We start from the raw sequence: 105,656 nt of genomic DNA, 5'->3' as shown, positions 1-105,656 counted from the left end.
AGAAGCATCAAGAGAAAGCCCAGCATGAGCTAAGAACTATTAGTTTTTGCTAATGTCAAATGTCATTTGACTGCAGTGCAGGCAAGAGTACAGGCTGGGAGCAGGGCTCCAGGACCTCTCTTATAGCAGGAAGAGTTACCTCATCTGCAGGAGTGTGGCTCCAAGGTTGCCCTTGAAATTTTTTTCAAAGGACCTTAGCAAAGAGGTATTGGGCTCAGTAAAACCGAATCGAGAAATTTGCCTAGAGCAGGGCATCCTGACCCCTCAGCCTGAGTCTCTCTGCCCTTACCTCTTTAAGAGGTGGGGTGGGGAATGCAGCAACATGATTCCTAGGATCATGCTGCTTTTGGGGTGAGGGGCGCAGAGGCTTTTCCTTTATTTACACAATAAAGCAGCAGGCTTTCAGGCATGTGGGGAGCCCCGTGGAAGCCTCTGCAGGGCTCCCCAAGCTATGGAGAATGAAAAAATAACAATCGCGATCCACTTTTGGTTTACGATTGCAAAACCCCAAGTGGGTCACAGTTATTTTTTTCATTCTCTGGGGTTTGGAGATCCCTGCAGAGGTTTCCGTGGGGCTCCCCACACACCTGGGAGCCTGCTGCTTAGTTGTGTAAGTAAAGGAAAGCCCCTGGTCCCCCCCAGACAGCAGCGTGATCCTAAGGATTGCTTAAAATTCCCAGGGAGTTTGAGCGCCCCGGCCTAGAGGCACATGTCAATGCCTAAAGCCTATAAGAACTGCACCCCCGGAATGAAATTTGCCACGCAAATGGTGTTCAAGATCTAATTATGGTATACACCGTCATTTTTATTTTTAAAGTGGCAAGAAGGGTTGAGTCAATCTTAGCTCCAATCTCACACTGGGATACAAAACATTACTAATTTCCTGAAGAAACATTCATTGTTATGAATATTTATATGCTGCTTTTCAACAGACATTCACCAAGCAGTTTCCAAATATACGGAGCACCCTTATGGCAACACAGATGTACATTGTAAAGCTGCCGTTTGCGGTTGTAATTCAGCACAATTTTATGCCAAGCAGCACAAGTATTTGGAAGTAAGGGAGCGAATAAACTTGCAACAGCTGGATGTTGTAGTGCTTGTTTTATATTAATGTTAGCAGGGTTCTCGCATTTGCAGAGGAGTACGATCATTACAGTCACTTAAACAATAAACTGATCAAGTGCATTGCATAGCCTTCATTTGGAACACCCACCCACTTGCCAGCTTAAAAATAGTCAATCCTTTTTATATGTGAATTCACTGATCTGTGAGGGGCAGAACTGCCACTCTTGTTATCGATATCTGCGAATAACTGAGCCCCAGTGCTGCAATAGGATTTGCATTGGGATTGGCTCATGGAGAATCCTTTCACACATATGTGCCCACTACCAACTTGTCCCACTTCTTGGGCACCATCTCTGGGTCTCCAGCTGAAGGTTCCCAACCCTGGTGATGGTGAGAGGCTGATGATGAGAGGTCTCTGGAATGCTACCCTCAGCTCTGGGGCGGAGGCAAGCCAAGAGGAAGGAGCTGATGGAGGAGGAGGAGAACGACAGGTGAAGCAACCCTCCTTCCAACCACACTGCTGAATGAGGCCTTGTTGTTGGGCCAGCAACCTTCAGTGCAGTGTGGGAGATCCAGCACAGAGGAGGAAGATTCAGATGTTGGAGATGTTGATCATTATTCACTATCACCCAGCAACATAGACATCAAGATTAAGGTTCATAGAGTGTATGGTGAAGAGGATCCATGGGAACCTCACCTCTTAGGCTCAATGATTCAGTATCTGTTAATTCGATATCCACTAGGTTTTCCAGGAACCTAACCCTGGCAGATAACGATAACTGATTGTCTAAGACACTGCCACAATTGCTTCGTTTTCCCTTTCCTACTGATCAATGGCATTGCCAGGAGGGTGTGGGCCACACCAGGTGATGCGCACAGGGAAGGTGACACAACTACTGGTCAAAATTTTTTAAATCTTGGTATAATACCATCATGTTGTGTATCATTCGATGTGTAATTTCATGCAGAATACAATGAAACAAACCATGTTAAAATTTCTCTAGCCAATGAACAGAGGGAAGTACAAGGACTTAAGAGCACAGGTAGTTTAAAGGGCAGGAGGTGTGGTCCAGGGGTTGAGCTACTTGAAGACTGTCCAAAGCTAAGCAGGTTCAGCCCGATTCACACCTGGGAGATGACCGGATGATACTGATAAGCTGACATGACCCTTGGTGAGAGAGAGGAGTCGCTGCTGCATGCAGGGGTGAGAGGTCGGACCGAAATGTTGGAATGCTGAGACTGTCGGGGACAAGAGCAATAACTGGAAGATTCCCTGCTTGGTGTGATTTGTGGCTATCTGCAGAATCTTGAGGCAAGTGTTGGTAGCTAAAAAAAAAAGACTACTCTGGAAGGAAAACATCTAGAGCAGTGGTTCTCAAACTGCTGGGTCATGACCCACCAGCTTCCGTAAAGGGTTCCCTGTCCCTTTAAAGGGCGGGGAGGGGGTGAGGGCAGTGACACAATCCCCAGGATCGTGTCACTATCAGGGGCAGAACAGGGGTGCTTTTACTTACAGGAGGCTGCAGGATGTTGCAGGAGCTGCACAGAGACCCGTGCAGCCCTTTGCAGGGCTCCCCAATGCTTAGGGCAGGGGTGTCCAAACATTTTGGCAGGAGGGCCACATCAGCTCTCTGACACTGTGTCGGGGCCGGGGGAAAAAAGAATTTACATTTCAAATTTGAATAAATTTACATAAATGAATTTATTAGAGATGGAACTTATATGAATGAATGAAGGTCTTGCAGTAGCTCAAGGCCTATAAAAAGCCTTGCACAAAGCAAGACCAGCCTTTCCTTCACTGCCACTGCTGCATCACAGATGTGAAACAGCAAGCTGTGGAGGGAGCCCTCATCCCTCATCCACAGCTAAGGTGAGAGGTCGAACAGTCATCCTCATGCTGCAAGCAGTTGCGTTGGGCCAGCACAGGCTCCAGCAAGTCTCTGGAGGGCCAGAGGCTCACTGGAGAACTGGGGGCTCCCTGAGGGCCGGATTGGGAGCCCCCGAGGGCCGCATGTGGCCCCCGGGTTGGGGTTTGGGCACCCCTGGCTAAAAAAGCCAGCGAAAAGCACTTCCTCTTTGTGTTCGCAACTAGGAAGTGCTTTTCGCCCACTTTTTTACAATCTTGCTCACTCCCTTCCCCACAAAGACTTACCCTGGGAGTAAACTCCCAGGAAGTTTGAGAAACACTGATCTAGACAAGGGTTCAATATATTAAAAAAAACAGTATTGTAAAGAGTGCTATTGGTGGAGGTGTTTGTCTCTGGTGAGTAAGACAGGATTATAGCCTAAGTCTTACTAAACACCATGGGGTTGCTTCTAAGTAAAGTAAACAACACCATTTTCAAACACCTTTACTTACTGGGTCTAGGACCTCCTGCCTATTACTCCTTGAGTAATATCTGAGGAGAATTGAGTAAACCGCCTTAAGTAATATCTGAGGAGAATTTGGGGGATGAGAAAGGCGCTATATAAATAAATAAGTAGAACCCTCATTCAGCTTTTTTTCAAATGAGAAACGCAAGCTGTCTTCCACCCCATGTCAAAAATAACCCAATTCCATAGCTACAGTAGGTAGAGCTCTGTCATCACCCAACTGGAGATTATAGGAGTACACCTTCAAGAAATGCAAAGCTTTAGATCAGGGGTGTCCAAACTTTTCGGCAAGAGGGCCACATCATCTCTCTGACACTATGTCAGGGGAATTAATTTACATTTCCAATTTGAATAAATTTACATAAATGAAGATATTAGAGGTGGAACTTATATGAATGAAGGTCGTGCAATAGCTCAGGGCCTATAAAAGGCCTTGCACAAAGCAAGGCCGGCCTTTCCTTTGCTGCTACTGCTGCATCACAGATGTGAAACAGCAAGCTGTGGAGGGAGTCCTCATCCCTCTGCTCATATGAGAGGTCGAACAGTTGGCTGAGAGCTGAGAGCAGTTGCATCAGGCCAGCGCAGGATCCAGCAAGTCTCCATAGGGCCAGAGGCTCATTGGAGACGGGGGCTCCCTGAGGGTCGAAATGGGAGGCCTCGAGGGCCACAAGTGGCCCCAGGGCCGGGGTTTGGGCACCCCTGCTTTAGATGCTCTAGCATGGTGTCGGTGTAGCTTAGATTTGCATTCCAAGTCAGTTACACTTTATACTAGTTTCGTTTTGCAACTTTTTAAAAAATGATTAAAACCTTGGGGAACACCACCTCAAACGTAGCTTTAGTATTTTGTATTCCACAATGAAGTTTTAATTATGGGGTGCGCTCTTAGGAATGAGAGGAGTCTAAGCTCAAAAAACTGTAGAAAGTTTTAAAATCTATATACACTGTAGCATTTTTGGAGACTCTGACCGTTTTGGGATATCCAGAACTATAAATTAAGATCTGGAAAGCCTTCAAATTTTGCTTGTTAAAAAAATTCTAGTACTCATGGACTAGTGTTACCCCCCCCCCCCCCAAATATGTTTCTGTGTTGTCTTTGGCATATGTAAATTCAGAGAATGCACACTATCTTTAGCAGCATGGAGGCAAAGAAAAAAAAACATGCTATGAAATACAAAACTGGATACACCCTTAAAGGGAATGTAGTACAATGCAAACTTTAATGTCAATATATACAGCCTTAAAGAAAACTTTTTCTTCTTTTTTTTTTAAAAACCCGAATGAATAAATACAATATGATACAAATCCACAACATGGTTGGTTTTTTTTTTGGGAGGGGGGGATGATAGTTACAATATTGACAAGAGGGATGGGAAGGGCAACTTTTGTATGGTTTTTAATCTTTATGATCAGTACCCCTAAAATAACATGTCATTAAATTGCATGGTCAAGTTTCAACTTAACGCTCTCTTCTGGTGATTTTGAGATTCATGGCCAGTCACATGCCAGAACAGACATTTAATGACAACCAGTCCATCAGTGCAAGAATATAAAAAGTGCTAGAGAAGCTGGAAAAATGCAAGACAAATGACAATTGCAGAAGAGAAAAAAATAATCCACACCATTCTATGAATAATTTCCATTCTAGAAAGGAGATCACCTCCACGTTTGGACATCTCCGCTTCAGTAACCTAGCTAGCTACAGTTACAGCTTAATAACTTTTCAGAAAAGACTATGCTAACAATTATTTCTGGAAAACTTCTCATTAAAGGGAGCTGCCCATTTGGAATGTAAAACTGTATTTACTTATACCATTCCCACAAAGGAGGGGGGGGGGGAAGAAAAGAAAAACAAGATTTGGCTTAGGACACTGAATTTAATAAGAGATTTTGCAATTTACTTATTTGTTTCAGCTACTCAGTACCGCTATTTCCACTTTAAGTCTATTAACATAAATAACTAGTTTTATAATTATCCCTGACCCGATACTAGAAAGTGGGAGCAACTGTCACTTAATCATGAAACTCAATGGAACATTCCCTGTACAAGTTCTACTGAAGTGAAAGGAAACTGTGCAAGGACCCAAGTGTGTATTCAAACACAACTGCCATTCATCTTGGTGGACTCGCATAGGAGATATTTCTAGTGGACCATGATAATTGTAGCCAACGTGTAGTCGGTAGTCGCTTCCTTTACTATTTAACAGGAAGCCAGACTACAGTCCAAGTGCAGACTGGATACAGATTTGTACAGGTACAATACTAGTTTGTATGAAGAGGACTATAATGAACGATAATAAATTGGTTTGCCTTAACATATACAGGTGCCCATCCATATCCACGGGTGATCCATTCCAGGAACCCTCCACGGATATGGGGGAACCCTATCTCCACGGTCCCCCACAGCCATTAACATTTGCTTACCAGGAAGTAAATGTTCTTCTTTTTACAAGTCCCTATAAGCACACAAACTTATAGCAATGTGCAGGCAGCCTGAATGCTCTAAAAAAAAAAACTAGATCAAACACTAACAGGAAGAAGTTAACTTCCTGCTACCTGTTAGTGTGCAACAGTCTTTTCAAGCATTCAGGTTGTCTACAGCCTCTCTGTGCGTCGCTATTAAGCTAGCAACCTGTAAAAGGAAGAATATTTTCACCGTTAGGCAAATAAAAACCATTAATGGGTGCGGGGACTCCAATGAATAAGTGAAACCACAAATACCAGAACCATGGATACAGGGGGCTTCCTGTATCTCCTATTGGGTTGTACAAGAAAAGGAATCTCTGAATTTAATGCTAAAAATTAAAAGGAGGCATTTACTTTTACAATCAACTGCCTGCAAAAAGTTACATGCACAGCTTCCAGATTTGACAGTAGCTGGAAATGCAAGAACTAGTCCCATCTCCATTTACTTCGACCTATCCAAACCACCTCAACTTTACTGTGGTATTTCTCTTAGGAGACTGCATCTAAGGGTGCATCTTACCCAAATCATTTACATTTGGAGAATTTAACATACACACCAGGGCTGGTCTAAGACTTCCCAGTGTGCCTGAAACCAGGCAACCATCGCCACCTCCTCTTACTCATGCCAGCCACTTCCTCCCTGGATTTGAAGAGTAGAAGTGTGGAGCGGTTGGAGATACTCTAGACTGCCACTCTCTTCTGCTCTTCACTTCCTTCCTGAATTCAGGGAGCAAGATGAGGATGAGAGTTAGCATCCCCCATCAATTCAGCAGTGAGGCAATTTGGATCATGGATGGGCTGGCTCTGCACACACTACAGCTGTTGTCCCAGGAGTTAAAAAAAAATCCTTTTGTTACCTTATGTGGAAGCAAACCGTTTCCCCGTAATATCCATTAGCGTTAAAACCATTTACAGTTTGGCTGTGCTCGCAAAAGAAAATTAGCCTCAGTGATTTTTATATCTCACTTACAAAAGTTTGCATGCAGATATGCTTTCTCGGAAGTACTCAAATGGTACAAACTACATACCCAAATATCATTTGCAGGTTTACTTACATTTCCAGAATTTTTCCTCCCAAGCAAGGTTAAAGTTGCACATTTTGCAGTAAATTAAAAAAAAGAGACAACCAAATGCTTGAAGTCACATCTAGGCTACCCACACTGCACAGCCAGCTTTCCAAGAGCCATTGACCTAAAGAGACACTCCTGGGCACATAACCTACCACCAAGATGGCACAGTGAGAGATACAACAAGAAAGGTGGGCTATAGCTGGTGAGAGGGGAGGGAAAAGGTTAGCACTGGGGTAAAGAACAAAGGTTGGGTCCCTTCCAGGTTCTATTTGATGTTACTTGCTTCCCAAATGCTACAGCTTCAACCAAAACAGCTTCAAAGCAAAACAGACAAGGGCACGCAGGATGGCTAAGTTCAATTTAATTAGCTGCAAAGCTGCTCAAAAGGCCAGGAAGACAAAATGCTCCTGGGTCCATCTATTTCCGCAAGAGGACCACACTGACCTCTAGCATTATTTTTCAATAAGGTTTTTTTATTAACTGATACAGCACTCTCAACCTCATCTTCCAGAGTTGGTTTTGGACAATTCAGGGTGCTTCTCTTTTGAACTCAGAATAGTGAGCTCCCTGCCCCCCAAGGCAGCATTTTGCTAACCTCTAATTTCAACAGGCAATTGAGTTAACGAAGCACTCATATACACGTGAGAACTTCCTCCAGTCTGTATCTCTACTACACGATACTGCTTCAAGGCGCCATTTATAGAATGAAGACCAAGGCTGCAGGGTCTAGAACACAAGTGTTCTAGTGGTGTTCACCACTAGAACACTAGTTCTAGTGGTGTTTGACTGCTCCATTCAACCCATCTCTTAAACTGAGAGCTACTAGTAAAGCATCGGTTATAATTCTATACAAATCATCTCAAGGAAGAGTATCTCTAGAGAAGCAACTCCCTAGAGAAAATAACCAGACATGTACAATGGAGAACAAAAGTAAAAAGACTGGGAAGGAACTAGCCCTAATCATAGAGGCACAAACTGAACCACACAGCACATAACCAAGCCTAGCTAAACTGGGGTTAGTTGTCCTGTAAAACATAAACCATTTGCACTCATTTAGGACTAGTTCACACCTGCCAACAGCCTTAATTGTTCAGATGAGGCACACAGGGTCACTCTCAAGCTTGCAACTCCAGGAGAGGTGTTCCTAACAGTGCACCTCTCAGCAATTTGCATAGGGACCACTGGCTAGTGTGAATCAGGTCTTCGTGTGGCACAGTGTTCATTTAAGGGTACAAATGAGGATGTGAACCAAGCATGTGCATTCAGATTTAATAGTGCTAGGTAATAAAGTATAAGTCTCCTACATGCAGCCAATTTTTTCTTCCTCATTTTACCCATTTTTAAGACTGCCTGTGTTTGAATAAGGCACTTCACACTTAGGCGTGATAAATTACGGTAAGATAATTTTATTCAAATCAGACCAATGGTTCATTTAGCGCCAAATTCTGTCCTGTAAGCAGGTAAATATGGATACATTAGGAAGTGCACAATAAAATTTGGCATTCCAAATGCCACTTCTGATGGTCTGAGGTTGATAGCAAACTTAACAGACTTAGACTGCAGCCCTATCAGTCCTACCCAATAATGTAATTCTTCAGTTTTGTGGCTGGCAGTTTCCCTTTCCTTCTGGAGGGGCAGTCATTTTGTTGCAGCAAAATATACTGCCCACCCACACGCAAAATCACTGGAGCACCTTGAAGGCTAAACTGTATTGGGGGAAAAGTTCTGCTCTGTGCAAATTTTCTAAGAGTAAGAACTTGTAAGCCTTCTAAGTCAAAAGCTCAACATTTTGCATGGCAAGTGCTCTTTGTACCTGTTAATCTTCTACTGTAATTCTATTTCCCTGCCAAAATAACAAGAAACACAAACACAAAAATGGAATTTTCAGAACTATAAAAAGAGCATAAGGCTCTTATGCTTAAAAAGGCTGGGGGATAAGAATAGGCCCTCAGTTTGGCTGTACTTGTCGTAAGAGGCAACTAAACAGCCACTGGGTAGATGGGACTCGTGAGCCTGGGAAGGCAGCTCAACTGAGAGAAGGAAAACTCTGATCCCAAACCTCCACTACCTTGTGGCTACATCCAGTCATGGAAAAGGCTTCAGGAGTCAACCTCGAGGCAAAATCCGGAGCCGGAGTCCCTGAGGCAGTTCATGGCTGAACACAGTCACATTCTGGCAACTCCTGCGATGCCGCTGGAACCAACCGTATTGGCCTCTGCCTTTCCATTGGACCATTTCAGCGACGTGGAGGGGGGGATTTGCTGCATGGGTAACAGCCTATCCTCCATACCTACTACTCCTACCCAGGCTTCGCGCACTGGAGAGGTCACTCTGTTCCAGAACCACCATTCAGAGCGCGATACCAGAGTCTTCTGAGACTGAAGGATGCCAACAAAAAGAGCATTCAAGCCAGAAGACGCATCATCAATTTATGACTGCAAAACATCACATCTCTCTCTCTCTCTGAACTGGCTTTGAAAAGTCTGGTCTTTCCATGCTGCGTGATGAAGTGTTGTGTAGCTCTAAACAGTGTAACATTTGAGTTGCATAGAACATGCTTTAAATCCAGCAGAATTTGGTTCAATAAACCCACTTGATATGTTTTAGCTGCTGAACTAAGAACATCACTTGTCCATACTGAAATCAATCACTTCAGGCATCCAATTAGCCTTTTGGTGGCCACAGCATATGGCACTTTCAAAAAACAATCTACAATGACCAAGATATTTTTCCCCACCTGTAATGAACAATTCTGTATATGCACAATGACAGATGTTAATTATTTTGCCCTGAACAAGCAACTCATTCTATTGCCTTGTTCTTAATGTTAAAAGATTCTTTGGTTATCTTTGGTTATTTTTGAATCTCCCACAGACTTCGAAACTTCAGCTTTCTTTCACTTTGAAAGTCAGGTTGCTGTAGTGGGTAGAGTGGTGGTTAGAACTGGAAGCACCCCAGATTATATACCCACCCAACCACAAAGCTTACTGATTGAATTTAGGTAGTCATTCAACTCTCTCCAACTTACTGACCTTACCAGGGGTGGTGGGATAAACTGAGGAAGGAACCACATATACACTGTCCTGTGTGCCTTGAAGCACATAATTTTTTAAAATGTAAAATGTAGTTCGCTTATTCACAGATGAGAGAGAAAACAAAAAGCCTTTTGCCCCACACCTTTTATGCTCAATTGCTGAAATATGGTATATATATTTTTGAGATGATAAATTGCAGTTGTAATTTCACAAACCGCAGGACTTCAACTTGAGTCACTTAATCACTGCCAAATGAAGTATCACCATTCAAACAAGAAAAGATAATCCAGCATTTTTAAAATACGCACCAGCAACATTCTTTATATTTAGTTATATGATTTCAACCAGTTTCCTCTTTTGCTCACATCAGGGGGCAATTCCTGGGATTCACAACCAAAAAGATGACTAAACATTTTAAACATGAGAGTTTTTGATTCATGACAATAATCTGATTTCATCTTACAACAAAATAAGCTCAGGAGGCAACATTGGAGTTTTTCTTCTTTGGATTTAGGGCACATGGATGTATATTTTGCAACCAAATATTGTCAAATTACACAGGCCAACACACATTTTGCTTCCTTAAACGTTACACCAATTCCTGGGTATATCTGGGGTGCTGATTCAAAAAATGGCATCCGTTTTGTCCTATCACGTCTAGTTTTGGAGACACGGCATAGCCTCTTTAGTGAAAGGTTCAAGCAGCTTTCTCATGAGGAAGCCTACACCATGGCTTCCTCATGAGGAAGCTGCTTGAACCTTTCACTAAAGAGGCTATGCCGTGTCTCCAAAACTAGACGTGATAGGACAAAACGGATGCCATTTTTTGAATCAGCACCCCAAATTCATATCAAACCATCATAAAGTTTGGGAAAAACTTTTCTGACCCTCAATTTTGTAGGCCTGTGTTATCACACACACTCTAGGCTAAAAGAACTGTGAAGTCACAATTTCCATGGAACACACCAGCTTGCAATTTATCCACAACAAATATGGGTTAAGCTTTCCAAAACTGTCCCCATACCAGATCTGTTCATGGCACTTGAGCTAAAAATGGCAGCAGGATGTTTTTCCCCACTGGGAGAAGTTCTCCAGCTTAGATCAGAAAAAAGGTCTAGAACACTTCAAAGCTTAGACCTTGCCCTGCAGTTAGAGTGGTTTAAAAGTAAGACGTGGATATTAGTTTTGTTTTTCATATATATAATGTGTCTCAAAAATAAAATAGAATTTTTTTTCTATAAAGTTTGAATAAATAAAATCATTGTGAAATATGCCTGTGATAAAAACACTATTATGTTACAATTCAGAATTATTAAATGCCATCTCATCATGGAAAAAAATCTGCAAAAACAGCAACCAAGTCACAGAGGAAAGTGAAACACAAGAACGGAGCACAGTGGATCACCTAGATAGCTCAACAGTATTCTAAAGCAATACCAGTTGCTATTTTAGGTTCTCATTCTGAAAGGTTTGGATTAAGTCTCAGTGCAGATACAAGATCAGCCCTTCTATGGTAAATGAAAAAAGGGCACAGCCCATTTTACAGAAATGTACATTGACAATGGAACACACCTAATCCCTTGTCACAAAAGGATCATAATGTCGGAAGGAGCTCCACAGATCATCGAGATCGACCCTTGGACCTAGGATAGCCTACAGCAGCATTTCTCAACCAGTGGCACTTGTACCACCAGTGGTCATTGAGGTGGTACACACAAGATCCCCAGACTCACTGTCTGGTATCAAGACCAGCAATCCAATGCTACAAGCAGCACAGGAGGCTCAGCTCAGTGGGGAGAGCTCCAGCGTGCACTTTTCACACTCAAAAAAGCCCTCCCATCTGTCCGGAGCCTCTTATTGGTGTTTGCTGCATTGCGTCTGTCCTCCTGATCTGGGAGCAACTGGCAATGATGTCATTGCCAAGTACTGCCAATAGAGGGACCACGTGAAGTGATATAGAGGGCAACCAACATTGAGAAATGCTGTTCTATAGCTAAATAGCTTAATCTATAACCTAAAAACTAAACCCAAAAGATGCCTACTCACCATTTTCATGAAAACCTCCAGAGATGGAGATGCCATACCCATATTAAAAATGACAACAGATTATCATCTCAAGCACTGCCACCCAACAGCCTTCCATGAAGGTGCTCCCCCAAGTTGAGGAATCCTATAGTTCAAGTGATGGCTTTCACACTTCAAATGAGATGCTTCTTCTCTTTGTACCCTCTTGCAATTGTCTTTCCCAGACAGGTCCAGGGCTTCCGTATCAGCACTCTTGCTTGTCTCACCGGCATAAACTTTCAGTTGGCCTTGCCTTGTTGCACCCATGAGTTAAGTGAATCGAGACGAGTGGTAACATGACCAATTTACAAAACTAGAGAGCTCACAAGTTCAAATGTTGTGTGTGTGTATTTTTTGTTTGTTTTCTACAAGAGAGCCAGATAGCAAACATCCTAAAACATTATTTCCTTTCTTTTGAAATTTACAGCTAGAGTGTTGTCAATGGTACACCTAAACTTCCTTTATGAACTGGGCAAAAACTATACAGTATTTAAAAGTATTAACATAACGCAATGAATCTCTGAAAAGGACAGCATACAGAAGATTCCTCATTATCTTTGTGATTTACCCTGATGTTTTGCTTCAGTGAACAATGGACCCTTCTTGCAACACATGTGATGAATCCCCCTGACCTGCGGACATTTTTCTTCAACAGAATTCAAGTAGTGTAGGAGGAACTTGTATATGCCTTTTAAATCACAGGCCAGGCAGATACAGAGCCACTTATTGGATTTTTTTTTCCCCTTGCTCCACGTTGGTTTAACTGCCCCAGTGGAACTATAAGTCTGTTGACGTTAGCTTTTTCATGCTCCGCCGTTGCGCTAAGCTTGAAGCTGCGACAGGCTCTAACACAGGCTGAAATGTCTTGTTATTCAGTGCAGAATATGTGGCAGCCATGGCCCCCTAGAAAACAATGAAGTCCACACGAGAAATATCATTGTGTGTTCATCGACAACAACACTAACTTCCACAAGTACCACCAAAGAATTGGTTTGAGCCAATTTTACCTTTACTAGATGTGGCGCGTCTTGCCTGTTGAGCTGGTAATGTGGCAGCTGGTCCCTGCAAGCTATCCATGAGTGCTTAAGAACTTGCTCTGCAGTATATCGTTGATGAGGATCTACGTGTAGCATATGAGACAGCAAATCCTGCATTACAATAAAATTGAACAGATACACAGTTACAACAAAATATATGCAATACCTGTAGCAATTTTAAAGGAGCAGTGCTGAGTGCAAGGGGAGGGACATACCGTCTAGTCTCACACAGTCCCTAATATACCACGGCATTCAAGCGACCGTTCTGGACAAGCTTCTAAAAAAGCATCTGTTTCAGAAAATAGCTAGCAGTGGAAAAGATTCAGTCCCATCTACCCCAAACTAGCTGCTTCTTTGTGGGAGCAAGAGCTCCCCTGCTTAAAAGGCTTCACTACTGATTTCAGAAGGAGCCCAATATGTGTCTGTGAAGGAATGTGTACAGGGCTGCCTTCCTCTGCTGCTCTGAAGCCCAATTACAACAGAATACCATATATGCGCACAAGATCCAACTCGGGGCTTCATCATCAACTGAGAACCATACAACAGGGATTCTACAGTAGCAGCCGCAGCCTGAATTATGTTCTAGATACTCTAAAATGCGTGCTTGTTTGTTTAAAACCTATGACAACCTTGCAGGAAAATGTTTCAGTGCACAAAAAGCAAGATTTTTTTTTCTTTGAAGTAGCACTTAAAAATTTCACGAGAACACAAAAAGATCTTAAATTCTCTACACAGACTCCATACATTGGCAGAAACCAATAACTTGCATTGTTGCCTGTATCTTATCTTCGCTCACAACAGGAGAGGAAACTGAGCGCTTTCCACATGCGCTGCCTCCGACGCATCCTCGGCATCACCTGGCAGGACAAAGTTCCAAACAACACAGTCCTGGAATGTGCTGGAATCCCTAGCATGTATGCACTGCTGAAACAGACGCCTGCGTTGGCTCGGTCATGCCATGAGAATGGATGATGGCCGGATCCCAAAGGATCTCCTCTATGGAGAACTCGTGCAAGGAAAGCGCCCTACAGGTAGACCACAGCTGTGATACAAGGACATCTGCAAGAGGGATCTGAAGGCCTTAGAAGTGGACCTCAACAAGTGGGAAACCCTGGCCTCTGAGCGGCCCGCTTGGAGGCAGGCTGTGCAGCATGGCCTTTCCCAGTTTGAAGAGACACTTGGCCAACAGTCTGAGGCTAAGAGGCAAAGAAGGAAGGCCCACAGCCAGGGAGACAGACCAGGGACAGACTGCACTTGCTCCCAGTATGGAAGGGATTGTCACTCCCGCATCAGCCTTTTCAGCCACACTAGACGCTGTTCCAGAACCACCTTTCAGAGCGCGATACCAGAGTCTTTCGAGACTGAAGGTTGCCAACAATAGCCTGTATCTTATAAAAGGACAAAATAAAATATATTTACACCTTTGCTGCATCCGAAACAGTGTCCCAGTTGCCTCCACTTAAAGAAAATTTTCCACTGCCGATCCGTAACAGGATTTCCTCTGGGGTATCGTTGGGACCATTGGCAAATGGAGTATACCTAAGGATCAGTACAAAAGGAAAAGATAAATGCTCTCTGCACCAGTGTTATTCTTCCACTTGATCAGCGGTTGTTACTCAATCACTTACACACAGACAGGCCTATTCACTATTTAATAAGATGGAGCCAAAAAGAGTGCACTCATGTGCGTGTTTTGTGAACATTTTCCACTGTGAAACATGATCTTTCAGAAGTCCCCTTCACAACATTTTCCCCTTGCAGGGGGAGCTGCAGAGAAAATACACCACCCCATGTTCAGGTGCACCCCCTCTGCATTTCTGACATGAGCAGCTCAATCCAGTACTGCTCCACAGAGCTGGTGGTGAGTGTTGCAAACGTGCTGTGAAGTACACTTGCACCACCCAATGAGTAAACAAGTCTGACGAGGATGTTTGCGCTGCCCTGTTGATGTTGCAGGAGCCCCAGCAGCTGGTGAAGAGCGGGGGGGGGGGACTGGCACAGAAGGGGAGTGGGACTCGAGAAGCCCCATTGAACATGCTGGGACTTTACTCGGGGTATGGAGATGAGTGTCCCCTTCTCCCAAGGAGACCTCCTGCCTGCTTGGATCTAGCACAGAATCTGGCAGCAGCCATTTGGAGTCACTGCTCCTGTGCAGGACAGGACTGGGACCTTAGCAGCAGCTATGGCAATGGCACTAGCAACTCCACAGTAATTTTCTATGCAACCTTAAAGCAACGCTAGTTCATATTTTGTATATTGTGAATTTTATATAATGATGCTGCATTTTGTCATATAATTAAATAAAAATTCAGTGGTTTTTTGGGGAATGCCCTCCTACTCCAGAAGGCAGGGCTGAGTGAAGATTTTTTTTTTTGTTTAAGAAAGAAGGGCTACTTTTTCAAACAAAAAAAAAGGAACTGAAACTTTCCTTAGGATATCATATAGCCAAATATGACTGAATGAAAGGAGCCAGGGAGGTGGCCAAAAAGAGTGGAGAGCAAGAGGAGATGAAAACAACAAACAACAGTATTTATATACCGCTTTTCAACTAAAAGTTCACAAAGCGGTTTACAGAGAAAAATCAAATAACTAAATAAAAAGAAAAGAAAAAAGTGAAAGAGAGAAATGAGGAAAAGAGCCTTAGTCCTGAAGAAAAAGCTTAGCTCTGCGGAGCTAGCCAAGAAAACAACTGGGAGAGGCAGGGCTGAACTGGTGGCTGGGATGCCATCCTATGTAGGAGGAACCTCAGTCTTTACCCAGTTCTGCCTGGAATAGGAGGGACATCCCCACTGGTCATAAATGTCTCCCTTCCCTCCTTCCACAGAACATAAAATGGCACCATGAGATGGACAAGTGAGAGCACAGGCAGGACATACAGGGTAGGGAAGTGATAATCAATAGCCTTTTCCTCTTTAGAGCCAGATTGTATTGTAGGCTTTATAACATCTCTTCACAATGGGTTTAATCTCAAGCTGCTGAATTTCACGTCAGCTGTCACGCACTACTTTAGTGCCATGAAATTAAAAAAATCTTCACACCTCTGAATATAAACATTAAGTGCCATCATCAAATGAGAAATGCTTCTTACCCAGCCAACATTGTATAAAGAAGAACACCCAGGCTCCAGATATCACAAGCAGCATCGTAACCTTGTCTCATGAGAACCTGTGATATCGGCAGACGGGACAAAAACAATTCAACTTACTGAATCTACAACAATCTATGGGCAGTTCCAACTAAACAAAATTTATTAATTTATTTATTTATTGGATTTGTATTCTGCCTTTCTCCCCAAAGGGCACCCAAGGCGGCTAACAATCAAGTTAAAAAATACAGATAAACATTAAAAATACAAAACACTTAAAAACAATTAAAACAAGATAAAATACATAGCAGCAGACTGAAGCACACAGTAAAGGACACAAGTTATAAATTTATAAAACAGCCCTTATAGTGACTCGAAGGCTTTCCTGAATAAAAAAGTCTTCAGGCACCGCCGGAACGTTAATAATGAGGAAGCTGCTCTCAATTCAAAGGGGAGGGAATTCCATAGTGCAGAGGCTACCACCAAAAAGGCCCTGTTTCTGGCTGCCATTCCCTTCACCACTCTCAATGACGGCACAACCAACAGGGCCCCTTCAGATGACCTTAGAGAACGGACCGGATTATACAGAAGAAGACGGTCTCTCAAATATGCTGGTCCCAAGCCATTTAGGGCTTTAAAGGTCATCTAAATCTGAAAGTATAAGCTATATTTGCATTTAAATATAGTGCTATCCTTTCCAAAACTCATTGTTGTTGCAGGCAACAACCATCACTATTAAAACGGAATCTGACTTGTATAACCAGAGTTTCATAATGCTTTGTTAACTGCCTTAACTTAATAAATGACTCTCTACTATTATTATTATGAATACTGTAGCAAATGTTTTTAAACAAAGCAACATGAAATAATTCAAAAGTTACAAGAAGGTTAACCAATATTTAAGTGGAACTACTTTCAGATGTAATTTTGGGCACGTGTGAGGGTGTAGTGATTCCAACCTACCTCCGGTGCTACGAAGTTGGCAGTATAGCAAGGAGTTAAAAGCAGCCCATTCTCCCCCCGAAGCTGTTTTGCAAAACCAAAATCACAAATTCTGATGGAGTCCGCATTATTTGAGTCATCCATATATAAAATGTTACTCGGTTTAAGGTCTCGATGCACAACCTTTTAAAACAGAGAAATAAATGAAAAATCCAGCTATTTAAACTAAAATTTCAAGAACTGGGAACTACTGCAATTCATGACTAGCAAAAGAGGCAGGCAGACATAGGAGCAAAACAAGTAACACAGCAAAGCACACGAAGACGTACACACCCTGAACAATATGGATGGTTAAACTAATGGAAATTATATTTCTATAATACATTCCTTAATGTTAAAATTATAACTTTGCCATAACAGATATGTAACTGATCTAATACAATATAGTAATCTACCTAATCTCAGTTACTACACCTGCTTTAAATTATTCCCATAAAGTTGACAACATGCCTAAGAAACTATATGTATCATGAAACATATACATTTATTAGAATGTGCATGACTTACTCCTTGACAGTGAAGGTAGTCAACCGTTTTAGTAATAGTATACAAGACTGCACTTGCTTCCCGCTCTGAAAAGTACTTTTGTCGGAGAATGCGATCCAGCAGCTCACCTCCCTTCATCAATTCTGTGACAAGGTAGATATATTTACCATCATCGTACACCTGCAGAAGTTTAATATGGTTGAATAACACAAATATTCCAACATACTGAAAAACTTGAGAGATATGTGTATCATAATCCCTCTAGATGTATAATTAACTCAGGACTCCCAGAGATGATTCAAGAACACATACAAGTCTAGAAAATTATATTGCTGATCAAATCATAGCCTAATTCAGGTATCCAACAACAAAGCATTTGACCTGTCTGCCCTACGAGTTTCTACTCTTAAACCTCCTTCAGAGGTGAACACCTTTTATCCCCAAACCAGGGACGCATAACAGTAAGCAGTTCAAAGTAATATGAGAAAAACAGAGTCCATTTGGCAGGGATAGGACTGCAACTAAAATAATCCAAAAACATGATGCTGATTATTGTACCCAATCTCTGAGCAAACACCATTTGGGTGAATATGTTTTAAATGAGGCAAATTATATTCTGAGCCAGCCTCACAACTACTAATATAATCAATGCTACATTGACAATTTCTAAATGGTACATTGAAATAGTCAACATTTCCCTTTTAATTAAAAGTGGTTGTCTTTCAACCTTCTAAATCAGAGAGGAATAGAGAATATTAGTCACTTCTGTACTGCAGCGAGTCATGGACTCTTCGCTCACAACAGGAGAGGAAACTGAGCGCTTTCCACATGCGCTGCCTCCGACGCATCCTTGGCATCACCTGGCAGGACAAAGTTCCAAACAACACAGTCCTGGAACGAGCTGGAATCCCTAGCATGTATGCACTGCTGAAACAGAGACGCCTGCGTTGGCTCGGTCATGTCGTGAGAATGGATGATGGCCGGATCCCAAAGGATCTCCTCTATGGAGAACTCGTGCAAGGAAAGCGCCCTACAGGTAGACCACAGCTGCGATACAAGGACATCTGCAAGGGGGGTCTGAAGGCCTTAGGGATGAACCTCAACAAGTGGGAAACCCTGGCCTCTGAGTGGCCCGCTTGGAGACAGGCTGTGCAGCATGGCCTTTCCCAGTTTGAAGAGACACTTTGCCAACAGTCTGAGGCTAAGAGGCAAAGAAGGAAGGCCCATAGCCAGGGAGACAGACCAGGGACAAACTGCACTTGCTCCCGGTGTGGAAGGGATTGTCACTCCCGGATTGGCCTTTTTAGCCACACTAGACGCTGTTCCAGAACCACCTTTCAGAGCGCGATACCATAGTCTTTCGAGACTGAAGGTTGCCAATACAGTCACTGAATTGCATACAACCTGTAAACAGATGCAGTGAAACAATACAAATACATACATCTTTTAAAGTAATAATATTCGGGTGCTGTCCGTAGCGCATCAAAATCTCAATTTCTTCAGATGGATCTCTCTTACTCTTGTCAATTATCTAGAAAGATCAAATAGCACAAAAAGGTTACATTGTATATATTCATTATTCCAGAGCTCAGAACACTAAAGCTAAACCAAGATCAATCAACTTTCTATAACTTTGCTTGTGCTAGCAACTGTGGTGCAACCATCTGAAGAGCATGAAAAGTCTCACCTTCCTCCCAGTCTTGAGAAGGGCGGGGGGACTGTTCCAACAGTTGTGCAGCAAACTTTGTTCCATCCCCAGGTCATTCACTAGGAGCAAGAATGGGGAGCTACTGACCATGCAAGGTGAAACAAGCAAGCCTTGCATCTCTCTTTCTCGAGCAGGAAAGGAGGTGTGGGGGAGCTGCTTGGCTGATATTCTGTCTTATTGCTCTGGAGCACTTCGGCTGAACAGTGCTCAAGCAGGACCTTCTACTGCTCCTTCTTCCTCCTGAGCAACAGGAGAGTGTGTGGATGCTGCAGTACCACAGCTAAGAGGTGGGACCCCCCCCCCCTAGCTCTCTAGCAGGGAAGGGAGGGATTCCTTGACAGGCAATGACAATTCTGAGTTGCTGACACAGGCCAAGTAAAAATGGTCAATTCATGACTATTATTACCTCCATTAAAAGTCAACACAAAGAAGATCCCACAGTCTAGATCAGGGGTGCCCAAACCCTGGCCCTGGGGCCACTTGCGGCCCTTGAGGATTCCCAATCCGGACCTCAGGGAGCCCCCAGTCTCCAATGAGCCTCTGGAGACTTGCTGGAGCCCACGTTGGCCTGATGCAACTGCTCTCAGCGTGGCGCCCAACTGTTCGACCTCTCGTGTGAGCTGTGGGGCGAGGGCTCCTTCCATGCTTGCTGTTTCACGTCTGTGATGCAGCAGCGGCAGCATAGGAAAGGCTAGTCTATTGCAAGACCTTTATTCATTCATATAAGTTCCATCTCTAATATATTCATTTATGTAAATTTATTCAAATTTGAAAAGTAAATTAATTCTTTTTTTCCTGGCCCCTGACACAGTGTCAGATGGATGGTGTGGCCCTCCTGCCTAAAAGTTTGGACACCCCTGGTCTAGATCATCTGGAAAGTGATCATACTTGGGTTTGACAAGCTTCAAGGGAAGGGAGGATTATGCTGTTTGTACAGACTTTGCATATATGTGACACAGTTAAGAGCTCTGAAAGACTGATGGATTGTGAACAAGAAAGCAATCTCCAAGGGATCAAACTGCTTTAGACTTCCATAGTTCAAAACCCTTAAGGGTTAAGTTAAATTACAAAGAGAGTGCAGACGCTGAAATTTGTTTCATTAGCAAATGAAAATTTCTGGATTTTCTATAGGAAGACATAGGAAAAGCTCAGATTAAATCAAGATTTTAATCACCAAGCAAAATGACTGAAGTAGGAGAAAAAGGCACTCTTGCTTTATCTGCCTCCAAACATCATCTGAGCACCCTGGCTGTGAGTCACGACTTATATTCAGGTTTATCTCTATCTAATTACAGTAATTAGATGTCGTGACAGCCCAACAAGGAGCAACAGCAATAATGGTGGGGAAGCACAAACCAATCACCATTCCGCTCATGCAGATCTTACCCAGGTTGAAGGTTCATAAAATACTGAAAGGTATGTTTCTTCCCTTTTTACATTTTTCAATTTATGAATACTATCCTCAAAGGTTTAGCTAGTTAACAGCGTTCATACACATTTCTGGGCAGTCTACTTCTAATTCATAGAGCACAAATAATTAACATTATAGTGCATTAAAAATTCTAGACATCTCTATGCTCCTATACACAATCAGCTGAGAATAAGCACCATTAAACAGAATGAAACATCTGAACAAACATACACAGAACTGTGCTATAACAACGCCATAAAACAGGTAAGCTTTCATAAGCCAAAAGCCAACAATATGTACGCACCCAAAGTCTCTTCCTGCTATGCTTACAGTCTTAACATTCTTAAACTGTTCCAGAAAAATTCTTTTATTAAACTGGCAGATGTTACATATACCCGCTATTCTGACTAAGGCATAAATCCACTAGCAAGAATGTACAATGAAAAGACTCTCGAGATATACGTTTCACACAGGTTGTTCAATATTTACTAGTGTCATCACAGGAAGTTTCATACTTACCTTCACAGCAAATTCCATGTTCGAAGCTATATGGATACATCGCTTGCACACTGAGTAGGAGCCGACACCGATGTCCTCCTTAAGCTCATAGGCATCTGTAAACAGTGCACTGTTGCCATGCAGTTGCTAAAAAGCAAATGTAAACTGTCTTTAAAACTTGTTATTAATATACATATTAATTCATTGGTTTCCAAGCTGTGGTCCGTGTTTCAGGCCTGATTGATAAATTAAAGATCACTAAGTCACCGGGCCCTGATGGCATCTACCCAAGAGTTATTAAGGAATTGAAGAATGAAGTTGCTGATTTCTTGACTAAAATAGGCAACTTGTCCCTCAAAACGGCCATGACGCTGGAGGATAGCAAATGTCACTCCGATCTTTAAAAAGGGAAAGAGGGGGGACCCGGGAAACTATAGGCCGGTCAGCCTAACATCTATACCGGATAAGATGGTGGAATGCCTCGTCACATAGACTAACAGGCCTTGCTGAATCAGCATGGCTTCTGTAAGGGTACGTCTTGCCTCACAAACCTTTTAGAATTCTTTGAAAAGGTCATAAGAACATAAGAACAGCCCCACTGGATCAGGCCATAGGCCCATCTGGTCCAGCTTCCTGTATCTCACAGCGGCCCACCAAATGCCCCAGGGAGCACACCAGATAACAAGAGACCTGCAAGGCCTCCTGGGAATTGTAGTTAAGAACATAAGAACAGCCCCACTGGATCAGGCCATAGGCCCATCTAGTCCAGCTTCCTGTATCTCACAGCGACCCACCAAATGCCCCAGGGAGCACACCAGGTAACAAGAAGACTTGCAAGGCTTCCTGGGAATTGTAGTTAAGAACATAAAAACAGCCCCACTCGATCAGGCCATAGGCCCATCTAGTCCAGCTTCCTGTATCTCACAGCGGCCCACCAAATGCCCCAGGGAGCACACCAGATAACAAGAGACCTCATCCTGGTGCCCTCCCTTGCATCTGTAAGACACTGCGAAGTAGTCTGCGAAGTCTCAGGAAAAAAATTACCTTTGATCACTTCCAGAATCTTGCTAAGCAAGGGGGTTCGTTTGCCACCTTCACTGGTGGTCCTTGGGGGAGTGCTCACTTGGAAGATGCTTCCCCGCAGACCACCAGAGAGGGCAGATAACAGACTTCCCACAGCTGGCATTGCATGTGGTACACAACAATTCAAATTTTTGCATCAGTGGTCCGTGGGCTTCTGAAGATTGGGAACCTCTGCATTAATTGAACAATTTTATAAACACAAATAAAAACTCACAATTTCAAATGTGTTACGCCTGACATGCTTTGCCTGACATGTGTCCAGAACTGGACACAATACTCCAGGTGTGGCCTTACCATCGATTTGTACAAAGACATTATAATATTAGCCGTTTTGTTCTCAATACCCTTCCTAATGATCCCAAGCATAGAATTGGCCTTCTTCACTGCTGCCGCACATTGGGTTGATACTTTCATCGACCTGTCCACCACCACCCCAAGATCTCTCTCCTGATCTGTCACAGGCAGCTCAGAACCCATCAGCCTATATCTAAAGTTTTGATTTTTTGCCCCAATGTGCATGACTTTACACTTACTGACATTGAAGCGCATCTGCCATTTTGCTGCCCATTCTGCCAGTCTGGAGAGATCCTTCTGGAGCTCCTCACAATCACTTCTGGTCTTTACCACTCGGAAAAGTTTGGTGTCATCTGCAAACTTAGCCACCTCACTGCTCAACCCTGTCTCCAGGTCATTTATGAAGAGATTGAAGAGCACCAGTCCCAGGACAGATCCTTGGGGCACACAGCTTTTCACCTCTCTCCATTGTAAAAATTGCCCATTGACACCCTGTTTCCTGGTCTTCTCAGTCCAGGAGAGGACCTGCCCTCTAATTCCCTGACTGTGGAGATTTTTCAGTAGCCTTTGGTGAGGGACCGTGTCGAACGCCTTCTGAAAATCCAGATATATATTGTCCACGGGTTCTCCCACATTCACATGCCTACTGACCTTTACAAAGAATTCTAAAAGGTTTGTGAGGCAAGACTTACCCTTACAGAAGCCATGCTGATTCTCCCTCGGCAAGGCCTGTTCGTCTATGTGTTTTGAGATTCTATCTTTGATGAGGCATTCCACCATTTTACCCGGTATAGCTGTTGGGCTGACCAGCCTATAGTTTCCCGGGTCCCCCCTCTTTCCCTTTTTAAAGATCGGCGTGACATTTGCTATCCTCCAAACCTCCAGCACCATGGCCGTTTTGAGGGACAAGTTGCCTTAGTCAAGAGATCAGCAACTTCATTCTCCAATTCCTTAATAACTCTTGGGTGGATGCCATCAGGGCCCGGTGACTTATTGATCTTTAATTTATCAATTAGGTCTGAAACATCTTCTCCTTTAACCTCTATCTGACTTAATTCTTTGGTCAGGAGGGACCGTTCAGGCAGCAGTACCTGCCCGAGGTCTTCTGCCATGAAGACAGATGCAAAGAACTCATTCAATTTCTCTGCCATCTCTTAATTAATTGGGTCAGGTCTCCCTTTTATCCTGGCACAGCAGACTTGGGAGAAGTCACACAGGCCAACTTTTCCCTAGGCCAACCCACCACATGATGCTTTGCCAATACTCACAGGTGATTATGGGTTCAGAGTCTGTTGCTGATGACCTAGCCTGTCAGACTCAGCTTCCCTAATTAAGAACAATGCTAAGCAGAGTTCCTGCCAAACTGCGTGCCCATGTAGCTCAAAGCCAGGCTCCAGGAGTCTGGTGATGATACATGACATCATCACCGAGCATTCAGAGACAGGGTGTAATCCTTCCTCTTCGTGGGGAGAAGGATAATCTACACCAACACACAATGTGTACGTGTCACACAGTGTCTGATTCAAATGACAGTATGTGTATGCTCTCCTTTACCACAGAATGACAATCCTTAGCTGAGTGAGCTTGTAAATTAGACTCTAGAATCCAGAGACCAGGAAGTTTTATTCACAACCAACTCAGAGCACAAATGTTAACAGAAGAGCTTCTCACAATTAATTATTGCTAGATATCACGGCATTTCACACAGGATGGAGAACACATACTTTTACCTGAACAATTGGCAATATATTGTTGAGGGGAGAGATTTTGTGGTCTTCTATAGCAGTAGTTGCAACAAAACTAAAGCCTTTGAAGAGTTGATGTGCATTAGCACTTGGTGGAACTCCTGGCGAATCTAATGGTAAAATGCACATTAGGTTAGACTGCCAATGTTACATAAGAAGAGCCCTGCTGCATCAGGCCAAAGGTCCATCCAGTCCAGCTTCCTGTATCTCACAGTGGCCCACCAATGCCCCAGGGAGCATGCAAGACAATAGATACCATCTGTGTCCCGGTGCCCTCCCTTGCATCTGGCAATTGGAGGCAGCCTGCCTCTAAAACTTGCACATACCTACTATGACTTGTAACCCGCAACTATGACTTGCAACCCATACATCCGCTTGTAACCCGTACATCCACAGTATAGTACAATAAGAACCACGGTCTTACAGAATTTTTTTCTTTCAGCAAATGCTGAATTATTAAAAAATAAACAAAACAGATAAGGATGCAGGTGAAAGAAGAATTATTTGATTTTTATTCTGAGGTTTATTTATTTAAAACAAAACACAACTTGGAGTTAATTTCAAAAGAGTAATTGAACAATTCTGGGTAGAAGCCAGATCAAAAAAAAGCATCTTCTTGAAAAATGGAAGCAAGTTATCACACTCTTGGACCATACGATTCTGATACAAGTGGCCAATGCATGCATTTACTTAAAAACATCCTAGGCTGCCTTTCTGTCCCCATTAAAAAAAAAAGAAACCATCAAGGAAGATAACAGCAACATAAACAAGATAAACATACGGTTATTGGAAAATATCTAATCTGCTAAAAACACTTATTAAGATTTTCCCAATCTCAAAAATTATCCCAAAAATTGGGATTGGAAGGAGAAAAGAATTCTTCATTATTCTTTTGAACAAATATTACCTTTTGGTGTTTTGGCTGTGAACTCTGGATCAAAACAAAATGTATCTTCTGGTCTTCCAGAAGCAGGTTTAAATGGGGGCTGAATCTCTCTTCTGTATAATTTCTGGAATAAAAATCACAATCACAAAATATTATGCTCACAATTACCTTAATTCTTGCAACAAAACAAAACCAACAATACATCTTAGTGCAGGCAATATTATTATTATTTAAAATATTTATACCACTTTTCAACAAAACCTGGTATATTTTCCCCTCTTTTGTGCTTTAAAAAAAAGTAACATTTCCAAAGAATATGTGAGCATGCCAATTATTAGTAGAATAGTATTTTTGCACACTCACATTCCAGTCAATGGTTGAAAAAAAAGGGTGTCTCTTTATTTCTTCAACGCCATCGGGGCCAGCTCCTGTAATTACACAAAATATCACTACTATGTTATTCTCAAACTAGTGTAAATAAACATTTAATACAAGACCATTTTGCTCTCAACTTTTACATACAGAGAACTCTGTGCAATTTTAGAACCCAAGAAAGATTCAGGAACCATAACATCATATAATTGTTTTCTGCATTCAAAGAGACTCTGGGAAGGAGTTTCTCTAAACATCATCTCACCACCACACCTCACTCACATGCCACGTAAGCCACTCATGAAGCTAAGGGGGCTTCCAAAAATAGCTTGTGGCACCACAGCAAGCTATCGCTCAAAGAAGAAAACAAAACTCACTGGGCATGCCTAAGCCTATGGGCACACCTCAAGCAGCTACCTGGGCATGTCTAAAACAGCCTATGTATATTCAGCAGAGTTTGAAAACATGAAGTAGCTGCACCCAGAACGTTTAAAAGAGAAAGATGCCAACCTTGGCAACACGTTTTTTGCACCTTTGAATTTATCACACCTATTCTACAAGGCAAGCTTAAATAATGATAAAGGAAAACGACTGAGAATTTTTAGAGGTCATATCTTGTACCTTTGGCCCATATCATTACAAACAAGCAAACAAACAAAAAAAATCAAACCCTAATCACATTCACAGGAGGACACCATCACTACTTCCATCTGCCTGAGCTAAGTAATTGAATGGTGGCCAGTTATGATGAAAGTGACCAGTTCACTATAAGTGGTTCTTAGGTGCTTAAAAAAGAAAGATCAGCACATTACAACTTCAGAATATTCAATTGTTATTGTGTGCAACTTACACTCCGAAGTTAGGCGCTCTTTTGAGGCATTAACATTTAAACACAAAAACCAATGTCCTATTAACCCTATTAATTGTGGTTGCAAGCAACATCTTGCATTACTGCAGCTAATGCTGTGATCTATGGAACTTCCCTTCCAACATCATCTCACCTAAGGCTTCATTCATTTTTTGACCCCAAACTTCCCATAAGATTCTCTGGATGCCAGTGGATGTCTTAGATGTCACTACTCTTCATGAAGTTGCCCAGTGGCTTTGGCTTAGCATTTCTTTGCCAAAGCAAACAAGCACTGATAGTGCAATGTCAAAGCAGATTCAAGTCACTAGCCAAGTCCACCAGCAGCATATCACTCTCCTGTCCGAAGCAACAGTATGAGCTGCTATGCCTGCCTGACAGCTCATAGAATTGAACCATTAAAGACCATTCTCCTTATTCTTATACTATGCATTGTGCTTTCATTTTCATCTGCAATGTTGGCTCTTCCAAAATTTTTCTCTGGCTGCACCAAATTGCATAATACAGAACAGTATGACCCAGAATGCCACTGGTGCTGCCTCAGGTTCATGGCCTCTGCGCTATAAAAAACCCAAAACTCTTACTGTGCTTCTCATGTAGTCATCAAACCTGGAAGTGCAGGACCTCCGGTTTTATATATGGGGTAGTGCAAATGTCTGTGCAGCCCCTGAGAATAAATATGAAAGTGCTGCAAATCTGAGTTTGAAGACATTGTGCAAGGTGCACAGTAAGGGGGGGAATGATCTACTTCACGCCCAAGTGAGCAGAAAGCTGATCACTGCGGCTTGCATGGCAGGTTGGAGGCACTGTTCTCATTAAGCTGTGCGGCTTTGCGGTTCAAAGATGAGCAAAGCCAAACTCCGCACAGCTCAGAGCTCACTGCTGAGCAGCAACCAGGGGGGTCCACACAGCTGCTTGGAGGAACATTGGTTGGAGGAAAATGGCAGCAGCAGACTCGAGGTGAAGGGCACCTTGTATCCTCTGCCCCCTGAACCCCCTTGCAATTTTCCACTGATGCAACCCACACCAGCTGGCCTCATAGATGGGTTGGCTCTGGCTTAATAGATAGTCTAGGATCACCCTCTGGAACAGGGGTGCTCACACTTTTTTGGCTCGAGAGCTACTTTGAAACCCAGCAAGGCCCGGAGATCTACCAGAGTTTTCTTTACAATGTTTGCGCCATCATAACATATAACATTTATGTGTACAATGTATGTTGGTGTACCTTGAGCCCCACTGAGTATAACAGGACTTACTCCTGAGTAGACATGCCTAGGATTAGGCTGTGAGGCTGCAATCCTAGCCACACTTACCTGGGAGTAAGCCCCATTGAGTACAATGGACCTTACTCCCGGCGTTTCCTCCCAGAGGCACCTGAAGGGGGGGGGGGGTTGGCACTGCGCGATCTACTCATTTTGCCTCGCGATCTACCGGTAGAGCACGATCGACCTATTGAGCACCCCTGCTCTGGAAATTCTAACTTTGGGATACTTCTTCTGTATGATTTTCCTAACTATACAATTGGGATAAAAATGACCAACCTTAAAGTGTGTTGTGAAACTAAAGCAACAACATAGTTGCCAGTTTTATGGCCTTAGGCTAAGCTATAAACCTAACAAATACTATGCAAAACCCTCAGCAAAGCCCACCAGCTTCTATGGTTTATCCCCAAGATGACCAACAGTTGTTTACTTAATCCATTTCTGCACAGCCCACAGGTATATATACTTGATCCCTGTTGTGTATATGCAACATTGGGCAGAAATGGCTTAAGAACAGCCCTGCTGGATCAAGCCACAGGCCCATCTAGTCCAGCTTCCTGTATCTTACAGTGGCCCACCAAATGCCTCAGGGAGAACACAAGACATGACGTGCATCCTGGTGCCCTCCCTTGTAAGATTAAAATTAATTAGAATTCAAACAAATTATAAAGGATTCTTTAGGGTCTAGATCAGTGGCTCCAAAAATGTTAGCATCCTAAACCCACCTAAAAAAGTTTCACTTTACCACTTGCTCAAGCCATTATGGCTATAATGGTGATTGGGCAGCAGTGCTTCCCCCCAAGTAGCAGGTTTAACCCTTGATGCACATAGCCTAATTTACCCTGACAGTTTCGCAAACCACCAAAAATTGAATCTACAATACACACAGATTGTATTGTATCTGTATTGTATACACACAGATTGGGAACCGCTGGTCTAGATGATACTAACTTACCTAACCTATTTGAAGGATTTCTTTTAAACAACATCCTCAGCAGACTTTGAGCTTCAGGACTAAGGAACTGTGGCATTCCAAGTTTTGCTCTAGAAAAGGAAAGAGTTTAGTTTTAATGTATTCACTGAACCTATGTACTCATATATAACCCTAATCAATGAGACTCACTGAGAGCTATTAGTTATCCAACTGAAAATGTTGTTGCACAATTGAGGAAAAAATTACATGATGAGATTCAATTACTCCAGAAGTGCTCATTTAACTACAGCACAGATGCTTAGCACCAAGTAGTGCAAACTAGGAGGATGAAGGTGCAATACACAAAGCATTCCATTTTCTAGTTAGTCTATTGCAGTTAAAGACATGTTGCAAATACTACATTCCTCAGTGCTTTCATTGGCTACTTCTTCAGTACAGCCATGTGCAAGGTTATGACCTCATTCTCCATCAGTGCTAATATTGCAAGAATAGATGAACCCTCCCATCTAAGAACCAATTTCTGAAAAGAAAGAACTAACTACCACTGGGGAAATTCCAAAATGAAGGGTAAAACTTTGCAATTCTTTGTTTTACAGAAAATGCATATTAAATTAGTGATTTAATAGATGTTTGATGTCTAGAGGAAGCTTCCCTGCAATAATGGTCTAATGGAATAGTGTGAAATATTGCACCAATATAGCTGTAGATAAGCTACAGCTATTAAATATAGGTATTAACCATTTATTTGCAAATATAATTCTAAGGATTAACCATTTTACCAGTAAGTCCAACTTCCTAATCAAATACAGATAAGCACTTAGACTATTTAAGTATTGTGGAAAATTATGTTTTTAAAGAAAAAATGCTATTGACATTATATTTTTAGCACAGAAAAGCCTGCTCATCTGTAATCATATATTCTAAAATCCAAGGCCATGAAGGTTTAACATTTTCCACTTTACAATCAAATTGGTGTCATATAACCATCACTATATCAGCTAAAATGTAATGAATCAACTATTTTAATGTGCAAGCTACTTAAATTAACTTCTATTTAGAAAACAAAAATATACTTACTTGAGGATCATATTCATTGTTTCATTTCTATCTTTACCTTGAAATGGCAGTGTACCAGTAAGCATTTCAAACTGGAAGAAAAAAAGACACACACACATTACGGATTTAGAAACATCAGATTTTAACTTTTTAAAAAGACTATCCTTGAGATTTCATCATAATAGCTTATGAAATTACCTTGAATGTCATTTACAGTAGAAAAGCAGCATATAATGATTTTTTAAAAAACAGTAAGATAAGTTCAAACAAGGAATTTAGCATTAAACTGTTTTGGTAGTCTGAGAGCTACCAGTAAAAATACAGGAAGCAAATAGCAGCTTGTTTAGCACATACAGCAGACTGAATATTCTTCCATCTATGAAGGTTTTAAAGCTCAAACACACATATAAAAAAGGATATAGCACACCTTATTCAAGATTATAGATGTTATTCTCCAATACTGTTTCTAATGTTATATTTACAACTGCTTTATGAAAAATGGTTTAAGTGAAACATTTTATTAGTACAATACAGGAAACAAAAATCAGTCCAAACCAAAGCACTTTTAAAAATGAAAATCTAACTCAAGTTGTATCCTGAGCAACGTAGTGCTATATCAAATCTCTCCCACAATTTCCAAAACTTGTGAAGAGAGTTCATATTTCCTTGGCAACACGTGGTGATCTCTCCCCCCCCCTCCGTTATTAAAATAGAGTGATCAGTGTGCATAGCATTTTAAGGAGTACAAGACTGACAGGTCCCTACCCCAGACAGCTTGCAGACTAAAAAAACTGACAGAAGGGAGCTAACAAAGAAAGGGGAGGGAAGTGAAGGTAGGGATAGACAGAGAAAGAATATACAGTTATTTCAGCAAGAAGAGGAGGTGTTCTGGGAGACAGTTCAAGGCATAAGGAGCAGCAAGGAGAAAACATGGATTTGTGCGTGAGAAGTCCTTTGGATAGCAAAATGCAGCAGAGTTGTAGAAGCAAAGGTCAGACTATAAACAAAATCTGAGATCATATAAGCAGAGGCAAGAATAAGGAGCATGGGATCTGGAAGCAGACAAGAAACCAGAATAGGAATTAAACCCCCCCCCCCCAAAAGAGGGTGATGTGACCAGAGTGGCGGACACAGCAGATTTTGGCAGTGGAGTGCTGAATGAGATGAGGGAATCAAGCTGAGATGAATATCAAGAAAGGAAAAGCTGCAACAGTCAAGGTGAGAGATGAATCACTATTATACTATAGTTTATACACTATACCAGGGGTGCCCAAACCCCGACCCTGGGGCCACTTGTGGCCCTCGAGGCCTCTCAATGCGGCCGCAGGGAGCCCCCAGTCTCCAATGAGTATCTGGCCCTCCAGAGATTTGTTGGAGCCCACACTGGCCCAACGCAGCGTGAGGGCGACTGACCTCTCGCGTGAGCTGTGGGATGAGGGCTCCCTCCACTGCTTGTTGTTTCACGTCTGTGATGCAGTAGAGGTAGCAAAGGAAAGGCCAGCCTTGCTTTGTGCAAGGCCTTTTATAGGCCTTGAGCTATTGCAAGACCCTCATTCATTCATACAAGTTCATATTTATTATATTCATTTATGTAAACTTATGTAAATTTATTCAAATTTTAAATGTAAATTAAATCTTTTTTCCCCTGGCCCCCAACAGCTTAAAAATAAATGCAGTCTGCTTGTTACCCAACTTAATTTTAACTGCCTTAACTGTCTTGTGGAGATGATTAAACAGGTAGGAAAAACACAGAGAAGTGAATGACAGAGACCTAGGGCTGGAAGAATGTTGAGCAAGAGGATGGTATCCAGAACAACAGAAAGGTCAAAGAGGAAGATGACAGAGACCTCTGAATGTCACACAAAATTCAGCAACAAAATAGATATACCATACCATAAGAACACCGAATGACCACCAGTCAGCACTCTGGTTGTGGCCTCTCCTGTTTACAACTTCAGGTGCCATGTACTCTACAGTACCACAGAAAGAGTAGGCTTTCTTTTCTTGGTCAACAGACTCTTTGCTGAGGCCGAAGTCTAAAATAGCATTATAAAAACGTATCAAGCAAAGAAACTTTGTGTGACAAGTATTAAAGAACATTAAAATGCAGGAGTCCAAATGTTACCCTGTATCTCATATGACTCATAGACACAGAACCATTACAATTAATTGAGGAACTCCCAAATTAAAGAGCAAAATAACTGAATATTTCCTGTGCAAATCCCACTGTAATGTATGCAGACTGTGGAAGAGTACAGTATTGCTTTATTGCATCACTACCTGAACTACATCAGCTTTATGTATTTCAAACTAAGTAACATTCATTATTTGGTCTTAAGAATTTCTAAACGGAATGGCACTTTGTCAGTTTGAATATAAGGTACATACAAAAGAGCCTTATTTATTTTTATGTTTGATGCAGTCTCTTCCAGTAGAAGACAAGCATAGTTTCATAATTAAATATGTAATCTGTAAAATGATTAAAAATGTAATCATTTTATACACAGGGAACATTCAGTCAAATTCTTGCTATAATCAATAAGATATGCTCATCAACTGACAATACTAAAATTGTTCACAACTTGATCTGAAAAGCCTCAAACTAAGATTGGTCCTAGAGACTTATGACTTAACCCTCAAAAAGCCAGTGAGCAGCTCATACCAAACAGAATAGTTGCTGCTCAGTTTAATAAGCAGCTTGTGTCAATCTCCACAGCACAAGTTTCAAGGGCAGCACAGGTTGTTTGCACAACACTTTCCAGTTGTGTGCACGAATACTTTAGTTCACAATGGTGATTCATAAATGGTTTCATGAGTGTTCAGGAGCAGACTTTTCTTTCTCTCCCTACATCAGCGTTATTCAAACTGTGAGGCGCGGCTCTTTAGGGCGGCGCCAGGAACTCAAAGGGGAGGCACGGGATGTCCTCTTGCAGCGATACAGTCACACCCCTGGGCAGAATACGAGCCCGTCGTCCGCGCTTTTTTTTTAAAGCAGAAGAAACTGGAGTTGCTCAGCTGCAAGAGTGGCTGCTGCCGCCCCACCCTCTTCCGAGCTTGCAGTCCTCAACCCTCGCTGATCCTTGTCTGGTTGATTCCTAGTTCCCAGCCTGGGATCGCTTCTCATCGAAGTGAAATCTCTCTTTTCAACTCCTCCCTCTTCCACTCCCCCCTTTCAATCTTCAAACCTTCCCGCTTTCCTCCCCCTCCCCTTAAAGTTGGCAGTTGGCAAAGGGGGGGGGGGGAAGAGACAAGCACACACTTTACTTGGCCAGGAACAGAAGAAGGGTACTGTTTTTAAAGTGATTTATTAACCTTGTTGTTTGACTGAAGAGGAAAGGCTGTTTTTTTAAAGTGCTGAATCTTGCTATTTGAAGGGAACACTTATCAGCCATTGATGAAGTGATTGCCAGCCCAATCCTATTCACACTTTCCTGGGAGTAAGCCCCATTGACTCTAATGAGACTTACTTCTGAGCGGACATGCATAGGCTTGAGCTGTGCATCTCCTAGTATAGGAGACAAACCAAACCCTTATCAGCTCTGATATATTTTCATGGTCTATTTTTGTTTTCCCCACCAGCTGCTGGAAAAATTTAATTTCATTAAATTAATAAAGGGTTCAATCCTATCCAAGGAGGATGGGAGAATTGACTAGTTGGACTGGGGTCCACAGGGGTGTGTGTGTGTGTAATGTTGGTCAGACTGGTTGTTCACACAGTTCATTTGATAAAACAATTCTATTGGTATGCTTACAAAGTTTAAAAAAATGAGTCTTCCTGGACCAGACAAAATCTACCTACTCCAGCATCCTGTCTCCAACAGTGATCAGCAGCTGATCATTTATAAAGCATGTACATTGCTGTGTATTAGTAATATATTTTAAGATCTGCATTTAATTAATGATATGGTTAATATTAATAATATATATTTAATATTATATTTTAAAAAATATAATATTATATTTAATATAGTTAATATTTCTGTCCACTTCCTGTTTAATGATGTCACTTCCAGCCCTCAGGAACATGATGGGGAGTCATGGCCAACAGCCACAGGGGTCAAGGGAGCCACTGGCCAGAAAAGTTTGAGTGCCACTGCCCTACGTGAAAGCACAGTGCATTCCTAATGTCACCAAATCTCCCAACCTGCAAGATCAAATGTTCCCCTCTGTTCCTGCATGCTCGTTCCACCCTTCCTCTTTCCATGTTTGGAGCCAACATTTATGCAGCAGTCATTTCTGCACTGACGTTTTTGCTAACCACAGTTAGCTCCAAATTGACTTTGGCAACCATAGCTAGAAATGGGTTTGAACTAAACATATTTAGCAAGGAAAGTCACGTGAAGGGGGAGAACATCTGTATGTGGCAGAGAAAGAAGAGGGAAGGCAGCAAAAGTCTGCAGACCACTCCTAAACCAACAATGAACAGCAGAGTGGACAGTGTCACTTCTGCTCTCAGATTCAGATGGTGGTAGGAAGCCAACGGCCTGTTGAATCCTTCCACAAAAAGCCAGAGCCACATATATTTTGTTATGAAGTAATTGGGTGGGGGGGGTGTAATCATAGTGGTCTGACAAAAGGGGAAAGTGAATCTACTTGTCAGCCTCTGGAAGTGCAACTTAGAATATTTTACATCATGAATTCAAATAAAATCTTTTTTTTTTTTTTAAATCTACTGCAGAACTTCTTGGCTCTGTATCCCACTTTTAAAACTACTGTAGATTCTTCACACTTGACACTGCTTTGTGGAGATTTGCTAACAATCTGAGTGAATGCCGAGCAAGTTCCACAAGATTTTTGCCCTCTCGCTTCTTTTGCTATGGCTATGTTGAAAAGCTGCCTAAAAATTCACCCGTAACTACCAGTATCATTGCTTTTTCCTCTCTACAATGAGGTCAAGGAAAATTTGAAGACTCTTTGCTAATCAAGATGAGCTGCTTTATGAGCAATTTCAAATTTATTTTATTTACATTAAAACTGGACCAACACAGCCTGCAAAATATAATACCAAAGGTGGTACCCTCTCCACAGCCTTAAAACTATTCAGTATGTTCTTTACCAATCTATTACTACTGAAACTTTCAAAAGGCCTGATATTGGTTCTCAGTTTGAATGACCAAAATTAGATCTAAACCATTACCGGTTTTGAAAACTAAAGTGCTTCCAGATGTACTGATTCAGTACACCAGGCATGCACAAGCCATGTGGGGATTGAGGCAGTGTCCACTAGTCTAAATAGCTGATTGGAATGCAACAGGATTGACCACACAGTCTGAAAATTCAATCCAAGGATTGCATAAAATTCTTCTCTGCTTCACAGCTCTCTCTCCCCCCCCACCCCCCCAAAAAAACCCTGCTTCCTACATGTGCAGGTTTAGCATGAAATTGTACAAATGATGGAGTGGGAAGATGCTGCCTGGATAGCACTTTACCATCTACAACACAAAGCAGCAGGAGGCAAAGTGAACAGTTTGCAAACCCAAATAAAGGAATTCAGGGTTAAACTACATGCAACATTAGATGCATCACTGTGTAGCTGGAGGAGAAGCAGCTGCATGGGGCCACATTTCAGACTGAGAAAGTGCGCATAGGAGGGCAGTCAATTCTTTACTTCTGGGTCATTTTCTCACCAAAAACTATCCCTTGAATCAAGTATTAAACTACAAAAGCTTTCTTTTTTGCATTCTACCAGAGGTAGGAAGATAAAACTTTCATAGGGTGATAAAACAGTTTAGGATATTCTAGGAAATAAAATAGCATTCAGGGAGAAATTTGAGTTAACATCCCAGGATCACTGTCTAAAATGGTCTGTATGTGTGCAAATCAGATGATTCATCATTTCCATTTTACTACAGTGTCAAATGTTTCTTCTTACATCAGATTCTTCTGATGCCAATTATTTAAATGTACTGCAGCATGCTTCCTTGCTCCATAATAAGGAGAATGAAGTATATGACTAATTCAGGCTACAGTGCAACAAGCATGAGTAGTGTGCCCTTTCCATTGATTTTGGTGAACTGTGTTGAAGCCTAGAACAGTCACCCTGGAAATGCATGGAGGTGTGATGTTGAACTTCTTACTGTGTAGTTAGGGCTTGAGTTTACTTGGGCATAACTTAGATCAGAGGTTCCCAAACCTTTAAGCAACAGGACCCACTTTTTCAAACAAGGCTCTACTGCAGAGGTCTCCAAACTTTTCAGTATGAGGGCCTCATCATATATTTTACACATTTTTGTGGGCCAAAAAAAAAAAAATTAGTTTTATAAATGAATGAATGAAATTTAAATGAATGAATAAATTTTACTAGGATCTTTTCTGTAATAGCATGTCATGATTCAGAGCAAAAGAGAAAAGTGACAATTACAAAGAAACAACACTACGCTTAAACTGAGAAATAATTTATAATAAATGAAGATGTCTAACAAATGCTCCGACAAAAAAAAAAAGTTGCTATGGGACGGATAAAATCTTGTGGCAGGTTGGATTTGGCCCCCGGGTGGTAATTTGGAAACCCCTGCTCTATTGGGACCAACCTAGCTTTTATTTTTAGAATTAAAAAAAAGTTTCATTCAAGCCTCTGGTTTGATCCTTTTTACAATGGCGCATTGTAACCTTCTGGAGCATTTGTTGAACTCCACGGTCATCGGACCTGGACCGTTCTGGTGGCCTGGAGTAAACATGCACTGTGGCTTAACTGTGTTTTTCATAAGACTCAATACATTTTCCTTGTCAGCTGGGGGCAGTACTTCCCTCTCAAGAATCTTTTGGGGCCTGCATTCAACAGATCAGGACCATTCCGGGGGTGTTGTTTCCCTTTGGCCTGCCTTTCAAAGTGGACTAAGGCACATTCACCTACTCACAAGTATACACACTGTTTCACTTTCTATAAGGCTCAATACATTTTCCTTGTCAGCTATCAGCTTGTCAGCTTTGCGACCCGATAGTGGGTACTGACCTACAGTTTGAGAACCACTGACTTATATACATGGGGACATGATTCAGATAGGAATAGCAGATGCTTCCTGCCAAAAATATACTGCCCCCCCTCAACAGTTGTTAAATCCACAAAGTACCACTGTAAGAAAAGGCACTTTTTAGCCTTAATCTCCATAGTAGTTATTCTTCAGAGAAAAGGACGGTTTATCATCAAAATTGATGCATATCACACTTTGACACAGGTTTGGGGCAATACGCAGAGAGGGTGCATGTATTTTAAAGGAAAGAAATTTTAATGCACATCAGAAATTGCCTGTCCAGTATTCCTTCTGTAAGACTAATTCTGTATGTTTACTGTAAACTTCCTTCAGATTTTTAAAAATCTTTTTATTTATTTGTTTGTTTATTTCTAATTAACACACACAGACATACAAACATATAACATACATTTAGGAGTGCTAAATACCATATACCATTACTCATTAATCATACTATATCTCCTAATCTACTACTCATCTACTTCTGAGATTTTTAAAAATCTGAAATTTATCTCCTTAAGAAAACTAAGCCCTCGATTCTGAGGATGCAGGCAAGATTCATTTGAAAATGTTGAGCAATGTGCTGATAAGGCTGTAACAATGAAACACCACTGACACGGTAGTTTTACACGTGGGTTATGAATGATCTCGATGTGTTATGGACTGTTTTGGTAAGGTAATATTTTAAGAACATCTGAAGAACGGTATGCATGCAAACTGGAGAGTGGTAGAACCACATGTACGTTGCTTATAGGACTCTTTACAGCTATGGTTGGCAACCTTCAGTCTCGAAAGACTATGGTATAAGCCTACAGCACCTGGTATTCCCAGGTGGTCTCCCATCCAAGTACTAACCAGGCCTGACCCTGCTTAGTTTTTCCCTTTAATATCGTGCAGAAAATGTGGTTTGTTCATGTACATGCTTAACCTATTTCTTTCCAGCCCACAGGTACACACATTTGATCCCCATTGTGTATATGCAACACTGGGCAGAAATGGCTTAAAAAGAGAACTAGCTACCCAATTGGAAGGGACACTGAAAGAAGCACTTTAAGAGAAAGCCACTTTGGTACTGATCATGGTATTCTGGCCAGTTTCCAATATTTTTAAAATCTAAAGAACATTAAAAATGCAACATGAAAGTACATTTTAAAACAGAACTTGACTCAGTACAAAGTATCAGCTATTTATACTATTAACACAAAATATTTAAAAAATAGCTTTACTAATAAGTTCCACCTACCCGTTAACTTGATATGTCCTGCTTCATCAAGCAAAATGCTGAAAATTAAAATTCACATTCACCAATACACATAACAGGAATATTTATAAGACAATTTACATCAAATAATGGAATGTCAACAACTATGTCAATTTAAATTTCTATATTCTGCAAATAAGTATACAAATATTCAATTTGGTATATATTGTATATTAGCAAAAGTAAAACAGTAAAGCTAATATTTCATGCAATTATGTATTTGTGTCATAAGGACTAAAAAATAGACCCTTCAACAAAATACTGTAGTAGTGGGTAAAATACATTTTACTTTACTTTTCTGGCTTCAGGTCCCTGTAGACAATCCCCAAACTGTGCAGATGATCCAAAGCTAGGGCCAGTTCTGCGAGGTAGAATTTCACATCTTCCTCTGTAAACATAACCTAATAAGAACTATATAGATTTACATTCTGATCTTGTTAAATTTCTGCATGTCTTTATGTTAAACAGATTCCCCAAAGATTTTTAGGAACAGGCAAATCAAATGTACACTGAATTGCTAATGTGGAAATTCCCCATAATCTAGCATGGAAAGATCCAAGGTTGATGACAGAAGACAGGCACTACAGAGGACCAAGATCAATGCTGCTCTATCCTCCAACCAAATGGGACAAAAGGGAATCGTGCTGAACTCCCCTGGCAAGGAGTGTTCTCATCTGTACACTTGTTCCTACCACCAGGATGGGAGGGCAGGTTGGATGCAGACCAGATATTTGCAACCACTCACCTCAACCCAATGAGCAGGATGAGGAGATGCTCACAAATGCTACTGACATCACAAAAGTATGGATTGGGCAAAATGTGAAGAATGACAACCCTCAAAGGATTTCAAGTGAAAAAGTTGACCAGAAAACAATAAAACCCCTCTCAGTATAGCTATCTGCAGATATTTAACTCAGAAAGCAGCCATTTTACTAAATAATGAAAGCATCAAGCAGAAAAAAGAAGTCATTAACACATGTGGAATCGTTTATTTTTGTTTAATAAATAATGTTTATCTTATGTTTAATAAACACCTATACCCAAATCATAACTGAAATTCCTCTTTTTCACTTTCCCACTTTTGATTTGGAAAATCAAATGTATGTATTTTCATCTTATGAGCAGTGGTAAGCATATTTCTTAATCTGCACAATATAAAAGTGTAATCCTAAATAAACCTCACTTATTACTGGATCAGCTAATTAAATAAACCCAGCCACTCAGTTGTAAAATTGTTTATATACATTTACGTAGTTATCACTAGATTTCAAACTCAACCAGTTACCTCCCCATGTGTACTTTCAAAGTACTTTAAAATAAAAAAGGAACAACAGTTTGTTAATATTGGAGTCTCTTTTCACCCCAAAACTCCATTTACTCAAACATGGTTATCAAAGCAGAGACCAATTCAGATCAGAGGAATGCCTTAAGTTTACAAGAAAAGAAATAAAAGCTAACCACAATGGAGCATTTCTTGAAAATGGAAGGCAATCACACACAGGAAGAAGTTCAACTGAATAAAGTATAACTTTATTTATAATAAAGCTTCTATATTTTTACTTGGAAAATTGAACAGAATGAAATCAGAAGAACTAAAGACAGACAAGAGCACAATCCTCTTTAGAGTCAATGTAGTGTAGCAAACAAGAGCATAGGCTTGTTGTGGGGAGGACTCAAGTTCTATGAAACTGATTGAGTGAAACTGGACCAGTCCCTAGTCCCACAGAGTTCTTAAACAAAGGGGAAGATAAAAATTAAGTATCACACAAAGCAGTCAATTATCCTCACTTAAAACATTAGTTTTTGTTTTAATTTTTTTTTCTAGCTTTAGTGAATTTATATAAATACCTACCTCTTTGGATAATCTTGTGAACACATCTCCTCCCCTGAGAAAATCCAATATTAAATATAGCTTCCCTTCAGTCTGAAAGGCTGGTTTCAAAAATCAAAACGTGAATCAGTTTTATATGACAGTAGGTAAATTATACATGCACATGGTTATAAAAAATTTAAGAATATATCTTAAGGTAAGTGTACACATGAGTTTCCAGAACTTCATACAGTCAAGCAAAAAGCAATAGCATCAAATGTTACAATACTTGACCAAAACACTGCACATGTATATCCATATATTTAGCCACAAATTGTAGATGTGTGGAATAATGTTCACATACCAAACTGACAATCTATAACTATTGCATCTTTAAAGATATATAAGGGAAAGTCATTACAGAACTGTGTTCATTACTTGCTTGTCTTTTTTGTGCATATTCATTTGTACTCGTAAAAGTAGAACCTTTATCTCAATTCAGCTGAACATTATTGGGATAGAAGGACAAATACATGCAATGCGTATCCTTCATGAAGGATTAAAACTAAACCAACAATTTGGTCATGCAGAGACAAAAATCTCACATATACCAGACAGCAGTGACAAGCTATCACTATGTCACACATGGGCAGTGGTGCAAAATGCCCTTAAGCAAGGACAACTTGAAAAAGCAGACAGCAAATTTTTTACAGTAGTGGCTTATAAAACTGGTTATTTTCATATTGGCTAAACAAAAATTCTTAAAGGGAGAACTGTACAAGATGATTGACGCACACTACTCAATCTTTAACATTAATGCTTCATTAATTAACATTAACATCTGTAACATTAATGCAATACAGTCCTGATGCTGCCATTATTTCTAGGCAATGAAAAGCGTTGTGGCAAGACAAGCTTTGTGGCAAGACAACACCTTAGGTGCAGCAAAAAGTCTGTTCAGGACGTAAGTTTTTAGACAAAAGATTTTCAGCAATATTGTTAAAGTAACTGTTTGCCCTGGACAGAGCCCAACTCCCAAACAAGAAATCCTCAAACTGTGCAGTGGGGCACAATCATGCTTGGTGAGAAACAAGTTGAAAAAAAGAAAAGCCCTGGGAGAAAAAATAACCATCTATAGACGAGGTTGCCCATTAAGTTTCCGCATGAGTCACTGCTATGGCCCGGATGCTGCACAGTCAAGAGGAATGCTCTCGAATCAGCAACTCATGCAAAAATGCAGGATTATTTTGAGACAGGGTAACTCATATTTTCAGTACCCAATAAGGTTCACCTTTAGAATATGAGACACACAAGCCTCCAATTTTCATTCAGATAGAAAAATTTGCCTCACCAGCAGTTTGTGAATTAGAAGAGCCCTGCTGGATCAGGCCAAGGGCCCATCTAGTCCAGTTTCCTCTATTCACAGTGGCCCACTAGGTGCCTCTGGGAGCACACAGGACAACAAGATACCTATATCCTATTGCCACTCCCTCACATCTGGCATTCAGAGACAGGCTACCCCTAAAACACATAGGTTGCACACAGTCATCATGTAACCTGAGATGGACATTTTCTCCATAAATCTATCCAATTCCCTTATAAAGGCACCTAGGTCAGGTATCATCATAACACCCAGTGGCAAGGAGTTGCATAGATTAATATGTGCTAGGTAAAGAAATATTTTTTGGCTGTTCTGCCAGTCAATTTTAGTGGACAACCCTTGGTTATGGGGTTGTGCAAGTGAAAAAAAATCCTTCTATTCATTCTATCCATCCCATGCATAATTTTACATGTCTCAATCCTGCCCCTTCCCAGGTCTTAGTAGCCTTTCCTCCTAAGGGAGGTGGCCCCAGCCATCTTGGTCACTCTTTTTTGTGCCTTTTCCAGTTCTACTATATCACTTTTACGATGCTGTGACCAGAACTGGACATAATACTCCAATTATGGCATAATACTGGCAGGCTTATTCTCAATCTCTTTTTTAATTATCCTGACCTCGGAATTGACCTTCACAGCCACCACACACTGGGTCCACACTTTCACTGAGCTGTCCGCCACCAACTCAGGATCGCTCTCCTGATTCATCACAGGCAATTCAGAACCCATCAGCGTATATGGAAAATTTTGATTTCTTGCCTCAACTGCATCACTTTACACTTACACTGCAGCACATCTGCCATTCTTCCGCCCATTCCCCAAGTACTGCGCTGCAAGATGGGTGGATTAAACACTTTTGCTGTACAATTTCCCCATCCCAAATCCTCCCAACTGGTTGTTTTTGATTGGGGGAAGAGGATTTTCATCAGAAAAGCAGTTACAGGAGAATCGTTAACTTTCCCTCTCCAATCCAGATTGCTCTCCTACACTCTGGCAAGACAAAACATCCCTTGCCAGATGTAAGGGAGGCCACCAGGATGCAAGTCTCTTGTTGTCTTGTGTGCTCAGGGAGGCATTTGGTGAGCCACTGTGAGATACAGGAAGCAGGACTAGATGGGCCTATGGCCTGATCTTATGTTCTTAAAACGGAGTGGAGTGGGACAAATACATATACACCTACTCCTAAGACCACCTCTTGATAAATTTTTCACAATGGACAATTTAGACCTGAATTAAGGTAAGATGCTCAATTTTCAAAAACTAATTCTACGACTAAGATCAATGGAATTAAATCCATCTGGCAAATTGTACTGAGGATCATAATCAGTGTAAGTCGTATGATTAATTCCAACTCTAGTTTTCATCAGTTTTGTTAATACTGTTAAAATTTTAGAAGTGGGGTTCTTAGAATGCTCTGTTGGACCGCCCCCCCCCCCGCTCCAAATCAAGCAGGCAGCAGGACAAATACTCACCATAGTGCAGTTTGACAATAAATGGATGATTTACTTCTACTAATATATCTCTCTCCATCTTTGTACGAACTCTATCTCGAACTGCAAACAGAAATAGCAATTACCCAACATGAACAAGCTACTGGACTCAAAGAACCGTGCAAGAAAAGTTTTCCTTTTTCTCGCCAGCTCCAATTACTCTGCTATATTCCCTCCAAGAATGTCAGTAAAGGTGCAATTCAATAGACATTTTCCTGAGGATTTTCAGGAACTCTCAGGAAAGAGTGAACTGAACATAACGGGACTTACATCTGAGGAGACATGCAAAGGATTACACTGCAAGAATATTAATAAATTTGTCTTAAGTTTAATTCATTTGCACTTTTAAAACTTGTGCATCTCTGATCTAGCAATTGTACACTGACAGAAGGACATCCCTTTACAGATTATTCTAAAAGAATTGGTCGTCCACTATACAATGGGCCCTACTAATATGCCGGTTAAGCATCTGCAGACTTCGGTCAACACAGGTGCCAAGACACAGCTGGAGGGCCTCCTGGACATAATCTGAGGCATTGGCACAGCTGCAGCCACTAGAGGCAATGAGGTCCCTAGGGATATAAGGAGCACCTGAGGCAAAAAGGGTTTCTGGGTTGTAGTGGAGAGAGAGACGACTTGCTTGCTAACTAAACAGACTGACTTTGTGGCTAATGAACCTATTAGACTGTTGACTTATGGCTCTGCCTTGTGGACTGACCTTCTGGCTATTGACTCACGGACTGACCCACAACTCTGCTGACCAACCAACGGACTGGCTAACGACTTACTGGACTTTTTGGACTGATTATCTGGTTCACTGACTAACGGACTGACTAATGAACAGGCTGTGGAGTGCTGGAGAGCTGAAGTTTGCTGCTATACCTGGAAGGACTGCTGCCTTAGGAACTGGGAGGAGGGGTCCCTGCAGTTTAAACAGGCAAGCTGCCCTGGTGGTGGAGTCTAGCAGTACTGCCATAGGGAACTGGAACATAGTTGGGGAGCGAAAGGGGGGGGGCTAATTAGCTTAGAGTGGGCCTAAGTTCTCTAAGTGAGGCTTGGATTGGGAATCTGGCAGAACAGCCTCCCGTGGATTTGAGTATCCATGGAATTCTGTATCCATAGGAATCCAGGACAGAACCCCCATGTATACCAATGGCACACAGTATAGGAGTATTCCCATTTATTTCCATGGTGCTCACACAGGAAATGGTCTGGCAACTGGACTCATCACCAACTGGTTAAGGACAAGTACAGCTGACTTCTGATAATCCAGCACCATTGGGACCTAGGAGGTGCCAGGTTATTTGAAATGCTGCACCATCAGGCAGCACTATCTTACCTTTGCTGTCCTCCAATCTGGCACTGGGGTTGCTACAGTTTGATAGGGAAGACTATTAAACAACAAATGCTTATATTTTTGCAACTGAACGAGTAAACAGCGCCAATGAAAGCTATTTCTTTACTATGCAAAGAAAGGCAGCCTACCTTTCAAAGAAGCTTTCTTCAGAACTTTCATTGCATATAGCTGTCCAGCATCAGGACCAATAATTTTCCTCACTAGGAAAACCTAACCAAAGAGATTAAATATTTCATAACTGCTCACTGAATACATACGTATCTTGGGTACTCAGAACACAGAAATCAAGCACAATCCTCTTTCAAGTAGAACTGCAGATAACAAGAATCAAAAATACTAGAAGAATATCTCGTACTCGTAGGTGACTCGGCATTCCGAGTTCTGATCCACAAACCAAACTTCTATTGAGACATCACATCTACAGTGATGGCTGATTAACAGGTTATATAGTCAAACAAGATAGGGGATAATATATAAAATTATCTCTTCTCTTTCATGTCTCCTATTAATATGGAAGTCACACAATGATAAAGTCACACAAACAAATACTACAATTTAAGCTTATTTCTTATATTTGATTGGATTGGGTTTTTTGGAGACTTTGAACCTGCCTAGGTGGTCCCTTGAATGGAACTGAAAGGTTGGCTTACAAATAGTTAACACATACTTTAAAAATTGTCAAAATAAAGTGTTGCTATTTATGTCTTACCTTCCCAAATGATCCTTGACCTAGGACTTTAAGTAACTCAAATTGTGCAGGATCTGCTTTTTCACATCCTTCTTTCACATGGTGGGTAATAGGTATCTCTTTCACACTTCCTTCATCCTATTCAGACAAGAGCAATAGTAAAGACTACTGAAATAATCACCTTTTGTGCCCTACTTACAATGCATTGTGATTTGTATAAGGCAATAAGGCTCACACACTCAAACCTAGATGCCATACAAAAAGAATGCACACAACAGCCCTGCTTGAAAGCTCGCACTACAAAACATAAAAGGGGAAATGGGAGGAAGCAAAAAAAAAATTATTTTAAATTGACCATACACTCAACTTCAGATATCGTGACCAAATTGTTTACCGTAAACTTTTTATGCATAAGTAAAACTCAGGGTTTACCTTGGCAAACAACCTCTCACAAAACAAAGATATATTGGCATTATTACAGTGGAGCTATTGCAAACAAACAAGTGTGGATCTATAAAAATTCAATGGAAAGTCAATTTCCTCTCCTGTTCAGAAGGACACCCCATATTTGCTGCTGAAAGAATGCTTTTATAGGGGAACAAGTGGGTAACACGATTTCAGAGAGGTCCAATCTCAGGACCATTATGACAGTCTTCCCTAGAGAGTTGTCTCACCTAGAAGCTCCTTACAGTGGGCAACACGAAACAAGCAGCACTTGCTTCCTTTCACGAACACAATAAACCACCCCTGGTGGTTCTGAGAAATGCCCCATGCTGCCAGGAATATTGGGCAGCTTGCCTAACTCTCAGTTAAGCAGTGTGAAGGGGACAAGAGATAGGAGTCATTCAATTCCCACAGTTAAGCACAGCGCAGACAGTGGATGTCCATACAACATCAAATGTGTGCCTATGCACATTTCCCTACTATCACTTAATATGCTGCAAGTATAAATGTGGAGACAAAATTGCACCAAACTATGAGGCTTTCAGAATAGGTTCCTAGAAACTACTGCAAAAATATTTTAGGGTATGGACATATCAACCATTACAGCAACACTAAATTACAAGTCATAGCAATGCAGATACTGAAGTGACCTTATCCAAATACTACCAAACTGACCAGTGCAAATATTTAGGTTCAAAGTCTAGGAACTGTAGGTTTATAACTGGAGAACACATGCTGAGGAACACTTTGCCTTTTATGGATGTTCTCTTGTCCATATTGGATACAGCATTGTATACACTCGAGGAAAAAACCACAGAGAGATGAACCCAAACAAAATCAAAGTCCTGAACCACTAACGCATTTTTTAGAATTGGTACCTGAACTGGAAAGTTAAAAAATACGGATGAATCAAAATCAAACCAAAACGTTACGGCTTTTAACACATTGTAATGAAAGATAAAGACAGATGATCCTACTTGACATAATTATATATAATTTATTTTGCAAAAATATCAGTGTACTTTTCTTAACCTTGTAGTTCCAGAAGTAGAGTGATATCTACTTAATTTTTCCTTCCCATGTCTCCAAATTTTGTTTTCTTCTTTTATCCAAAGGGAGTACAATAGCAAGAGCAAAGAGATTTGTAAACTCATAACACACTAAATGACATTAACTCAGGGGTGCTCAATAGGTGGATCATGATCTACCGGTAGATCGCGAGGCAAAATGAGTAGATCGCGGAGCCCTGTCTCTCCAAACTGTTAATATGTCAGTTTCGTCTAGTGACTAGACGAAACTGACATATTTAGCTGACACTAAACTGACACTGAAACTGACACTTTAGCTGCTCTTCAGGCATGCAGCAACAAAACTGACGAAACTGACTAGACTCCAGCAGGGGCTCCATACATTAAAGGGGGTGTCTGTCAGACGCTTCCTTCCCCCCTGGTAGATCTCCGGGCCTTGCTGGGTTTCAAAGTAGCTCTCGAGCCAAAAAAAGTGTGAGCACCCCTGCATTAACTGCACAGTGTGGGTGCTATCCATAGCAAAACCTACAAATTGCATTATATGGATCTACAAAGTTTCAGCATGACTATGTAAGATAACAATTGTTTGTTGACCTGCACTGGAACAGGAAGGCTGACTGAGCTGCACTGTATCCAGTGCAAATTAGGAAGTGGCTGTGGTGCAACTTGGAGTAAGAGGATATTCATCCCCTTACCCTGGTGTCATGTACCAGCCACCCCATGGGACTACTTGAATCTGCGCCAGTGAAACTGCTGGTACAAATCTAGTACAACACCAGGCTAGCTGAGATGGGGGTTAAGCCTCGGTCTAAGCTGCCCATGCTGGTCCCACCCCCCTCCCAGACCCAGTCTGCCCACTGGCCCACCCTTCCCAAGCCCCAAAACACCCCTGTTCCTCCACCAGCCTCCCTAGTCCAACATAAACTTACCCTTTGCCGGTCTGAACCCAGTGCCAGGAGGCCAGAGCATGTCCTTGCTCCAGCCTACCCAACTCTCAAGGTGGCGTGAACATGCTTTATGATATGTTTGTGACACCTGGGAGACAGCGCAAGTCTATTGAGCTGGCCTAAGTGCTGGTTAGGCTTGCGCTCTTAGGCCCTAACCAACTATCCAGCATTGGCATAGCAGTGCCAGTGGGACGTGTGCTGCATCACAGAGACCTCCTGGAAGTAAGGGAATGCTTGTTCCCTTACCACAGAGCTGCATTACCCTTATGTCGGTGCTGAAAAGTGGGTTAGGATTGGGCCCTTAGTAACCCAAGAAAACGGGGATGTTACACATCCAACATACAGGAAATGGAACAGTTCAGATCCATCGCAATGAACGTATATTGCGATCACACTTGCTGTCAACCATATGAAATATTAAATCAACAAACAAATCAACACTCCAATATTCATTGACAAGTGCTAAACTGCTTCTAGGCACTCGTGGTGAGAAGAGAGTTACAGAGGCTGTAAGGACCATTTTTGGGGGGGAAAAACTGTCATGCCTTTAAGATAAGTACCAGCAAACCTTCCTTGTTTCTGAAGTACTAAGCTTTTTCCAACTATGAACTAAAGATATAAACATCGCTAGCTCAATATTCCCAGTGTACAAAAACACTTACGTCAGAGCCTCACCCTGCCTCAAATAAGACAGGAAAGCATCTAAGTACTGTCTCATGCATATTAAAAATGCATCCTTTGCTTTAGAGAAAAAAAAGCAGTTAAATGCTAGCATTCAAGTTGCCTAGAGACAGGAAAAAGCCATAGAGAAGAAAAAGCCATATATCACTCAGCCCCAATGAAGACTTTAATAGCTATCAATACCACAGATAATAAAAGAAATAGCCAACATTACTGTTTTTTATTTTTGTGCTCTAAACGTTTAGTAATTCTTCTGCTTCTTTGTCCATTACCCATATTTAAGTCACTATCCTCTGACACCACAATTGTTTTCTGCTAAATAGGAAGAGAAATAAACTGGTTTTTCATACAATTAGCTGCAGAAGCAACGTAATATTCTCCCGTAACACCAATTCGGATTCTGCAGCGAGTCGAATAATTGTAGCTGCCACACGCAACTCAATGATATTTTTCATCATATAGCTCTCCACTAATTTGAAAAACTATATCCAGTGAATTCCAGATTTTGAGTACCAGCCACAATGAACACCAGGAAAGGGAATAGAGCCCAACTTGGAAATCTAACAGCTGTGAAGCGTGGGTAGCAGTGACAGAAGCAGAGCATAAATATCAGGGAGAGTAAACAGGTGTTGGACAACTCTACTGTGAACTCAATTGTTTTCTTTTTACTTTGGATTCAACCCTGCTCTGTTTTGGCTCCCCAGCCCACAGCCTTGCAAACCTCCTCCCTTATCTTACCAGTTCCTTCCTGTTCCCACTGTCCTACCCACAAGCTTGAGTTGCATGCGCAAATTTCCTTGGGTTTCAACACCTCAATGCTTTAAATCATTGTGTTACAATCTGGAACACCTGTAACATAGGCGGACTCCAGAGAGTTGCATGACTACCTGCTGCTGAGTCTTAGCAAGTATTATTTTCCCTTTCCTCCTCCTCCACCTCATCATTCCTCTCCCCTCATTCCCTTGGTAGAACAGGAACCAAGACCACTCTAACCGCCCAGAGCTGTGGAACCAAGTCTGCTCAAAAGCCTCCTAGTTTTTTTTCATGTCCCGATTCCTAGATCTAGACCTCACATCAAGTTGATGTGTTTCTCTCCAAACTGGAGACCACTGCGCACCGAACACTCCTTCCCCCTCCAGAACAGCTATTACCATTCCGCTGCTCTGCTGCTCCGTTCTTCAACCATGTGGGCATGGGGATGCTCTGGGCAGTCGCATTTATGGCCTGGTCATCCTGGTGTAAAGCCTGCTGGGACGTCGGGACATGGACATGAGTACCCAAAGCATCCCCATGGGTGAAAAACGAAGCAGCAGATTAGCCAACCAAGTCATCAGTTATGAAGCTCACTCAGCAACCTTGGACCAGTCACTGTCTTGCATATTGACTTACCCCATAGGATTATCCTGAAGATAAAAACAGATAAGATTGTGTACACTGCACTGAGAAGGAAGCAGGATTAAAGTGCAATAGCTTTCCCAATAACTTTCACTGCATGTATTCTTTTCCCCCCCAAATGCTGTGATGTTCACACCGGCTCAGCGAACACTCAGAAACACTGTCAAACAGAAGGACCAAGAATATTCAACAACCACAATGCTCAACCTGAGGGTCAGCAAAATTTGACTGGATTCTTTCTAGGATTTTTTTAAGAATGGCATTTTCTCAGAACGTTTAGATGCCCAACTACCAGCATCATGCAGGTTACGTCACATGTGCTGCTTTCTAGGAAACAAAACGGGGGGGGGATTTCAAAATATGGACATCACCACCAGGAAAGCTTCTGTGTGCTTTACCTCTCTGCATTCACAATCAAAAGGTTTAGAAACATGCCTGTCTACCATTCAAGGATATTGCGCCTCCCCAGTTAACAGTTCCATGGTAGTGCCATCACTGATCGAGTAACACCACCGCCTTCTACATTTCCCTTGTTGCTTTTTTAACTCTCATTTTGTACTCCTGATTTACAAAATTTAGTTAATTTAGTAGCTAAAGTGGTACCTGAGACTCCCAAAGAAAGTTATATAAAACCGTTTCAAAACATTGATGACAATTTCCATCACAGTGAACTACGGCAAATAGACTTACATTATAAGAGTACGATTCCTCTTCCTCCATAGGTTCATCCACCATTTTAATGCCATTCAGCTGCAGAAAGAAAATAGCAATAAGGTTAAAACAGAACAAGAGTAGCTATGAACAGAATCACCCTGACAGACGTTTAATGATCATCCAAGCAGCCCCTATCCAGTAGAAATCAGGAAGTTGAGGCCCTACTCTTCTATGACTTTTGATGCTTTATTCATCCATTTTATTTTTATTTTTTTTTTTGCACTGACTGGTAGCAGCTCTCCAGGATTTCAGGCAAGGGTCTTTACTGACTTGATCTGGAAGCTCTCTCATACAAAACAGTTGCTCTTCCACTGAACCATGGTCCCATCCCCTATATTCCCAGCACTCACATGATTCCTCCCCCCTATTCTCCAAGCAAGTGACCTTACTTATCTTTATGGTATTAGGGCTTTTGCACTCAAGATTATTGTGCCCTGTCAAATGCGTCCTACTCATTGATGTCTGGTTTTTTTGCATTCCACTATAACTGGGCAACAAACAAACCCCATGTTCTATATCCTCAGCCTCTTATACCAGCTGTAACCTCTAAAACGTTATAGTCTTCTGCCTGAAGGCTATATGAAAGTCAAAACAATTTTGCAGGGATACCACATGAGCCAAATTACAAAATATACAGGCATGCGTCACTTAGGGCGCAATCCTAACCCCTTATGTCAGTGCTTCCCAGCATTGGCATAGCAGTGCCAATGGGGCATGTGCTGCAACCTTCAGTTGGGTGTCACTCACGGAGGCCTCCTCAAAGCAAGGGAATGTTTGTTCCCTTACCTCAGAGCTACATTGCCCATATGTCAGTGCTGGAATGACTTTCCCCTTGACAACAGACTGCATATAGGACAGTGGTCAAAGCACAACAAAGACGCTCTTAAGGAGACAGTTAGGTCTCCCACAGCCTGCAGCAGAGTGTCTGTTTACACAACAAAATGGCTCTTAATGCAAAGGCAATCTATCTCCAGTAGCCTGTGCAGCCAGATAGTGTCTGGCAGGAAGTGTCTGTTTACACAACAAAGGCATTAGATTGGGCTGAATGTTCCCTTAATGACCTAATCGCATACCAACAGGGACCTGAGAACTATCCCCTTTGTTAAGTGGCACACACCAGTACATGCCCAGCTTGGCCTTTTTTCCCTTGCTACCAATTAATCTATATACTGTACGTGGTTATCCCATTTCTACCCAGCTCATAGGTGTACACACTTGATCCCTGTTGAATATATGCAACATTGGGCAGAAATGGCTTAAATGGTTAAGACTTAGAAACAAGACAGCCATGCCTCAACATGTAGAATGCATTAATTAAAAACTAGAAAAACCTGGTAAATAAGGATAGTTATTCATTTTGCTATTAAATTATCATACAATTCAGTATCGTCATTATCACAAGCTCTCCACCCTCCTACAGGGTGTGTACACACACATACACCCAAAACATCATGAGAAATTAGTAATGGAACAGATTTGCACAGCATACTAGTCAACATAGCTGGATACCCACTTTTAATTTGGTGTGCAACTGTAAAATTTCTGCAATCATTTGTGGTTTTGCCAATAACTCTTAAATGAGTAGAAGCGGATTTAACATATATGCAAGAACAGACAGAAAGGACATCTATTAAGAGAAATGACACTGCTCAAGTTAAATAACTGTTTTCTACGGAATTGTTATGGTATTTTACACCTCAACTATGAACACATTTTCTTGGGAAAGTTACTTCCACAGAAAATGTTCAAGTTCTACTGTATTGGAATCGCGGAAGAACTGGCAAGGAGGTAGATGTGGTGTCAGCAGTGGCCCCTTTAAGGGTAAGGCCTGGGCATCCAGCAGAGTGTGCTGCACAGCTGCAGCCACTGGAAGGCAATAGGGCCCTCAGGGATATAAGGAGCACCTGAGGCAGGAAGGGTTGGGGTTTTTTGAAGGAGTGCAGGTTGGAGAGGAGACTGACTGACTTGGTTTATGGAATCTGACTGTGACTGGACTTTGGCTTTGGACTTTGACTGGGATACCCTGACGGATTTGACTGACCTACCTGGAACCTGACCTTGGACAACTTTCGTTGTCAGAGTTCTGAACAAGATGTGGCAACTCTGATTGATTGGACTGGTTTACTGGGCATCTGTGGACTGGAACTGAACTCTGACTTTTGCTTACTGCACTGGTGAGTTGCACAAGGGGGACTGATCAGCCTTAAGCAGGCACAAGGCCCAGTGGATTGGGATTTGGCAGAACATCTACCTAGCACATTCTGAACTTGGGCTCAGCATCCGTGGTTGTCATGATGTATAGCCAACTGGAGATGTCAGATCTTCATTCTCCTTCCAGAGTTGTCTCCTTTGTGCCTCTTTTAGGTCATGTTTCCTTCAGAACACTGACCGTATTTCTCATGTCTTTTAAGGCACTATCCGCTCAGGTGACTGTGCCTTGGTTCGTGCACCAGCTGCAACCACTCCTTGATAGGTCTGATGAGCCACTGTTATCCATGCTCTGGTCATCTCCAGATCCAAGTTCTGCATCACAGTCTTTGTGGGGATGCCCAAGAAGAGCAACTGGAAACTTCAGTTTGTACAAAATGCCAGCATCCAGCTGTTAGCTGTGACTTCATTTGTAACATACTACCCAAGTGTTTAGACCTCTCTTGACTAAATCTTTGTTTCTGAGCCCAATTCTGGTCCTTGCCTTTAAAGCCCTAAACAGTTTGAGATCCTGAGAAACTGAAGGACTGGATTTGTCTGTCTGTGTCTCCCTGTGTAGACCTCTTGAATCCAAAGCCTCAGGATGACTTTGCCCTGGTAGGGGAAGCAGACTTAGAAGCAAAATAGAGCACTGTTTTCTCAATGTGCATTCGGGGGGGGGGGAGCTGTTTTTTCTCCACTTTATACTCCTTTCAGCAGCAAGACAAGACTTGGGCCTTGAAAAGTAATGCTGAAGCTCATTCTGTTTTGGTTACGTATTTTTTGTATTCCATAATAGCATCGGTTATGCTATTTTAATGTTTTATTGTCGGGATTAAACAAAATTTTGAAGACAATGGTATGTTTCTATTTCTTTGTTTTGTTTGTTCAGTGAATCTTGCTTCAAAATACGGGTGCTTTAAATTGTGACTTAGCCTTCAATAACTTTTCAATTTGTATCCCGCTCTTTCACATCAACACAAAGCAACTTGGTGGAGAATGGAAACACACACAAAGTGGAAATGATTTGCAGAAGAAATCATTTAGAACAGGACTGTAAAATATTTCTAAAATTTTCCAATACCAAAGAAGGATAATTAGTAAGGAAAACAGGGCTTCTCCAAGAGATATAAAATAAATCATGCTATGAGGTTAAAAGGAGTCATTATTCATAATTTTATATATGAACATACAGCATTGCAAAATTCAGGCAGTTTGAAGGCATAAAATAGGGATACAAAGTTCCACCCATATGGACTCTATGGAGAGTCCTGGCAACAGGATGGCAAAGCTCAGATTCTAGTTGGGTCAGGTAGAAAGCCACAATGCTTAACCTCAGGAAGTCAGCCTCATGGTTATCTCCTTAACACAAGGAAGCGGATTCAAACTCAGTGTTTGGCAATTCAGTACAAACATAGGCTTTAACTCTATTATTAATTTATTAAACTCTAATTTTCTTTTAAACGAGGTTATTGGAAAAAAATGACATTTACTGTAATTGACTTTTTAAAATAAAAAATCCAACTGCTATTATTAAAACCATTAATTTTTTATCTAGTCATTTACTGTTTCTTTTCTTTGAAAAGTAGACCAGCACACCATATCATGAATTAAAGTCCTCTCCAAAAACAGCTTCTCACATGGGATGGGGGTTGGGGCTGCTTTGAGAAACAGAAGCCCAAAACTTTCCAGGGTAAAGCAGAATCAATTGTGTGATTCTTTGTATCCTGGCCATGCAATGCTATACTATTCTGAAATACAGAATCTGTAAGTAAGCTGTAAAATCTGTGTACTATACTGTAAATTTATGCAGCAATCCAGGTTCAGGTTTAAGCCTACAATTCACAACACAAAATGTTTACTACTAATTGTGACTGGCCAGGTAATAATCACACAAAAGTCAATGATATGCAGCAAAACACTTCTTGGACCAAGTTTTCCAGAACAAAAAAAATCTACTCCTATATTTTTTTTCCCAGGGGAAAAACTTGAATGTCTAAAGTAATAACGAATTTCATGAAACAATGTAGCATAATGGATGGATACCAATACAATATCCAGACAAGTGAGGCAATTTAGAAGGGAAAGAGCATGTGAGACAGAGTTCTGTTGCCTTATGAAAGTATGGGATGGGGAAAATAAAATCAAAATACTGTATATACAACAATCCAAACCAAGTTAAGAACACACCCAGTTTGTCTTGAATTATCTTGCATAGCCCAAAGCTAAAAATACTATATCGTACCTTAAACTGTAAGTGAATGCAAAACCGAACTTTAAGAGTTAAATCGCCATTTAGCTCTTGAGTTAAACCATCATCATCAGCATACCATTAGAACTGATTATTTATTATAACCTGCTTGAATTATATCAAGGAAACCACCAGTTAAGGTCACCTATAATTATCATCATGCAATCATATACTGCAACGTACACTTCTGAGCCCATGTTCAAATTAAATCAATTGTCATAATCTCTCACTGGTTCCAGTGGTGCTCACTCTACCACACAGAAAAATAAGCGCCACTCTCCACGCCTTATAAATTTGTGTATATTCTGTCTCAGACTATAAGTATGCTGTTAACCGTGCCATCTTAATTACATTCCAACATTTGAGGAGCTACTCCATACTAGATGGATGGGAATTGTGCTTCCAAAATTTTGCAAAAACTAATGAGCAACTTTAAGCATACATAGGATGGGCTTTCACAAGTGCACCAAAACAATCATACTTTGGAGCCTTTTGATAACTGACTATTGAAAATCACATTTTCTCCCAGTAATTTTCTGCTTTATTGCAACTGCAGGAAAGCAAGAACTGATGGTTCTAAACCATCTTCTAAAATCTATCCAAGCAAATCTGTAGACCATTTTATTCTATATACTCTCTGAATACGCTTTTCCTGCTTTCCCAGGGGTCACACTCTATCCATATGAGGACACCAGTATCCATCACAAAGATTTCCAGGTCTGTGATGTTAGCAAAAGTACTCCAGTTCCCTCTGTTTACTGGCCATCTCCCATTCCACCCTGCCTTTTGAAAAGGCAGAAGCTGGTAACAGGGCATAAAAAGGAAACCAGGAAGAGCAGCAGGAACTAGAGCTGGAGGGCACTACAGCCCACCAGTCTACTTCTCTCCTTGGGTTTCCTTCTTCCTTCCTGTACAGGTGGTGCCTTTCCAAAAGGTACAATGCACAGAAAGCAGAAGGAGGTGGGCAAAGGGCTAGTGGTTGCACCCATTATCCAAAGGAAGAGGATAATGAGTCAGCTCTGAAGGGACACAAGACAGAGTTGCCCATCCATCCATCACAAAGTACAAAACACGTCTGGGTGGGAGGTAGGGGGAAAATAACAGAAAGAGAAGGGGGACTGAGAAAACAACAAAAGAAGAAAGGTCAAGGGGGAGGGAAAAACCAGAGGAGAGAGAAGAGTGAGAAAAAAACACACAGAGAAAGAGAAAGAAGGGGAAAGGGGTAAGTTGGAGGGGAAAGGGAAGAAATAGAGAAAGCAGAAGGAAGGAAAGCTGTGCATGGAAATGGAGAAAAGACAGAGGACAGGAATAGCCAAGTTTGGGAAAACCTTAAACATAAATTAAATTAACATGAATATAAAGCTGCCTACTAGCAAGTCAGACCACTGGTCTATCTACTCCTATATTACCTAGATCCAGGATTCCTAAAGCTGGAAGTTTGCCTACCCCTGATCTAATCCAACAGGCGGTGGCTTCCCAGCATCTCAGGCAGAGGACTCCAACCCAATATCCTTTAACTGAACATATCAGGGATGCTCTTCTGCTGAGCTGAAGCCCCTCCCCATATGTTCCATGGGAATGTTATACCTAAATATACTATATATTACCCTCTTCCTGTTCAGAACTGCTACAGCCATTCATTTCAAGGGATGGTCTTCATGTATAATTTGTGATTTGAGACAGATGAAGTTCTACACAGATACAAGTTCTGTTTGATATTCAAAAGACAGGATTTCATTGTTTGTAAGCTTTATGACATCGGTTTGAGCGATATACTTTTAACCTTTTTAAATCCTTATTTCTAATAAAGAAGCTGGATTGTCAGCTGTATGTTTTCTAACCTACAAATTCTAACCTACGAATTTTCTAACCTACGAATACAACATTAATTTGTATTAACTAGATAAAAAAAACAAGTCTGAAATTGTAGGCTTTTGTATAACATATTTAAGCAATTCTGATGAGTAGCGTTAGGTGCAGGAGCAGCTGTGCGGGCCAGCAATCTCCCTCCTGCCTGCCCCCCAAGTGGGAGGAGATAAGAAGGTTCTGCTTCTGGTTAGTGGTAAACCACTGCAACTAAACACAGAAAAGCATGGCTCACATCAATTAGAAGCGGAAACTTCTAATCCCTTCACTTCATGCATGAAGAAAGGTGCGTGCAAACCAAAGTAACGGTTTGCCGTTAGCACTGGAAGTCAGCAGAGCAAGTATTCTGCTAAAAAAAAGTCCTTCTAATGGTATTGTGCTAGTGTATTAAACCCAGCCATGCATTTATTTTAAAACTGCTCAGAAAAGAATTGACATTGCCAGGAAAACCTGTTTTGTTTTTTTTTTCCAAATTTGGTTGGCGCTCTAGTTGCACACTTTCCTGGAGAAGGACTACCTCGCTATAGTTAGCTATGCTTTGGTCACATCTAACTAAGGGTCCAATCCTATCCAATTTTCCAGTACCGGTGCAGCATCAATACAGCCACAAGGTAAGGGAACAAAAGTTTCCATACCTTAAGGAGACCTCTGTGACTGCTACCCCACCACAAGATGCAGTGCATGCCCCATTGGCACAGCTGTACTGGCACTGGAAAATTGGCTAGGATTAGGCTCTAAGCCTACTGTTGTCCTTAAAGTATCCAGAAACTATGGTCAGTCCAAACTACAGTGGCAAGATTATCAACAAGGATTTGTCCTAATGAACACATCATATCAATATCAAAAGAATTACACTGGTTTCCTGTATATTCTGGGCTCAATTCAACATGCTGACCTTGATCAATAATCTTGGTTGCCTTGGGCAACCAATTGGAAATATGGGGTATATATTAAGTTGTGAAGAATTCAGACAAACCACCATTTTATCCACTAAAATGATTGAGAACTCATCATGTAGTAAACCCAGTCAAGCTGGGTTGCCCAAAACAGCTACTGAGGTACAGTGCATGGCCATTCTCACTGTCACCCACGGTTTCAGCAGCCTTGATGATCACATGCTAGTTGTAGAACCCACTTAGCCCTTTTAGAGTCCAATCTTATCCAACCTTCCAGTGCTGATGCAGCCGCAATGCAGGCCCAAGCTAAGGGAACAAACGTTCCCTTAACATTGAAGAGGCCTCCATGACTGCATCCCCACCATAGGATGCTGAGCATACCCTGTTGGCATAATTGATTAGCACTGAAAAGTTGGATAGGATTGGGGCCTGAGAAAGAATAGTTCCATTAAATTCCCACCAAACTATAAACATTTAAAAAAAACCTTACTGGAGAGGAAAAGACTCAAAATGATCAAAACATCCGGTGATCCTCGAATAGGGAATGCTCATAGTGGCCATAACACTATAATGTATTTCCCAGGCTGGAAAAGCAGCACCAGTCTTTCAGGGGTGCTTCTCCTAGCTTTAAAAAGCCAAGTCAAGCAACAGAGCTAACTGCAGGGAAAGCAGGCAAGTTGAATTTCCTTCATTCTCTTGGAAAGGGACAATATATATCTCAAATGTACGGACTGGGTGTTTGATTTTTCAGGTCCCCAGTGTGACCTACTTAACAAAAATTTCTATTGAGGGTCAATCCAGCGCTTCTCTTCCCTTCTACTTTAAAATAATAATAATAACAACAGTATTTATATACCGCTTTTCAACTAAAAGTTCACAAAGCAGTTTACGGAGAAAAATCAAATAACTAAATGGCTCCCTGTCCCAAAAGCGCTCACAATCTAAAAAGATGCAAAAAGAATACCAGCAGACAGCCACTAAAACAGACACTGCTGGGGTCAGGTGGGCCAGTTACTCTCCCTCTACTAAAGATATATATATATTTTTAATATTAGGCAATTCACACAATGTCTTTTTTTCTCCTTCTACATAAGAGGGGATAAAGCTTACTTAGGGCGCAATCCTAACCCCTTATGTCAGTGCTTTCCAGCACTGGCATAGTGGTACCAATGGGACGTGTGCTGCATCCTGCAGTTGGGTGTCACTCACAGAGGCCTCCTCAAAGTAAGGGAATGTTTGTTCCCTTACCTCAGAGCTGCATTGCCCTTATGTCAGTGCTGGAAAGCACTGACACAAAGGGTTACGACTGCGCCCTTAGGTTTTTTAATACCTCCAACTATATTAAAACATTGTATTACAAAGCATTTTTAAAAAATTTCTTTTGCTATATAAACCACTTTGTGAAAAAGCTAATATAAATATTCATCCCCATCATTTGCAGCATACAGAAGGTTGGTTCCTTCAAGAAAGACAGTTTCAGGGAAGAATAACACACCACACACACGGCTTACTGATTGGAAGCACTGAGTTGTGACTTGATTGCAAGAAGGACTGCCTCCAATCAAATATGACCTTTCATAGCTCAGATTTCAATAGTGTTGGTTTACACATTCAACTGCAAGTCATCAAGTAATGTACATGCACTTGTCAACCATCAGCCAGGTAGTGTTGACGACACCTGCACAGTATATTTATTGTTACTCCTTGAAACTAGGAGACAATATTACTTATTAATACAGTCAATCCTTACCTCCCACAGATGCACTTATCCACAGGAAGCAAGGGTGCCACTTACCCTGCACTATCTGCTGACCGTTCACTTCACCCACTGACATTCTAAAGCTCTCGGCAGCCTCCTGACGCTGTTCATGGTGGCCATTTTCATCCCTGTCTGTGGTCTTTGATGCAACCACAGGCATGTAGGGGCTCTGGGGCCATTTAAGAGCTCTCTGCAGCCACTCTGAAGCTATCCACAGTGACCATTCTCTTGCTATCCATGCCATTCTAAAGGTATTAGCTGCTGGCATTTCTCACCAGGTTAGCTGCCCCTCCCCCTAACCCTATTAATTCCATAGGAGCAGTGATTCCCTATCCACAGATTTGGTATCTGGAACTTAACCCCCATGGATACTGTACTGTACTTTGCATTTTTACAGTCCTTTCCAAACTTATAAAAGTGCTTCATATGCGTTGTCTTGATGGAACCCTTACAACAACTCTGTAAGGTAAGCAAGTATTACTGTTTCCAATTTGTAGCCAAGTCTGAGATAGAATGGTTTGTCTAAGGCAGGGGTGCTCAAACCCAGGCCCTGGGGCCACTTGCGGCACTCGAGGCCTCTCAATGCGGCCCTCAGGGAGCCCCCAGTCTCCAATGAGCCTCTGGCCCTCCAGAGATTTGTTGGAGCCCACACTGGCCCAACGCAACTGCTCTCAGCTTGAGGGAGACTGTTTGACCTCTCGCGTGAGCTGTGGGATGAGGACTCCCTCCACTGCTTGTTGTTTCACGTCTGTGATGCAGTAGCTGCAGCAAAGGAAAGGCCAGCCTTGCTTTGTGCAAAGCCTTTTATAGGCCTTGAGCTATTGTAAGACCTTCATTCATTCATACAAGTTCATCTTTAATATATTCATTTATGTAAACTTATGCAAATTTATTCAAATTTTAAATTTTAAATTAATTCTTTTTTCCCCCGGCCCCTGACACAGTGTCTACGAGACAATGTGGCCCTACTGCCAAAAACTTTGGACACCCCTGGTCTAAGGCCACCTAAGGATTTCATGAGGCAAGATTCAAACCGGGGATCTCTGAATTCACAGTTCAGGGCCCAATCCTATCCAATTTTCCAGTGCCAATGCAGTTGTGCCAAGGGGGCATGCACTGAATCCTGTAGTGGGGAGGCAGTCACAAAGGCCTCCTTAAGGTATGGGAATACGTGTTCCCTTACCTCGGGGTTGCACTGTGGCTGCACCAGTGCAGGAAAGTTGGATAGGATTGGGCCTTCACAGCCCAATCCTACGCATGTCTACTCAGAAGTAAGTCCCATTAGTGTCAATGGGGCTTACTCCCAGGAAAGTGTGGATAGGATTGGGCTGTCAGTCTCTTAGCTACCACAGCATACTAGCTCTCAAGAATATTTTTTTTCTATTTAGAAATATTCCCCCATCCAACCACAAGTCTTTGATTCCAACACCGAATGGTATCATTGCAAAGAAAACAGATCGTCTTTCAAACTATAGCACATAGGTAAACCTCCAAAAATGTAGTAATTACTGCTAGCAACAGATATATAGATACTGTCAAATATATGATGATAGAAAGGCTGAATTCCTGACAGCCCACTTGTGTGCACACAGTACTCTTTGGGAAGCACAACTCCATTCATAAAGTGGGTTCTATATTTAGTGAGTTAAACTAGTTAAATGAAAACAAGTTTCACAGAATCAACCTAGATAAAGACAAATTTTGAAAGGAACTTAAATTACCGATTTCAGCCAGATAATGAATGTAGCAACCGAGTTGATCAGCTAAGGATTCATTCTTCTTTCTCACCAACTCAACAATGAAAACACACAAAAGAAGCATTGACCTAGCCAAAGCAATGCTCAATTCATATTCATGGCAATATTTGCTGTCTCCAAATTCAACAGCATTGTCCTAAGTAAACATCCCTTTTGTTATGGCTGAATAATTTTATTTCAGGCCACTGTGTTATTTTGGCATTTGACTTCCTTGTGAACTTCAAAAGAATGAACAAGCAGTTTCCCATGTGCAAATCTTAGTTCTGGAAGACACTGAGTAAAAGTCTGAGCATAATCTATAAAACTAAGAAATGCTAACAAATCTAAACACGCAAAAATTGCTGCTTGTTAAAAACACCAATTCTAAATTTAAAGAGCATGCAACATATATTTAGCCATTTATTTCTTTGATTTTGTCTCCAAGTTGCTTTGTGAACTTTTTTGAAAACCAATATATTAATAAAATAATAATAATGCCTTCAGAATACTAAAAGGCTGAACGGTTCTAGTAAGTCACTTGTAGAGCTCCATTATTGATCTGACAACACTTGAGAAGGGACACTGACTGTTCTCTACTAGTGCCAGCGCACAGCCACTGCACCAGCACTAGACATAGCAAATGTGCCATAAAGCATGCAAGCAGTGCCAGTGGGAAGGCCTGTGCCCATGTTGTATCCTGACCCGCAGCCACTGGCAGAGGCAAATGGTTGGCAACCTTCAGTCTCGAAAGACTATGGTAGAAGCCTACAGCACCTGGTATTCCCAGGCGGTCTCCCATCCAAGTACTAACCAGGCCTGACCCTGCTTAGCTCCTGAGATCAGAAGAGATCAGGCATGTGCAAGTGCTGTGCCATGTGGGGGCAGGGTGGAACGGAGGTGGTGAGGCAGGGAGGGCACAGGCCTGGCAGAGTGGCAGAATCAGTAGAGGAGGCCTCTACCATATCCTGTCCTCCCTCCCAGTCTTGGAAGCCCTACATGGGACTTCTCGGGCTTGCACCACCGAAATAGGTGGAGCAGGTCTGAATAGCCCCATTGAGCAGATTCCCAGGTGGCGGCTGTGGCTAGGGGGGCCTTCGCTCAGCTTCGGCTGGTGCGCCAGCTGCGGCCGTACTTGGATCGTGCAGACCTGGCCACGGTGATCCATGCCACGGTGACATCGAGGTTAGATTATTGTAACGTGCTCTATGTGGGGCTGCCCCTGAAGACGGTTCAGAAACTGCAACTAGTGCAGAATGCGGCAGCCCGTGTGGTCTCTGGAGCTAGACGGTTTAACTCTGTCAGTCCGCTTCTCCGGGGGCTACATTGGCTGCCCATTTGTTTCCGGGCCTAATTCAAGGTGCTGGTTTTGACCTTTAAAGCCCTATACTGCTCTGGGCCAGGATATCTTAGAGACCGCCTACTCCCGTACAATCCGGCTCGCCCTCTCAGGTCATCAGAGAAGGCCTTTTTACAAGTGCTGCCACCCAAGGAGGTCCGGGGGGCGGCTGCAAGAAATAGGGCCTTCTCGGTAGTGGCACCAACATTATGGAACTCCCTTCCCCTTGACTTGAGAATGGCTCCCTCTCTGGAGAGTTTCCGGCGAGGCCTGAAGACACTGCTGTTTACTCAAGCCTTCTGATTCTTTGGTTTTTTTAACATTTTTTTACACATTTTGTAGTTTTTACAGGCCTGACTCCTCGGTGACTTGCTCTTTTGTACTCTTTTTATTCTGTCTTAATCTGACAATTCTTAATTCTTAATCTGACTACTGTTTTTTAAGGTCTCTGTTAATGTGTTTTTAATATTTTTATCTGCAATTTGTCTGAATTTATGTTTTTAAATGTGTTTTTTTACATGTTGTTAGCCGCCCTGGGTCCCTTTTAGGGAGAAGGGCGGGATATAAAAGAAGTTTTATTATTATTATTTATTATTATTATTATTGGGGCTCAACATGGGGTAAAAGAGGAAAAATATCCCCTTACCCCAAGTAGATCTACAGCCTGCTCCTAAACAATGCTGGATACAGCATAAGCCACTTGGCCCAGCTGTGCCAAAGCAGGTTAGGATTGGGCTGTAAAATCCTTAAGCTTTAAAGTAACTTCAGTAGTTCCACAGCTTTACCATAGAAAACTACAGTATGTCATTTCTATATTATACATTAGTTGTATGGCAAAACAAAGGAATAAGTTAACTGGCTCAGTTTACAATGAAGACTTCTAAACAAACCTTAAATTTCAAAGCATTCCCAGCACTGACTGTCAACAGAACCCAGACAACAATTTCATATCACATCAATAGCATGTGCGCAAAACTAACACACAAAACTGATTTCACATGCAAATCTCTGACTGTTATCTTTCAAAAACTACTATTTCCTAGCATTTCACATGAAACTCCAGAACTCATATATTGGTGAATCCAGGTAAACGATCTATTATAACTGAATTGTTTGCATTTATTACCTTAACTCAGCCATTTTCAACCACTGTGCCATGACACACTGGTATGCCACGAATAGCGTTGCAGGTATGGGGAGTTTGGGGGAGAGTAGGGCCATTGAGGGATGTGAGCCCCACCCAACAGCATGGTGTGCCTTGTCATTTGTCAAAAAACTGATGGTGTGTCTTGACAATTTTAGTACCTTGTCAATATGCCATGAGACAAAAAAGGTCGAAAATCACTGCCTTAATACCTTTCTAAGACCAATTGTGTAAGCAGGTAGGAGGCTGAAGTCAGGTACAAGAAGCATGGAGGAAAGAGATCCTGTATAAGTATTCACATAATCGTGCTAAGAGGTTTCTGATCAAGAAAAGAGTTTAAATACCATAGTTCTCCAAACAGAAGCCAGACCTCACCAGGGATCCACAATTAGTAGGGAAGGATCAGGAGGAGGGCACAGAGAGGCTGCACGGCTCATCCTTCCTACTGCAACATCTTCTGACACTTCCACAATTTGAACTTTCAGTGTAGATAAAGCAGGCTACCCAGAAAACCAATAGGAAGCAGTACAACCTTAACCCCCCAAAGGTTCCCTTAGCAAAGTTTTGTGCCTTGACTTGAGAGCAAGGGAACCGGCAGGTAGCCCAGACAGCCCAGTTGACCTTCTGCCCATTTGTTCCCAGTGCAGCTTTAAGAGGATGATAACTATCACCAGAACTGTGCCACACATTAGGTGAAGTAACCCTGCAATACTTGAACAAAAGCTAATAACCTGCCATATTTCTCAGGGGTTCTTAAAACCCTTAAAAAAGGTTAAAATTAAGAATGTAATTCTAATCCATAACAATGCTGTGTTATATTTTAAACAATTCTGAGCGTAAACACCAATTTTCAGCACACTAGAGGCAACAGAATTTTTATTTAGATAACCAATAATGCAATTTTATTACAGTATTTTCCTAAATTACCAAGGCATCGAGACCACGATTAAGCATTCAATCACTGAAATATTTCAGCGCATACAGCTATAATGGAAAAATGCAAAGTAATTACAGTGCTCAGGAACAGCACTCTATGAACACACACAAACAGAGAAGCATAGAACCATCAAGGTCACAATCCTGCAACAGTCAGACTGCTTAAATCCCACTGACAATCTTTTGTACGCTTACTTGAGAGTTAAGACCATCAAACCATATAGGACTAGCTCACAGTATGTTCACTTGGAAGTAGCATGCAGAGAATCGGACTTTGTTTAAGACCCTACCCCCAAAAAGTACTGTATTAAACTTTCAACGTATTTCCTAACATGCTGACAACATTAAAAACCCCAATTCTCTTTAACCTGTAATAGAAGCAGACCATTAAAAAGACCATCTTTAAACACTCGCACACACAAACCTTGTAGTACAGCCAGAAGCAAGTCAGACCAGTTTTCTGAAACTGTATCTAGATAAGATCATTCATTAGCATAGCATGTAAATTAGGGTTTAAGGCATATATGCAATACTTCAGGCTCTCATTTGCCAATTCCAGAAACCTGGGGTCTAGCTCAAAGTCTGAACTCGTTTATATTATTACAGCATAAATACTTGAATATCATGTAGCACTCTGTACTAGAATATGATTATTTGCACAGTATGGTTTTTTAGAACACATAGTATGAACTCAATTTCCAGCAATAGTCATTTTAGGATTAGGGAGGTGCCAAGATAAATGGCCAATATTTAAAGAAATTTTTGCTGAGGTTGTTACTTATTTTTGCTGTGAAACTGCAATCAAATATTTTTGATTTTAGTTTTTATAAACGAGGCATGGCCTTGTTGGAACTGTCACTAATTGATGCGTCTAGCGTGTTTGTTTAACGAAATCTCTGATGAGGCCTAGGGCAGGGAAAAGAGTCAGCAGTCAGGCTGCAAGAATTAAGCCACTAAAACAGAACAAAAGCCACACTAACAAAAGCTGTAACAGGCTAGAAATGAACACAGAGGATCCTGATGCCGTGGCATTTTCCAATATCCTGACAACAGTACCGTACGCTCCAGATGAATGCGCAAACATGCCATCTCCATTCACCTGAGCAACAACTTGTAAGGTGTAACCTTGCACAGGTTGTTTTCCATAATAAATGAGCCCTTGAGAAGGCAAGAGGTTTGCTCTTTTCTCCTTGGCCTAGAAACAGTAACCACATAGTGTAGGTTCTCAGATCCTCCAAGGACAAGTGAGAGCCAAAGTGCAGGTAACTTAACAGAGATATAGAACTGAAAAGAGCATAAGAACATAACAGCCCCGCTGGATCAGGCCATAGGACTATCCAGTCCAGCTTCCTGTATCTCACAGCGGCCCACCAAATGCCCCAGGGAGCACACCAGATAACAAGAGACCAGCATCCGGGTGACCTCCCTTGCATCTGGCCAGAGTTTATACACTGAAGGTACATGATGCAGTGACCTTACTAAAGCTAAGGTCCCCCTTGTACATCACTTTTAGGTTTGCTGAAGAAACGCAGGTTATAAGTATAATAAATAAATGGGGTGAGGTGGTTGGTAGTAACAAACCAGGAAACAACAGGCCAACAAATAAACAAACCCCCCCCACCCACATATTTTGTAGCTGATGCCTCAAAGTAGTACTGCAGAAGGGAACATCAGTAGTATCATCCTTCTAAGGGCCCAATCCTATTCAACTTTCCAGCACTGGTGCAGCCGCAATGCAGCCCCAAGGTAAGGGAATAAATGTTCCTTTACCTTGAGGAGGCCTCCTCACCAAAGGATGCAGCACATGCCCCATTTCCACAGCTGCACTGGAAAATTGGATACGATTGCACCCTAAAGTCTACTTCTAAATCAGGTAGTTGACAGATTCCACCACACCCCTTATTTTTGAAAAGGGAATGCTTGCATCACCCTGGCAGGACTGATACTGAAAATATGGCTGGAATTTCCAGGTCATTAGGGCTAGTAGAGGAGACAGCTCAAGGACAAAGACAAAAGGGACACCTGCACTCTGGGGGCCTGTTCAAACAAGAAGTCTGAAATAGCTAGGAAGGGGGAAGAGAAGGGGGGAACGCCATAATTCTATTGCATCTTTCTCCACCACAAAAATGTTTCATCTTAGTGCGCGTGCACACAGTGAAATAACGAGTAGTTCTTTATGCTCCTCTTTGCGGTGCTTTAACACTGAACTACAGGGTACTTTATTTCAAAGGTAGGTGTGAATGCATGTGCTATTAGGGTTCCTGCTGCAGCCAGTGACAATGACAGGGAAGTGTCTTCTTGTTAGCAAGGGCATAGAAATGGGAAGGCCTCCATCCCAAGGATGGGAATGCAAGGTGGTCCCAGCACTTTGTTGCATGTGTCCTCTACCCTGGTAGTGGTTCTTGCATCAGTCCTTGTAGTTGGGAATCACCTGGCAGGGGAATAAGGGGCAGAGGAATCACTAGGCCAGTGGGTCTCACACAATTAGCACCAGGACCTACTTTTTAGAATGAGAATCTGTCAGGACCCACTGGAAGTGATGTCAGGACCAGAAGTGACATCATCAAGCAGGAAAATTTTTTTAACAATCCTAGGCTGAAATCCTATCCACACTTACCCAGGAGTAAGCCCCATTGTAAACCTATCATTGTTAAAAACATATGCCTGTGAAAAGTACGGATCTCCCCAAATGCAGTCACATGCCATGGTAGCATCAAGTATTTTAAAAATAAAACATTGAAATGAATGGGGACCCACCTGAAATTGGTTTGTGACCCACCCAGTGGATTCCAAACCCAGTTGGAGAAATACTGCACTAAGCATAGGCTGAAGGTGACAAGAGGACTAGACATAATCAAGAGCTGGGCTAAAACTGTCAAGGGAAGGGAAGGAGACAAACCACAATTGTGTGAGAAAAATCTATCTGGTCTGACACCACAAACCTATGCATGTCTACTCAGAAGTATGTCCCACTGTGTTCAGTGGGGCTTACTCCCAGGGAAGTGTGTTTAGGATTGCAGCCTAAGGGTTCAATCCTATACAGCTTTCCAGCTCCAGGGTAGCCACAATGCAGCCCAGTGGTAAGGGAACACATGTTCCCATACCTTATGAAGGTCTCAGTGAGTGACCCTCCACCACAGGATGCAGTGCACACCCCACTGGCATTACTGTACCAGCATAGAAAACTGGAAAGGATGGGACCCCAAGGGAGGTGGAAGAACTATCATGACTAGAGAGAGCATTGAAAGCATTGTCAGGGTATGCTCTGTGTGCATGAAATAGGAAGCTCCTTTATACCAAGCCATTGGCTGAGTATGTACCTGTCTTCACTGACTTGCAGTGACTTTCCAGGTTATCAGGTAGTTTTCTCTGTCCTTCTTGGAGTTGCCAGGGATGGCATCTGCGCTACATCCCCCCCCAAAAAGCGAGACCCTTGCAAGCAAGTGTTAATTAGAACAACTAAAAAGCTTCCTCATAATAGCTCATGAAGAGGTTGGGATGTGGAGAAAAAGATGCTAAGTAGGGGGGGATACAGCAAGATCAACAGTTCTGGGGGGGATATGGGGATTGGGAACAAGTAGGGGAAATGGGGTCAGGGTTATGGGGGTGCCATGCAAGTCCTGGCACACACCGCAATTACTCTGACCTCATTTCCCCTATCTACGGTCAGGGGTGGCATCAAGTTTGGGCTGCAGCCAAGACTCCATCTGGCCTCCAGGACCACCCCCTGAATCCCAATGCACCCAAAAGCACCTAATGCACCCCTGAAAGGTGCCATGAGTGTGGGGGGCAGGGAAGGGGAGTGCAGCAGCGAAGGGGGGAGAATAAAAAAGATGAACAGGCAGACTAAGTTCAGGGCTGAGAAGAGCAAGTGCCATGGGTGGAAAGGGGGTGTGGAGGAGGAGAGGATGATGGGGGGAGGAAGGGGGGAGGATGAGGGGACCAGCAGGGGAATGGCTGAGTGGGGGGGGTTGGCTAAGGGGACCAACTGAGGGGGGTCGGCTGAGAGGAGCAGCTTAGGGGCACCAGGGTCAGCTGAGGGGGGGTTGGCTAAGGGGACCAGCTGGGGGGGACCAGCTGAGGGGACCAACGGAGGGGGTCGGCTGAGAGGAGCAGCTGGGGGAGGGTCAGCTGGGGGGTTGGCTGAGCGGACCAGGAGGGGACCAACTGAGGGGGGGCGGCTGAGAGGAGCAGCTGGGGGGCCAGCGGGGGGGTCGGCTGAGTGGGCGGGGCGGCCGGGGGACGGGGAGAGCCCGGCGCGCGAGGGGGCGGCGGGGGGGCGGCCGCAGGTCTGCGCGAGGCCGCCTCCCCCGCTGGGGCCCGGCCGGCGGCTGGCTCACCTCTGCGCCGGCGGGCGAGACGTCCATGAGGCCGGCGGGCTGCGCGCGGGGCTCCGGCGGCGGCTGGTCGGCGCCCTCCGGCGGCGCGAAGGGCACCATGTCGGCGGCTGCGGGCGCCGGCCCTGCCCGGGCGCGCGCCGCTCATGCTCCCCCCGCGGGGACCGGACGGGACGGGGAGCGCGGCGTCCCTCCGTCAGCCCTCCGCGCCGCCGCCGCCGCTGCGCCCCGGCAGGCAGGCAGGCAGCAGGCGGGCGGGCGGGCGGGGGGCGGCCCTTCCCTGCCCCCGCCCACCGCCGGGAGGGGGCGGTGACGTCACTCGCCAGGAGAATCCCCCGCGGGAGGGGGAGGGGGCGTGACGCCAGCGTCTGCGTGGGCTGCGAGGGGTGACGTCGGCGGCCATGACGTCAGTGCACGCCCCGCCCCCGCCCCTGCCCCTCCCCCTTCCTCTTCCTCCCCTCGCTGTTACATAAAGCATCTTATTGGGAGAACTGAATTAAGGCCTCCCTGGACTGGCTCTGCGGGAGCAGCGGGGAAGCAGCCACACAGGTCGTTCCATAGGACAACATACATGACACCTTACATGCATACCCATGACATGGCGTGACATCGTACATACATCCATACCTACAGGTCATTTGACCTGGCAACACGCATGATATAAAATGACATCACACATACATACATGAGAGCACAGAGGTCATTTGACATGACAACATGACAACATGACATACATGACATGACAACACACACACACACAGGTCATTTAACCTGACAACATACATACATACATACATACATACATACAGGTCATTTGACACGACAACATACATGACATGACAACACACATACACACAGGTCATTTAACCTGACACATACATACATATGTACATACATACTGGTCATTAACCTGACACATACATACATACATACATACATACATACAGGTCATTTGAAATTGCTACATACATACATACATGTCATTTAACATGACTACAATGACAAGGACAGTACGTCACAGGGCCCAGTCCTATCCAGCTTTCCAGTGCTGGTGCAGTTGTGCTAGTGGGGTGGATGCTGCATTCTGCTGGAGGGGCAGTCACTGGAGCCTTCGTAAGGCATGAGAATGTGTGTTCCCTCACCTCGGGGCTTCATCATGGCTGCGCCAGTGCTAGAAAGGTGGATAGGACTGGGCCCTCAGTCAACTGTAATGCACAGTCCCTCTCTCTCTCTGTGAGGCTGTGCAGAATCTACCTGGTCATTCTCCAACGGAGCTTGCTCTTAGAGAAGTATCTATACAATGGTGGTTCTCAAACTTTTTGGCACCAGGACCCACTTTTTAGAATGACAATCTGTCGGGACCCACCGAAAGTGATGTCATTAACCTGGAAGTGATGTCATGGTCAAAAGTGACATCATCAGGAAGGAAATTTTTTAACACCCCAATATGATGAAATCCAATCAAGTAAAAAATTATTAAAGATAAAAAGAACCCTCCCAAACTTCCCAAGCAGTTGCTGATCTCTTTTAAAAAGAAATTATCCAAACATCCCAAAGGCTGCCATCCTACCCACCCTTACCCCATTGACTATCACTGTTAAAAGAATATACATGGTAGCCTGTGAAAAATACAGATCTGTAACATTTCCCCAAATGCAATCCCAAACCATGATAGCATCAAGTCCAATAGATTAAAAGTTAAATACACATTGATATGAATGGGGACCCACCTGAAATTGGCTTGCTACCCACCTAGTATTTCCTGACCCACAGTTTGAGAAACACTGGTGGATAGGATTGCAGCCACAAACAACGGCAAGAGGCTTGTACTATGGCATCTTTGAAAGCTCAGCAGTGCAATCCTGTGCGTGTCTTCTCAGAAGTAAGCCCCACTGTGCTCAATGCATCTTATTTCCAAGTGTGTTTGTGACTGCGGGTCCCCAATAATTTTTGTTAGGTTTAGACTCTGGTCCAAGGATGTTTATGCCAAGATAAATAAATTTAATTTTTTTTAAAGTTTCCACAAGACACTTTTTTATTTCTGCAACACGCTGACTTACACAGGGTACAATCCTAAGCAGGTCTACTCACAAGCAAGTCCTATTTTGTTCAATGGGGCTTACTCTCAGGAAACTGTGGTTAGGATTGCAGCCACAGTGTGTTACAAGGCTTACACAACTACCAACTCCTCTAAAATAATGTGTGACATAAGGGAGAGAAGTATTAGGCAAAAGTTCAACATTAGACTTTTCAGAGTATGTAGAAAACAATGAGGGACTGGCTCTGTGCTCTGTTCAAAGTAGCTTTCATAATGCTGAGTCCTGTGTGTGTTGCAGATTGTTCCAATGGGGAATTCTCCTTAAGTCACAGGCCATAGCACCAACATTCAGGGCCCTATCCTATCCAATTTTCCAGGACCAGTGTGGCCATGCCAATGGGATGTGCACTGTATCCTGTGGTGGGGAGGCAGTCACAGAGGCCTCCTCAAGGTATCAGAACATTCGTTCCCTTACCTTGGGGCTGCATTTTGCTTGCACCGGTGCTGGAAAGTTGGATAGGATTGGGCCCTCAGTTGTTACCAGGCAACCATAAACACTTGAAAGGAAGCGTGGTATGCCAAAAGCCAGATCTACACATCACAACAAATGTATACAGGCTGAAAGCCAAATTGGACAGAATTCCCCCCCCCTCCACTACTCTCTGAGATAGATGGGTGAATATTACTAAATATTTTCCTCCTAAACGTGACATCAGAAATTAAAGAACACCACAAGAAATACCTTATTGTACATATTAGTACAGAGGCAAGAATATTATATGCGCAAATGTGGAAATCTATAGACGCTCCAGTTAGAGAAAAATTAATAGATAAGATTTATGAAATAGCAGAAATGGATGTCTTAACAGAAAGAATGAAAGAAAGAGATATAAGTAGAATAAGAAGATATTGGAAGCCTTTTTATGACTGGATAGATAATTTTAGATAAATAATATTGACTGTTTAGGTAAATTAGTAAATATTATAATGATAAATGTGGTAACATTTGCATTGGTAATTTCTTTTCTTTTTCTAGACTTTCTTTCTTTTTTTTAAGAATGCATGTTGTAATTCAAGGCCAATATCCTGATGTGTAACCTGTGTAGACTCATCCCTAAGTTTAGCCCGTTTCCCTGCCCTATATCTGTAATAAATAAATAAACATTAAAAAATAATATTACTAAATATTTATACAGCATGTCCTAAATTCTGAAACTGCTTTGCGTGAATTTTCGCTAATCATTACAACATCATTGCAGAAGGGCCCAATCCTATCCATATTTCCAGCACCAGTGCAGTTGCAATGCAACCCCAAGGTAAGGAAACAAACATTCCCTTATCTTGAATAGGCCTCTGGGACTGACTCCCCAACACAGGATGCAGTGCATACCCCATGGGCACAGCTGCACTGGCAGCAAATTGGATAGGATTTGGGCCCGAAGTAAGCTACTATTGTTATCGTATGTGTGTGTGTGTGTGTGTTCCCCATGTTAATTGTAACCCACCTCCAAACCATTCATGCAAGTGATTAAGAACATAAGAACAGCCCCACTGGATCAGGTCATAGGCCCATCTAGTCCAGCTTCCTGTATCTCGCAGTGGCCCACCAAATGCCCCAGGGAGCACACCAGATGACAAGAGACTTCATCCTGGTGCCTCCCTTGCATTGGCATTCTGACATAGCCCATTTCTGAAATCAGGAGGTTGCACATATACATCATGGCTTGTAGCCCGTAATGGATTTTTCCTCCAGAAACTTGTCCAATCCCATTTTAAAGGCGTCCGCGCATGGGAATTGTTTTCACATGACATAGTATGTGCAGTGGTCAGGGTCAGCAGGTGTAATATCCTTCTTTCTCCACCCATTTGCTCTACAAACAGGGTGCATAACTTCTCATGGTGGGTGCAGCAAGCAGAATTAGCACCCTGCTACCATGGAGCGCAATGGTACAGCCTGCTGAGGAATTCTGGAAACTGGTTTCAAAATGGGCATCAAAAAAACCCACACCTTTTTTGCATTTAGAGACCATAGTGTATAGATTAAAACATATCATGTCAATGTAGTTCTCAAATAATACAATATTTCAGAATGTCTTAACTCTGAATGTAAAGTTTCTGGACAAAGCCAGCATTCTGCCAGTTCTATAGCTACTGTACCTATCAAACAAATATTCCAGAATCAACGTGCACCTTCAGCTACACAACACAATACAATACAATACAGGTATTTATATACCGTCTTTCTATGTCCTCAGATTTCTCCTCGGACTTTATTCAAGGCGGTTTACATGGGCGGGCAATTTAAAACCCCATAGGGATTTTTACAATTTGAAAGGTTCTATCTTTCAAGAAACCACAACAATCAGATGTTTCTTTCTTGATCTGGCCGCACATTCTGGCCTCCATCCTCCCACGCTCAGAGCAGATGTAATAACTCGGCTCAGCTTGTCAGCTGCTTCAAGGTCGCATGGTGCCAGTGGCTTCGAACTGGCGACCTTCAGATGTTATCTTCAGGCAAATGGAGGCTCAACCCTCTAGACCAGACTTCCTGCCCAGGAGTTTGTATGTATACAGGAAAGCAAATTATTTAAGGGCCCAATTCTATCCAATTTTCCAGTGCCAGTGCTGCTGTGCCTATGGGGTATGCACTGCTTCCTGTGTTGGGGAAGCAGTCACAAAGGCCTACTCAAGGTAGGGGAACATTTGTTCCCTTACCGCAGGGCTGCATTGCAGCTGCACCGGTGCTGGAAAGTTGGATAGGACTGGGCCCTAAGCCATTTCTGCCCAGCGTTGCATGAACGCAACAGGAATCAAATGTGCACACCTGTGGACAGGGCAGAAAGGGGTTAATTGAACTATACTTACTTTCCCCCCCCCCCTTCAAAAAAGGCCCCTGGAAAGTATATGAAACATTGCATTTTAGAGAATTTCAACACCTGTGAAAAACAACCACAGAGTTTCCGTATTTTCACTGAGTACTTGATTCGAGAAAAGTGACATTTGCTTTCTGTTTCTCAGTTATGTAGTGTCCCTTTTCTTCTCTTCCAGCACCACTATAATAAAAACACACTTCAATGCATTCTAAGAGTGCGATATTTAACTCCACAATAGCAATCTACTTTTCTTTCTTATCCCTCACTAGATGTTTCCTGACCTCCTTGCTTTTAAGGATTGTCACAGTGCAAAGTCTCTTTAAAAGTAGTGGGATTGGGGAGGGGGGGGGAGTCCTAAGCTTTGATATCTGCCACTAGAGGTGAAATAAGAAATGGCTATTTATTTTCTGCTTTGAACAGTAAAATGGAACTTGCAAGACACAATACATACTCCAAACATAGCCGGGAACACTGAGTTGTTTTTGAGCATTGGGGAATGAAAACCACAGACATCTTGGTGCCAGGTTTCAACCTATAAAGAGTCAGGGACAAGCTGTGATGGAGAAAGAGGACATAGGTGTCTGAAATGTAATCCTGAGTATTGTCCTGTGATGAAATGGGTGAACAGACCCTCCATTAAATTTCATTTGTGGTAGCACTCAGCAATCACTGCCCAAGTTCATCCCTTCAGCCAGGGGCAGCTCTTGGATCTGCATCCTAAGGGAGAAGGAACCATGACCCTGCAACTGCCTGCCAGGTTCTTCCTGGGGGCTGTTTACATCAAGCCTGCTGCAGCTTACAGAACCACAAGCAGCCTCAGGCAGACACATGATTATCTGGGTTTCAAATTGTATATAACATGAAGGGCCTTGGCTTGAAAGGCGGTATACAACACAAATCCATTTTTTAGAAAGAAATGGCTGAAATAAAAGACGAGATAAGTGTTCCTGAACAGGCACAAAGTGCATTTTTCTGACAGCTGAGGGCTCGATCCTGAACATTTCATGCCGGCTCAGCACCGGCACACAGTGTTGCAAACATACAGTAAGACGCACTTGTGAACTGCCCAGCCAGTGCATGCTCTAGCTCAGTACGAACCCGCACGGAGAGAATGGGTGACCAATGCCCAGAGCGCCGGGTGAGTGCTGAGCACCAGAGAGGTGAGTGGGAGCATGGGGGGAGGGTGGATAGAAGGCGTGGCGGGGAGGGGGTGAGGCAGGAGGGGCAGAACTTGTGGATCTCAGCTCTGCCAGATCCATACCCCCTCCCGGCCCGACAAGAGACTACATTACTCTGTGCCAGCTAAATAGCCGGCGCAGACTCAAGTAGCTCCACTGCGGCGCAGAGGCAAGTAGCTCCATTCCATTACGTGGGGGAAAGAGACAAATGTCCTCTCCCCCCAGGGAGGCGTTGGGAGCTGCCCACGGCTGCCTGACATCCATAGGATGCAGCAGAAGCCATTGCAGCTCTGGGCGTTCAGGATTGGGCTGCCTTTTCCCACAGTGAGCTTCCACGTAAGTTGTGGGCTTACCTCATTCATGATTCCCATAAAAGTGGAGCTGGACATGCAATAGCCACAGGAGTCCTTGTCGTATCCAGGACTGTGAGCGTCATAAGGCCAGCCTGAAGAGTTGGAGGCCCCCACCAAAGGGTGGGAACCACTGCAGAAGCCAACTGATCACTGTGGGCCCCTGCAGAACTGACTAGGGAGACTGTCATGAATATGTACAGTTTAGGCCTAGTAACATGTAAAGCCTGAACCAAGCTAAAACAGTAACACAGAAGTGGCTTGCAGTCCTAGCTGCTAAGAATTTACAACTCAATGGAAGGTGATAATGTAGCACCTAGGCAGCCAGAAAGAGGCCCATCAAGGATGGAATGCAGCTGTAGGTCTCCAGAGGGGAGGGAAGAGCTGAGAGGGCGAGCATCCAGCCCCACTTCCGGAGGACAGGGTCTTTGGTCTTTGTCTCTTGGTGGAAAAGGTGGTGGGTGCACATCCTGCCCCACCAGGACCATGTGGCCTCTTAGGTAACTGACCTGAGGATCTACAAAAGAAGCTGACCCAGGCGAGAGTCAGAGAATAATAGAGTTAGCCAGTTAGCTTTGTTGTTTTATGCTGATATGTTTCCTAGAAGTTTTTATGCCTCTAGCATTTGCTGCCTTTTGTAACCTTTTTGTAACCCTATGTACTTAATAAAGTAAAAATCCTTTTACCATGTTGGTTCATTGTCTGTTGCGGACAAAGGTTCAGAATCCTGCCTAGCCGTTCAGCAAGCTACCAAAAATCCTCATTGTGGACTAGTAACTTGAGGGCTGAGACTTTAAGTAAAGAAAGTGCTCAGTGCCTACAAGGGATATAGTTAAGCCTAGAGGGTCTCGGTGTCCCTGGACTGAGGCACTGGCTCTTACAGGGTGGTGGCAGTACTACCGAACAGGGATCTTTGAGGGCTCTAGGGTTCAGAACCAACAACTCTGAGCACCCAAAACCCTGGGAGTGTGTGACGAAGTATACGACAGAGACACCCCCCTCTTGGCCAACCTGAAACCTCCCCTCCTGGCCTGGAAGCTAGCCTGGGGCAAAGAAGATAAGAGTAGCTCCGGGAAGCTCCCTATGCAACCCCTGCAAGAAGTGACTAGGGGCTCAGCATCAGTGCTCTACCTGAGCCCTACCTGGACTAGAAAGGAATTCTCCAGTGCTAGTGAAGCAAATAAACCCCACCTTGCAACAACTCTCCAGTCATCTCTTTGTGTGAAATCTCAATTTAGCGGGGGGGGGGGGGGGACAGACCTGTGAGCCCCTTCTTTTTGTGGGCATGACTATCCCCCAGCCCTTATGACACCATCCTCCCCATTTGGGGTGGCACAGTGGCGGCAGCCAACATCGCACCATGTTTGTCTGTAACAACAAAAAGCCCAGTGGCTCCTTAAAGAGGAAATGAAACGAATGAAATATCACTCCATGGAATATCATGATCAGATACTTCATCAGATACTGCATGATGAGAAGTAAGGCAAACTGGAAGGATTTTTACTTTGTAGTCATAGTTGTGTGACCAAACTGACATGCAGTCCTAGCTGTTGGATTCCCAGCGAACACACAACATTCATTCCCATGGACTGAGAACATTTGAACTTGAAATTGGAAGCCGTTTAGCAAAAGCCATAGGTGATGAAACTGACATTTTCATACATCAAAACATCAGCTTTCCCCCCAGTGTGATGTCAAGGGCTTATGCACAAATAATTTGTAGCGGGGCAGGGGGCAAGGTGTATTGATTGTATCTCCAGGACAATGACCTGACTCTCCGCTATTGGGGGGGGGGGCGTGAATCGTTAGTACAGGATAAAGACAGCGAGAAAGGCAAAGTATCAGAGCACAACCAAAGCTTGGCTGTGCATGTGTGTGTGGTTTTGATACGTTATATAATATCTAGTTTAGCAATTGTAAACTGTGATAAAGCAGTTTCAATCTGTCCATTTTGCCCTATCTTGTTCCTCTATTTCAAACACAATAATTATTCATATTTCTTTATTTGATGTACTTATATGTCGCTTTCCCATCTCATTTAAGGGATCACCAAGGCAGCTTGCAATATATTGTAAAACAATTAAAGAACCGCAATAATGCAACATCAAGCCAACTGTCTTGCCCAAATTCTCCCTATCCCGCTGACTACGGCAATTTGTCCCGTCCCCAGTCCTAATCTGCGCTGGTGCAGCGGCATGGCTGCATGGCCACTGCTATATCCAGGGCAGATAAGGTGGAGTCTGGAGGTCTACCCAGGGTAAGGGGATATTTCTCCCCTTACCCAGTGTCAAGCACCAGCCTTCTCAATAGGGGTTATTCAGATTTGCGCCAGCTATTTAGCGCCCCCAGTCCTTGCCAGTCTTCCAGTGAGCCTGCCCACTTACCTTACAGGATTGTGAGGATTACAAGGTAGGACATCTGAACATGGACAAACACTAAACAAGCGCTCACTATTTGTGATCTTAGAGCAGGGGTCTCCAAACTCTTTGGCCAGAGTGCCGCATCAAATGTCTGGCACAGTTTTGTGGGCCAGGAAAAAAATTTAACTATACAATTTATATAAATAAATTAGAGATGGAACTTAGATGAGTGCATAAATGAATGAATGGGCTCATTCATTCAACCTCTCTGGCCCTTAGAACACCGTCCAGATGCAACCAGAGGACAGTTCCAGTCATGTTCGGCAAAGTGGGCCAGGGGCTTTCAGGGGACAAGAGGCTGGCCGCGGGCCGGATAGAGGCTTGCGGCGGGCCACATCTGGCCCCCGGGCCAGGTTTTGGAGACCCCTGTCTTAGAGCATTACAGAAGATGCTCACAAGTGAAACAAGGGACTGCTTTTCCCCATCTTGCTTTTTGTAAAATTGGCAAGAACAATGGAGCAATCTGGTGCTCCACACAGTTCAAGAGAAGTACTTTTTTTCCTTCCTTCCTTTCTTTCCTTTTTTTTTTGTTTTTTTGTTTTTGTTCTAAGTCAGTGATCATCACATTGGTAAGTCTGTTGGAAAGTTACTTTGGAAAGGCTGTTGTAGTGGTGGTTGTTTATTTGAATACATTGGGAAGAACTGCATGTTTTATTATGCTTGCCATACTGTACAGTAACACAGCTATAGGAGTCCAAAAGAGAGCTGCATATCGTGGGCGATGAGAAATCTGTCTGCACCTAGCCATGATCACAAATGACGAGATTTGCCTTTTTAGCAAGATGTATGGTGACTTCTTCAGATCCTTATAAATGTGAACTGATTCTTTCAAGCAAAGGGGCGCTACCCAGAGACAAGTCTGGCAGTGACAAAACCGAACCCAGAACCCAAAGACAGCTTGTATGTAGGTTGTGAGACTCTGATCTGCTAGGAGCTGTGCAAAGTGGTGTCTAGCAGCCAACTGCTGTCTGACTCTTTGCTCCCCGCCCCCCCCAAAATAATATATTGCTACATTCTAGTGCCCACTGGGGGCCCAATCCTATCCAATTTTTCAACGCCAGTGCAACTGTGGCAATGGGGCGTGCACTGCATCTTGTGGTGGGGTGACAGAGAGGCCTCCTTGAGGTATGGGAACATTTGTTCCCTTACCTTGGGGCTGCATTGTGGCTGCACTGGTGCTGGAAAATTGGGCAGGATTGGGACCTGGGTCATTTCACTTTCCCAAGAGACATGCGCGTGGCAGTCCTAAGACTGAGTCAGGTCTCTATCATCAAGCAACGCATAGCCAAGCTGCTCGCAGGACAGCAAGCCAGGGTTTGGGCATCTCAAGGAAAGGAACCTTTTGCCAGCCAGCAGGAGCCAGCAGAAGAGACTTCAATACTCAGCTAGACACATGCAAAGAGAGACAGTCTGGGAAATGAGAGATCTGGGTTTGAGGACTACAAAACAACAACAACAAAAAAAAAACACAACCTTTGCAAAAGAAAAGGTGCCATCTTGGCTTCAAGCTGTGTAGGATACAGTTGTTGTTGTTACAGTTGTTGGCAACCTTCAGTCTCGAAAGACTCTGGTATCGCGCTCTGAAAGGTGGTTCTGGAACAGCGTCTAGTGTGGCTGAAAAGGCCAATTCGGGAGTGACAATCCCTTCCACACTGGGAGCAAGTGCAGGCTGTCCCTGGTCTACCTCCCTGGCTATGGGCCTTCCTTCTTTGCCTCTTTGCCTCAGACTGTTGGCCAAGTGTCTCTTCAAACTGGGAAAGGCCATGCTGCACAGCCTGCCTCCAAGCGGGCCGCTCAGAGGCCAGGGTTTCCCACTTGTTGAGGTCCACTCCTAAGGCCTTCAGATCCCTCTTGCAGATGTCCTTGTATCGCAGCTGTGGTCTACCTGTAGGGCGCTTTCCTTGCACGAGTTCTCCATAGAGGAGATCCTTTGGGATCCGGCCATCATCCATTCTCACGACATGACCGAGCCAATGCAGGCGTCTCTGTTTCAGCAGTGCATACATGCTAGGGATTCCAGCACGTTCCAGGACACAGTGTAGGATACAGGCTATGACATAAATAGCAAAAGCTTTGACCTAGTAAATAAACTGGTTTTACAGTATTATTTCATAATTTTCACTCCATTTACATAACTTTCTCCAATGACTCTCTTTTTTCTTAGTTTCAAGCCACCACGTCTTCTATTCATCTCCCTGCGAGGCCCAGCTTGATTCTTCAGTTCTTTCCTTGGCCCATATTTCCCCAGTACATCAGCTTTATTCTCAATGATGTCACCAGTTAATGGACATTTAATCCTTCCCTTCACGTTCCAGCTTCTCGCTTTGATTTACTGTCATAATACCCAATACCCAGAATCTTCATTAATACTCCATTTCAGGCATGCATTCTTTTCCAAGAAAGCATTTAGGAAGGTTTATGCCTGTGGTTATGGCTGATACTAAACTGAATAGATCTTAAACACACACTGAAAGCTAAATCAGTTCTTAAGAGTTTTCCTATATCCAATTACCATTAAAAATTAATATGAGGGGGGAAAAACTGAAATTTCTCCAGCTAACAAAGCAGGATTTAGGGGAATGCCGAGGTATAGGAACATTGTCACAAATTTGCTTTCCTCCAAGGATCTCATGAAGGACATATGGAATTATTCTATTGATAGAATAATTGATAATTGATATTCTATTGATAGAATAATTGATAGAATTATTATTCTATCGCACTTGTGCAGTAGATAGAGAGGGACCTGCCTAAGGCCATTGAGTTACATGGTAGAGCAGAGGTACAAACTCAGGCAGCCCCAATCCCCCTACACACCCACACTGACTCTTAATGAGCATTAAACGCAAGGTTGTTAGAATATGTGGATTTTGAGCTCATGTCTTTCCCACAATGCAAACACAAATACACTGAATAAAAAAAAAATCTCTGAAATACATTCAGAGATAGGCTACTTCTCAGGGCCTTTGAGAGGAATTTTATAAGTAGGCACAAAGATTCCTTTGGGTCCCTTAAATTATGATCCAATGAAGAAGGGAAGGGACCCAAAGGAATCTTTGTACCTACTTATAAAATGTGGATTATTATCATGCGATCATTGGATCATCATTCCTACGAATTACGAAATAAAGAACTATGCAAACTTACACAAACTGTGAATGCTAGTGTTCACTCAATACCTGCAAACTTTTTTCTGAGATCCCAAGAAATTTCTGGCTCCCGCCCCCCCCTCTGTCTCCCTGTTCCCCTTTTTGACCCAGGTCCAGGTACAACGCAACCCCTCTACTTCTTCTAATGGGCCCTGGTGAGATTGTAAAATGTATGATCCCAAGAAATTTCTGGGTCCCTCCTTTAGCTCCTGGGCCCCCTTTTTGACCCAGGCACAATGTACCCCTTGCAACCCTTTTCATGGGCCCTGCTGAGATGGGGAAATGTAAGATCCCAGGAAATTTCTGCACCCCTCTTTTAGCTCCTGGACCCCCTTTTTGACCCAGGCCCAGGTACAATGTACCACCTGTACCCTTTCTCATGGGTCCTGGTTAGACTGGTAAATGTAAGATCCCAGGAAATTTAGGGGGGGGGGCCTCCTTTGACTCCCAGGCTCCCTTTCTGTCCCTTGGCCTGGGTACAATTTAATCACTACATCCCCCCCCCCCATGGGATCAAATTCCAGTAACTGTGGCATCACAAGAACCAAGGAGAGTGAGAGCTTCAGTAAGCACCAACCAGAAGAGGGTTGAATTCTTAGTTGATGCAATGTTGGCACCAAAATTGGAAGTTTTGAACTTCTCTGACAGCCTTTAGGACTAAGAGAGACCTGATCCAAAGCACGTCTGCCCTGTGTTTACAGACACACGCCTCTCCTTTCAAAGTGATCGGGTTCATCATTCCATGAGCGGTGGCCATGCTGATGACAGTCTTGCTGATGAAATTGCGAAACATCCTTCAAACCCTTTCCAGTGAATGGAAAAACAACTCCAATTGCCGTTATCAGGTTATGACTAAGGTAAAGAAGTTGGTGGATAGATATTAACAAACGATTGTTCCCAATATAGAAACTCAGCAGCCTCCTGAGAAATGTCAATCAGATGAGGTGTAACTGAAGTCTTGACAACAGACTCATTCTTGCTGTTCTGGCTGTTAAAAAATTTTTTTTCTGAGTTCATGAAGGACAGAAATGCTGTCAGCAAACAATGAAGCTTGCCACTGCATGTTCCTTCATGGTGCCCCAAAGCAGTGGAGCTCTTGAGTGAGGATCAAAAAAAGATCTCTCACCCTGAAAGATAGCACACCCCTTGCTACTGGTGTCTGCTGACAGTGCACAGCCACAGGGGAGGGCTGGGTATGTTGTCGAACTCGCAACTCAGGCGGGGTGATAATGAGACCCGACTGGCCTGTGAACTGGGTACACCCTTGAACATTCCCAGAATCTTCTGTTAACATGGAGACATTCCTACTGCTGTAGATGCTTGGAAGTTCCTTAGCAAATGTCAATGTGGACAGTGTCCCCTAACCAAAGACCTGTGGATATCTGAAGCACCGTACCCAGTGCTGTCCCTCACCCAGCATCAACTCTGCCTCCACTCCTCCACTCCCTGGATTCAGAAGGGAAGAGGAAGTGTGGAGGAGAAAAGAGTTGTGAACTAGAGCCAAAGCCATCAGCAGGTGGGTTGTGATGCAGAAGTTGGTCTAAACTCAGTCTCAGGCAGGTTGTGGCTGTGCTGTTGTGACAGAACTGTGTTTGGACCCTCAGGTCTGCACAGTTTAACTGGCAGGCAGGACTAAGTGCTAGATTAGGAAAATCCTACTGGAGACTCTGACTTTGTAGGAGGTGCTTTGGCCAGTTTTCACCCTTAGTCTCCCTTCCATCTGCCTGTTCTCCCTTGCCATGACACCCCCTCCCTCGGTGTTACCTTGCCTTGCTTCTTCTTTCTCTCCTTCCACTTTTTCAAACTGAGTCACACTGTCGCTATGCCAATCTCCTTTCAAATGGCTTGGTGGGAAAGAAGGGGTGGGGCACCAAAAAGGCAGCAGGTGTGTATTGATTGGCTGCTGCTAGGAGGGTAGAGGGATTGTGGCTGCTCACTTGCCCTCCTCCCCACACCTACTGAGTGCTTGAAGGTGGGTCCCATGTTGCAGGTTGGGGTTTGTGGTGGATCCTCGCACTTGACAACAGAACATAAGAAGAGCCCAGCTGGATCAGGGCAAAGACTCATCAGTTTCCTGCATCTCACCGTAGCCCACCAGATGCCTCAGGGACCACACAAGACAACAGATTCCTGCATCCTGTTGCCACTCCCTTACATCTGGCATGCTGAGGTAGCCCATTTCCAAGACCAGGAGGTTGCATGTACCCATCTCAGCTTGTAACCTGCGATGGATATTTCCTCCAGAAATCTGTCCAATTCCCTTTTATAGGTATCTAGGCCAAATGCCATCCCACATCCTGTGGCAAGGAGTTCCACAGATTACCTGACAAGTTTACTATCACTGGGATGGTGCATTGCTCTTGCTCTAGTCCATCATAGTCCTCTTGTCCACACTCTGTTCTGCTCTTCCTTTCTCAATCATGGACCAACCCTGCCCTAAAGGAACCAAGTCTGGGAACCTATGCCATAAATTATCCTGCAGGCTTTCTATAAATATCAGAACACCCAACAGGCCTTGTTCTGTTACACAATTTATTGAGAGTATTAACAACCATCCACTTTTGTAGAAACAGTATTGGACTCTGTCAGTCATTGATATAATCTAGTATGGCTGTTGATCATAACAGCCATACTAGATTATATCAATGACTGACAGAGTTATGATCTGAATAGCACTGACTCCCTGTCACCTCTGGTTGTCAGAAGAAGGATCTGTTCTCAGGTTTTTAGCTAAACCTTATTTAATTTTTTTTCTTTTTGCTTTCACGATTTCTATTTCAAGAACAATAGCAAGGCAATTTCTATCAATCTTTATATCTTAGTCATAACTTGATAACAGACTAATCGCAGCTTCCTTCCATTCTTTCCTTCTCCTTCCTGACTAGTACTTTTAATAAAACCTTACACAAGCAGAGAAAATAATTAGGTACCATCAAACTGTTCAAAGAAAAGGTGGTTATATCAAAACATACTATAAATTATTGCTCTCAGCAAGATAGCGTGGCATCCATGGATCTATACATTGTGTGCCCTAACATACACACACTTTGTTGAAAAATGTATTCGCTCGCACACCCTGCACACACCCCCTGCAGTATTATCATGAGAAACCAGTTTTGCAAATGTGGTGTAGGACTAAAGATTCAGGACAAACTCTCCAAATGAGATGTACTGATCTTATTTCAGTGTGTCTTTTGCAAGCACACATTAGGTTCCAGTCTAAATCAAGAAATAGAAATATAGAACCCAACGTTAGAATAGCATTGGCTCTATGTTTCTCTCTCTTGATTTTAGACTGGAACCTTGTGTGGTCGCAAAAGAGGAGGACTTGTCATGACCCTGGCTACATGGTGTTACACTGCTAAGAGACCATTTGCCACTAATGGTTTGGAGAGTGACAGCCCAATCCTATTCAATTTTCCTGCACTAGTGCAGCTGCAATGCAGCCTGGAGGTAAGGGGGCAAATGTTCCTTTACCTTGAGGAGACCTCTGGGACTGCCTCCCCACCAAAGGATGCAGTGCATGCCCCTTGGCACTGCTGCACCGGCCCTGGAAAATTGGATTGGATTGGGCCCTGATTCTCCCACCCCACCATTCTTCAGTGGAAACAAGCCACAGATGCATTCCTGGAGGGGGGCAAAAGAGTGTCTTCAGGTGCCCGGATGCCCGTGTAAAGTGGCTCCTCCCACTCCACTTCCAAGCCACTTCTGAAGGCAAGAACAAAGCAAAGGAGATGCCTGGTTTGGAAGCATAGAGTGAAGAGCCACTTTACACAGGCATCCAGGCACCTAAAGGCACTGTTTTGCCTCCCTCCGGGAACACCCCTGACAAGCCATGAGCAGCCTAAAAGCAGATGTTCCATGTCCAATCCTGCAGCAGGCCGTAGTGACTCTGAGAGTGCAATCCTAACCCCTTTCCAGCACTGACATAAGGGCAATGCAGCTCTGAGGTCAGGGAACAAACATTCCCTTACTTTGAGGAGGCCTCCGTGAGTGACACCCAACTGCAGGATGCAGCACACGTCCCACTGGCACCGCTATGCCAGTGCTGGAAAGAACTGACATAACGGGTTAGGATTGTGCCCTAACATTATTGCAGGATCCAAACTCCTACTCAAAGTGACTGACCTGCTACTCAAAAACCCCACATTTAGAGGAGTGGCCATAGCTCAGTGGTCATGCACTGGCTCAGTTTCTAATTAAAAGTTCTCTGGTGGCAGCTCAAGGGAAAGGGGAGATCCTCTGCTTGGGGCCTTGGAGAGCTAAAGTTAGTCAGCACAGACAATCCTGGGTTAGATAGACCAGTTTCTGGAATATGGATAAATTCTGGAACAGATGGGCTGATTGAGTGCAAAGCAACTTCACATGCCCATTTCCCAGCTGGCTCGTTCCTAGCGTGAGAATGGATACAATAGGAAGCCTCTTCATATCCTTAAAACTCAAGATTCTGTCTTTCAAGACTGTAACTAAGGTCGAAATCCTAACCAGCTTTCCAGCACTGACATAGCTGTGCCAATGTGAACATAAGAACATAAGAACAGCCATAGGCCCATCTAGTCCAGCTTCCTGTATCTCACAGCGGCCCACCAAATGCCCCAGGGAGCATACCAGATAACAAGAGACCTCATCCTGGTGCCCTCCCTTGCATCTGGCATTCTGACTAACCCATTTCTAAAATCAGGAGGTTGCACATACACATCATGGCTTGTAACCCGTAATGGATTTTTCCTCCAGAAACTTGTCCAATCCCCTTTTAAAGGCATCTAGGCCAGTCGCCATCACCACATCCTGTGGCAAAGAGTTCCACAGACCAACCACACGCTGAGTAAAGAAGTATTTTCTTTTGTCTGTTCTAACTCTCCCAACACTCAATTTTAGTGGATGTCCCCTGGTTCTGGTGTTATGTGAGAGTGTAAAGAGCATCTCCCTATCCACTCTGTCCATCCCCTGCATAATTTTGTATGTCTCAATCATGTCTCCCCTCAGGCGTCTCTTTTCTAGGCTGAAGAGGCCCAAATGTCATAGCCTTTCCTCATAAGGAAGGTGCCCCAGCCCAGTAATCATCTTAGTTGCTCTCTTTTGCACCTTTTCCAATTCCACTATGTCCTTTTTGAGATGTGGCGACCAGAACTGGACACAATACTCCAGGTGTGGCCTTACCATAGATTTGTGGTGTGCACTGCATCCTGCAGTGGGGAGGTAGTCAAGGGGGCCTTCTCAATCTAAGGGCATGTTTGTTACCTTACCTTGGGGGCTGCATTGGAGCTAAGTTAGTGCTGGAAAGTTGCTTAGGATTGCACCTAAAAGTGCAAGCAAAGAAGAGATCAAGAACCACAGCATCCTTCAAGGACTTGGCTCTGGCTGTTGTGGTAGAGTCTCATCGGCCCCAGCTCCTGGCTCAGCCATACTCCAAGGCCTCCCAGAGCCTGTGGTGGTGCACTGTGCTACCTCCCCCATCTTACTTGGTCACTTGTGAGCCACTACTGCTGCTCCTGCTCCTTGGATTTTAAAAAGAAGAGGTGAACCAGAAGAAGTAGTATGGGGGAGAAGAGAGCCATGGACTAGAGCAGCATTTCTCAACCAGTGGCACTCATATCACCGGTGGTACTTGAGGTGGTGTCTGGTGGTACATGTGGTGTCCCCAGACCCCTGCCACCTGGCAGCAAGTCCAGCAATCCAACACAACAAGCAGCAGTAGGAGGCTTGACTCAGCAGGAAGAGCATCAGTGTGCACTTTTTGCATGCTCACAAAAGCCCTCCTGTCCTCCCTGAGTCTCTTACTGGTGTTTGTCATGTTGCGTCTGGCCTCCCAGCCTGGAAGTAACTGGCAATGATAGCTGGTGATGACTTCAGGTGGTACTTCCAATAGATGGACCATGCAAAGTGGTGCAGCGAGGGACAAACATTGAGAAACGCTGGCCTATCAGGTGGATGGAGAGAGGCCATTAATTCCCCCCCCCACACACACACACACACATGACGACCACCTCAATCATTCACATAAGTGGGCAGGCCCTGATCATCACCATCATACCCAAAGCTGGCATATGTACATGGCTGGATTTCCCTGGCAGAGTTTGGACTTGGGAATTGGACTCGCACTCAAGTACCTCTCTTTTTTAGAAATTAAAAGATTGGAATTAATGGTTCCAATTAGTTCTGCCTTGTGCTGAAGCATCGTCCACAAAGGCTGCGCCATTCATTTCTCTCTCATCCTGCTTTTAAAGGACACATCCGAAACAGCAATTACTTTTGTAATGTATTTTTAAATAATGTCTTCAGCACAGAGAAGGATAGTGAAGTGAATCACAGTTCATGTAATTGTCTTCTTAGTGCCTGCCTCTCTCTCTCTCTCTCTCTCTCTCTCCTCTCTCTCTCTCTCTCCCCCCCCTCTCTCTCTCTCTCGCTCTCGTCTAAGGCTAACAGGCAGCTCCCAGCCCTTTATATTAGTTTTAATTACTGGCAGTAAACTCAAATGGTGATAGGTAGAGGACATGAATAATTTTAAAGAGATCCAGTGTTGACAGTTCAAGGGCTTACTAATTAATAGGTAACTCCTAATGGCTTTCCTGCAGGTTACCACATGTCACCTGACTTCTCTTGAATATCTGGTCTGAGCTGTGTTCCCTGTAGTAGAGCAGGTGACCTGGTGGTTTTTCTACAGCAGTTTACCTCTGGAGGGGAAAAGAAAAGGAAAGTGCATCCTTTTTTTTCTTGCTTGTTCAGCACACTTCATCACTGAATTGGCATGGAGTTGAAAAATGAGCATTGAACCTCAACGGTTCCTTTTCCAGTTCTTCAGTTTAGCCCATTTCTGCCCAGCCCACAGGTGTACACATTTGATGCCTGTTGCGTATATGCAACATTGGGTAGAAATGGCTTAACAGGCAAAACTTGCAAGGAGTGACTTCGGCAATGTCAAAAGCACAGCCCTCTCCATCAGTTAAAGCCCAATTTCTCAGAAAACCCCGCCTTGGTTATGACATTGTGCTGACTTTTACTTTTCCTGTAGGGCAAAAAATGTCACAGGATTTCAGAGGAAGGAGGAGATGCTACCTCTGACAGAGCAACACAAAACACTTGTGTAGGAGAAGAAAGACTGACATAGCAGCAGAGGAACTGGAATAAAATGACCTACTCCTGTGTTTCTCAACCAGTACACATATTTCTCAACCAGTGGCACACCAGTGGTACTAAGCTTCTGTCCAGTGGTATGTGAAGCTGGGTCTCCACTGCCCAAGCCAATGTTGGCTGAAGAACCACCTTCAGTCTATGTTAATCACCTCAATTGTCAGTCGCACTGCTGACAATTTATTCATTTATATTTATACAGGTGTTTATATACCGCCTTTCTTTGGTCATCAGATTTCTCCTCAGACTTTAATCCAAGGCGGTTTACATAGGCAGGCTGTTCTAAACCCCCTAAACCCCCTGTTCTAAACTATTCTAATTTTTACAATCGAATAGTTCTAGTCTTTCATAGAACTCCTCGTTCCAGCTGGATTCCTTCCCGGTCTGGCCTCTCTCTGGCCCTTCGCCTCCCACGCTCCACTTGAGGGCAACTCTTCTGTGCCACCAAGGGTCAGCTCATCAGTATATCAGTGTGTCCTCAGTTCTCGGGTACTTCCGGTTGTTTCGAACTGGCAGCCTCAGATCTTCAGGCATACAAGGCGGCAGCTCTACCAACTGAGCCAGACCTCCTGCCCAATCACAATCAGCTGGTGAGCTGCTGGCCAGTAAAAGTGTGAAAGTTTCCTACCTTCTCTGGGAGCTTCAGCGCAGTGGTACCGGAAGGAGTGGGGCCATGGGTTGACATCACTGGTATTAATGATGCTTAAGATAAGATAGAGCATGGGTACATGGGGGGGGGACAAAGGTCAATAAATACTGATTTACTTCTTTCTAAAGTTGCCTACAAGTGGCCATCACAACATCCAGTGGCAATGAATCTTGTAGCTGGAGCATAGTACTGTATGAAGTTCTGCCTTTTCTTCCCTGCAATCAGATCAGTTTCAGTGGGTGAGCCTGGGTTCCAGTATTGAGAAAAGAGACGCTGATTTCTGTCTATTCAGGTTCCACACTCAGTTCATACTTTTATGAACACTTCTGTGTCGTTCTTAGGATTTTCTTAAAGTATAAGAGCCAACTTTGTAAGCCTTCTTTCATAAGATCCCCCTGTTCCCCTGAGTTGCCCATTTCTATACAGGAGTAACAACCAATTACCTAAAGCAGAATTTGAAAAGAATGGGTAGCAGGATGAACTATCCATGCCTGCAGAGGAGAGATCATTTAGACCCAGGAATCATTTGTGAGCCTGCGTGCAATTTATGGGGCAAATAAAAATCTCAAGCAGATTGCTACTAGCCTAGGAATTCTAGCTCCTTATTGTTCTCTTTAAGAGCTTGGTATCATCACCATAAGATAACACAGAAGTGTTACTACTAAGGAAGATCTTCTGTAGGACACCTGCATGCTGAGTCATGAAGGTGACCTTAAACAGTTGTTTTTTTCCACATTTCTCTGGGTTTCCTTTGGGCGTTACATACTACAGAGAGTTAAACTTGACACCTATATCCAACAAGCAAGCCCATGTCCCTAACCATACAATAATTGCAGAGACACTGTTTTATCATTGTCCCCACCTTTAAAAAAAATTGCAATCAGATGGCATAGGTCAAATACGTTAGCAAGGCACAATATTCTGGAACTATGTACTCAATATTTTATAGTGTTGATGTTCTATGATTCAAAAAATAGAAAAATTTGCATAAAAAGGATGATTGTGATAATTTTAAAGCAGAACCCACGCACACCCTTTGTGTCTAAACCTTTGAACTTGTTTCTTGATGTTCTTTAGGACATTGTGCTTAAAACCCAACCCCCTGGATTTCAAGTAAAGAGAGAGCAAGAAGGAGGGGGAGAGAAAATTTCATCAGGATGTTGACTTCTGTGCACAGTATGATAGATGTGCCCGATAAATCCAGCAGGGCGATGATGGATGTGTGGAATACATACAGCGCTGATTGGAAAGGCCAGCCCTTCAGGTTCCTTGGAGCCCGGCAAAAACATCTTTCTATAACACATAAGCGAAGATGGATGTTACCCAAATCATTTGAGTTCAGGCCCAACCGTGAATTTTCTTTCTTTCCAGGGTAATATGTTAACCTATCGCCTGCCATTGATTCAGCTCTGAGTCAGATTTAAATGCTACCCACTGAGTCAACAACAGCACGTTGATACTATTTGCCATGCCTATCCCAGAACCTTTTTGTTGCTACGTAGCCATTTTATGCGCGCCCACGTGAGAGCTCTCCAGTGATATATGGGTGTTATGCAGAGGCATGAATACTGTATAAGAAATATCCTGAGAAGGATTCCAGTTCTTTTGAATGGACTTATGTGGCAGCTTGGAAACCAACGGCTGGCTTGTCGCTTCACGATGCACAGATTAATGACACACTGAGTCAACGTATTCCTTCAGCGTGGGAGGAATAAGCAGGCAGTGATGTCAGCGTGCACTCTGTGGCGCAGCCTTGAAAGAGCTGACAATGAGGAGGCCAAGAGCAGGGACAATTCCAGTGCTATGAGGCACACACACACATACCCCCAAAGCGTTTTGAGGGGAGCCGCAGCCCAGCTCCCAATCTGTAGCTAATTACCATGGAAGTGGCTGAGCTTTCACTGAGCTGTAGGAGGTTCAAAGGGGGGGGGAGATAAAACTCTTGTGCACACACAGGACCCAGCTGTTCTTTCTACTGGCCACAGATATTGATGCTTTGCTTTCCCCATATTGAACCATACTGCAAAAAGAAAGCACCCATCTCTGAACCCTACAAACAGCCATGAACCTTAGATGCTGCCGCATCCAAGACAAAATGTTGGTGCATTTGTGTGGTATGGAGATGGGCCTTACTAAAGTTCTCGGAGCATGATTCAGGGTCTGATTGATCACCATATCCATTCATTCTCATCTTCTTCTTATTCAGTCTTCTGATAGAGAGCTAGTGGGTGCATGCTTTCTGGGGATTAAGCCCCATTGTACAGAGTGGTGCTTGCTTCTGAGTAAGTATGCTTTGTCTTGCACTGCAAGAGACTGAGCTGCAAATCAGAATTCCCTTGGTATGAATCTTGCCCTTGCTTTGATTTTACTCTGTGAAGCAATTTCCCTTCCTGTGAACCTCAGCCCCTCTGCAACATGGGGATAATTACAATACAGCACAATCCTATGCGTGTCTACTTAGCACTATTGCCTTAATGGGATTTACTCTCAAGTTAGTGGTGTATAGGGTTGAATCCATGCCTACTTTACAGGGTTGTTGTGAGAACTCCAACAAACAAATACATGCAAAGCACTTTTGCTCACTCAAAAAGCACACAAATGCTAATTGTTATCAAAATGGTTCCCAAAGTCATTATCATCATTTTATTAATTTATTTTTTTTTTTACAAAATATTTTAACATCCAAATCATGCAGTTAAAACATCACAGAAAGGGCACAAGAAGATCAACAATTTCAGTAACAATTATTCCAAAGACTAACTACTGCAACCAGCATTAAAATTCATCAGGAAAGCAAGATGAATTTGTACAGCAAGACCTTCGTCAATCTGAATGCTGGACTTAAGCTGCTGGCCATCCTCACCCAGTGGTACTCTGCAGAGAGGACCACTATAGGGAAGGCTCCAACCAGGTCCATCAGTCAGCCAGCTTCAAATGAGAAGCATGCCAACCAATAGGCCTTTCCCAACCATCTCAAGGTAGCAGGGAAAACAGCAGAGGAGTCACTTCTTAAGGATTTGAGAGCTGGTCTAGCAGAATGGCTTAGGGTTCAGTTCTCTCCAACTTTCCAGCACTGATGCAGCTGTGCCAACAGCGAGCATCCTGCACTGGGGGGACAATCATGGAGGCCTCTTCAATGTGATGGAATATCTGTTCCCTCATCTCGGGGCTGCATTGCAGCTTCATTGGTGCTGGAAAGTTGAATAGAATTGGGCCCTAAGAGACTAGGGCACAATCCTAACCAAATTCCCACCGCCGAGCTAAGGGTAATGCAACTCTAAAGTAAGGGAACAAACATTGCCTTACCTTGAGCAGGACTCCATGACTGCCCCCCAACTGCAGGATGCAGCACATGCCCCACTGGCACAAATTTCGCACAAATTTCGCACAAATCCAAATTGTGGTTTGGATTGTGCCCGAGTTATGCATCAGAATTTCCTGGTTCAAATCTCCTTCTCTCAGCCTCTGTCTTCCCTATCTGCAATATGGGGATAGTGCTTTCTTATTTTACAAAGATTGTATCAGGATAGCACATGTGCAATGCTATGCATGCTCCAGATGTCCTGTATAAAAGCTAAGCAAAAATTTGGAGTTCAGGAAGAAAGGTTTACCCAGGTCAGGTATTCCTGACGCACGCGGCTTGACTTGCTTGCACGAGCCACCTGATTGTTCTGCAGTTGCTCTTTGGACATTATTCTGAAGTGCACCTATTTTTCAGCTTGCAGCTTCCTGTGATTAGGTTGCCTTTCATGCGCTAACCCACCTCTTTCCTCTCCTGCTGTTTCATTCCTTTTGCACCTATGAGGCAGGAATTAGAGAAGGTGCAGGCAGAGTTGGGCCACAGGCACTCCTGACAAAGCTGTCATCTCAGTCAATCTCATGGCCAGGACAGCTCTGATCTCTTTGTGACTCCATGGCAAGTCCAGCCTCACACCAAACCACTTCTTCAGAAACATGCCAAAAGGCTACACGTGCCCTGTGCTACCCTCATAATCCAGTGGGATAGCCTTGTACTCATTGTACTGAAAAAAAAAATGGGGTAACTTTGTGTGCATCACACCGAACTCCCTGAAGAAAGGGGGAGACAGCAATCCATCAGTTGAATAAGAAAGCTCACAGAGCTGTGGGTTGCTGAAGGAGGGAGGTGACTGGCTGTACCAAGCTGTTGGCAGAATTAGAACAGCGGGAAGAGGGATGTGTGCACAGGAAGGAAGGCTTAATTCAATAAGAAATATTTGGCAGAATTATTCCAACATGTTTATAGTACAGATGGGACTGTGAGTATGACTCACTTGCTGAGCAAGGCTCTTCGGAACAAAAAAAGATCTGTCGTCAACCTTTCATGGTGAGATGGGCTTCAGAGGCAGCTTGTGAACAGTGACTGGGCTAATGATCTTGATTAGCAGGTTGGAATGGTATTGTATGTTTAAAGGATCACATTACAGTCAAGCCCTGCCCTGCTTGCCCCATCGGTCTTTGCACACTAACCCCCCAACCTCCAAATAAGGGTGTCCTATTCTCTCCAATGTTGAATGGTAGGCCAGGCTGAAGGGGCTGGAGACCTGTCCAACAGACAGCTCTAAGGAGTCAGGCTATAATAATAATACATGTATTTATATGCCGCCTTTCTTGGTCGTCAGATTTCTCCTCAGACTTTATTCAAGGCGGTTTACATGGGCAGGCTGTTCTAATTCCCCATAGGGATTTTTACAATCGAAGAAAGGTTCTATCTTTCAAGAACCACATTTCAGATGGATCTTTCTGATCTGGTATCACATTCTGGCCTCCGATTTCCTCCCACGCAAGCTGACAAGCAGCTCCTTCATCTCTCACATGGAGGGCAGCCAAGATGCTTCTTCGCTCACACCAAAGAGCAGGTGGAATAACTCGGCTCAGCTTGTCAGCTGCTTCAAGGTCTCAGCATTCATGGTGCCGGTGGCCTCGAACTGGCAACCTGCGGATGTTATCTTCAGGCAAACGGAGGGTCTACCCTCCAGACCAGACCTCCTGCCATCTGCTATGGCAGTGGTTCCCTAACTGTATGCCGTGTTCCCCAGGGAGCTGCGAAAATCAGCCAGGGGAGCCACAGAATTCTCATGAAAAACCTGTTGCCCTTCCTAATGGGGAGCCGTGGCCAATGTCCTAGTAGATCAAGGGAGCCGCCAGCCATAAATGTTTGGGAACAACTGGGTTATGGGTAAGAAGGAAGTATTGCACCAGCAGCAGCCAGGCAGCAACGAAGCAGTTGATTACTGGCCTTGCTGCCTCATCCTTTCCTGGGGCATGAGTTCTGATCTGGAGAACACATCAGTTCTCGATTCTTCCTCCCAAGTGGGGCTCAGTAATGGGTGGCCTTGTGCTACCAGATATGCAGTGCATCTTTTGATCTGGGTTTCAGATCCTCCACACTGTCTCCACTCTTGGATTCCTGGAGGTGAGGAGGATCTGGAGATGAAGGTGTACAGCCAGGGGACATTGGGTCTCTCGAGACATCTGGTTGTGCATGGGGTTTGACTCTGCCCACGTGCGGATTTCCACTACATAAATCTGCACAGCTAACCACTCACACTGGTTATAGGTAAGCAACTTGTCCTTTCAGCTAATGATGTTGCTACCTCTTATGCAGCCTGGGGTGGTAACTTGTGGTGTCAACCCCAAGCACACAAACACGGAAGTCATTGGTAGCAAAATGATGATGTCACCTCCACTTGTGAGCTGCTGATGAAGCTACTCAGCTCCTAGCTGGGCCGAATGGCTTCAGGTTCTTGTGAGAACGGAGACAAGCAAAGAGCCACAGGTGCTCCTAGCTGTGCTGAGGAGGCAGCAGCAGCAAGTGCAGTTTCATCATCTTGCTGCCGCCCCCCCTTCTCCTTTGGAGGCTCAATGAGAGTCACCGAAGGAGGAGGAAGGGGGCGGCAGGCTGATATGAAGCCACTGAAGGAAGACCATTGTGGCTGCCATCTTGGCTGCGCTTCCATGGCATTTCCTCCTGTTATACTCCAGCGGTCCACCCCCACCCCGCTAGCTATGCCACTACTCTCTCTTCTTGAAGTAGGCATAGTATATGTTAAAATTGTCCACCACCCCATCCCCCTAAGGCCAATGCTAACCACTGGATATTTGCATATAATTCTTTAACAAATGTTGGGTTTTTAGAAATCAATCTTGCACTACGTCATTTCAAACTAGTTCCCAAACAAACAAGTGGTGACTGCAAAAGCCCACCAGATTCATCTGTTTCTAAAATCATTTGTGAAGGAAATGCATTTGGGCAATTATCGAATCCTGCATGGAAAACCCCACACAGATGCACAGCAAATGGCCTTTTGATGATCCTGAATCATATCAGTCCAAAGCTGGATCAAAAATAACTCTCTACACCATCAAATGGACATGTTCAAAAGGGCAGCATCAATAATTGAGCTGGAAATGGTACTTTATGCTAGGATACTGAAGAGTGAAAGGGCTCCTCCTTAGTGCCGATAATTATGTTGTTTTATCCATTCTCCCAACAAGGGTGGTTTTGATTTCAGAAATCTGTTTTCCTCTTACTCCAAAAGTTGCCTGGAGGTAATGCTGTTTTTAAATGCTTAAGAACAGAAGAACACCCCCGCTGGATCAGGCCATAGGCCCATCTAGTCCAGCTTCCTGTATCTCTCCTCTATCTTGGCTGTTCTTGTGCACTCTTTTTACATGGGGACAAGACAGGATATAAATACATGATGTGTATTTACCTTTATGTTACCTATATGTTCCGATCTATGTTGCTGTTCATACATTTGATGAGGTTTGAACTCAAGAGCCAGCTGGGCCTCGCATCTCTACAGGGCGAATTTCAACCTGGGCCATCCTCTTCCAACCCCCTACAGTGGTTCTCACACATTTAGCACTAGGACCCATTTTTTAGAATGAGAATCTGTCAGGGCCCACCGGAAGTGTGTCATGTCCAGAAGTGACATCATCAAACAGGAAAATTTTTAACAATCCTAGGCCGCAACCCTACCCACACTCACCCAGGAGCAAGATCCATTTACTATCATTGTTAAAAGAATATACATAGCAGCTTGTTAAAAGTACAGGTCTGTAACATTTCCCCAAATGCAGTCACATACCATGGGAGCATCAAGTCTAATATATTAGAAATAAAATATTGAAATGAATGGCAACCCACCTGAAATAGGCTCACAACCCACTTAGTGGGTCCTGACTCACAGTTTGAGAAGCACTGCTCCGGACACAGCCTCTTATTTAAGCGTTAGTGGTACTTTCTAAGTGAACCATTTTAGTTCAGCTGATTTTTTTTTAGTCTTTACCACCAGGTGTCAGTACAGCAACATATATCACACAGAGAATATATATAGTGTTTGCCTTCAAGCCAAGATTTTCACCTATGAGGACAGAAGATGCTGCAGTTTCCCCTATTTGTTTTTGCAAGTAATCTGATTTTCCAAGATCCTTCATGCAAGCCTCCTTTTAAAACTGTCTCAACTGTCAACGATGTTCATTTATTGTATTCTGCATGACTGTGCCCAGAACTTGTGTGAAGCTCAAGATGACATGGATTCCTAAAAAAAATTATTTAGGGCACAATCCTGACCAGGTCTACTCAGAAGTAAGTCCTATTTTGTTCAATGGGGCTTACTCTCAGGAAAGTGTGGTTAGGATTGCAGCCTTCATTCATTCATTCATTCATTCACTCCCATGCTAAAGCAAATACCCAAAGTGGCTTACAAAGCTCCATAATAAATGTTCAATGTATCACAACAAAAAGTAAAAAAAAAAATCAAAGCAAAGCATTAAAACATTAATTTTAACATTAAGCACTTGAACATAAAAACTATTGAAAACAAAGCAAAATCCAACACACATTGTTGAGCCATGGGGGGCGGGGGGTCGGGACACACCGAACAGATTAGTCCAGGGAAGCCACAGCAGTATTGCAGATGTAAAGGACAAACATCCACCCATCAACTAAATGCTAAACAAAACAGCCATAAGGGAGGGAGCAGTTTTTAATTCCCCTGGAAGGGAAGTTCATAAATGTGGTGCTGCTACAGAGAAGGATCACCACGTGTGTGACCACCGCTCTCTTTCCACCTTGATCGACAGCGGTATATATTAACTCATTCCTGCCCAGTCCACAGGTGTACTCTGTTGTGTATAAACAATGTTGGGCAGAAATGGCTTAATTAATAGTATTTTGCCTCCATATAGCATTTTAGCACACATGACAAATTTGCCATGGAAAGTACAGAGAATAAATTCTGCACATAGTCCAGGAGTGGTAGGGGTCTGCATCTTTAGGCAGCTATTGAAGGCCCAGTGCTGGTACCTGAGACCATCTCTGTGTCCACAGCTTTCCAATGATGATGGAATAACTCTTGGGAGGCTCATCAAAGGAGGAGCGGGTCCATGGAGAGCAGGTTGCCAACAGTCCTTTGAAATGTGGTACAGACCTGAGAGTTCTATGGGAGAGACGACAAGGAATCACCTGCACCAGCGTCTCAAACTGTCGGTCAGGACCACTTGGTGGTTTGTGACCTGATTTCCAATAGGTCCCACAGAGCCTTCAGTGAAAATGTGGGTGATGGCAAGATCAGATCACTAATTGCCTCAAGCCCTCAGGCTCTTCAAAACTCAGAGCTGCTAACTGCCCTGCAAAGAGCTGCGTGCCTGCAGTTTGCAAGGTAGCTGCTAATTGCCCTGCAAATAGCTGAGCTCCTGCAGTTTGCAAGGCAGCTGCTAATTGCCCTGCAAATAGCTGCACTCCTGCAGTTTGCAAGCTTGTGTAAATATAGAGAGATAACTGTTTGAGCATCTTTTTTTCCCCCGGTGTGATTTTTTCCAAGTTCGTCCATGATTGGTAGTGGTGGCAGGTGAAGGATGGGTCACATAAGAAGCCCATCGAGGCTATTCATTAGGGCTGCCTCATGAGAAATGGATCTTTTGCAAATAAATAAATAAAATATTACTTGCAAATAAATAATAAATTCTAGACCACTCTTTTTTTAAAGTGTCCTAAAGCTAGGTGGAGAGTGTCATTTTAAAAAGTGGATCCCTGTGCTAAAAAGTTTGAGAACCACTGACCTACAGGATATGAACAAGATTATCCAGATTTCCAGTCTTTTTTAATTTCCCCAACCCAGTAGTTGCATTCCCCATTTAATACTGGTTGAATTTAAAGACCAAATGGTTGGCAACCTTCAGTCTTGAAAGACTATAGTATAAGCCTACAGCACCTGGTATTCCCAGGCGGTCTCCCATCCAAATACTAACCAGGCCTGACTCTGCTTAGCTTCCAAGATCAGGCACGAGGCCATATTAATTCTACGGAGTGAAAGAGAGACAGCATTGTGGCCCTGTAGCCCCAGTGGCCCTGGAACCACTGTTCTCTTTCTCACACACACACATGTTTAGTGCCTGGTGCAACTGAATGTTCTTAACATGGATGTGTGTGTGTGTGTGTGTGTGTGTTTTCTAGAAACCATCTGGCTGGCTCTCTCTCCAGATAAAGCTGCTCATTTCAGCTTTGTATTCATGTGCTTTTGCAGGCTGCTAATAGCTCCATCAATATTGCAAGCCTCACACTGCATTAATGATTTCCATCCAGCCCTTTCGGATTTGCCCCAGTGTTGATACTGCTAATTAACAGCTTGTAGAGATGAAGAGTGGCAGAGAACACTATAAAGGCAGTGTCTCCGCGTAGGACTTTCATCTAAGCAGCTACATCTGGCAAGGATCCAGATCAGGCTGAAAAGAAGAGTCTTCACATTCTGATAAGACACTGAAAATGAAGGGTTTTCAAAGTGTAGTGGGACTTGGGGAAGTTTACAAACTAGAACTTTTGGTTTTTGCCCAATTTTGTTTGTTCACTTGCTCAGTGCGTGACCCACCAAACTGAGCATGACCCACCAGCCGTGACCCTCTCAAAAATCACCTTTATCTGTGAAGCCTTTAGCTCGATCCCCTTGTCTTCACATCCTCCTGTAACTAGCTAGGTACATCTCAGAAATAAATGCATTTCTTCCCCATTTGTCCCAGCCTCCATCTTCTTCCCCTTTCTGTATTACAGAAATAAAGGGGATATTTCTGTATCCCCTTTCTGTAGATAAGCCCAGAGCCCGCCCATCCATGAAGCCAACTGAGGGCCCAATCCTATCAAATTTTCCAGTCCCAGTACAACTGTGCTAATGGGGCATGCACTGCATCTTGTAGTGGGGCAGCAGTCACAGAGGCCTCCTTAAGGTATGGGAACATTTGTTCCCTTACCATGGAGCTGCATTGTAGTTGCACCGGGGCTGGAAAATTGGATCAGATTGGACTCTGCTTCAGAGTCCACAGTTACATGGCTACAGAGACTGGGCTACAGAGACAGTTGCTTCAGATGGGGCAATGATGGGGGAGCACTAGGTCTATTCACCCACCTCCATCACTCCTGCCCTTATATTTTCTTAGATTAGTGCTTCCCAAACTTTTTGAAGCATCCCTCCCTAGAAAAGTATACAATGGGGAGTAATTAAGGAGATGTAAATATGACAGGAGGGTAGAATTAGCTTTAAACAAATCAGATTTCAACAGTGTGAAAGTTCCAGTGCTCTTCCATGTGCTCATGAAAATCAATGCTCCTCACTGTTGCGTCTTCCATGTTTATAGACACCTCAGGGAAAGTAAGTATATTTGGTAGAAAATGTAATTTCCTTTGAATTTATCTTTGACTGAAAGCCACCGGGAAACATAATTAAACACAATACAAATTCCAGTTTTGGGGGGTGGGGGATGGAGTGCATGCTGTAAATATAAATCTTTGGTCTCAGAAAAATCATGGCCAAGGGGAAGCCAGACTTTGCCTGTAGATAGAGGTGTTTGAAAATTGTGTTATTTACTTTACTCAGAAGTAAACCCACAGTGTTCAGTAAGACTTAGGCCATCTTACCAGAAACCAACACCTCTGCCAATAGAAGATCCTATTGCATGGTACCTGCCGCAGATTTCTCATGACTAGCTGCATTCTCTCTTAAGTTCCAGTTTAGGTGATGAGAGACACCAGCCACTGGTGGTTCAGGAGATATATTCTAGCACGGAATGCAGGTAGCACCCCAAATGTTCCCTCCTACCCACCCAGTACTGTGCCTTGCCCAGCAGCATGCCAGCCTCTGCTTCAGACACTCTTCTTCAAGTCCAGTTCTTTAGATTCAAAAATGAGGGAAGGTGGATGAGGATGTGTGGAGGACAGCAGAAGACTGCTGATGGAGCCCTGCTTAATACTGTATTCTTCCCTCTACCTGCCCAGTTACCTCTGCTGAGATCTCCCTATACTGAACACTATCTCCTGATCTTGTCTGATCTTGGAAGCTAAGCAGGGTCAGGCCTGGTTCGTACTTGGATGGGAGACCGCCTGGGAATACCAGGTGCTGTAGGCTTATACCATGATCTCGGAAGCTAAGCAGGGTCAGGCCTGGTTAGTACTTGGATGGGAGACCGCCTGGGAATACCGGGTGCTGTAGGCTTATACCATAGTCTTTCCAGACTGAAGGTTGCCAACCACCCACCTCTGCTGAGGCTTCTTCCCTTACCTGGATTAGAAAAAAAAAGAGTAGGACAGAGAAGGAAGGGAACTGCAGAGGCAAGAGCATGGTGGGCTAGAGCCCATACTTCCTCTATAATCCTATTCCTCTTCCTTTTCCAATCCAGGGAGAGGGAGAGGGAGAAGCAGAAGCTGGCACATCTACAGACTTTGGCTTGCCCACCGCAAGCACTGGAAAGTCTGGGATTGATGCTGTTTTGTATGGGACAAAAAGATTTGCAGCCGTGGTCGTGGGCAGGTGGTGGAGGAGATGTCACACAGGGCGATTACCATAGTTAGGCTCGTGGATGGACTTATTTTAGGGCCTAATCTCATCTGAATTTCTAGCACCGATGCAGACATGCCAATGGGGCGTGTGACATGTGCTGCGGTGGGGGTGCAGTTACTGATGCTTCACCCAGGTAAAGGAACACTTGTTCCCTTACTTCGGGGCTACATTGGGCCTACATCGGCACTGGAAAGTTGGATAGGATTGGGCCCTGGGGGATCAGAATGGGGAAGTGTGCGACTGTGGGGCTTTCAGTTCAGCCTTCCTTGTAACAGCCCAACCCCCAAAATGGGTTCCCAGGCACTTGTGTTGGGTCCATTTTTCTCTGGCACCCACAGATCAGCTCTTTTGAGAAAAGACATTATGTTTCGCATGACTTCAGAGGAAAAAGTAACTCCCTCTGCCCCACCTCATCCAAAGGCAGCTTGATTTTGCAATCTCTTCGACTATCAAAAAATATGACTAATTAAATCAGTGGGATCGGCGGCCTGTTACCCCAAACGTCTTGTTATGTGGAACTAGGTTATGTCCCATGACAAGCCGTATTTGCATCAAAGTCCTTTATTTATCCAAATAGATTCCACTTTCATTTGCATAATCACAATTCTGATAGGCTGGCATCTAAAGAGAGCCCACTGGCAAGACCCATTTTAATGAATTCAAGAAATACACAGTTCCTGGAGCTAAGAGGAGTTGTTTGAATAACCTTTTTTGTAGGATGAACACCACCTTACCATTTATTTTTAAAAGCAGTTCCATTAGCAATGGCATTTAAGTACTATAGCACTGAGAACGAGTGTCAGACAAAACCACGAGGATGGACAGATCTGTGGCTTGCAGCCAAAGCATTGCCTCCATTTGCAGAGACAGTCAATCTCAGATTACCAACTTTGAGCAGTCAGCAGACAATGGATAGAGCAGGCATGTCTTCGTGGGGAAGCTCCCCAAGGCATCCGGCTTGCTGATCACGGATGGAAAACAGAGCTGAGACCGTCGATTCATCTGACTTGACATTAGGTGATGGAATTGCCAGTTTTCCCAAAATGTGTTTCTCCAGCATTTTGAGGGACAAGCAGCAAAAGGCATCCCTTCCCCCTCCCCATTTTTCAAGGACTGACAGTCTTGTGACACTCTCAGACCCCAACTGAGAAATGTCAGGTTTTTGGAAGGCACCCTGACCACCCTAATGAGGGAGGGTGCTGAAATTGGCGCTACCTGCCTTTGAGACTGGACTTTTGAATTAAAGTGCAAATAGCTCCCCCCAACACTTTAGGCAAGTCAACTATCTCTCAGCCCAACTCATCCTACATTGTTGTTCTGAGGATGTGAGAACATGCAAGACTCTGGGTTCCTTGGAAGAAGGATGATAGACAATAATGTCCCAGAAGCAATCCATATCTGATTAGACCAGATAATGTTCTTGACCAAGGCACTGAGAATTTAGTTGGAATCCATCTGCCATGACAATGCTTATGTTCCAATTCTTTTTTATAGTACATTTAAGGCATCAGGTCTCATGATACAAACTCTGTGTAGGCAGGTGCTGTGGGATCTGGAGCTCCTAGAAGATCTGCTAGCACTGGAATGGCTGAGAAGAATCTGAATGAGCAAGGAGTTGACACCGAGACCCACAGGAACATTTCACTCCAGAGACCCTAGTACATCCTAGACCTGTGATAGACTCCCAAATGGAGTTTCTTAGTTCTTGTGCATAAAGAATTGTTTAGAACCCACTATTTGATCAGATTTGTGGCCAGAAATGGAGCCAAGAGGTGAGCTATGCCCACTGGTTTGGAAGGTAAGAGGAGTCTGGTGTTCTGGGCATAGGATAAGAGCATGGGAACAAAGTGGAGATTGTTTCCACAAACCTGCATTAATGGACAGAGGGGAGACTTCTAGATTACTGAGGCTTTTTGGTGTCTGTCTCTACTCACCTGAACCTGTAATGATGATGCTGGTTTCCTGTCCATCAAAGCTGCTGGTTGCACTAGTCTAGTGACTTCTTGCCAAAACACTCATGAGAACCCCTTTCCATGAGCCAGGTTTAGATTCTGCTCATCTTTGAGGGAACAGCATCCAAAGTGAATCTCCTCTTAGTACTGTATGAAAAAGCAGGATACAACAGCTGAGGATGTGAAGCAGACACACCGTGAACCTGGAGCTAGGAGGAAAAGTCCATCACACATTAAAAAGTCATGATGTGTAACCTCCTGTAATTGTAAGTTTATACAATTACGTTGTAATGTGCAACCTCCTGATTTTAGAAGTAGGCTATGTCAGAATGGCAGATGCAAGGGAGGACATCAGGATGCAGGTCTCTTTTTGTCTTGTGTGCTCCCTGAGGAATTGGTGGACCACTGTGAGATACAGGAAGCTGGACTAGATGGGCCTATAGCCTGATCCAGTGGGGCTCTCCTTATGCTCTTATCCCATGAAACGTTGCTGCACCCACTGACAAGCCTGAAGCAGCAGGCTAGCTGTGAACACAAAGGTAAAGCAGTTCTTGTCTGATTTATTTTTTATTTCAGTTCGTGAAATTTGTGTTCCACACCTCTGTCATTTCTTTCTGAACTATTTTACCAATGTGGGTAGAAGAGGCAGAGTGCAAAGGAAGTCAGACTGTGTCTGGGGGAACGTGCAACCTTAGGACAAAGTCCTCCAAAAGTCCCATCTAGCCTATAGTGGCAGAGTGAAATATTACTGCTTGCCTCCACTTTAAGCTGCACCAACTCAGCTCCGACATCAGGAAAAACCCTGCTCATCTATACAATCAGCATTCAAAACAAGCCTCACACACCAAGATATGAGGCCGCCATTCTTAACAGGCCTGGAAGCCACAGCCAAGGAGGAAGATGGGCATTCAGGAGTGATAAATAACCAGCACAGCTACACCACACAGAATCCCACCATCTGATGGGCATTTATTATTAGGGCATTCAAGAACGTGAAAGTCTTTTCAACGCAGTAGTGAACTTTTACAGGCCAATAATTATGAATATAAAAACTGAAAACTTCATATTGGAAAACAAATCACTTTGCCTTTATTGAATTGCTTCAATCTTTTAAGATCTGGTAGACGTAGAAAAATATTCTTGAGTGTCACAGACAAAAGGTAGCAAAGGCAGGTAGCCCTTTTACTCTGACCAATTTGACCTAACAGATAAGTTTGCAACAAACTCAAATTTATTAAATTAAAAGGATTTGCCAACTATATCTAGCAAACTGAAAAAAAAGTAAAACCACAAACAGTGACAATTCCTGGAATTTGCAAGCGTGCATTCAGTGTGGATTTTTTTAAAAAGAAAAAAACCCTTAAGGACAAACATAGTAAGGAAAAAAAAACGAAGTTGATGCAGTTATATAGGATAGATACATTTCAAGAACAATCCTTAAGCAAAATGGGAAGCTTGAAAACTACCCAAGAACCAAAATAAAAAGTGTTCAATATTTTACTTAAAATGAGAACCAAATCAAAAAGGTAAGCCACTGATAAGTTAAAAACGATGGCACACAAATTCTCACAAAAAAGTTAAGGCAGAGACTGACATTGTATATATAAAAATAGCCGAGCTGAGTGTTTCTAATGAAAGAAATAACTTTGTGTGTGAGAGAAATGGATTTTGTTAATACAAGATTATAAATATCCTTATATATACACACAGGAACAAGATCAATACAAATGGATGGAATCCATTTTTCCAATAAGCCAAGATCATATATCCTGGATTGCAATGGAGGTACTCAAGTTAAATATCTGTCATAGTTTTCTTGCTACACATACCATTTACATTTCATAAAATACTGATTTCCACAGAGAAAATTCAGTTTTAAAGTCACACTAAATTTACAAAACCTGTCAAACTGGCCATAAGGACATTGTTAAAGATAATTACTTAGACTCTGATGGCACATCTGAATAGTATACCCCTTTGTGTTTTTATTTTTATATTTTAAATATATAAAAACCTAGATCTTCAGAAGAAAACCATTTTCAACAGAGATTGCAGTCAAGCGTCACTACAGGAAAAAGAACAGGGAAGCTTCACAAGGGTAACTTCTGCGCCGGGACTGCATTGGCTGCTTCTGGGCGGCCTCATCCATGCAGCCACCGTCTTAAATCTAGCAGCTTAAACACTGAACAGCAGAAGATCATTCACAGAAGACTTTTACAGTGTGTTCAGTTTTTAATCCAGAACTGGCTTTGCATGAAGCTTGTGACGAAGTTATCCAGCAAAATAACTGCTTGGGGGGGGGGGGGGGGAAGGGAGATGTGAAAGGCTTTACTATGTGAAATTTCTCCAACTCAAAAGAATGGCACACATTTCAGCTGCATTCTCCTGCTCTTTATGAGTTGTACATGACAGAGGATGTTGGCCCCTCGATCCTTTGGCGGTGGAAGAGGTGTATGCAGCAATGCAAGAAGCTGAAAGGAAAGTAAGTTTAACACGGCAGAGAAATGTTCTAACACATTGCCTGTGGCCTTCCTTTCTGTTCAGCTCCTTGAGCAACCGAAAGCATTGTGCTACAGGAAGGTGCAGCACCCTGCTTTCTGCTGTACCTCTGGTCCGTCAAAGCCTTTTAGCATGCATGCCAAACTGGGTTGGAGTGGGGAGAGAGGGGCAGATCTAATCTGCACAGATATGCCTGTGCACATCTGCTCAGATGGCAGAATTTCAGCACTGTGCCAATGTCACACTGGGGATGCATGTATTTATATGTATGCTCAGATTCCCCCCCCCCCAGACAGTAGGTGTAACAGCCCAAGGCACCCCCCTTGCTTTAACTTAACCTGCTATAATGGAATAGAATATCTGAATTAATCACATTTGCATCTATTATCTTTTAAAGCCTATCCCAAACTTTTGTGCTAGTGTGCTATTCCCAGAAACAATCCAGACAACCTCTGCCATGTGCAAGTCCCACTGAAATCATCAGAAACAAACCATAGAACTAGGTATTTATTTTCCATCAATAGGAAACTGGAACATACCTAATTGCTTCTGAATTATACCCATGGTTTCTGAAAAACTGGAGCCATAACCACAAGCACTGTGAGACTTCACAACCAGTTGCCAATACATTAGTTTTGCTAGAAAGCAAGTCCCTTTCTTAATAGTATTTCATTCAATGGGTACATCATGTTTTAAACCCCTGATCAAAGTCCTGCACTCCAAACATTTTGGAGTAGGGAAAGAACTAATTCCCTTTTCAGGAGGTAGTTGCATGCCAGTTTTTTATCCTGGGGAAATATTGCAGGAGAATTAAAGGAGCATTTTAAAAAACAGTTCCACTTTTCCTTTGTATTAAAAAAACCAACCTGTTACACTCTTAAATCCAAATTGAATCATACCATGCCACAAAAAAAGGTAGCATGTAAGTACATTCCCAAGCCATTCATGGAAGCAGCTGGACAGAAATTCTGTATAAGAATCTACAAACCCAGTGAATTTCTGCACCACCAACTTGAATGGTCGATGTTTTCAATGCCCTTTCTGATTAAATAATAATAATTTGCAGAAATGTCAATTAGACACAGAAGGCCTGCCAGTCAAGCCTTGGCCCAAAGAGATAGGAGAGGCCTGGTTTGATGGCAGGAGCGTCTGATACA

At 43.2% G+C, this 105,656-nt stretch overlaps 1 protein-coding gene across 1 annotated transcript; it reads right to left on the bottom strand.

The window, feature by feature from the left end:
* Positions 1-10,806: 10,806 nt before the first annotated feature.
* Positions 10,807-68,485, bottom strand: RPS6KA6 (ribosomal protein S6 kinase A6). Its single transcript, XM_066639901.1, has 22 exons — positions 68,412-68,485; positions 49,937-49,996; positions 44,773-44,889; positions 44,192-44,273; positions 42,689-42,769; positions 39,882-39,961; positions 38,324-38,430; positions 38,012-38,049; positions 31,691-31,833; positions 29,819-29,889; positions 28,763-28,851; positions 25,672-25,736; positions 25,330-25,432; positions 24,408-24,532; positions 21,322-21,447; positions 19,125-19,214; positions 17,705-17,863; positions 17,159-17,320; positions 16,199-16,275; positions 14,532-14,649; positions 13,081-13,221; positions 10,807-12,976 (listed from the first exon to the last, which is right to left on the bottom strand). The coding sequence occupies exons 1-22, from the start codon at positions 68,436-68,438 to the stop codon at positions 12,851-12,853; spliced, it is 2,187 nt and encodes a 728-aa protein (XP_066495998.1). The 5' UTR covers positions 68,439-68,485; the 3' UTR covers positions 10,807-12,850.
* Positions 68,486-105,656: the final 37,171 nt, after the last annotated feature.

This window comes from Tiliqua scincoides, chromosome 12, assembly GCF_035046505.1.
Source record: "Tiliqua scincoides isolate rTilSci1 chromosome 12, rTilSci1.hap2, whole genome shotgun sequence".
NCBI lineage: Eukaryota > Metazoa > Chordata > Lepidosauria > Squamata > Scincidae > Tiliqua > Tiliqua scincoides.
The sequence above is the reverse complement of the archived record's forward strand: the minus strand, read 5'-3'. Positions and strand labels throughout refer to the sequence as shown.

Excerpts from the sequence above, each read along its gene's own strand:
- RPS6KA6 (XM_066639901.1), bottom strand. The coding sequence starts at position 68,438 with ATGGACGTCTCGCCCGCCGGCGCAGAG. Across the intron at positions 44,274-44,772 it reads GTCAAGGATCATTTGGGAAG|GTTTTCCTAGTGAGGAAAAT; the intron begins GTAAGACATAAA and ends CTCTTTGGTTAG. Across the intron at positions 17,864-19,124 it reads ATATTATTACTTTAAAAGAT|GTGTACGATGATGGTAAATA; the intron begins GTATGTATTTGT and ends AAACTTCTGCAG.